A 115,206-nucleotide genomic window follows, 5' to 3' on the forward strand; every position below is an offset into this window, starting at 1 on the left:
AACCCCTTTATCAACAATAGATGAAGTACCAGAGTCCTCCAGTTCTGGACAAACTGATAACTATCTAAACCTTCGTGATAAAATAATAACACAAAAATGGTTTACACTAGTAATAATCACAGTAAATAAAGAATATAGTTTTCAGTCTTTAACATTAATAGACTCTGGGGGCAGACCTAAATTGCATAAACGAAAGATTGGTCCCCACAAAATACTTGAGTAAAACAACCCAAATACTAAATAAAGTAGACGGTAGCAGATTAGTTATAAACTATAAATTATCTAATGCTGCAGTTTGTAATAATGGAAATTGTTTTGAGATGTCATTCATTATGGTAAAGGGACTAAGTCAAGCTATAATACTTGGAACTCCCTTTCTAAATTTATTGTATCCTTTAAAAATAGATAGTTCTGGAATAGAAGCCAATATAGAAGGAAATAATGTAAAATTTGAATTTGTTGATAAACGTAAAATAAGAAAAGTAAATAATGTCAAACAAATTATATCCCATAAAGAAAACTTTTTGTGTCATTTAAAAGAAGAAATAATATACAAAATAGTGGAAGAAAAACTTTTACTACCTGAGAATATAAAACTTATTGATGAAATTAAAAGGAAAATAGAAAAAGAAATATGTGCAGCACTGCCAAACGCTTTCTGGAATAGAAAAAAGCCTATTGTAAGTTTACCATATGAAGCAGATTTTAATGAAAAGAAAATACCTACAAAAGCTAGACCAATTCAGATGAATCCACGACTTCTAGAAATATGCAAAAAGGAAATAGATGAACTACTGCATAAACATCTTATCAGAAAAAGTTCTTCTCCATGGAGCTGCTTAGCATTCTACGTCGAGAAGGCCTCTGAGAAAGAAAAAGGCGCGCCACGATTAGTAATGAACTATAAACCCCTTAATAAAGTTCTTAAATGGATAAGGTATTCTATCCCTAATAAAAAAGACTTGCTTGATAGGCTTGCTAATGCCTGTATATTCTCTAAATTTGATCTAAAATTAGGATACTAGCAAATCCAGATTTCAGAACAAGATAGATATAAAACTGCTTTCAATATTCCATTTGGACAATATGAATGGAACGTAATGCCCTTTGGGCTCAAAAAATGCTCCATCAGAATTCCAAAATATTATGAATGACATTTTCAACCCTTATATGAAATTTATGATCGTTTATATAGATGATGTTTTAATATTTTCTGAAAATATTGACCAGCATTTTAAACATATCAATATTTTTATAAAAGCAATAAAGACTGCTGGACTGGTAGTCTCAGCTAAGGAAATAAGTCTCTGCAAAACAAAAATAAGATTTTTAGGACATACTATATTTCAAGGTAGTATAGTTCCAATAGATAGGGCAATCGAATTTACTAATAAATTCCCTGACATCATTTTAGATAAAACAGAACTCCAAAGATTTTTGGGATGTAGGAAGTATACTGAAACAAAAAAATTCTGAAAAAGAGCAGTTAGTTCGTTTTACATCAAAAGCCTGGAATATGACACAGCAAAACTATTCAACAGTTAAAAAAGAAGTTTTAGCAATTGTACATTGTGTTACAAAGTTTCAAAGTGATCTTCTCAATCAAAAATTTCTCATACGGACTGATTGCAAAAGATATTTTGAATAAAGATGTAAAAAATTTGGTTTCAAAACAATTTTTTGCCAGATGGCAAACAATTTTATCCTCTTTTGAATTTGAAATAGAACACATAAAATGTCATACTAACTTTTTGCCCGATTTTTTAAAACGTGAATTTTTGCAGGGGGACAGAGATAGAGACAGAAGAATATCACCCCCATACAAATACAAATAAAGGAAAAGAAAAGATGGAAATAGTTCCATCAAGTTCTGGAAACCCTCTAATAAATTATCCTTTAACCCCAAACCAGTTAATAAAGAGACAAGCTCAAGATATAGTTTCGTCTCTTGAACCAGTTTCAATATTAAAAGCCCAAGGAATAGAAAAATCAAGGTTTACAGAAACCACCTTCATAGCCGAAATAATAATAGACAACTTCTATCTGGATAAAGATCCAGCAGATATAGCCAAAGTATATTTGAATAATCATTTACACCCCTCTAATAATAATAAGACCATAGAATGGTATGAAGCCATTCAATTAAAAACTGGATCAATATCATTAGTCCATTTCTATCAGAAAAATACAAATATACTTGCATACTCCAAGTTCCAGATCAGGAAAATAATATCTTATAAAGATTGGGGTATGGATCCTGTGAAAACCAGGAAATTACAAGCAGAAAGGTTTAATAATAAATATTATAAGTATTCTGAGTATGTCGATACCTGGCACAAGGTTTTCGCTTTCCAAAATAATAATAATTTCCATACCTGGTTCGTACAGATAAAATTACCAGTAGTCGAAGAGTTCCCCAACTGGTTTCAAATATGGGGATCTGGAACATAAATACTACCAATAAAAATACAGACCTCTCAAAGAAAGTTTGCCGAGTATAATAATAATAATACCCAAATAGATCTGCATATATATTTTATGGCCTACTACCAAATACCATGGATCATGAAATGGTCCTACAATATATCAGATAATTATACCAATGGCTGGGAATATATACCCAAGCTCGGAGAGCAAGTATATATCAAATGGTGGGACGTATATGAAAATAAAGCCATTGAACCAGAAAATATAAAAATGAGAAAGGTCCCTAGCCCAACACCAGAAGCAAAAATAAACAACATGGCCGATTATATAAATAAAATGAGACAACAAAACCCTACGGCCATCAAAGAAGAGTTGAAGAAAAAGCTACTTCAAATGTTCGACGAAGAGGAAGAAGCAATGTTTACATCAACCCAGAATGATGAAGACTATGCACAAGAGAATGAAGACTGTGAGCTTTTACAACCACGGGTCGATTTTCCATGAAAAAGCCCGAATAGAAGACCGCCAATATTTTCAAATCTATCAATATCACTGCCGACAACATACCACCAGTAGCCGTCACTATTGCCAGATGCTACCTGTCAAATCACCAAAAGCTGTCACTATTGCCAGAAACTACTTGTCAATTCACCAGCAGCTGTCACTATTACTAGATGCCATCTGTCAAAATCTACACCGACACCTTTTGGTCACCTCGCTTCACTGTGCTCCACCTTTTGGTTACCTTGCTTCACTGTGCTCCACCTCTTCAGATCTAGCATCGAGTAAAACAGTACTTCCTACGAAATGTAGAGTTATTGTATATATGAGAGTATTTACTGCGTCGCTTTCACTATTGGGTACATCTTGTCCATATTCGTTTTTTACTGTCCACTGTCTTGTGGCAGTTAATATTTCTCTTTTAGTGCTTTCATCCATATGAAAATCCCACCATCCTCTTAACCATCCAGTAAATCCGCATACGATAGCCTTGGCTATTTCTTGATCATGATTTCCACTAATTTTACAGGCTGTTGAGTACATGGTCATATGTTTCATTGTATCAAGTATTTGGTAATCGAACATTCCATCTATGTTCCAGTTTACTATTGATCTTCCTGAATAAGATACTGTGCTGGAAATTAGGTCTTCTTCAAATTGAATGTCGACAGGGGTAGGTCTGGAATGATACATTCTAGTATGAGATGTGGGTCCAAATTTCTTTCCATAATCTATTCTATTAATCTCATGATTTTCTTCTTTGAAGGCTTTTTCTATTTCTTGTATTTCATCATTGGTTGTACTTTCTTCTTGTAGAACCATAGCTTCAGTTTCAACCGCAACTCCTTTCCCTTTTATATTTAGCTTGGCTAATTTTTTTATTAGTTCATCAATTAGGTACTTATTGTCTTCTTTCTTCTTCATTCCATCCAAGCTAAATTGTGTTTTGTTGAGTTCTGGAGGTGGTTTGAATAGTACCGCCTTCTTTTTATCCAGATCCATTTCCTTGGTCCTGGGCATATTATAATTTTTGTATCGTACGTTTTCTATTCTAGTAGTTTGTTTTCCTATAGTTTGTAAACATAGATTAGTATAATTATTTTGTTCTACTATGTGTGGTATAATATCTATTTTATGTGTATGATGCTCGGTTTCCTTAGGGATTACCTTATAAAGAGAGGCCTTGGTTTCTGATTTTTCTTTTAATGCCCCTCTTAACTGAAGGCTTCTCTTTGGAGGCTGTATACTATGTATCTCTTCTCCCTCTGTGGTATAATAAGGCTGATATTGATTTTCTATGGTATTAAAACCATAATCCGGAATTGGAATATCCTTCTCTTTCAAAGTGGATCTTAGCCAATTAAAGAATCATATGTTTTACGTGTTCGTGGATGTAGCCCTTCTGGGGTGAGCCACGTAAATATTTGTGTTCTTGTGTGTGTGTTTCATGATTTATTTCTCGTACTTTATTTGCCAAAAAATCAACCTATCGAGTTTAGAGCTTCCGCGAATAACATTGAACCCTAGCCTGTCAGGACCTTAGTACTATCAAATGCAGCTTCCGCGAACAACATTGAACCCTAGCCTGTCAAGGCCTGAGTACTATCAAATACTTTCAAACTCTGGAATGAAATGATGTATTTCTTGAGGCTCCAGATTGTACAAAAATTTTGAAATTCGTAGGGACGTAGCATAATCTTATATGCTATTGATCAACCTTGTGCATTCCTTGAAGTACTGTTAGCATCGTCTTCTAGTTAATATGATAACAGCTCAATTAGGTGATCTCGAAGCAACTTCGTATTCGAGATTAAGATGGATTCACCATGGCATCAATGCTTGTGGGAAAAGAGAAAATGTGGCTATCTTTTGTGATGATAGTATAAAATGGAGCTATATGTTTTGATTATAGTGTTCTCCCGTTTATTTTTCAATCTAGATCGGGATCTATAGGTAAGCGTCCCACCATTCCTTTTTGCAAAAAGAATCATTCCTTTTTCCGCAACTGGTTTGGGTCTCTAGCAAAGTTACTTGGGGAAAGGCTTGATTTAAAACCAGAAAGTGAACCTGCATACACGAGAATGATGACATGACAGACACTATAGGCATTGTCTAGCATGAACTAATGGTAACAAATTATGATAGTAGGATGGCTTGCTCAAACAATAATTTGGCTCACCTCATATACATAAGTTGGTGTATGGGCTTTCTACGTTACGATATGACTTTTTTTTTGCTTTTTCTTTCTTTTGGGGTTAGTTGAGGTATAAATCAAACTTGAGATGTATCATTGTCTATATCAACTGCTCACCATTCAAGCCCAAGTCCAATTCCTTAATATAATATGATTTGGGTAGTGAAAGATACGGCACAGAATTTATTTGGTTTGGATGGATACCGAAATTTTGGATCTTATTTGGATCCGGGTGTGGATCCAAGATTTGGATCCCACGGGTTGGATCCGGATCCAAAATTTAGACCCAAATAGTAATTTGAATCAGATTCAGATATAGGTGGATCCGATCCAGATCCAACCCAGTTATTAATATATTATATATTATTTTATACTTACACATGTTTTATAGAATATTTTTGTTATGTATTATTTTAGAGTATTTTATAAATGGGATTGTATACAATGAGACCATTTACCGTTGATACAAGATAGTCACAATTACTTACAACCAGTGTTTGAAAAATCGACAATCCGATCCAGAATCGGGCGATCAGGATTGCGTATCCCCCAGACCATCCCAGATCTAAGAAAAAATGGGGATTAGCTTATTAGATTTTAAATCGTCACATCACCTTTAAATCGCCATGATGACATCACATGATGTCTCAAGGGCGCGGCCATATCAATTTTCTTACTAAAATATTCACTAAAATCTCATCTTTTAATTACGTGGGTGAAAGCATCCCATGGGGCATGTGGCCCTATCTCCTAACAACTCATAGTTGTCTAAGTTTTTTTAACACCTTTTATATGCCACTTTCGTTCCACATCTCTTCGATTTGGGACAATTCTCATAGCCAAACGCTTATTGCACTAATGTATAGATTAGTACTATTAGGGGATGGGTGGGATACGAGTGGTGTGCACCTGGCATTAAATTATGTGATAAAAAAAGAACAAATATTATTAAAAATAATAATTTGGTGATAGGGCCAACCACCCCTATCTTTCAAAAAAATATTTAATTTACTTACCCAAAAACTAAAATAAAGAGACTAATACTAGTAGATTATTATCTCATGGGATTACTTCATTATATGATTAATATTAGGCTATTAGCTAATTAGGATTGAAAAAAATTAGTACCTAGCTCATAATATATTAAGAAAAACAAAAAAATATGAATATTAAAAAATATTAGTTTATTAGATATTTTAAGCTAGAAAAATGACACTAACTTATACCGCTTAAGAAAAATTTATTTTTAAGTTGCTTTATCAATTACCCCACATTGCAAATGTGAATTTATTTATTTATTTTATCAAAATATAATTATAAATTATATGAAATTGTTATACTAGCTCATATGATATTAAAAAAACAAAAAATAATACATTAGATTTATTTATTTGTGATGGGCATACCCTTGTTTTTTGAATAACTTTTATTATAGTATTATAATTAATAATTATACTAATTACAATGATAATCAAATCTTCTATTTTATTTAATAATTTATTTATATTATATATTATGTAATGTATTATTTTTTGTTATAGATGTAAATTAGATTTTTAAATTAGATGATATTATAAGACAAATTTCAAATTTATTCTTATTTATACAGTGAAATGATGATACATTAATAAAATACAAACTAATAATTCTAATTTCAATGTATAATATTGTATTTAGTTAGGTTTTAATAAATGTTTGATGAGAATCTTCATACAAGAAAAGAACATCTCAATATTTGCATATTGATGCAAAAAAATTAAAGTTATTAATGTAGTGCCTTCATTTCTTATTGGATTCCTAAAAATCAACATTTATAATGATTTTTTCTAATTTTTTTAAGGCCGAATCCTACCGATTCGGTCGATTTCCGATCCGAAATGCCAATCTAGATGGATCTTTGGGGTGCCCGATCTGGGGCACCGGTCCGTTTTTTAAACAATTGCTTACAACCATCCGATGTGAAATTTGATAGCTTGGATATGTCACAAAGTTCGAGAAAATTTCTTTTGAAGTTTGAGTTTGGTCAATGAGATAATTGCAGCCACCCAATTTCACATCCAATGTTTAAGATTAATGTAACCACCTTGTACTAAAGGGAAATGGTCTTATTCTATACTTTCCCTTTATAAATATAAAATAATATATGAAATAATTTTTTTTGGATCCGATCGGGTCCAGATTTAGATCCCAATATTTTGAATCCGTTGGGACCCGGATCTAAATTCGGATCCCATATATACTTTTCGAATCCAAATCTGGATCCTAGTGGATCCGGAACCAATCTTACCCATTCTGAGCCCTAAAGACAGATTATTGAAAAATGACGTATATTATAATAGAGTAATGACACTATGAGACCCTCCCACACCCATGTGAGTAGGACCCCAAAGGATCACCATTAAATTTTGACACAGATCTATAGAAAAGTGATCACATGGAGAGTTGGGTGAATGGATTTATTGATAACTTTTCTAGCGATCTGTGTAAAAATTTAATGTTGATCCTTTGGGGTCCTACTCACATGGGTGTGGGAGGGTCTCATAATATCATTATTCATTACAATATAACAAATAGATAACTTAAAGAGTAATGACCCTATGAGACCCTCCCACAGCCATATGTGTAGGACTTCAAAAGATCATCATTAAATTTGACATAAATCTCTATACAAACTTTGCTATATAGTAATCTACTTATCATTAAAAACTAGTCAATCGGGGTTTGATGGGGTAACAAATATGCATGTTATGATAATTTCCAGCGCACAAATTTATTAGCGGAAGTACGCTATGTCACGCGCATGATCGTCATTCGGATAGTTAGGAAATTCCAATTAAAGTGGAATATTTGCTTCGATTTATTCGTCACTCATGGGAAATAGGAGGTTGCAATTGTGATCCATGTAACAAATGCCAAAAGATTTCATGCTTCCAAGGGGGCATATTGTTCATTTGCTCTTTTGGGCAAAACTTGGAGTTATTCGAGGACTTAGATCTTGGGATGTAACTTCTTTAAGATAAAAATATTTTCAAATTACAATTGGGTTTGAAAAAAGTAATGCAGATTGAATAGAAATAATTCAATTTTTAAAGGGTGAGATCAAAGTGTTAGAATACTCAAATTTTAATTTTTTTTCTTTTAAATTTAAACATCTAATGATTTTGATATGTTCAATAACAAAATTTCCAAATTGTGTTTTCTATGGGCTTAAAAAAAAAAATGCGTCTAGAAACTGTCATGGGATCTAAAAGTACTCAAAATTCATAACCACCTCTAGTGATTTTTAGGTGGTTCCTAAAATTTCAAATGAAAAATAGTATTCCCAAGTTAACCTTCTACATAAGGGAGAGTCAATTGCTCCCACGGGAGTATAGTAGAAGTGCTTAAAACAAACTACTTGAAAAGGATGAGGTCCCGAAAGGACCGAAAAGAATAAGGGAAAGGATGCAGTTTCTTTAACGCCAAGGTTTTATGAAATCAAAGTAAAGCATCACCTGGAATCCTACCAGGAAAGTACTTTGGGTATAAGGAAATATCTATGATGGCTTTTAGATCAATTTTCAAGACTAATTATGGAATTTAAAGCTCAAAAACACCACTTTTAGTGTCTGAAATCATACTTTTTCTTCACAACCACAATGGTCAATGCGGAAACGATCTATTTGAAGGTTTTCCAAAGCAAAAACTGTAATTTTCGGTTGTTTTTTAGATGAGGCTTTGCTTATTGAAAAATGGTTTGATAGGGCTACAACCCTATCAAAATAAGTAAAGCCTCACCTCATAACTCGTCAAAAGTTGTAATTCAAGCATTGGAAAACCTCATAGATCATCTCGGCTTGGACATTATAATTGTAAAAAAAAAAGGGCTAAAAGGGTGTATATTGTTGTAAATCATATAGACCGTCTATTTTGCTCTAAAAATAAATATTCACAAAGGAAAATTGTTTCATGCAAGCTGGACCGCATTTCTACATATGCAGTCCAGAAATTGTAAAGCATCCATTTTAAAGATGGATGCAAGTAGGTGTTCCATCTAAAAACAATAGGTTTTCCATCTAAAAACAATGGCAACTACCTGTCCAAATGTTTTCTTACTAGAATTATTATTTTTAATTTTTAAAATTTATTCATTTTCTCATATTTATGATCTCCATGTTAGAGATTACATGTCCTTAAAATTAGGTCTTAAAATCCATATAAAAAATAAATTATTAAGGGGCTTGAATTTCTACATATGTAGGTTTGGCAGCATAAAAATCGGGTCCATTCACAAATCCACAAGCTCTGTACCATTTTTTCAATTTCAAATTTTATTGTCAACGTTAGAAATTGATTTTAGAGCGATCACGAAGATTTTTATGGTCGAAAATGTTTTCTAAAGATTTGAGGTGAGAAATTATTTTGTTTTCATAAAGCCTAACCCTTATTTAATTTTATAAAAACTTCATCCTTAAGTTAATTTGAAACCATTTTCCTAGGATTAGAGAAAGGGTCATTGAGGTCATGTTTTGTGACAATTTAGTCCGAGAAAGTTTCGTGAAAACAAAGGTAGCTTTGCTATGTTATTTCACCTCTTCTTTTCAAGACTCATGTGTCCCCCTCAACCTTTGCAGCGCAAAAATCAATGCCCCTCTCTCTCTCTCTCTAAAAAGTTTGGTGCAAACTCCAACGTATCTCTACATGTCTCCCAAACACCCACCATCCAAGAGAGAGAGAGAGAGAGTATTCCACCATTTCTCTTTTACTTGCAACATTTTACTACTTTCCCCATCCCAAGAGCAATCATCGTACCTAGTTTCAAGCAGTAAAGTCATCCAGTTAGAGAGAGAAACGGGTTTTGAAATAACTAGGGAGACGTGCCTGTAGAGAGAGAAAGACAAGGGATGAAGTATAGGAAGAAGTGATATTATGGTAACTTGCAATAAAGCCGAGCATAATTTAATGCACATTCAAAAAGGGTGAGGAAAAGGATAAGAGCGAAGTCCACTTGAAAAGGAAACAGGAGCAAGAGAGAGAAAATAAGGGTTGCATTGATCGAAAGATATGAACCCCCGCTTGAGGTTACTCATATTTAGTAATGGAGAGCACATCAGTCAAGGGCTTTGCACATGACCCATGGAATGGTCGGCCCTCATATAATGAGGGGTACCCTACAGTAGGGTCACTATAATAGCACTTAACACGAAGCAGCCCTGTGTTGTCCTACAATCACACGAGAAATCGACATTACATTCGGAAAAGAACAAAAGTTTCAAAGGCCTCTACAAATCAGGAGAGAGAAAGTGGAAGAGAGAGAGAGGGGATGGGTTTTGCCACAAAGGGAAAGGAAAAAAGGAGAGGTGGGTGTGTTAGAGAGAGAAGGGTGTAAGGTGACAAACAAATGGGTAGAGAGAGAGAGACAGGTGTCATGAATAAGGGGAGAATAAGGGGAAAGAAACAGGAGAGAGAGGATGGACTTATCAACATGGAAATGGAAAATAAGAGAGAGAAAGTAGGAGAGAGAATGGGCTTAGTGGGATTAAAAAGGAAAGAGTGATTTCGGGCAGAGCAAAATACGTGACAATTACGAAATGGGGGAAAAATCTGAAAGACAAGGAAAGAGAGAGGATGGCATTACAAACAAAAGAGAGGTTGAGAGTAGAGAGAGAGAGGGAAGAGCCAATTGGTGGAGAGAGAATCAGGTTCAAAAACAAAGGAAAGGAAGGAGAGAGAGAGAGAGGAGGGGTTTACTAGAGAGAGAAAGGCGTTTACCAAAAAAGAAAGAGGAGAGAGAATGGCTAGAGCGAGAAATAGCATTCGCCAATAAGATTAAGAGAGAGATAACCATGGGTAGATAGAGAACAGTTATTGAATACTGAATAGCCCATGGGTAGGAGAGAAAATTTGCTAAAAAAATAGAAGGAAAGGAGAAATTTTTTGCAGAGATTGCCTAAATCATGGAGAAAACCATGGGTATAGAGAACAGTTATTGAATACTGAATAGCCAATGGCTAGGAGAGAAAATTTGCTAAAAAAAAGAGGAACGGATAAATTTTTTTGCAGAGAGTGACTAAATCATGGGTCTGCAGAGAAAAGAGGAGCAAGTGGGTGGAGAGAGAATAGGAAAGAAGTATAGATAGGATGAGAGAGAAGGGGAAGTTGGTAGAGAGAGAAACCGGGAAGTTATTCACAAATGGGTAGAGGATGAGGAAATGCATAGGACACTGGTCAAGACCGCCAATGATGGTCAGGAGACAACTATGATGGTCAGGAGACAACTGGAAAAGCAACAAATTGGGATTTAGAGGATTAAAAGGATACAAATGTTTTTAGAGCAGTGTTTCAAAGTTTGGATTCAATGGGTCCGATTGTCCACTCCACATATCCATGTCCAATTACAAGATGGGCAATCCGGATCAGTCTGGATAGATCCAAATCAATGATATAAAAAATAATTAAAATTTTAAAAAAGTGTTTTATTGGGTGGGGATATAGTGGGATATAAAAAACATTAAATTACCTTGAAAAAAATTATTTAAAAAGGGCAGGGGCTAAGAGAGAATGCAGCTGGTAGCCTGGCTCGGGCCCAAATTGGTTGTTAATCCTGATCAGCGATCCCTGATCCAGGTTTTAAAGCATTATTTTAGAGAAGAAATTTGCACAGACATCAAATAATGCTTAGCGAGAGATTTGGAGGACAAGCAAATTGGCCATGAAAGTATGGAATCAAATACATAAACGGCTAGTAGTTCGATAGAAATTGATAGAGACCAAAACAGGTAGAGACGGTATACAAAATTGGGTGCCGCCCCAAAAAATTAGGGCTTAGGCTACAAAATGCATTATGAGGATGGGCTAACACCGAGCCGATCAAGTTAGGGTTGCCTTGGTTCAACCCCCATCTTCTTCTTTTTTAAATTTAGCTTTCTTCTATCTAGCCCAACACAATTGGGATAGGGTAGGGTAGAGGTGGCAATGGACCTGACCGGTAGACCCGACTTGAAGCTATGGTCATAGGGTATATAATGGCAATCGTGTGGCTTTAGGCGCACTCTAGGTATTTATATTGTCGTAATATTGGTAACATTTACAGTATTATTGATAATAAAAAAAAAACCTCGTAACTATAGGTTATATGATGGGCAAACAAGGGCAAAAAAAAAAACAACTCAAAAGTTGTAGGGTGGCAATGGATCAAACCAAACCCAAGACCCGACATATTTGGGTATGGGTCTAAATTTTAAACCCAAATACTATTTAAATCCAGATCAAGGTTCAAGTCCGGCAGTAGCTAACCTATTGCCAGCCCTCGGATAGGGCCTAAGCCAACCCTATAGGACACGGCCGGGCTAGGACCGTGGCAGGCCCAGCCCATCCCATTGTCTGCCCTAACGGGGAAAGGAGAAAAGGTTCTGGAGAAATTTGCGGAATGCCATAAAAAAGCAAAAGAGGAAGAAGGAAAAAGGCGAAAAGATTGAGGAGAAATTTGGGAATTAAGAAATGCTACTAATAGGGAAGGAGAAAAAGGAAAAGGAGAGAAGAGAAAACAATGTCGGTGCGTGGATAGGGAGAGAGGCACATGGGTAGAGAGTGAAGAGGAGCAGATGACACAAAGCGGAATAGGCATAAAGTAAAGAGAGCGCCTCATGCGCTTCGAGCGGTGACTACCCATTGGCTCCAAACCGATGCCGCAGGCTCCGTATGGTCCGGGATCTTTTCGTACCAACGCATCGGCGTGGCGCTCTTCCTAGCTTTCGTCGAAATTTCGCCAAAACTTCGCCAAAATGAGACGCACAAAAGGACATCTCCCTTGCCCACTATTTAAATCGCCTACACGAATTCACTCGGCTATATGAATCCTGTTAAGTTATTTTGCTCTATATTCTTATATTTTTTATCAATTACGTTTGGGATTTACTTTTTATATATTTTAGCCTTCTACTTTTATCAATGTAAGTGTTTTATTGAATTGACTACACAAATCCCGGCATTTTGTTCTATCAAGGAAAATAACATGAATAAGACCATAAATCCCTACTCATTTTTATCAATGAATTTCAAACACATTATTTTGAGCCTATTTTTTACTCTTTTTAGCCTTCTACTTTCACCAACTTGCCTCTCCTAACCGATGCTATACTAAGTATGTGTTGCATTTGCCGAACCCACTCAAGTTCACATTTAGGGGTGGCAACAAATCGGGTCGGGTCCGGTCCGGTCCGAGTCTGGTTGGACTTAGACCCAAAAAAACTATATCCAAAAATATAGTGTCAGTCCAAATCCAAAAATTGAAATATCCATATATTTTATATATTGAAATTAAAAAAAAATTATTGGACTCATTCCCGAACCTAGACCTGAATAACATTCAGGTCTAAGATTTGAGCCCGGACCTGACCGCTGAGTCCAATTTTTGAACTTGAACTATACCCCAACCCAAATCAAGTCAACCCTTGGGTCCAGGTCAGGTCTAGGTCCATTGCCACCCATGCCTTCCTTATCTCGTCTTATACCCTTTAACAGAGCTCTCTACTCTTTTACAATTATGAAAAGCCTTCTAAGCGAAATTTCGAGTAGTGGCCGAAAGTCACTACAATGTTGGGCCAACGCCCAACGGGCCGCTTGTACTGTGTCAGGGGGTGGTCTCCACTCCCACAAATATGGAAAGTTTTCAGGGAAGGGCCTCTGCCTGAGACAGTTTCCATAAGAGGAAAGTTTTGCGGTTTTGAGGAGGAACCGAGAGAGTGCCTCTTTTTACACAAAGCTTTGCCTTTGCTTTAAATTGAAGAAGAAAGGGAAAATAATGGTGGTCTTGAACTCTGAAGAAATAGAAAGAGAAACAAGGAACAGGAGAGAGAAATGGAGTTGATGAATGGTTTCTTATAGTAATAATAACAAAAGCCTCTCTTTCTTGATTTTGATTTGTGGGTTGTTATGGGGAGAGGGAAAGTGGAGTTGAGGAGGATTGAGAATGGGGCGCAGAGGCAGGTTACGTTCTCAAAGAGGAAGGCGGGTTTGTTTAAGAAGGCCAGAGAGATTTCGGTTTTGTGCGATGCCCAGGTCTTGCTTATCGTCTTCTCTTCTGCTGGAAAGCTTTACGAGCTCTCGAGCCCCTGTTCATTTGGGTCCGTGCTCTCTCTCTACACTTTCTCTCTCTATCTTTGCTCTCTTGGGCTTGTTATTTGCGTTTTCTTGAGTTTGGTGGTTTGCTGTTGATTTTGTTGGTTGGCTTTCTCTCTGGTTTTTTTTGGTTATTTTTTATTGATTCATAGCATTTGCTTTATGATAATCTTGAATAATGCTGCTTTCTCTGTTCATTCTCTGGTGCTTTGTAGTTTGATTCTCTCTCTAGTTTCAGTTATTCTCTCTCCTCCAATTAGTACAGCTCGGTTAGCTTGATACTCTGACTTGGTAACGGTTCTTCTTCTATCAATGTTTTTAGTCTTCTTTCTCTCTATAGAGTTTAGTTGGTCTCTCTGATTCTCTCAGTTTTCTTTTTCTAGAGCTCGGTTCTTTAAGTTTCTGATCGTTTCGATTCTTCTTTCTGTTGACCCAGTTCTCTTGTTCTCCCTCTGTATATTGGTTATATCATTCTTGCATTTTGTCTTCTGTTTCTACTCTTATTTCCCCATATTCCATATTTAACTCCATAGTTTTGTTGTTCTGATTCTTCGCATAGGTTTGTTTCTGATCTTGATTTTGTTTATTTCTCTTCATTCTCGAGTTATTTTCATGGTGTGGTTCTCTTCTTGGTTTTACATCTCCTTCCTCCACACTTCTTATCTCTCTCGAGTTTGATTCTTTGCTATTTCTTCTCTCTCTCTGATTTTTTTTGCTGTATTTAGGGCATCTGATTTCTTGTGTTGCAGGGTGAAGAAGTTCATGGAGAAGTATGAGAGGGCCACTCAGAGCAAGTTCTGGGAGAAAGAATACATGGTAATTTCTGGGTTTTTCGCGTCGAGTTCTACTGTTTTATGCATTCCTTTTCCCCTGTTTTTTCACACTGTATTTGGTGCTTGACTCTCCCCTGCTAGGAGATAAGATCAGAGATTAAGAAGGCCAAGAAAGTCAGTGACCAGTTACAGAAGGAATTGAGGTCCCGTTCTTCTCTCCCTTCTTTTCTTCTGATTCATTTATCTTCTTCTCTTTTGTTCTCTGTCTCATGTTTTCTCTCTCTCTAGATTCCTCAGGGGTGAGGAGGGAATCGCCTATTCCTTACCTGTGTTGAACTATCTTGAACAAAATCTTGAGAAAGCCATCTCAAGGGTCCGAGGAGAGAGAGTAAGAAACATTAATATCCTTTTTTCATTTCTGTTTCTTATTAGATTTCTTCGAATTCTTTTACACTGATTTATTCATTTGTTTTCTGTTTCCTATTTGATTTCTTCTTAACAGGACAGAATCATTCAGGAGGAAATAGACCACCTTGCTAACATGGTATACATTTAAATTTCTCTTTCACTTTTTTTGACTGGTTTTTTGAGTGTTTTCATTTCTGGTTTTTTCAGTTTTTTTTCATTTTGGCTTCACATCTTGTGAATGGTACTATTGTGCAGGAGATAGTCCATCAGGAAGAAAGAGAGAAGCTTCAAGAGAAGGTAATTTTAGTTTATATTTTATAATCACGGATGACGAGTGCTGGTCATGAATCTTGATGGCTCAACAAGATTCGTGTAGCCGACTCATATAGTTGGGAGAAACTTCGATCACGATTTCATAGAACGGGATTGTTTTACATTATTTTGAAGATATTTTTTTTGTTGAAACTTGTGGATTAATAATTCTAATTTTTTCATTGTCTAAAGATCAGCCAAATTCCACGTAATGGACGCCCCTCATCGCCATGTTTCACGCATGGCCTCCGTTTAAACTCATCTCATGCAATGATGGATCATGAATTGGACCTGAAATTGGGTACTTTTTTTTTTTTTCTTTCGTTTTTCGAGTTTCAGTTTTTCACAATCTGGACTTTTTTTCTTTGTTTATTTCTCTTTTCTTTGTTTATTTCTCTTTAATTAGTGAGCCTTTTAATTTTTTAAATGCATGTGGCCCCTGAATTATTTTTTATTACAGGTCCAAGTACCATGGTGAATCACAATTGAAGGTGGTTAAATTGCAGAAATGTTTGAATAGAAATGAGGGAGATCAAGTTTTGTGATCTCTATTTATGAAGATTCCCAAAGTACTTTGGATATTGTAGCTTTTATTCTATGTTTTACATTTCACTGTTGTTTTTGCTTTGGTAGCTTACTGTTGGATGCTTTTAAAATATTAAAAACAATCAAGGCCACAAGTTTAAGGGCTTTGTACTTTTGCTATTGAGAATTCTTCTTGTTCACGATGCATTCTTATTTAATTTTTTCACGATAACAGTTATGATGCATCAAATATTAACTGTGTCATATTAAAGAGGGGTTTCATCGACTTCTTGGAAAATTGTTTGATGGGGCTGCAGCTCTATCAAAATAAGTAAAGCCTCACCTCATAAGTCATTGTAAATTAAAATTTAAGTCGATAAATCTTTGAATCGATCATCTTGGATTCAACATTATTATTGTGAAAAAAAAATTAGGATTTCAAGCTGTAAAACTAGTGTATATTGCAATAAATTATCTGAACGATCCATTTTTCCCTAGAAATAAGTGTTCAACGATCTGTACCATCTTTTGAATTTCAAATTTTATTCGTGGTATTGGAAATTGATTTTAGATCATCAAATGTCAAAAGTAATTTCTAGACGAGGATTTGAAATGATGCTTTATTTTGTTTTCATAAATCCTAAGCCTTATACAAACCTTAAAAGACATGTTATTTTTTTATATTATATTAAAAAGACGTATCAAATCTATATAGTCTAGCAAAAATGGATAGTATAGAACATCACAACCTTAGTTTTATAAGTAAAGTTGCAACCTTATCGTTGAAAAAGATAAGAATAAGAAAAAAATGATGTGGTTCGGTGTATTTTTCTACATCGACAAGGAAGATTGCTTATTATTATCATAACTCCTTGTTTCCTTTACATTATATATATTACACCTTTAAAACAGAGATAAAAGAGAAGGTGATAGAGGACCATCAAAACAGAGATAAAAGAGAAGGTGATAGAGGTGATACAGAGAAATCCTAGATTTTGAGGTAATCGATATATACAACTTGGGAACACGGTTACAACCAATTATTCCAACAATTCCCTTTAAGTTGATGCAAAAATATTGAAAGTACCTAACTTATTTAGAATTTCTTTAAATTTCTCATTCCTGATGGCTAGAATTTCTTTAAATTTCTCATTCCCGAGGGCTTTTGTAAAAATATATGCAAGTTGATTTCCACTGTTGATGTAAGGAGTTTGAATGATCTTGTCTTGAAACCTTTCTCTGATGAAATAACAGTCAACCTCAATATGCTTAGTTCGTTCATGGAACACGGGGTTTGATACTATCAGAAGAAGAGCCTTGAGCCAGATGAAGTCACACGCTGCAGAAGTCATAGCCCGGTATTCAACTTCAGCACTAGATCTAGCTACAACGCTTTGTTTTTTACTTTTTCAAGTGACTAAATTTCCTCGAACAAAAGTACAGAATCCCGTAGTGGATTTCCTATTAGAAGGATCTCCAGGATCACAATATCTCATAATAATAGTATGATAATTTTTCTTCATTAAAATTCCATTTCATGGAGAACTTTTAAGATACTTTAATATCCTATTGACAGCTTCCATGTGTGTGGTGCGAGGTGCATGCATGAATTGACTGACTAAACTTACAATATCAATGATGTCTAGTCAAGTGATAGTTAGATAAATTAATTTTCCCACAAGTCGTTGATATCTTAAAATATCTTTGATTGGTTCTCCATCATCAAGAGTTAATTTATAATTCATTTCAATTGATGTTTCAATTGGACGAGTGCCTAATTTACCAGTTTCCTTTAGTAAATCCAAAGTATATTTTCTTTGAAACATGAACATGCTTTTTTTTTAGTATGCAACTTCAATACCCAAAAAACACTTTAATTTCCCTAGATCCTTGAGATCAAAGACATGATCAAGATATTTCTTGATGAGAGAAATTCCTTGAACATCACTTCCAGTGATTATGATGTCATCCACATAAACAAGAATAACAACTGTACCTTGTTTTCCAGCTTTTACAAACATAGAGGAGTCAACAATGCTCCTAGAGAAACATTGAGAAATAAGTGCAGAGCTCAATTTAGTATATCAAGCTCTTGGCGATTGCTTCAAGCCGTAGATAGCTTTTCTTAGATTACAAACCATCTTTGAGTGTTTTTTTGGATAACCTTGGGGAATTTTCATGTAAACTTTGGATGACCTTGGGGAATTTTCAAGATCCCTTTGAAGAAATGCATTTTTAACATCAAGTTGGTACAATAGCCAATCAAGGTTGGTTGCCATGGAGAGCAAAACTCTAATAGTATTCATTTTAACAACAGAAACAAATGTTTCCATGTAATCCTCTCCATACGTTTGAGTAAACCCCTCAGCAATCACCCTTGCCTTGTATCTCTCAATTGTACCATTATTATTGAACTTTATTTTATATATCTATTTATTTCCAACAACCTTTTTTCCTTGTGGTAACTTGACAAGCTCCCACGTGTGATTTTTATCAAGAGCGATAAGCTCTTCTTTCATTGCCTTTTTCCACACATGTGAGAAAATACCTCCTGCAATCTAATAGGATCCTGATTGGCAGAAATAGAGCTTAGGTAACAATGATGTTTTTTGGAGATTCTAGAATAATCTAAAGCCTTTTGAATGTGATATTTTGAAGAGACTTGGTAAGTTTAAAAATCTTGAAACTTACTTGGAGGTCGAATGGTGCAACGAGGGCGATTAGAGTCAATAATGGGCACTATGGGAGAAGCCACTTGAGAAGTAGTTGGATAAGGGTCGGTGGCTTGAGGTTGTTTTTCTTTTTTAGTGTATCTTCCATGATTGGTTCCTTCATGATTAGTATCGCTTTTAACATAATCTTCACTAGTGACAAGATGCATAATACAATTCTTCCCCTGAAGCTTATTTCCCTCATCATTTTGGGTGTGTGGAAAATAAAGTTCATTTTCTTGAAAAATAACATTACGAGAAATAATTACACGTTTCTCCGTATTATCGTATCATTTATAAGATTTTTTTGTGGGAAAATAGCCAACGAACATACATTTTTGTGCCCTAAGGCTAAGCATGTCAAATCCAGGATTGTGCATATAACAAACACACCCAACACCTTCGAGTGAGATGACGAGCTCTTCTATTTTGTTAGCACTTCAATAAGAGTTTTTTCTTGTAAAAATTTATTAGGCCACGTATTAATGAGGTAGCAGGCCGTTAACCGGCATCGCTCTAAAAGCGCTTTATTACCATGTTAAAAAAGATAAGAACAAGAAAAGAATGACGTGGTTCAGCGTATTTGCCTACATCCACGAGAAAGGAGATTGCTTATTATTATCATAACTCATTGTTTCCCTTTAAATTATATATATCACACCTTCAAAACTCAAATATGAGAGCAGGTGATAGAGAGAAATCCTGATTTTGAGGAACCAATTATTCCAACATAAAACTCAATCTATTTATAAGGTTGCGGAGTTATATACCATCTATTTTAGTTAGACAATATAGATTTGATACTTCTCTTAAGATAATATCAAAAAGCGACACGTCTTTTAAGATGGTGCCAAATCTCTACCATTAAAATAAAATAGATAGTGCAGATTACTACAAACTTCTATAGTTAAGGTTGCAACCTCAAGTAGGCACCCAAATTTTTCCAGCTGAAGACACTACAGAAACCAAATATCATAAAAACAATAGGAACCTAGCTAGGAGATTTCCTAAACCCATTCAAGACAAAACCCTAATTTTTTCCCATCCAAATGCCTTTTTTTTTGGCTTAAACCACACTAGAGACTATACTACCATGGTACACCCAAGTGCACCCTACTCCCTAAACCCCTACCATAAACCATAACTAGTGATATGCACGTGCGTTGCACATGAAATTAATTTAATTATGAAAATAAATTTTTATTTTGAAATAATATTTTAAAAGGACTTTCGAGTATAGGGAGAGAGAGCGAGAGAGCTTCTAATAGATCCATCTTCACATAATTATCGAGAGAGAAGATTGACCTACTTTGCCAATTAGATAAAAATAATTGAGAAACAATATATAGGTGCACACACACACACACACACACACACACACACACATACACACACACATATATATATATATATATATATATATATATATATATATATAATTGATCATCTTGACCTCGAGATGTATGAATATAGAGAAAAAAATGGTTTATACTCTTAAAAATCGTGCATCTTGTGACACATCACTGGGACTGCCTAATTTTATGATTTTCAAGTGTTTATAGATATGCTCGGTATTCATCATTTTTTGAGTTAAATTTCACGATTGGAGATGAAAGTAGAGACTCGGACCATCCAATAAGTTTTTTATGAGACTTATATCTTTCGACAGATTTGGAGGCGCATCTTGCTTTGATTGTTTAATGTTGATACCTTATACAAACTGCACCCATATTAGAGAGAGAGAGATGTCTTTTTGAGTTATGGATGAAATGGGTGATTACTTAAAAGAAAAAAGTTTATATTAGGTTGCAATCTTAAAATATAGAAATAAAGATGCACCTCAAAAATTCATCGGAAAATGTTGTTTTAATGTTGAAATTGAAAGAAAGGCTAATGCGATCTTGCAGGTGAATATATTTTTTTATTTTTCTTATTTTCACTCCTTTTATTTTCTTTTGGCAAATATTACTTACAAGTAATCTTATTACAATAACTCTTGTTTCAAATAAAATAAAACTAACAAATCTAGGATCTTAAAAATAACAAATCTAGGATCTTAAAAACCTTGATGCCATTAAACCAGTTTTCTTTAAACATATATATAAACACAATATAATTAAATACGGTAAGAAACGATACCTCAATCAATATGGTAAGAAACAAAAAGAGAATGCTGGATATTATCTCAACTGGGGTTAGTATACCCAACACCGAGTCTCCTCCTTTCAATAGTGCTCAGGATCTATGATAGGTCACTTGATTCTCCTACATATGGCAAAACCCTTTCAATGTCATATGGATCTTGATCTAGAACTAACTACTTAAGGTCTTAATACCTTAGTCTTACTTAAGCCCCATTAGCTTGATCATTTAAGAGATGAGAGATAGATCAAAGAGAGAGGGAGAGATCTAGCAAGGGGATCATCCCCTTTGCTACCCAAAAATTAAACCACCACAAGCTAACCTTAGCTTGGGCTTGCCATCTAAAATCAACGAGAGAAATATGATTTGGGAGTACCCTCTTAAAAAAAAACATAGAAGCGATAGACGATAAAACTTGGGGTGTGCCTCAAAATTGGTGCGTGCCTCCCCTTTGGTAATCCAGAGAGAGAACTAAATTTGGGTAGGGAGAGAGAGATAATTCTTAAAGAGATAGGAGAGAATACGTATGTCATTTTATGAAGGGAGAGACCTCTTTTTATGGATTTTCTATGCATTGGGGTTTGCCTCAATTTATAACGTTAAATCTTGACGGTTGATCTAAGGAAACTTGTGGGGTGAGAGATTTGAGTCATCCATCTGTTTGATCCACTATCAAAATTCAAATAGATGAGCTAGAGCCTTATCGTCCATTTTCTAGATTATTCTCATCAAATCTTTAAATAAAGAAAGTACATATATTATTTTCTATTTTAATATATCAAATATTTATTTATTGGATCAATCAATCTTGATTCAAAGATTTGGCTATCCCAAAAGATAAGCCAACAACAAGGGATAAACATTCTTCCCACGAAGAATACGTGAATGGGTGCGGAGTGCCACCCTTTTGGTGGCCACGTGTGCCCCACCTAATCCACATGTTTTTAAATTTTAAGCCCCATATTTAATGGAGGTCCTATATATTTTTAAAAAATATTTTATTTCATATTTAGAATTTTTAAATCTTATATTTTATTTAAAACATTGAAAAATTAATTTATCTTAATTTATAAATCCAAATGAAAAAAATAAAATATCGGAAGATTCTTAAAAATTCAAATAAACATTCTAAAAAATCATATATCATAAAATTAATTAAAACTAATTAATTTTTTATGGGAATCGGATCCATTAGATCTTGAAATTTATCAATATACGGGAGTATTTCACCTTCACCTGTGGACCACGATCCACATAGCTTTCTCAAACTGACCTAGCAATTCCCATGACCCACAATCCACTACATGGGCTTATGATTGGACCACCAAAGTCAGCCAATAAACTAGGGGACGTAATCCCAGTTTATGGATTTCAGGTTCTCCCTTAGAGACAAAAAATCATGGTCCTCCAGATCATGATGCAACCATGACTCTATGGTGTATAGGGTAATCTCTCGCATGTGTACACGCTTCACCCTCATTGGTGAAATCTTAAAACGACTATCTATGAATATGTCATGTGATGATATAATGATGAGGTTTTAGCTCTGTTTCTAAGGGTTATTCATTACACGCAAGGGCCACACAGTCCATTGACTCTCATCTAGGCATACTCTGACCTCATCAAGAGCTAACCCACTGAACCCTTATCAGTAGATCCCTATGCCCAGGTACCTTGGGTTTTTCCAAACTCGGTTGGCATAGCACGTTGAGCCAAGTCCGAGTATCGGCAAATCGCATTGCGTAGTATGGTCTACAAGAGGACCACACTCTCACTGAGTTTATGTTTCACTATGTAAAATGCTCATACAAGCTTTCATAAGGCTTTTAAAAGCCACATAAACCTAACAAAAATATCATTTAATTGATGATCTCGACATTGAGATATATGAATATGAAAAAGGAAAAAAAATTTGAGTATAGACAAAGTGCATCTTGCAACACATTATCTATATCGTCTATTTTCAAGATTTTTATATGCTTATGGATTGACTTGATTTTAACTATTTTTGGAGTTTAAAATTTTGTAATTAGATGCATAAATAGATTTTCAAATGATTCTAAGAATTTTTATACAAAAATTACATGTTATGATAAAATTTGGAGGTGTACCTTAATTGGATTGTTTAAGGTTACGACCTTATAGGAACCACATCCTTACTTAAAAGAATAAAGGTAGAAATGTGATTTAGATTGGGACAAAAAAAAAAAAAGGAACGACATTGATGTCCAATTTTAAGGGCTTCTTGTACTTTTTATAGACCCAAGGGTTTTCTTGAATAAAAATACACAAGAGGTACACCTATTGTTCCCCAGTCTTCTCCAATGTCCCATATTATGAACCCCAATAACTGACAAAAAAAAAAAAACCCATTCCTAAGTATATGATACGTATCGTCTGTGTTTGTGACTTGCAAAATAGTACCATGTGGTGTTTCAAAACCGTGATAGAAGGGGTGGACGATTCGCCCATAAATTTGCGTTGGATCGCGACAACTCGATTTGGGCATGAATCGGTCTAAATTGGTAACAACAAATATTTAAAAAATAAATTAAACAAAATAAAAATTAAAATAAGGGTTTATGGTGGAAATTTAAAATGCACATAAAACAACTTTTGATAAGCTTAATAAAAAAAGGAAAAAAATATGTAGCTGGGTTCTAGGGAAAACAGGGCCGGGACCCATATCATCCCTAAACTAGTTTGGTACCAACCAATTCTCATCTAAATCGTCGATCCAGATCATAAATCATAGGGCTTTAAAACACTGGTACCATGCAATGGCATCACTTAGTCGCCCTTGCAGGGTTTGCATCCTAAATATGTTTCGAAATTGTAATATTTACTACCAAGGTTTTAAAACACAACGATTCATATTAAAATCATCCCATTCAAATCGTATTCAATAGGTTGATGATCCGGTTCTATGGCCCTAAAATCGCAGTACTCCACTTATTATTATTTTATTATTGTTTGTTGTTGCTATTATTATTATTATTGTTTCTTATTTCATCAATCCGATCAATTCATCATAGAGCCGATCGACCCAATTCCTAGTTTTGAAACACCGTTTACTGCGATATTTATTGTGAATGACAAAATAGACCCATTATGTTTCATGTGAATGTTTTTCCACTAATGTTGCACATGACCCGAACTTCTTGTTGAATTATACAAAAGTGGATTTGATGGGACCTAATACCTTATTAAATGCTAGAATCGCAACAAATTAAATGTGACACGTACAAGCCCAATAGTGTCTGCCTTTGTTAAATAATAATTAGCAACCTCCCCCTCTTTCAATTCACCATATCGAATCATATAAGGAAAAAAAAGACAATAATATACAATTTAAATTTCAACCAAGTTGATCCTAAAGTCTGTATCTTGTAATAACATACACTTTAAATTTAAAAAGGAAAATGTTTATATAAGTGCGAGGCTCTAAACAATCAAATTAAGATGCACATCAAAATTTTCGTTAGAAGAAATTGTTTTGATGATAAAAAATCCTCATATTGATCATCTCGACCTCAATATCCATGGACATGAGAAAAAATGGATTTCAAGAATTAGAAATAGTGAATCTTCTAATGCATTTTTTGACTGTCAATTTTCAAGATTTTAAAGTTCTCATAAATCTGCTCGATCTACATTATTTTTTAAGCTTTAAATTTATAATTAGAGATGAAAATAAATTTTAAGGGTATCACAAATATTTGCAGTATTGAAACCACATTTCTCGACACTATTCGAAAGTGCACCGTACTTTAATTGTTTAGAGCCTTGGCTATATGAACCGCACCCATTTTAAAAAGGTACTCACCGATTAAAAAAGAAAGTTGGAATAAAACAAGCTAGACAACAAAATTCTACTTTTCTCTACCCCCCTTTTTTAAACAAAACATACACCCATGGTCTTCTTGTGAATCTAGAGGGAAGAAAAGGGCGCTTATCTTTTTTAATATAGGGGAAAGTTTTGGTATGTACATGTTGAAATGACTTCCCTTCTAAAAATCTATCTTGCATATGGATTTAGGATATGAAACACATCCAAATATCACTCTAGATGCACTTTCACCTTAGATCCATGCTTTTGCAACACAAAATAATGCAAATATAGTTATATGTGAATAATTAAAATGAGCGGTCTCCGCACACAATTTCGAAATAGTTTATTCTAAGGTTTAAACTCTATTTCTTTTGCAAATTCATGGTTGAGATTATCGACGTGTGAAATTTTAAATAAAAAAACCTATGTCTGATATGGATTTCTAAAGGATAATGCATTTGAATAAGGACCAACCAAAATCCCAGTCTTTAGTTATTTCCTTAAAGAGTTCGTCGCTCGATTTAGCTTGTGAAAAATATGATTGAGTAGTTATCGCTTGAGTCAATGCACAAATTAATGTTGCCTACTTATTGTGGCCACCTTTAAATGCATGTTGAAATCTTCATACCTACTAAAAACCCTAGAAAGGATATTATGCTTAAAGAAAATGACTTCCTAATTTACCGTTTACAGTTTGGAAAAAGTTTACATAAGTGCAAGCTTTAAACAATCAAATTAGGGTGCACATAAAAAAATTCAGTAGAAGAGATTGTTTTGATGCCCAAATATCTTCAAATTGATCATCTCGACCTCAAGGTACATGGACATGAGAAAAAAAATGGATTTCAAGTTTTAGAAATAGTGCAACTTGTAATGCATTTTTGGACCGTCAATTTTCAAGACTTTTAAATTTTCATGAATCAGCTCGATCTACACTATTTTAAAGCTTTAAATTTCATAATTTGAGATGAAAATAAATTTTAAGGCTATCACAAAGATTTCCAACATCCAAACCACATTTTTTTATATTATTTGAATGTACGTTTTACTTTGATTGTTTAGAGCCTCAGCCTTATAAAAACCGCCTTTAAAGTTTTGGCCTACTTCGACATTACTATTTGGCCTAATATTTGTTTTTGTTGATTAAGAAGGATAACATAAGTCAATTATTAGTTTCATTTGGAGAATTCATAGAAAGCGATACCTCAAATGTTTAACAAATTTGAAAGAGGACCCCAACACTGAACTACTACACTCCCAAAATTTGACTAATTTTGGGCCAGCATTTGAAAACCATAGCCCACTAGAATCATGAGTAGAAGGTAGGTCCCAACACAAAAGGCCAACTTAATTGAGAGGACTTTCTCTTTTCCTTTTAGCCATAGCCGTTGAAATTCCACTCCCTTCACCTCCACCGTGGCCAGTCCATACATACATCATACATATATACATAAATGTCATAAAAGCCAACATCTCTTTCACCCACAGTCATTATCTCTTGAGACCCTCGCACTCATCCATCCATCCATCCATCCATCTATACTAATGAAACACCCACAATTTCATCCTCGTCGTGGACAAGCCTTTAAACCCGTACCCTTTTTGCATTGCCAGTCCTTCATCCCAACATCGATTTTGAAAAAATTTATGTTTATAAAAACAAGGACCAGCCCCACATCCAATTTTGATTCTCCCCACCCAACACCTTGTGATCCTTGAATCAAAATGTGGTGATATAAGGCAAAATTAAAGAAAGCTAATTGAGGGTTCAACTGGATACACCTACCCCCGATCCAATCTAGCTCGACTCAAAATTTGAGTTGGATTGGTAAATTTTTAGTTAGTTGTAAAACATATTTTGATTTTGGGCGAGGTTTTTATAAGGTTGCTTTCTTATACTGAAAAGTAAGGCGCACCTCTAAAACTTGTTTAGAGATGTTGTTTTGGTGTCGAAGAACTTATAATAATTTTAAAATTGATTTTTATCTTTAGTTATAAAATTTAAAATTATAAAAACATTGCAGATCAAGGAGATTAACGAGCACTTAAAAATCTTAAAAATCCTAAAAATTAATGGTTTAAAATTATACACTATTTTAACTTAAAATCTTTTTTTTTTTTCTCCTTGTCTATACTTTTAAGGTCGAGATGATCAACTGGTCAGAACATTCTCTTCTGTAAGATTTTTCAAGGCCACTTTACTTCAATAGTATAATATTGCAACCTTATATAAACTATTTCTTTTTTTTTTTTAACCCAATGGGTGAACACATATTTGGGTAGGTCGTTCTCATCGCTTTGATATGACGTGGGCCCAGAACCCCTCTTTACCCATCCATGCATCAAACCACGACATGGTCATCGCAATTCGCTACCATTACATGCATCCCATCGATGAATCAAGGCATGATACATGACACATGTCACTTTTTGGACACTCTCTATTTCACATTTGATTGATTTTGACAGGGCGAGGCGTTTTGACTTTACGTTGGCCCATCACAAAATCATCAAAAAAAAAAAAAAACAAATCCTTTCACCGCTTCATTTCAATTTCCCCCTCAATTTTTCTACTTATATTTGTCCTTTTTGTGTTGATGTAAAAGGGTTTAAAATCTTCTGCAGCTCGTATTCTCATATGTCGCAGATGATTTCATCTTTGAATTTTTAATATTTGTCCTAAACAGACCACCATTGAACCCTACTCTCTCCCTCTATCTATCTACTGGTACCTGGTGTTTAAAACTTGGAGTGTTTTTTCCTCTCTGCGTTCTGAGGATTGGGCTTTAATGCAGGTTGGATCTCCTCGATTCAGGTATTTCTATTTCCTAGTTTTTTTTCCTTTTCCAACTTTTTCCAGGGTTGCAATTGATCTATGTGTTTGCTTAGCTTGAGCCTCGAAACGAATGTCATTTTTGCCATTTGGGGTTCTTTTATTTCTCTGAATTTTCTAGTTTTAAACTTATGCATTTGAACGGGAGGGTGTGCCAATGTATATAGAGCAAATGTGACAATTTGGAGCTGTCTTATGCTTTTTCTCTCTCTTTGTTGTGAATTTGAAAAGAGAATGGATGAAATTGAAGAATTTGAGTTTTTGAAAGCTTTGAAGAATTTGAGTTTTTGAAAGCTTTTTCTCCCTAAATTTTATGGCTCTTGAAATGGCTTGCTGGGTTTTCCCAAAATGTACCTCTTTCTCTCTCTCTTCTCTCTCTCTGTTTCCATTTTGTTGCTGTGATTCTCATTGGAAACTGAGCTTTATCCTCGGGTACTTTTCATTTAAGCAACGAAGTGGGACCTTGTACTGAGCTTGCTGTAATGTGAAAGCTTCATTTAGGGTTTCCTGAGGTGAAGGGGAAAATTTGCTTGTTATGTTTCCAATGTGTCTAGTTGGAGAGCGTGGAGGCGTTTTAGCAATAAGTTGTGACCTAAATTCTCCAACCGAGGACAAGGGTGTGGTTTGCCCACTATCCACGCTAATTTTGGACTCCTTTTACAAACTAGGTCTCTCCAATTGTTATTTGTCAAAAGCTCTTCAATATGTGTGATTTGTTTCAGGACAGTAGGCCTAATTTCGTATGCTATCTCATAATTACCCAGCTATCGATTTTATCTCCATTCAAGCTAGATATTGGTCTTTAGGGAAATCTTTTGAGGTGACGCAATTTTTTCTATGGAGTTGTGCGTTCACTTACTATTTTACTTCTTAACAATCCAATACAGAAAAAACAAATTCAGTATTGGGGGGGGGGCGCTTGGTTCAAACTTTTAGGGCCAGGGCATATGGGTTGCAAACTTGTGACTGTAACATTTGTTGGTTGAATTCCAGCTCAAATCCCACCCCTCAGACGAGTGAAAAAGAGTGTATGAATGTTTCCTGTCTTTGGGTGAAGATAAGGTTTATATTTCAAGATTTTTTTTACCAGTGGCCCATTTTGCGAGGAAACAGGTGCTCTTGCTTGGCCCTTATAAACTCTGTTATTTGGGCTACATTTTCCTTTTTTTCTTTTCTTGATAAATATTTTCCTTTTTTTCTTTTCTTGATAAATTTGCTTGGGTTATATTGTTCTTAATTATATGGTAGGATAGTCATGCCAATATGAGTATCTGAATGCTTGAGCATATGTATTATTTGGTAAAATTGGGAAGTTTACACCTATCAGGTAGAAGATTCAACTCATTAATCTCCCTTTTTATCCGCTCCTAGATTTTTTAATCTTTAAAATATGATTCTGAATAAAGCTAAAGCAGCATGTTCCAGATTTTCAGTGTGTTCCATGAAAATTTTGCCAGTGCTCTCATGTCTGATGAGCAATTCTTCCTTGGACACATATAGTACAGTGTATTAAATTGGTCTTTCTAAACTTTGTGCTTCTTTCTGTTGCTTGTTCCCCATGCCCCTTCATGTGTCGTGCTAATGGCTTCAAATTTACATTCATGTGAACTTTTTAGTGCAGGTGCAGATAGTAATAAATGTTTTCATTCCACCATCCATAGATATCTGCATTGGTAGCCAACCACATTTGAGGGGGAGGAGAATATACCCTCAGCTCTAAAATGTCTCTCTTCAGTAGATTTTTCTATAGAAGGCCTCCAGATGGCCTGCTTGAATTTGTAGACAGGGTATATGGTAAGAAAATCAGATCTCTTCATGGCTTAACTGTGGTCATAAATCCACAATTGTTTTCGACTGTTTTACAAAATCTTGTAATTTTGGGTATGCAGTTTTTGATTCTTGCTTTTCAACGGAGGTGCTGCCTGATGAAATGTACCATATTTACTTGCGTGAGATTGTTACTGAACTGCATGAAGAGTTCCCAGATTCTTCATTCCTAGCATTTAATTTCAGAGAGGGAGAAAAGAGGAGCCAGTTTGCTGAAATTCTTTGCCAATATGATGTCACGATTATGGATTACCCTCGCCAATATGAAGGGTGCCCCCTTGTTCCTCTCTCCCTCATTCAACATTTCCTTCGAGCAAGTGAGAGTTGGCTGTCTTTAGGCAACCATCAGAACATTGTACTTCTCCACTGTGAAAGAGGAGGTTGGCCTCTCTTAGCATTTCTCCTAGCTAGCTTCTTAATTTACCGAAAATTGTACAGTGGTGGACAGAAAACCCTCGAAGCAGTCCATAGAGAGGCTCCTAAAGGATTTCTACAGCTTCTCTCTCCTCTAAACCCATTTCCATCTCAATTACGTTACCTTCAGTACATTGCTAGGAGGAAAATGTCTCCAGAATGGCCTCCTACAGAGCGCGCACTTTCACTGGACTGTCTCATTCTTCGTGCTATTCCCAGTTTTGATTCACAGAATGGATGCCGACCTATTATTCGAATTTTCGGGAGAAACCTTCATAGCAAGGGTGGCCTCTCGACCCAGATGCTTTTCTCAATGCCCAAAAAGAAGAAAACCCTGAAACATTATCGGCAGGTATCTTCTATTTGGGCAAAGTTTGTCTCTATACTTCTCTATGTGGGTAAGAGTTGTTTGCCTTTTTCCAACAAGATCTTTATTTCTTGCAGGTGGAATGTGATGTTATAAAGATTGATATTCAGTGTATGGTTCAAGGAGATGTTGTCCTGGAATGCCTTCATTTGGACATGGATCCTGAACGGGAAGTTATGATGTTCCGGATTATGTTCAACACTGCTTTTATTCGGTCCAACATTTTAATGTTGAACTGTGAGGATCTGGACATTCTCTGGGATGCAAAGGAGAGATATTCTAAAAATTTTCGGGCAGAGGTAAGTTTGCCTTCTAACTTTGATGAAATATTTTGAAAAATTCATATCTTCTAAGGAATCTAGTTGTTATATGTTTTTGTCCACTACTTCCAGGTTTTATTTGGTGAGATAGAGAGCCTCTCTCCACCGAGAGCTCCAACAGAGACTTTAAATGGTGAGGAGAAAGGTGGATTACCTGTTGAAGCTTTTTCCAAGGTTCAAGAACTTTTTAGTGGTGTTGAATGGGTTGACAGTGGTGGTGATGCTGCATTGTGGTTACTGAAACAGATATCAGCAAATGCCTTGCAAGAAAAAATTGAGATGCTGTTTCCGAATGATATTAAAGGAATACATGGGTTGCAAAATAAATTAAGTGTGCCTCCATCACCTATTGAGTCTGAAGATGAAAAGGAAGACCTTAAAGCAGCTAACAACCTTGTTACTCTACCTCTAGTTGATCCCACTAGTGAGCAAAAAGATGCCTTTGACCCGTCTTCATTACCACTATCAACCATTTCAACAGTATCTGCTTTGCCCAGCTTTGCTCAACACGATCGCAATTCTTTGGTACCCTCTTCTAGAAATGCCCAAGTAAATCTTCCTCCACCCCCATCACCCCCTCCACCGCCACCTCCACCTCCACCTCCACCTCCACCTCCACCTCCACCTCCACCTTCTTTATGTAAAGGCCCTTCCCGTTCTCAACCTTCCTTGAACACCTCCGATTTTGTCTCACCACCTCCCCCAAAATCTCATGGAGGTCCACCACCACCACCACCTCCTCCTCGACCTCCCAATGTATCTTCTGGTGGTGCCCCACCTCCACCCCCACCTCCACCTCCACCTCCTCCTCCTCCTCCTCCTCCTAGTAGAGCCCCACCACCTCCAGCTCCTCCTTTGACATTTCGCCAAGGACCTCCTCCACCTCCACCACTTCCCCCCACTCAAACAAGTAAAGGCCCTCCACCACCACCACCTCCACCTCCATGTCCACCTCCTCCTCCCCTTACAAGTAAAGGCCCTCCACCACCACCTCCTCCTCCTTCAACCGGTAAAGGCCCTCCACCACAACCACCTCCACCTCCTCCAACAAGTAAAGGCCCTCCACCACCACCACCACCACCACCACCTCCTCCTTCTTCAACAGGTAAAGGCCCTCCACCTCCTCCAACAAGTAAAGGCCCTCCTCCACCTCCACCTCCTCCTTCACCTGGTAGAGCACCTCCTCCTCCTCCCCCTCCTCCTTCATCTGGTAGAGCACCTCCTCCTCCTCCCCCTCCTCCTTCATCTGGTAGAGCACCTCCTCCTCCTCCCCCTCCTCCCATTTCCTCATCCAACAAAGGTCCTCCAACTCCACCTCCTCCTCCACCAAAGGGTAGTGGGGGTCCTCTACCACCTCCTCCGCCTTCCATGGCATCTGCCCATGGTGCCCCAGCACCACCTCCGCCCCCTCCTGGACCTGCTCGTGGGGGCCCTCCTCCCCCGCCACCACTGCAAGCTGCAAAGCCTCCTGGCCCTCCGCCCCCACCCCTACACGGAGGAGGTCGTGGAGGCCAACAAGTCCCTCCACCACCTCCAGGTTCGAAAGGACCGAGCGCACCACAACCACCATCATTAGTGGCTGGAAGAGGAAGGGGTTCATCTGGATCATCTATTCCTGTTTCAGGGAGAGGGCGCGGAGTAACACAGGGTGCGCCCAAGAAAGCATCATTGAAACCATTACATTGGGTGAAAGTCACACGAGCAATGCAAGGGAGTTTATGGGCTGATACTCAAAAGCAAGAAGAACAATTAAGGTGGACTAATGGAAGTGCATTTTATAATTTCTTAGGCCATGCGGTTTTGTCATTGTTAAAACAGCTCTCTTTGTATGATGCCACTTTGAAGATCGCTGCTTGGTGTATTGACTCTGACGTACAATTTGCTAACTATTGTATTTAGGGGTCCGGATATTGATATGTCGGAACTTGAGAACCTTTTCTCTTCGGCAGTTATTTCTGATGCAAGTAGAGACAAAGGTGGAATTCGACGGGGGTCTAATGTCAACAAACCAGAGATAGTGCACTTGGTAGATGCCTCTTTTGTTTTCTATCCTTTTTTTCTGGTTACAGTGCATATTTGAGAAATTAAAAGAATTTCAGATCCCTTCTGACAAAGTGAGATAGCATATGATTGCAATGTTCTTTGATTAAATATATCCAAACATAGTGGAGACTTCTAGCATTCTGATACCTTTTCTATGACGCACCCTATGTTTTGTAAAATATTCAACATAAATTAATTTTAAGGATATGAATTTGCATCAAATGAAAATAGGGATCCTATTGGAATTTTTGGAGAGTTAAATTGAAGCCAGTTTGCTATGTGCTAGTTTTCTCATAATCTCTTCTCTCTCTAGACATGTGGGCTATGTGGTTTCATCTTGAGGATCGATCCAGAGATAATTGTCCATTTCTATTTTATTGGAAATTTTATTCTTAGGGATCTAATGTGTTGTAGGTTCAATTGAATTGGTATCACTCAAACTTGACACTGAAAGTTAGGCATCCTTGACGTTTAGAAGTTTCCTTCTAAAGATCCAATGAGATAAATCCTCTCCCATATCCATGTTGTATAAATTTCCTACATAACCAGCTCCTTAGTTTGCTTGCCTTTCAGTTTTAATTTTGGATCTTCTTTCAGCACTCTGCTTGAAGCTCCGAAGTACTTTATTGGGAAAACCCTAATTTGTTACTCCATTTTGACAATTTTATTTTATGTTATTTTTTATACAACCTTTTTAAACTATCAGATATTTGGATGGGAGGTCTCAATTGTAGTTCTGCATGATAATTATTTTATAGGAAAGCATACAATAAGACTATAATTTTGGGACAAATTGGTCACGAACTCATACTCTCCCTTAGCTGGCAGGTGAGAAATCAGTCAGCTGGGGGTGTGCCATAGACAGCTCTCGAAGTCTGAGGAGAATTTTCTCAGGCTTTGTGAAGAAATTGCATACCCAACTGCTTGGTTTCACATCTGGCAGGCGGGGGTGATTGTGGCCTTTTTGTACCTGTGTTTAAAAAAGGATTTATAATATGCAGTCCCTTGATGGTTCAATTAACTTTCAAAAAAAGGAAAAAAAAAAATGACAAAAGAGGAAAAAAATGAACTTGTAATCTTTTTCTTTGCCCTATTAGCTGACCATCTTATGTGCTTTCCACTTCCCTGATTACTTCAATCTATACATACAATATGACTGATTAGATCAATTGTCTTCTTACCATAGGTTACAATATACCTTTTTTGTAATAGTTGTGGTTTGTAAATATCTTTGTAGTTTCAGAAGTAATGCATTGTTATGAGTTATGATGCGATGGAAAATTCTCGTCACACTCCATAAATTAACTGAAAGATTTTGGATGTAGCTCAAAGAAATATTGGATAAAGAAAAGGTAGTAGTAACCCACTAAGAGCAGTTCCCCTCATCCAAATGATCCAAATTTACAGCATTACCTTGGCCCATTCCAATGTGGTCCCTATGCATGACTAGGTTCCATTGAGTGATACAAAGTTTGTCTTTAAGACCAAATTGTCATAAATTTTAGGAGTTTCCTTTAGTTTTATTTTCAATAAGCAGATTACATTTCGTTTTTACGCCCAGTTCAGATATGGTTCTATTTTTTTATTTTTGTTATTATTATTATTATTTTGAAATGTTGACTGATATGGTTTAGATATGGTTCTATTGAACTAGATATTCTAGATTAGAAGTCAAATTGGCTACTAAATCATAAAATGGTTTCCCCAGTATGCCTTTCATTTATCTGAGTTTGGATATGCTTGCGTGCAATAGTTTGTTTTACTATTTTTTGCTTTTTTCAAGGGCGGCAGTTACTATATACAGGTTTGTTTCAGTTATTTTTTAATGCGATTTGTTACATAATAACTTGAATTTGATTGGTAACATTTTTCTTTCGTTTACATTACCTGCGAGTTTGTCTTCATGTAAGTTTATGTTACTATTCTTTTTTGGTCTTGCTGACTGTTAAGAAACATGACAATACTTTTTTCCTTTCAAATTCTTTCATTACAGGTTGACTTGCGGCGAGCTAACAATTGTGAGATAATGCTGACAAAGATTAAAATGCCCCTGCCAGATATGATTGTAAGGACTTTCACTTCTTTTCTGTACATGAGTCAGAATTACTGAGCGTGTCTATAATATGAATACCTTTTGTATTTTATAGAAAGGTCAATACTTTCATGAGTGTCAACATGGTAGTCATGCTGCCAATCAACATGGCGCAAGGAGCTCCTGGGTTGGGTTGACTAGATCAGGTTATGGAAAAATAAGAAAAGCTCAAAATTGCGATCATAGAAGTATCGAAAAATTGGTCCAGAATGATAGAGTTAAAAAAGTAATAAAAAATATACAATCTTAAAATGTTACATAACATTTGTTCTTGGAAGTTGTTAAATATTTAACAGACAATGAGCAATTGTAGAAAGGTCTTGTTAAGAGTCAAGGATGCATGTAAATCTAAATGAATTATATCTACGAACTTTAAGGGATTGCAGTTTACTTTTTTCACTTAATTGAAAATCCTAAGTCTACAGATTATCTAGAATTCCAAATTCTTGATTAAAAAATTATACAGTTTACTATAGATAGTCCGAATAAGACTACATTTAGCGATTACAATACTATGAGCAAGATTACGTTTAACGATTACAATAAGATGTATTACCTAGGTATTGGCAGTGAACAATTTGCTTTATAGGAAGTGTTTAATTTGATCTAAGATTTACACCATATCCTGGTCCCTGCCAATGAGCCCCATTGCTTAAATTACATCATGGGAATTAGCTTCCCTAGGCACATGAAGAAACTCCATAAAGCCACAGTGAGAGCAAACCCTCTTGTTCTAACCACTGTATTGTGAAAATGCCATGAGTTGTGGCCTCCCTTGGCATTGCCTTATGACATTGTGGGGGCTCATCCTTGAACATACTTGAACTTGAACACACTTGCTCTGTTCTTATCCAATTGACAGTTGCCTGTTCAGTTTGTTAGATGTGGGTTTCAACCTTCAAAATGATTACCTTAAAATAAGAAATATGCAGCTATCTAATACTTCCTTTTTTTATTTTTCTGGAAATGTTTTATCCAGCTATATAGTCTTATAGTCTAAATTCGCACATTGATCAATTTTAATGTGCCATATTTGCATTGTTGAGTTTGGGCTTTATGCTTGACCATGTTCAAGCTTGGCTTGAATGCATAGAGGACCACCTTGAGCTTGAATCACCAAGCTTGAGCTCGGGTTGGCTTGACTTATATACTTAAACAAGTCCATAGATGAGAGGAGTCAAACCATAAACAACTTGACTTATATACTTGAACAAGTCCATAGATGAGAGGAGCCAAGCCGACCACAAGCCCTAAATGAGGCAATATGCAATATAATATGTATATTATATAATTAATATCTTAAGGTAAGTTCCTTTTTGAGATGCGGCTCATATAGTAGAATGCATGTCATATATTTATTTGTATATTGTATGTAATATATTAAACAAGCTCAGGCCGAGATCAAGGAGCTTGTCTCAAGCTTGGCTTGTTCAATGAACAAGCATGCGGGCTTAGCTTGGCTTTTTGAGCTGAAAAATATCCTTTAAATTTTGTTCATTGTGAGTGAACCAAGGTGGCTCACCTCGTGCGCTGGCATTTCTTGTTGGCCCCCGGATTGGCCTTACTGCTGGTGCTTACCACTTGGATTTGGATTGACTTGGTACACAATGGCATGGCCATTAAAGATTGGCATGGCCAGTAAAGATTGCAACAAGAAGTCAATTTTTTTTTATTTGGTTTATATATTCACATTTTATTATATGCATGTGTTACTCTGATTTGGGCATATACTTGGATAGTTGGATGTTATCTCTCTTTTGACAACACCTTTCAGATTGTTAAACTATCTTGCAGTAGAGTCCGAATGAGTCCATTAGTTGCAATTTCTTTGTTATATCTCATTCATAGATATGTCTCATGGTATGCTGTTGATATGTCATTCAGTCTGTTGATTTTGTTCTTTTATATGTGACTACTTGAAAAATCTCAAATTTAGTTGGTGTCATAGGTAGGTTGCTAATACCACTGTCATGATGTTACTTTTTAATCCATTCCTCAGGCAATTTTATTGCCCTGGACTTCTGGAACCTTGGTGTTCACTCAGGGACCACGTTCAGCTGGCAATATGGTCTAATGGCCATTTGTGGCACCTTTTCATATTTGCTTGTATGTGGTGTATGCTTGCTGTTATGTCAGACACACAAGATTCAAAGAACTTATGATTGCATTTCCAAAATTATTGGGGGTCACAAATAGATTCTGTGCATCTGTGTATGTTCATGTGTTCAGCATTGCATTAGTTGGTTGAGACAAATATTGATTGTTGATGGGTTTGATTCATTGTTTGAGGTTGTTCTTATTATTAAAGGGGCTTGATTGTCACCATTATTAATGATGTTCTCTTTAAATTTAAAGAAACGACATATTCCTTGCCTCACACTTATGGACATTGTAGGTTATATTTCTGTAACTTTGCTGCATCATGTGGAGGAAACTGTTTGTGCTTCACGTTTTTCAATAATCTGCAAGCCATGACTACAATAAGTTTCCCATTGTTGTTGTATTCCCAGAGTGGAGTCCTGGCTTTGGATACCTCTGCATTAGACATTGATCAGGTTGAAAATCTCATCAAATTTTGTCCTACAAAGGAGGAGATGGAGATGCTTAAGGTATACTATGCTGATTGTTTTGCTCTATGTTCTATTGTGTTGATTTTCTACTCTAACCACAATATACTTTTAGTATCTTTTTTTTTTGTTTAGTAACTTCTCAAACAACTACAATATACTTTTAGTGTCATTTTTGTTTGTTTAGTAACTTCTCAAACAAAATCAATGCTGTAGTCTTGGTGGTTGATTAATGCAATAACTCTACTGCATCTAGTTTTATAAGCTATAAGTAATTGTATTGTTTGATAAGGTCCTTGAGTTAAGGCATAATCTATAGTTTTGCTATAACTGATGAGCTTGTAGATTTGGAGAAATCTGTCCTGTTTCAGAGGGTAGCTTGTGTTACTATGGCCTTGTTTTGCTTTTCCCTTTTGAGAGAGTTCTATAGTTCTAAGACTTAATTCACTTGCAGGACGCATCCTGCAATATGAAAATTCTTAATGCATGTTTGGAGCCCCTGAATCTTTCTTTCATAAGAGAAAAATTCCATTAAAATAAAATGTTACAAGCAAGACAGTCCATGCCCAAATTCCTCCACCCAACGGACAATTGTAGTTGCATTGGAAGATCTTCACCATTTGTTTCCACTGAGGGAAGATGGCAGCTTGAAATCCAGGTTCTATTTTATGATTGGTACTTCCCCTACTAAGTATTTTGGTTCTAAAATGGATTTTAGGCCAATCCTATTGGATTGCTGTCTCAGTGTTCTCCTCTTGTATGGCTTCAAAGCATTTAGTATGAGAGTCTGTCATTATGTCTTGGGAATATGAGCCCTGTGCTTGGGATACAAGCCTCTTCTAAAATCTACTACTTACCAACTAGTAACCATTTAAAGCTTTGCATCCACTTAATTTTCATTTAGTTTCTAGACTTGACACTTTCTTTCAACTTAATAAGATACTTTATCAGTTTGTGTTCCGCAGTTGGGTGAGTGGGAGTAATTGCTTATAACTAGAACTAGGAACTCATTCGTTGTGTGCCCAATGAGGCATCAGGTCCTATTTTATGTTTGTGTTTTTATGTATGTGCATGTATATCTGGGTTAGCACATGTGCAGCTAATGAGGTTGCAATGTTGGAAGTTGCTAGGTGCCTCTACAGTATCTGGCAAGTGCTCCATGTAATGTGCTGGTTTTTTATTGCATTAACATGAAGACCCAGTAGCCCAGAAGATACCCTGAAGAGATGGAAAGAGAAAGATTATATATGGCAGATGGGGTTTACGAGCTTCAAACTTGCCTTGGGGGAGATCAAGGAAATATAGTGAGGTCTGAATGTATATTGAAAGTTAGAGAGCTACATATAGCCAGGATCTTTATAAATATTATACCACAAAAGATCTATCTTACCTCCTGTAAATATTGACTATATATATGTGACAGGTGGGGTACCTGCAAGAACCCCCGCTTACCTTGCGAAGGGAAAAAGAGAAGGAAAAACTTAAAGATCTAGTTAAAATTATACGTGCATACTTCTAAAGGACATTTTGTCTCAGTAGTCTTTCAGTGGCATGTTTCGAGTGGGAGCTGGGGAAAGCTGGAAGCATAGCACATGCTGCAACCTAGGGATCACCTGGCAGGCAGTTTTGGACATTTTTTAAAATGTGTAAATGACAAATCCTATATGTTTGCATTATTACTGAAGCAAAGAATGCAATGAATGAGATGATGACCATTTTACCGATATACTTAAATATTGTAGCACATGGGTGTTGGTGATATGTAACTTGCTATTATAAACTGTTATTGCTGGTCTCCTAGAGCCTTTTTTTTATGGAATATTTGATTGTATTAAATATCGTATCAATTGTACGTGTTATCAAAAAAGGATGCCCACAGGTCGGGAGCTCTATGCAAAAAGAACAAAACAGGATCTCAGAACCCGTCATTAAAGATACAAGTGTATAACATCCAAAAATGGCAGCCCATGTAGAGGCTCCTGTACAAAAAGGTGAGGAGAGAAATAGAGACAGGAAAAAAACTATGACGAGGAAGCGGAAGAGAGAACAAAAGGAGTATAGGAACCAAAGGGGAGAGAAACGAAGTGGTTAAGGGGATCAGAAGGAAGAAAGTTCTAAGACAGAGAGGGAAGAGAGAAATGGGAGATAAGAGGAAAGAGAGGATAAGAAAGAGGGGTGTGGTTATGAGGTGGGCCAAATGGCTGAGGAAGAAACTTTGGTGGAGCTACTAGTTGCTAATCTGCTGTACTGCTCCTTGCTTGGACAAGGCACCAGCCACTTGGTCGGCTTCCTTGGGCACATGACTAAAGGTCACTCAAAGTCCTCTGTATTACAAATGAATGTGAGCAAAGAGGTGTGCCAATCTCCACAGGCTAGGTGCAGGGTCAATAGCCCAAGCAATGATGTTACGCGAATCTCCTTCTACTGTGAGTTATGGTGAGAATGATTGGATTCACAGAATCATTTTAGGTCTTCTATCATGGCTGAAGTTTTGGCCATTGTGGAGTCAACATTTCCTAAGAGCCCTGAAAAAGAGAGACAGATGCCATGGAATTCCTTTAGACTCCTCCAAATCCAGATGGGTCTGTTTTCCTCAAAGAGATCCATCTAATTCAATTTAGAGCATTTGTTGGAGGGGAGGCCAAGAAGACACGTGTCTTGGGTGATGGGTTAAGAAACAGAATACTCTCCTAACTGTTAAGTAGGAGAGTGGTCTTTAGACGTGCTAGTAGAGGCAGTCCTTTGGCCCAGAAAGAGGATTTGGACCTTAGAAGGTCCTGAAGGGACTGCCGGAGTGTGACCTTGTCCTCGAAGATCTGACAATTACGTTCTTTCCATACACCCCAATAAAATGGCCATAACTGATGCCTTCAATAGTGGGTGCCCCAGGGGTATGGAGGCATCAAGACGGCCTAAAGGATTTGGGGGACAGAGGCTAGGATCACCCATTGGTAACTGAAGGTTTGTAGTAGGTTTTTCCAAAACGTTTGTGCAACCTCGTGTTGCCGGAAGAGTTGGTTGAACGTTTCTTCATCTTTTTTGCACATAATGCCAGCGGTTAGTAGCTGATGGCAATTGACCAATGGTTAACTTTCTGCCTAAGAGCAGAATCCAGCCAAAGGCTTGGACTGTATCTTGCGGTAAGGGGGATTTGCATCGTGGTTGGGTCTAAAAGAATTGTAGAAGGATAAGACCAAGAATTTTCCGGCTTTCACAGGGCCCAAACCAATTTATCGTGACCAGGGTTTGGGAAGAAACCTTGGAAGTAGTTGATGAGGAGCAAAAGTTGCTTGCATTCCTCATCAGTGAGTGCCCTGCGAAAAGCGCCGACCAACTTATTTGACTTCTGGCACCAAAATGTCCTCGTTCCTTCCAATGGCAAGGAAGGAAGAAGGCTGCAATCAGACACCTAAGTGTTGAAGGCCCACCCACAAGTCTTTCCAAAAGCGATTGCAGTGACCATGCCCTACCCTGAATCTGGTTTTTTCCTTGAAAGCTTGCCTGCTCCTGGCAATACTCTTCCTTGCCCCAAATGCTTTGTAATAGGGGCATCTATGGAATTGCCCTCCTTCAACTCCATACTTTACCTGGATGACCTCTTCCCAAAGCTGCCATCTTTTGTGGCGTACCTCCACCATCATTTTGCAAGTAAGGCCACATTATTTTCTTTCAGCTTCCCAATGCCTAAAACCCCTTGCTTTTTGGTAAGGAAATTTTTACCCCGACTAGAGGAAATTTTTCATAAGGCTCTCTAGTTTTGTCACTACTGACGTGGGCATATGAAACAAGGACATCTGGAAATTAGGGCTATTGGCCAATGTTGCTTTGAATAGAGTTATCCTTTCTCCCAAGGAGAGGACTCTACCTTTCCAACCTGCCAGTCTCTTATTAAATTTCTTGACTACAAAGGTGCTTTCTAGGCTAATCAATGCATAAAGGGAGGACCTAAGTCGTTGGAAGGCATGCTTCCTCGCTCACCCCAAGTGTTGCACTAACAATTGGAGTTCCTGCTTCCCCATCCTTATCCCCATCATCTTCATTTTTGACATATTGAGCTTCATGCCCATCACTAGCTTGAAACATCTAAAAGCCAAAGCAAGGGAAGTTGGATTTATGCCCTTATGGATTCTGCTTCTATGGTGGAACTCGTTGAAGAAAGCCAGGATATCTGGGGCCATATTATCTTAGAACTTGTGGAAGATTATGACAAGGAAAGCATTAGGTCCTGGGGCCTTGTTTTGACCAAGGTCCTTAACTGCTTGGAGGATTTCTTCTATCATGAAAGATCTTTCGAGCCAATTTGCATCATCAACTGACAGAGTTCCAATACTCATATTATTCATTCAAGGATGAGGACCCCATGTGGGTGAGAAGAGGTTTCGAAAGCAATGATGATTATGCGGTTAACTTGTAGTTCAGTGAAGTTGTGTTTCCCAACAGTGATTTGCGTTATGGTGTTTTCTCTCCGCTTACAACTGGCTATTTTATGGAAAAAGCTTGTATTTCTACCCCAGGCTTTTGACCACTTGACCCTAGACTTTTGAGACCAACAGACATCTTAGTGTTTTAAGGTGTCTAGAAGGTCTCTTCTGGCTCTAGCTTTGTTATGGTGTTCATCCTCAGTGAGTTCTCTGGACTTTTCCAGTGCATCAACGGCCTGAATGCTATATTTTAGGGATTGAATTTTATGTTTGAAATTGCCGGGAAGGTCCACTTCCTTAGTTTGATGGAAGCTTTGAGTAGCAGCAGCTTTGTTTTTTGAGGTGTAAGCCCACCCAACCTTGGGCCTGCATGGCGGACCACCAGTGGTTCATCCACCAGGAAAAGTCCCTCTCTTCAAGCCAGGTCATTCAAACCTAAAGGGTATGTTTGGCCTCAGGACAGGGTGGGTTTCCAGCATTATTGCTTTATGGTCCGAGGTAGGCTTAGAAGGGCAGTCTGTTGAAACCAAAAACCGATCTAGTTCAGAGAGAATGTGGTTAAGGAATGGTTTGACCAAGTGAACATTGAGAAAGACATTTTCGTGACTGGTCTGTTACCTTAAAACATGCGGCTTGTAAATCACTACAGTGGTCATTTTCTCCCAAACAATGTGGCAGTCTGCCACTAGCTTGGTCCAATCCTGAAAACATGAGATTTGAAAACATATTTATGGCAATGTGGTTATGACAGTGCATCTCTGTGGGGTAATTCAGCCCATTATTTCTTGATAGTACAGAGTATAAGGAGAAATTTGTTGGGTGGTGTCTTGGAAGGTAACACATTTTGAGATGAGTTAGGAGTATGTCTTAAGTTAGGAGTTGAGTGAAAGCGAACTCTGAGTTGCATTGGTCACTTTCTCTCTAACAATGTGGAAGTCTGCCTCTGTGTGCTTGGTCCGCATATGAAGACATGGGATTTGAATAATATTTTCTGCAACTTGGTTATGACGGTGCATCTCTATGGGTAATTAACCATATTGTTTCTTGACAGTACAGAGTATATGAAGCAATTTGTTGGATGCTGTCTTGGAAGGTAACACATTTTTAGATGACTTATGAGTATGTTAGAGTTAGTAGATGAATGGAAAGAAGGTTCTGCACCTCAATGAATTGTGTTGCAATTTATTAGCATTGTATTTTATAATTATGTAGTAATAAGTGGATCTCTTATTAAGTGTGGGTGACGTTATCTTTTAGATGCTTTTGGTAGATTTATGTGTATTTTGGGCTTGTGGATGTGCTGAGCATGATTCCAGCTAAGATTTCTTTTTTTTCCTTTCCCTTTGGTGGATTTATTGGGCATGGTATTTAACAATGTGCTTCCCCATTGATACTTTAGCTGCGGTGGTTTTTGCATACATGTTAGTAATGTTGCGATTAATTGTTCATTGTTCTTTATGGTATGTGCCTTCCCTTTATTCTGGGGTCCTGAAAATGTTACTTTTTATGTTGTCTCATGCAATTTATTCTGATATCTCAAATGATCTTCTGATATTATATTTTTTACATGATTTAATATGTTCTTATTTTAGCACTGCTCATCCTAAAAGCATTGAGCTAGAGTTCATCTTGATGGCTTACCGTATTTTCTCTCTCTCTCTTTATAGCAGTTAAGCCTTTGTGCATTCCCATTACATTAAGTTGGAAGTTATTGTTCATTGAACTATATCTGCCTTCGTCAGAGTATAATCTGCTAACTGGTATTACTCCTTGTGTTGTAGAATTATAATGGTGACAAGGAAATGCTTGGGCGATGCGAACAGGTAGATTTCTCATACTGCGATTGAGTAGTGTATATTATCTGTGGTGCTGGCTAAGTGCTTATTGTATATGGATCTTTCAGTTTTTTCTTGAGCTAATGAAGGTTCCTAGAGTGGAGTCAAAGTTAAGAGTGTTCTCCTTCCGGATCACTTTCTCAACACAGGTATATTGTGCTGGAAACTTGGCAGTTATTTTCTTGGGGAAATAATACTATCCCCTTTTTGAAGTTATTCCACATCAAACCCCCATTTGAAAAGCCGGTATCACCAATTACCTTAAAGATTTTTTTTCTCATGGAGCCCCCACTTGATAAAATAGAACTAATGTGGACAAAAATATCTCTAACCATATCTTCCTACTGACCTGCCTTCCCCTTCTCTCTCGGTCACCCTCAAACTCATACATCCACCACCAACTTTCTCTCTTTACCCTGTTTTTGTCTCCCAATTGAACTTTCTCTCTTTACCCTGTTTTTGTCTCCCAATTGAACTTTCTCTCTTTACCCTGTTTTTCTCTCCCAATTGAACTTTCTCTCTTTACCCTGTTTTTCTCTCCCAATTGAACTTTCTCTACGATGAGTTCCCCTGTCTCTCCTTGAACAATGTCTTATTGCTTCAGCCCCTTCTCTTCTATAGCGTATGCCACCAAGAACCTTCATCTCCCGTGGTGAAGGTGGGTTGCTCCTTGGGCTGGTGAGACCAACTGCTTGAGCTGAACCAATATCTCCCATGCCAAGTCCTTGCCCTTGGCAGCCCTTCAGCACTCGGCCACCACAACCCGCAGGTGCAACAGCCTCAGCCCTTTATTGTCACCATAAAAAATGTCAGGCTGGACACCCGCTCAGACTCCATCATTCATGCTTGCCTCATCCATCATTTGTTCCAGCAAACCATGCATCTCCCATCCCTCTTCACCGATTATCCCTCCTCTTCATTGGCAATGAATGGGCTCTTTCTTGGTAAATAATTTGGCTCTGGAGCCCACTCAGTTTGTGCTCCATGCACACATTTCCTCCTCTAAAGTGGGGGGGGCTATATACTCGGCTAGCAGTTCTATTACACTCGCGAGGAGCTTCTCAGGTCCGAATTTGGACCATTGATGCTCATTTTGGAACTCAAACACGGTTTCCATGGATGTGAGCTTGAGGTTTTACTGGGCACTAACTCTGGGGTCCTTTTTCTCTCTCTAAAATTGGTGATGTGAAGTTGCAGGGTTCTGGAGAATGAGGGCTCCCTCTCTTTAACTAGCTGGAGAATGAGGACTCTCTCACTTTCTAAGGAGTTATGAAGGATGAAAACTCTCTTTATCTGAGAAGTTGCGGTGAATGCTCTCTGTCTTTAAGTAACTGTGCAGAATGCGAAGTTTCTCTCTAACAATTTTATGAAGAATGAGGGTTTTGTCGGATTTCTTCTTTACTCTTTAGCTCTTGATGTGGAGCTCCAATTATCTCTTTCTTTCTGCAAAGGGTTTGGACTTGGTTGTGTTTGAGAGAGAGGGAGAGAGGAAAAAAAGGAGGGGGGAGGAGATCAATGGGAAAGGATATAACCAGGGGCAATGGGCATTGAGGGGTATTTTTGTCCCAAATAATCCTGTTTACTCACTTGTGGGGTTCCATGAGAATAAAAAGCATTGGCAGGGTTTATGGTGATACTACTGTTTGATGTGGATTAAGTTCAGAATCTGGGGATGGTGTAATTTTCCCAATTTCTACTTGTTTTCATGAACTGTGTTTCCTCTTAGGTTGTACTTTGTGATCTATATTTAATTTTTTTATCTAAGTTTCTGTATTATTCATAAAATCAATACTTTTGCAGGTTAAGGAATTGCGTGCCAACTTAAATACGATCAACAATGCTTCTAGAGAGGTATGCCCGTCCTCCCTCTTAAATGGGTTTGATGTGTTTTTGAGGTTCGATATGTTTTCTAATATTTTTTCCTAAATATTATGTTTTAGGTAAAAGATTCTTTGAAACTGAGAAGAGTCATGCAGACCATTCTTTCTCTAGGAAATGCATTGAATCAGGGAACAGCTAGAGGTAATTCTTTTGGTGTGTATGTGCAAGAAATTTGGAAGTGATGCTAATGGAAAAAGCAATTCCGAAATGATATATAATATGCTTCCAATTCTATCTTTACAGGATCAGCTATCGGCTTCAAACTTGACAGTCTTCTAAAATTGTCAGACACTCGTGCAAGAAACAATAAAATGACGTTAATGCACTACTTATGCAAGGTAAATATTTTGAATTTCATTCATGTTTCCTCGTAAGAATGGTTTTGATAGGATACTAGGTATCTCACATAATATTTAGAAAATTAGGCATCTTGGAATGTTGACTGTATCTGAGGATGTTATTATGCAGTCTACTCAAACTAAGTATTAATTTCTTCAACTTGAGCTATGATACATGGATAAGGGTATATAATGCATTTAATATGGTTTAGATCCCTACACTACATTTTTTTTTGCTAATTTGAAGACATCTTTTTCACATTATCTTGTTTCCAGTTTATTGTATAGATTATCATATACCTTAAGTTTAGCTTTACTTACTATTTGTTCAGCGATTTTTTTAGAATTTTTATATTCTTCTAAGTATCGATCGATTCTATTACACTGTCAAATTTTATAACATGATTGTTTTTCGCTAATGGCCTTCTAAACGTCATCACTCCACCACCAAGTTTCCTTGTCGGAGTTCCTTTTCCTCTAGATTCTCCTAACATTTCTTTTGCCACTTTCTTGATACTATCAATCATCTGAATCCATATTACATTGACATCATGTTCAGAGTTTCATTTTCCTTCTTCAACTAATTTATCCCTAAAGAAGTCTATTATCATTTTTTAAATTCCACCACCTAATTCTTGGGCCCTCATGTTCAAGATAGAACATGGGTGCGACCTTTTTTTTTCCTTTTTTATTTTTTTGTGGGGGGTTGGGTTGGGTGGGGTTTGCATTGTTTTCCTTGTAGATTAGCAACTCAAAAAGTTAATGTGTCATGTAGGAATTTAGATGTAAAAGTTTTATCTTAAAATGCAAAGAAATCAATTTTTTTAGGGACATGAACGTTTTTTTCTTTCCAACTGTTTGGAAGGCTTAAAATCTCTTATTAACAAAAGAAAGAGTAAGAAAAGAAACAAAAATCTCCAATCACTCAATGATGGTCAAATATTGCTACACTCGTTCAATGATGGCAAGTGGAAATACCACTGAATTTTGGAACTGCTTCCTGCAAAAGCAAACATGTTTCTTCTTTTTTTTTAATTTAAGTAAAGAGTGAAAAGGCAAATGTGCTCTTTTATTTTACCTAAAATATGGGTGCGAATCAACAAATCGAACTTGCTTGCAAGCTATGTCAGCTTGGTTCGTAATGAGCCAAACTTGAGCAGTTTACATTTTGGTGGGATGAGTTGGGCAAAGCCAGACTGCCTGCTTATTAAGCAAGCGAACTCCAAGTTCAGGCGAACTCATCTTAAGGTCAGCTTGAGCTTGTTTAATACAATGTCGTGTTAAGCAAGCTCATTTATAAACAGCTTAAGTCTCTCTCTCTCTCTCTCTCTCTCTCTCTCTCTCTCTATATATATATATATATATATATATATATATATATATATATATAGGGAAAAGCTTAGATACGGCACATTGCGTACAAGTGGCTTGTACGCCAATGGGCACGATAAAAAGCCCTCGAATCTAACGGCTGGCATGTCTCTCACACTTCGCTTTCAAAAACCCTCTTTCCTCACGGGCCTCTCTCTCTCTCTATTTGCAGAACGGCAATCTCTCTCTTGGGCATCCCTATCTCTCTCTCTTCATGGGACCTCTCTCTCAACCCCTCCATCTCTCTCTCTACTTGCAGGAACAAACCTCCCTCTTATCTTTTTTTTAGCAGCAGGGTATCCCTCTCTTTCTCTCTATTTGCAGCCATTGAAACCCCTGGGTTTAGGCATCTCTCTCTAGCATCCATTGAAGCCCTGGACTTGGGCATCCCTCTCTCTCTAGCAGCCATTGAAGCATCCTTATCCCTTTGGCAGCCATTGAAGCCCCTGGGTTGGGGCATCCCTCTTTCTCTAGCAGCCATTGAAGCCCTCTCAGCTCACAGAGAGAGAGAAGCCCTCTCGTTCCCAGAATTCCAAATTATAAGATGTCCACATTCCTCTCTCTCTCTATTTGCAGTCATTGAAGCCCCATGGCCTTGGGCATCTCTTTCTCTAGCAGCCATTGAAGCCACTGGAATTGGGCATCCCTCTCTCTCTAGCAGCCATTGTGCCCTCCCAGCTCACACAGAGAGAATCCCTCTCATCCCTCACAGTGCTCAGCTCTCCATTGATCTCTCTCTAGATGCAGCAGCACATCCCTCCTCTCTCTCTATTTGCAGCCATTGAAGCCATTGGGCTTCGGCTTACCTCTCTGTCTCTAGCAGGCATTGAAGCCCTCTGAGCTCACACATAGAGAGAAGCCCTCTTGTCCTTCACATAGAGATGCCAGCCGTTAGATTTGAGGGCTTTTTATCATGCCCATTGGTGCACAAGCCACTTGTACACGATGTTGCGTATCTAAGCTTTTCTATATATATATATATATATATATATATGGAAAAACCTTAGAAACACCCATAATGTAGAAGTTCACCTTCCCCCTTTTTTTGGGGGTATGTGTTTTTCTCTAAGGCGCACAAGCCACTTGTACACGATGTTGCGTATCTAAGCTTTTCTATATATATATATACCCTTAGAAACACCCATAATGTAGAAGTTCACCTTCCCCCTTTTTTTGGGGGTATGTGTTTTTCTCTAAGGCCAAATTTTTGGGGATGGTTCTAAAAATAGTAGATGAACATTTTCAGTTAACAAAAAAAGAGAAATGTTTTGAGTGCATCTAACTATAGAGATGTAATATGCACCAAAATAGACTCAGATAATGCACCATATAAGCCCTCTGCAAAGGACCATTTTATGTGTTTTTCAAGTTCTTTTTTTTTTTTGTGGGGGGGTCGGGGCATCTGCTAGAGTCAAGAGGATCCATCCCAGAAAATTGCCCCAAAAAATTGGGTTAGGTGAAGTTGTACAGTAAATGTCTATAATGTCTATGCGTGTGTCCGTATGTGTGCAGTATATATAGAAACACACACATACAATTAAATGGTTTGATTTGACTTATATATAGGCTTGTTTATCAAAACGAGTCAAATCGGGCCAAGCTCTATCTGGGTCGTTCAAGCTCGAGCCGAGCTCAAGATGATCCTCCCCCCATGCAAGCTTGGGCATTCCATGCTTGGCCCAGCTTTGCTTCTTGACAACACTACCAGTAATCAGTGTATAGTTGGATATTTAATGGGGGTGAGTAGTATCATAACAATTTTATGCATTTGCTCTATGCTAAAATCAGGCTCTAAGATGTTTTTGTTTTCTAGAACATTCCCATGCGACCTCAGGCTTTTAATCCAAAAAAGCAGTGATCTCTTGTAATCGGTGCTTATTGTTAAGATACTTTTCTTTGGCTAAATGAAGTCACGCATTGTACCAATTGGCCATGATATTCATCATATTACTTTTAGTGTGCCATTTGATATTTTAGAATTTTATTTTAGTTATAATGATAATCTCTTCGAAAGCTTGGCGATGCTCTTTGTTCTAAGTTTCTAATATATTTGTGGGAAGTTTGCTCATCCTCATCAACATCAGCAGGGCCTTTTCCCAACTACTTGGGATCGGCTATACAAATCCCGGTCACCATTCTGCTCTATCAAGGATCAAACCCTCAGTGAGGCCATAAGTCCCCATATCTTTTCTCAGTACTTCCAACCATGTCATTTTGGGCCTACCCTTTATCCTTTTTGAACCTTACACTTGAACCAACTCGCACCTACTAACAGGTGCTATACTAGGTCTATGCTACACATAGCCAGCCCACCTAAGTCTATTTTCTCTCATCTTATCACCTATTAGATTTTTTAATTTTGTATATCTTTTGCTATCCTTGAGATGCATTTATATGTGATTTCATGGTCCTTTTTTTGGTAGGGTGAATTAGAAATATAGACCTGAAATTTAAGGCTTGGGAACTGAGATAATGATCTTCACTAGGTTACAATATGCGCCTGTTTTTTGGCTGTAAAAGTTTCTAAGGAATGTTCTTTTGCTATGACATCCTATTGTTTAAATTTATTTTTTTAAAGCACATGTCATTGATTTTTCGGCGTCATTAAGAAATCAGATACTATATCTTTTGAGTTCTGGGTATGCCACTTGTTGCCATGGGCACATTTGCCGACACGCTATACGGTGTATCAACATGATTGTACAGGAATGTGTCAATTTGTTGATATGGAATGTGAACATGTTTTAAGTGGTATCAGCAATACCGCATTGGAAACTAGTAATATGCATACGTGTGTGCTTGAAGAAAAGAATGGACATGGCTGGCCCATTACCCTGTCTTGGGGTGGCCCAAGAGAAGTGAGGAAGGGTGATGGATAAGAGAAGGGATGGACGGTGATGGCTGTCATGTTATTTATGGTTCTATATTTGTGAATTGTCTTATTCTTCATTGTAGTTAGTCATATTTACTTTGCACGATATCTGTTTTGTAATACTGAGTGTTCCCATTGATTGGTGTCATCCCTTTATGGTTGTTTTTGTTAGATGATTTCTGATCAAATGCCGGAGTTGCTAGATTTTGATAAGGAACTTATTCATCTGGAAGCGGCATCTAAGGTAGGGTAATGGTTACTCACTTAAGTACTAATCTTTTGATAAGGACCTTGTTCATCTGGAAGCAGCATCTAATGTAGGGCAATGGTTGCTCAATTATGTTAAGTACTAATCTCTCTGCTTTTGTTGTTTGCAATAAAGTGTGAATCATGTTGAACATTGATCTGCTGTTCTCATATTTTCTTTTGCTAATTTCTTAGATCCAATTGAAATCCTTAGCTGAGGAGATGCAAGCAGTAAGTAAGGGTCTTGAAAAGGTTGAGCTGGAGCTCACTGCCTCAGAAAATGATGGTGCTATATCACTGGGCTTCCAGAAGGTTGGTATGATGATTACATCTCGAACTGTCCTTCGATATATATTACATCTTTTGTGAAAAAACATTTACCTTTGATTATTCAGGCTTTGAAAACCTTCCTTGAAACTGCTGAGGCTGATGTGAGGTCTCTCATTTCCTTGTACTCTGAAGTGGTGAGTTGCTTTCTCACAAAAGCATTCCAGTTAGGGTTTGTAATTTCATAGTCATTAATTAACTTTATATATTGGTTTTATTTTATTATTATTATTATTTTTCAAATAGGGAAGGAGTGCAGATTCTCTTGCTCAGTATTTTGGGGAAGATCCTGCGCGATGCCCTTTTGAGCAAGGTTAGAGTATTTGTCATAACTTTGGTTGTTGAGCAGTATCTTAACAAATGTCTGATAGTGGTAGTTATTTGTTCAGAAACATCATATTTCTTGGTATCCTTAACATATGATTGTGCTCATCATAAACTTTCTAAACGCTTTACGATATATTATATAGTACATAAAGATGTTCTTTCTGATGTTAATTTCATGCTCCTCTAGCACAAAAGCAATTGCAGGAGTGGGTATTTTGTGTTGTGTGGCAAAGTTAGTATCATGTAGAATCTAAAGGTGTAGAGGAATAGTATTCTCCTCTAGCTTCTGCTTCTCTAAGTCTTTTGACCACTAGCAAAAACCATATATGATAAACTCTGGAAGGAAACAAAGTTGAGAGAGCATCTTAGTCTTAGAATTAACTATAAGTTACTTGCATATTTAATAGCTGATCCTTGGAAGGTAAGGTATTCTGATAGATGTATCAGATTATTGACTGCGAATTGGAACTGATCTGCTGATAAATTTATTTAAAATGTCTAGAAGCCTCCAAGGAATGTAATTTCTTTGAATGGTTTGCAGGATAAAATTCATGCAGTTGCTTTTAACAACTGCTAGAGCTGACAAAATGTTGCTCCCATTCAGATCAGTGACTTTTGTTTTGGCCCTTGGCACATAAATCATCATGGTCCTGTATAACACTCTGGATTCTATATCAATGCCGTACTTCCATCAGTTTCCTCATCCTTTTCTTCTAATTTGATGAGAATAGTTGCATTTATTATATATGTGGTGTATACATCAAGTTGGACCACATGGACACATACGTAGAGATGTATAGAGTCTGAAAAGTTTGATAATAGAGACACGGTCAATGGAAGAAAAATGTATGAATAAGTGAGAATTAAGGGAGGGACAAGCGATCAAGAGGGAACTGTCACACTTTAGTTTGAACTTTGAAGTAGTGTTTTTAAACATTTATAAGTGGTGTGGGTTGTCCACCCCACAGATTCATGTGAGAAAGCCAGATCGCCTATCCAAATGGGTCCAAATTGGCGATCAGGAAAAATATTTAAAAAATAAATAAAATTAAAGTGATTTTTTTTGGGTCCTTTTTTTGGGGGGTGGGGAGTGTACAATCCAATACCGATATCTTCTCGGAACTGGTTCAATCCTGGCCGATTCCTGATCCAGATTAGTGGGTTTTAAAAACACTAGTTTCAAGTGTTAGGCTTAATCAGAATACATAGCATACTAAAGGAGGCCTATCATCTAGAGGTTAGAATTTTGTTCATTACATAGCTTAGGCCAGTAAGCCAATGGGATCAAGAATATGTCTCGGAATTGAGTAAGATGCTATGACCAAAGGTGGTACCAGAGACTCATGTATCTTTCTAGGGAAATAAGAATGAGTATCATCTAAGATTGGATTAATTGTTCTATAGTCCCTTCATTTCGCAAAACTTCTTCCTTTGGTCCTCTCTCAAATTTTCTTTCTTTAATATTGTCCCAAAATGCCCATGCTGCTAAATGCTCCATTAAATAGCATGATCTTTCAAAATGCGTTTCTTTAATTGGCTAATCAAAATGGCCCCTTCTTGAGTTTATTTCAACAATCAACAATCCTAGAGATGTCTATTTCATGTTCTTGGAGAGCACTTAGAGATTTATTTCATCCATATTATTTACAAGAAGACGAGAAATTTTTCTCTCCAACACACCCACGTTGAAGGTTCCCACCCACTGTAGGGCCAAGTGTCCACATGAACATGCTGAATTTAAATACGGCATCCTTGGTTTTGGTCCAACATCCACCTGCCATGTTTTTAGTGTTCCTCCACAGGAAGGGGATGTCTAGTCTTACCCTTCCCTCAACCATCTAACTACTGACAATAGAGACAATGGTTACTTGTCTGAGTCTAGTGAGAAATGCCATAGTCCCCTGAAGTCAAAATACCTCCCTATGGTCCCTCAGAAGTTACAAGCCCTCCAGCATAGGCCAAACCCAGATTACCATGAAGGGTCCTGTCAAAATGCAGCTTCAATTGTTAAGGAACTAGTGGATTGTGGTTGTTTTGGGTAACCAACCAGCTGATTGTGCAAACAGCACACCAGCCACAAAGTAGACGCTGCTCTGTAATATAGCTGAACTTTTAGAAATCTGGGCCCAAGAAATCAAGGCATCTATAATCAGCTCTATGGGACTTCATACAGGGCATGGATTCTATCAATGATGTAATGTACATAGGATTTTTCCTTTTTGGGTTCTTCGTGCATTTCTGATCTTGAAAAGAAAGGGTGCTGGACCTTGGCATAACTCATGGGATGCCTAGAGAGATGTAGGAAGCAACTCCAGACCTGACTGGAGAAAGAACAATTCAGAAACAACTGATCCAGAATCTCCTCAGCTTCCCTACACATCAAACTGATTTATTGCCATCAACCTCCTTGAGCTATTGACTATTATTATGATTTTCCTGTTTGTTCATTTTTAATAACTGGCTATAAGTGCCCAATATGACAAGTGGCTACGGCTGCCAACTGGCTGGGCTAACTTGGCCCAGGCCTGAATGCCTAGGTCAAGGCCTAAGCCAGGCCCAAACTGGGTTATAGATCCCAGAAAAAAGAAACTTAAATATTATCAACTAAACTTAACCCCTGCTTCAGCTACCTGAGTTGGCTTTTAGATCCAAAAAAGAAAATAGAAGGGGCTGAAATACTCACTGTAGTTCTTCTTGCTCCATATAAATACAATTGAACAAAAAATCATAGAACTCTGTCCCATACAGAGGTCAGAGAAAAACAAACTAGAAAGAACAAAAAGTAAAATTGCTCTCACTTTTGCCTTCTCTACTGCCATTGCTGAATTAAGGTCACGAACAAAGCCTCCATCTCTACCTGAAAAAAGTCGAAATGAGATTAATGGTTCTCACCTGGTTTCGGAGCCTCAAAGAACAGAACCTAACCTGATCTAGGGTTTTTTCCTGGCCTTCCTTGCTTTCAAGAACCGGGTAAGGGTTGAATATGTACTTAGTCTCTCTTCTTTGACTGGCATATCCTTAGCTGAAGCCATAACTAGTTTTCACGAAATTCTTCGCCATATTTTCACAGCAGACAGAGATACATAAGCCACTCTGTAATTGTTTTTCATCATAGGAGAGACTAAAGAGAGCGACCAGATTATAGAGAAAAGAGAGAGATATGAGAACTCTGGGAGAGGGATGATAGGAGAGAGCACTGGACATTGGTTATCCCATTTTCTCGCTCTTCTGTTTCCTTGGCATCAAAAAATATTTTTTAATTCTATCACTCAGTTTCATTCTTCAAAAATATCATTTCTATCACTCAAACAAATCAAATGAAGTGCAATTAACTAAAGACATGGCCGTTTCTTGCAGAGTGGGAGAGCTCATAAAAAGAGGAGGTAAGGTCCAGCGGGCATTCATGTAATAATATGGTCCATAAACTTATATGGACTATATAATTTCCCCTACCGGGGCGATGGGGGGGCGTCGAGCCAGGCGACGGCCTGAAATCAAATCTGGGCTCTATTGCCTGGTTCGGGCATGTCTGCAGGCCTTAAAGTCAGGCCTGACTATAGCCCTAAAGCCTATGGGCCAGCCCGACCACAAGTGGCTGAAGCCATGAGTAATCTAGCTTGATTTCCTCTGTTTCACTGCTGCTGCTAGTCCTCCATATTTTATTCATCCAAAAACAAAGATAACCAGGCGGCTGATTGATCCACAGCCGCCTGGTTTTACCTAACACAAGAAATATATTGTGACAGAATCTAGTGCTTTGGTTGTAAATATAATTCTCAGTTTACCTTCTAGGACAATTCTCATAATATGAGTCATCTAATTTGTATGTTTTAAAATTTCACTGCCCTGTTCACATACTCTAGTTCTGTTTGTGCACTCAAGATGTTTTCTATCATGTGGACATTAGGCACTATTGTATTCCAGAGCCCATATAACATTCCTATTTGATGCCCAATTAATGCCTCCACTGAGGTGTTTGCACTCGGGACCCAGGACTCTGGAGTGTGCTGCTATTGTGCATCCAAACACCCATAATATTAAATTAGTGTCCCTTCAATTTTTAGTTTTTTATTGTTATTCTATTTTTTAATGTAGTGTTGCATATAATATACTAAATTATTTACATGCTATTCTGTTTGTATGCATATGTATAGGTGTGATTAGGTATGTTGTACCATCCTCTACTTAATTATATTAATATAATTATAGTTTTTCTTTTGTCAATATTATCTTCAAGAAGCAAAAATTAAAATGAAACAGTCAGGGGTTTGGTAGTCTATATTTATGTATGTATATATACATGTCTATGTATAAATATATGCACGAGTGCATTTATGACATGTAATTATGTATCTGAGGATAGAAGTTTGTATGTGTGGGGATGCATGCAGATGTGATATTTGTTCATGATGTTCATGCCTTTCCATGCATTAAGTGTCTAAGATGATGACACCCACTAGATGATATTGTTTTAAGATGTATATTTATTAGAAATCTCTTTTGTGGTGGTCCTCCAATCAACTTTTATACTTTGCAGTGACTTCGACACTAGTCATATTTGTCAATATGTTCAATAAATCACGCGAGGACAATGCCAAACAAGCTGAAGCTGAGAAGAAGAAACTCGAGAAGGAAACCATGAGAGAGAAGGGGAACTCATTGACTAGGAAAGAATAAGAGGTCCAGATTAAACTTAATAGAGAATGAAGTGGCCCCTGTAACCCAAAATCTAAAACAAAGATAAGACAGACAGCAACTTAGTTTTTGGCTGCAGAAATTGACCGCTGAGGGACACCCTGGAATTTCAAGTCTGCCTAAGGCAATAATCTCAATTGGTAGCAATGGTGTCATGAGGTGTTTGGTTCCTTCTGTACAAAATTGATTCAAATTCAAAAGAAATGCAATACGTTCCTTAAGAAAATGCTTCGCCTGTCAGCACCTCGCAGGGTCCTCCATTGATGCACTTTTGCGCTTCCCTTAGGTATGCTCTTGTATCTTAGATCTTGGGAAACCAAAAATGGTAGGTGATTGTAGCTGACATGGATATCTGGTGCTTGGCTACACCTATATCTCTTCAGTTTATTTTACCTTTCCCGAGGTGGGGTTTGATTATTGGGAAATTATATGGTTTCTGTCCTATAATTTTAAGTACTATAGAAACAGCAGTCATTAGAGCTGTCGACACCCACTGAAATGATGTCCAATGATGGACAGAGTGGAAAAGGTCACATCTTGTCTGGTGGGTTACACACACTCCTTTCTTCATTATCTTGCATTTCAAGGGTGGTGATGCCCCTATGGGTCATATTGTATTCCATAGGCCTTGGGATTATGGTATTCTTAGCCCTGATTCACTGAGAAAACATGATATTTTTCTGCCACCGTTGCTTCTAATCACAAGGGTATTATTTCATTCTATTCATGCAGGGTGTCCATTTTGAATATTTGGTGACCCATTTTTGCTTGGGCTTGATGGGGATCACTGCAATTATTATACAAAATGAGAGAGGATGGTGCTGACGAATTCTTTTTAGTAAAACCAGATTATACAGTGGGCAAGTTTATACTGCTCCAAACCAGGTATGGTTTTTTGGCCCTACCATGTAACATAATCTACTCTTCCCTAGCAAAGTGCCTAGGAGTTGTATAGTCAAGTATGGCCCTTGACTGATTCTTGTATAGCCTTTTCATCAAAGTGGTTCATATTTTTTGCCTTCACAAGATTTCTTACTTATTTCAGAGCATGTATTTTCCTTCTGATAAATTTGTAAACTTTCCGTCTGATCTCTCTTTCTCTGTCGTATATGTTGGTGTGCACGCGTGGTATATGTATATAAGAAGCATATTGTGAACGTGGATGTCTATATTCAAATATGTTTGGAAAAGCATTTGTATAAGTAGGTGATGCATCTGAATGCATTTAAACTAGCACGCGTTGAACGAAAATCATCATCAACGTGCAAGGTTATCGATACAAGTTGGTTGGGTGTGGTGGTCTAAGCTTGCATCTGTTCTGTAATGGAACATGGCATGAGAGTTTTTGTAAGGGCCGCCCTTGGTCTCACGAAAACCCAATGACGCCCCCTTTTAATGCCCATTACTGCAAGTCCATTTCTGCCCTTAAATTTGAATTTGGAGCTCTTTAAGAGGAAAATTTTCCGATGTTTTATTGTTTACTGAAATGTGACAGTCCAGATCATGCGTTCAGATGATTCAAAATATGTCTGGTTTTTGGATTCCCCTTGTGTTTAATCTTTTGGATGGGATTTCTCCCTTTCTTTTTCCCCCTTAACTTGAGGTAAAGATGGAGAAAAGAAGAGTAAAAACGTTTCACTTTTTTTACTTCCATGTATATGTTTTGGGTGTGGTTTGTATAGAGCCGAGCCTCTAAACAATCAAAGTAGAGTGCACTTTCTAACAGTGTCGAGAAATGTAGTTTTAATAATGGAAAGTGATTTGATAGCCTTAAAAAATATTTTTATCTCTAATTATAAAATTTAAAGTTCAAAAAATAATATATAGATTTATGAAATCTCGAAAATTGAAGGACAAACTACATTACAAGATGCAATATTTCCAAACATGAAATTCATTTTTTTCTTACATCCATACGTCTTGAGGTCGAGATGATCAATTTGAGGATATTTGGGTGTACTATAATTTGATTGTTTAGAACTTCGGCTCTATATAAACTTTTTCCATATATATGTTTTTTTTGGTAGCAACCAACTTTAAAAAAACATCTAAACATGCTTTGAAGATTTAATATCCTAAAAATGATTATAATTGTGGAGAGCTCGAGAACTATGGAAGTAGTATAGGCGCTAGTGTATCTTGTGAATGTAATAGACGTCGCGTCGGAGAATTTCCACAAATGTATTTTATTTTATTTTTTTTGACATGGTTGTACGTTTCTTTGGGATTGCCATTCAAAAAAAATTATTATTGAACAATTGTTTCATGCATGCTAGAGTGCATTTTTACAAAAAAAAAAAAAGTTTATATAAGGATGTTATCTTTTTTTTTTTTTTTTTTTGACCTAAGATCATTGATATTATTAGAAGTTATTCAAAGAAAATTACATCGTCAGAAACATGAAGTGAAGAAAAAGAAGATACCTTTTTTAGCAAGATAGCCGACTTATAAACATGTGTGAAAGGCGCCACACTATTTGCCATCAAATCCATCACTTGCAGCTACAAAGGTCGAAGTTTTTAATGGACTCTCTGTTCCATTCTATGCCATCTAATCACATTTAAAGAGTCACCTTCTATCGTGTAACTAGCTTCCACTTTTTTTTCAATGCAGATTTTTAGGCCACACAATAAAGCAATTAATTTTACGAAATTAGTTGTAGCATTTCCAATTGGTCCAACAAAAGAGAAAAGTACATTACCATACCAATCTTACAAAATTCTACCAATTTCAACCGGCCCCGGGTTACCAATGAGCTTCCATCAAATTTGAGTTTAAAGTTACTTGGACATGGAGCCATCCAAACACATCTTGGTCTCGATTTCCTAAAACCAAGAAAGAACAAAATTTATAAATTGACCATCACATCCACTTTACAAAAACCCCAACCTTCTCTATTCACAGACAACCATGATCAGATTGTGGATTTACAAATATGGATAAGCCTTTCATAAGGGCAAGGTACTTCGTCAAAGGTCCTTCGATTTCTTTATTTCCAAACTTTTCAAAGAATAACTCCTATTGCAATTTTCCAAACAATTTATCATGTCTTCGGTAGAAAAGGAACTTTTAGTGAAAACACAATTTCCCTAATAGTTTGTGGAAGTGGCATTATGATGCCAACCACCCCAAAGAGCAAATACCACAACCTAAAAGTAAAAGAGCAATGAATAAAAAGATGTGTTCCAGTTTCACCATCCTCCTTGCAAAAGAGACATACATTTGGAAGAATTTTTCCCGTTTTAATCAAATTATCAATCGTAAGAATTTTATCTTGCATCGCCAACCAAATAAAAATCTGTAACTTGTGTGGGATTGGCCATTTCCATATTTGTGCAATGCATTTACAAGACCATCTGCATCGATCATGAAAAAGTAAATTATAACCTGATTTCACTGAGTATACGCCATCAGTCTCTATTTCCCAAATTAATTCATCATCTGCAGCAGAGGAGATATATACCTTGTCCAACAATTCCATAAGTTGACACCATTGAGCTAATAGCACATTATTCGATCGGCTATACGCTAAATGAATATCCCATGAGACACTTTCACCTCGCCTCTTTATAGCCTCACTTACTTTCAAATTGGGTCTGGTCACCAAATTGAAAAGATTCGAGAATGCTTGTTTCAAAGGATAATCCCCTAACCACTTAAGGTGTCAAAATGATACTTGTTCCCCATTATCAATAGTCCACCGAAAATACCCTGAGATCATCAGGCTGTAGCTCAAAATAGATTTCCATAGCAGAGATAACTTCTGACCCCTTCTACCCTCATAATTGTGATTTATCCAAGCCATATTTTGCACATAAGACTTAGTACCAAATATGATATTTCAAATGAATACTGCGCCATCACCATTTACATAGTAAAGCTTGGTTGGTTCTTTCGGATCCCCAAACCCCATTCTCTCTTAGGAGTGCAGACTTTATCCCACGTTAACAAATGGTATTTTCGGTTCTTACCGTAAGTACCCCACAAAAGTCCCTCATTATGTTTTCAATTTTTTTTGCCACCGAGCTTGGAGTAGAGTTTAAGGACACTTGATAAACCGGTAAATTGGCCAAACATGATCGTAGCAATGTTACTCTTCCTCCTAATGATAAATATTTCGGTTTCCATAGATCATGTTTTAGTTGTACTCTTTCTAATACCTTATCCCAAACCAAAAGAGATAGGCTTGAGTTCGAAATAGGTATACCAAGATACACAACAGGGAAAGACCCAACTTTGCAGCACATTGTGTTGGCCAATATCTCAACTTAGGAAAGATGATAGTTGACTCCAATAAAAAAGGATTTATTGAAGTTCACTTTAATACCCATAGTCACCTCACAACATTCCAAGCATCCCACCACGCTCTTCACTTGCAAGATATCAGCATCACAAAAAATTAAGGTATCGTCAGCATATTGCAAGTGAGAAATTGTAATTGAGGAGTTTGTAATTTTAAAGCCCAAAAAATACCTAGCACGTTCAACCTTAAAAAGCATCAGGCTAAAACATTCAGCATAGATAATAAATAAGAATGCAGAGAGCGGGTCTCGTTAGCACAGACCTCTTGATGCATTAAAGAAACCAATAGGGCTTCCTTTATAGAGTATAGAGAAGTGAGCGGAAGATAAGTATCCCCAAATCCAACTTAGCCATCTATTACCAAAACCTATCTTTTTTATAATTTCTAATAGAGCCCCCCATTCCACTCTGTCATAGGCCTTCTCCATATATAGTTTAAGCATAACCCCTAGCTTTTTATCAATAACCCTTGAGTAAATGCATTCATGCGTGAGCAATATACTATCAGTGATCTGACGCTTGTCTACAATAGCCGACGGCATGTTGAAAATCAAGAATGGTAGAACTCCTTTAAATCTTTCAGCCAGGACTTTCGCAATAATTTTATACAAACTAGTGAGTAGGCTGATCTGTCTGACATCCAAAATATCCAAGATGACTGTTTCTTGGGGATCAACACTAAAAAAGTTGAATTTACCCCTCGAAACGCATGCCCTGTGATCATGAATACCCTGACCATTTCTAGCAGCTCGCCTTTAACCAAATCACAAAATTTATGGAAGAATGCTAAAGGGAAACCATCTGGTCCAGGAGCTTCATTGCCAGATAAAGCAAAAATTGCTTCCTTAACCTCTTTTAAAATCACTCTCTTTCCAAATGAATTTGCAAATTATGAGATAGCACTTTAATTGGAATTCTCTGAAATTTTGGAATAAAAGTTACTTCTTTAGAGAAAACCTTTTGAAAATGATTAATCATTGCTAACTCCATAGCCTAAATCATTATTAGAATCAATTCCAAGGAAAGTCAGGCCAGAGATGCCATTTTTCCTTCTCCTAGCACTAGCAATCGCATAAAAGAATTTGGTGTTAAGGTCCGTTTCTTTAAGCCATTTGAATATCGAACTTTGCCTCCAATAAATTTCTTCCGCTCTTTTGATATCATTAAGCTCTTTCAGTTTCTCACTTCTATCCAAAACGAATTGTTCAGTGAATGAACCATCTTCTTGAATATTCTGATCCAAACCTTCAATATCAAATAACACCTTTTCTAGTTTGCCTTCAATATCAAGTAAGGATGCTACCTTATAATGTAGAACTACAGATGCCCCTCAAAAATCCATCGAAAAAGGTAGTCTTAATGTTGAAAAACCCTTTGATTGATCATCTCGACATCGAGATGTATGACTATGAAAAATACAAAGATTTTAAGTCTCAGAAATTGTGCATTTGCATTTTTTAAATTTAAAATTTTATAATTAGCTATAAAATTAGATTTTGAGATTATCCTAAGAACATTTTACATCAACATTATATACCATGATAAAATTTGAAGGTGCACCTTACCTCTACACCTACAGATGCATCTGTATGCAAATTGCACTTTTTTTTACAATTTACGGTCTAGAGATATAAAGCATCCATCTTAAAGATAGATGCAAATAGGTGGTCCATCTAAAAACAAATGTAACTAACAGTCCAAATATTTTCTTAATATAATTAATAGTTCTAGTTTTCAATTTTATTTTATTTTATTCATATTCATGATCTCCATGTTAAAAATTATGTATTATCTAAAAATTAAGATCAAATTATATTTAAAAAATATATTTGTTACCAAGCTTGCATTTCTACAATATGCGGGCTGGTCGCATAGAAACCATGCCCTTTATTATTTATTTGTTGGACGTGAAAGTTCAGGATCATCAGTTCCTCCAACTCTGAGGAATTAACCAACTGGGAGGGCTGCCCTCGACTCACCTCTTTCTCTGTTACCCCTCCCTAAGCGGAAGCTCTTGGACGAGTTTGCCCAGAGCTGAAGGCACGTAAGAAAATGGATGCTTTAACACGCAACGGCTTTTACACTAGCTGGTGCTTGTTGGCTTTGAAATGGATGAAGGCGGTTCAAATAAGAACACTCTTTTTTAAGTTGATTTTCCTTTGGAGATGTAGAACGCTAGTTAGCAGAGCTTGTTTATGGCTGGCTGACCGGAGAGGAGGTAGGTAGCTAGTTTTGAGGTAGGGTGGAAAAGCTGCATCTATCCAACTAGAGGCCTAAGAGCTGGTAAAGTCGAGCAAAAAAACGGATGCGCTAACGCATAAGGCTTTCGCACTAGCCGTTGCTTGTTGCCGATCAAGCTTACGCTTAGCAAAGCAATGTTGTTGAGGGCTTTGCTACATCAAATCACTCGTTTTAGATTATGTAGGATTCATTGCACACGCCTGGTGAGATTTGGGAGACGTTATATGATTTTTTGAGATTTTATTTATTTGAGAAAGAAAAAGGTTACTTCTTACTTATTTGGAGTTGCTTATTGAAACATTTGTCTTCAATGATAGTTACGCTTTTTGATGGATTTCAAATTTGGAAAGGGTTTTTGAGTCCGCAGACTCGTATGTGTATGTGCGTCCCCCATATCTTAAGGATAGATTTTGGATCCAAATTTTCATAGGCTAATGATCTAGGCCATGGTAATCTTGCCAAAAAAAACAAAAAGCAAAATTTTTAACTTCAAATATTCTTTTTGTTTTTTTGTTTTTTTGTTTTTTTGTTTTTTTTTTTTTGCACCGTTTATTTTGGATGTCCTTTTCTGAACGTCCATCTTAAAGATGGACATCGGATAGCCAAGGGACACATGCATCCCCTGACTCATAAATTTAGGAGCACATATGATTTTGGGAAGGCGCTATTAGGCAAAACAGCCTGTGTAACTCCATTCTGAGGGTCTTGACCACCGTGATGAGTCTAAAGAGGAATTTATATAACGTGAAGTCAAATTTTGAATTTGAAATTCCTAGTTCTAGAATTTTGAGTGCCTGGTTTAGAACATGTTTTATTTGGTCAATTTACCTAGAATTCTAGGGATTGTTGGTTTGAGTCGGAATTTTGTGATGTGGATATCTAAAATAGATAAATTTGAACCGCTCATTGAAATTTTTTTATTGATGAGAAGATCGTGTTTGCTATATGAAGATTTTGAAATCATAACTCATCCACGATGGGTCTAACAAAATAAATAGTCTAGATTACATTAACACAAAAAAAAAAAACCCCTTAAAGAGAAGGTTAGTAAATCGTTTAGAACGGAAAGATCTATTAGATAATGAACTATTGGTGCTAACTACTAAGTCGATTATTGGAAATAGGACGTTTCTCTTGCTCCCCTTCTCTCGTTGAAAAGGCTCATTACCAAGTCCTTAAGAGGAAATAAGAAGTTGGTAATTGTTAGGACTTCCTTCCCTTTTCTTCTTCTTTTGTCCAACACTTTGTAGCTGGCTTAAATTTCAAACTACGAGTTCATGGTTTGAGCATTTTGGTAGAGTTTCAATATCCTAAATCCATGAATCAGCTTAACAGCGATCACGGACAAAAAGGGTTTGCCTGGGGATCTTTCATGAAGTTTAGTAGTTTTGTGTGCACAATGGCTTGACTGTAAATACACTCAGGATAAAAGATTGAAGAAAATTATTTTTAACCCAAGTTCTTCACTGAAGGAAATATATACTGGAAATTATTCTTAGTATTGCAAGCAACAGGTCATTATAGCATAAAACTCATGCACCTTGCTGCTTTCCCTGCAATGTTACGAAAATCAGAACCAGTTGTGTTATGCCATATTCTTTTTTTACTGAGAATGTCTTAGAGTCTACACCACTTTCTCTCAATCACAGGTTGCAAGCACCTGGTCCACATGAAATACATGATGCTTAGTTTGCGTGTGTGTGTGTGCTCGTGCATGTGGTTCATAAAGTCCCTTGTTTTCCTGAAGGGGGCGCAATCTAGCCTAAACCAACTGGACCACCATCTCCATTGTATTATAATCACATTTATTGGAAGTATATAGCAGATTATAGAGATCAGAGAGTACAATGGGATTAAATTTCTGTAGAGAAGAAGTAATAGCGATGGAAGTTCATGTTTCTCATTGATGGATAAGACATCATTAGCTTGAAGTCACCAGCAGTCATCAGAGATACTCTATAGATGCAAATAGCTAAGATCTTTATATGCATTAGAAACAAGAATTGTAACGTAACCCTTGAAAATAAAACTTTCATCTTGGTGTGGCTCATCTAATTTATGCAAATGTTGGAGAAAGGGTTTAAGTTCTACCTATGCATACCACCTTAAAGGCAATGAAAAAGCAGCAAAGAATTTATCCAAATTTCTGATTATTCAAAATCTAGTTTTAACAAAACTGGATTATCTTTTAGGCACTGCTATCTTTTATAGTTGGAGATCCAAAAGCATCGGAGAAGAATAGTAACTTAGTTATTTAACATCAATACCTAGTAGCATCTTAGTTGAACCTCTCTCTCTCTAAAAAAGCCTCAAGAATTGGAGGAGGAACTTGTGGAGGTAAGACATTGGAGGAGACCAAACCATTAGTTAGTCATGAAGCCCATTCTACCAAGGGTTCGACCTCCTACAATTCTTACATACACACCCTCTCTTTCTCTCTCTAAAAAAGCTTGAACAGTTGGAGGAGGAACTTGTGGAAATAAGACATTGGAGGAGACCGAACCGTTGGGTAGTTATGGAGCCCACACTACAAAAGGGTTCGACCTCCTACAATTCTTACATACACACCCCCTCTCTCTTGAAATTCCACCTATACAACTCTCTCTCTTTTAAAAACCAAAATTGTGGTGTTAGAATCAGAGACAAAGGAGATGAACCCTGCCTGCTGGCTGGTCTCCCAATTTATAGCACTTGTAGGTCCCTGATATGGGCCAAATTCGGTCTTCTTTACCGGTAACCATCCCAATGTTGTGGGTTCCCTCAAGCATGTGAACTTGTTTTCTCTCTCTACTGCACAGGCCACTTTCTAACTTGGTTTTAAGTCTCTCTACTGCACAGGCCATTTTCAACGTAGGTCTCAAGTGCAGTGAGCATCTAAGCATGCTAATGTCGTGACTTCCCTCGAGCATGTGAAGTTAGTTGCTTCAACTAGTTTCTCTCTTTCTCTCTCCTCCACGATATAGTATCGTGAGTATTAAGAAGAGGAAAGCTTTCTATGCTTCTCCTCCCCTTATCCAGCCCTCCATATTGAATGGAGGGCTAATATTGCTCCAATCACAATGTCACGTTTTTATATTATTTTATTTTTAATTTTTTCTGTAAACTATTTTGCCACCAAATTTTAGACATCCGTTCCTCTATTAAACTCGCATTAGTAAAAATATAACAATAATATTTTCAATAAAATAAAATGATCAAAATACCCCTGAAAGCTTATATTTTATAGGTGTGCCCCAATGAGAAGATGGCACATACCAAATTTCATATTCATACAATTTGTATAAAAAAAATTAAAAATAAAATACTTTGAGACGTCGAATCTAAGATCAAACGGTGAGTAGCTCTCTTGATCAAAATTGGATGTCTGGATGGTAAGAGAAGCATAGATGTAGGGGAAGTATAAAAACCTTTCACTAAAAAAGAATGGAACGATGGGGTTTTGTTTATACGTTCCCATAGCCAACCCATACTTAACATTGTTTATTTTTAAGTTTTTTCATGATGCCTATGCTTTATGCCAAATAAAGGCTCACCTCCAATCCTCGTCTATAAAGCACTTTTGTCAAGAAAAATCTCCATAATGGCTCTAAAATCAAATAAAAATTTGAAACTAAAAAAATGTACGATCTTGTGGATCTTTGAGCACTAATTCTTAGGGCGAAATGGATGGTCTAGACAAATTGTTCAAATATACACTATATTTAGAGTTTGAAATCCCTTTGTGTTTTTCACAACCATAATCTTGAAGCCGTAATCTTGAAGCCGAGATGATCGATATAAAGGTTTTCCAATACCTGAATTCCAATGTAAAGGTTTTCCAATACTTGAATTCCAATATTTGATGAGTTATGAGGAGAGGCTTTACTTATTTTGATAGGGCCACAGCTCTATCAAACCATTTTCCTTAGTTGTTTAGTGGTACATTATGTGTGACTTCATTGATTACTCTAAAGTTATATATATTCAGGTATATTTTGGATGTATTTGTTATCGCTCCAACAAGATTAATTGTAAAAATAAATTAAACTAATTAAAAATTGTTCCCCTTTTCTAAGAAATTAAAAAATATACAAAAAAAAAAATTACATCCATACCCACCTTATTCATTGTTTTCATTTTTTTTTTTTTTGGGCCTAAAATTCCCTTCACGGACCTAATATGATTCAAGGACCTCTCCCACGCTGATCTCTTTCCCACAATGCATTTGGAAGCATGACAGCTTCATTCGTGCCGTAATTGTGTTGGAAGCATCAAGGCTCCAACAACGAAGCATCACGGCTCCAACAACACTTGGAAGGCGCATTTGAAAGCATGACGGCTTCATTCGTACCGTAATTGTGTTTTGGAAGTATCAAGGCTTTGTTAGTGCCATGATGAAGCATCACGGCTCCAACGACACTCCTGCTTAAAGGCGCCCCCATAAGCACTTCCTAGAAATCCAGTTAGCACTTGAAGCATCCGTGATGCTTAAAGGCGCCCCATAAGCACTTCCTAGAAATCCAGGAAGCAAGAGGTTTACCGAACCTCTTGGAAGCGGTAGACTTTTTAGGGTTTGCCGAACCTTATAATGCTCATTGTTTAATGAATTTATTTGCCTTACTACCCATAAACATAGAACCACGTAAACCTTAATGTTTTGTGGCACTGCATTATTACGCTTTAGTTTTCATGCTCGTATGGTGATTTGTACTCTTTAACTGAATCTATTTCTAGCCAGATTAGTACACTACATTGGTGAGATCTGACATTGGAGGTTCCCAATTTTGCATTTAAAGGATTCTTAAATCCCAATAAACAGGAAAGCACCATTCCATGGTTTGGGGCCTCACGATGAGGCGTCTTTATTTATGCTCCATAGAACCTTTGATGGCGTCCTTTAATCTCTTGTAGAAGATGAATATTCTAGGCATAAAAAGCCTGTGTTTTCAGAAAAAAGCCCCATTGTATATTTCAATAGGTTGAACAGGATTTCTACTCGGTGATTGAAACTCATGATTATGAATCAATCACATTCATAAAAGTGAAGCATATACAAATTGAAATAAAAATATAAATATAATTAAATGGAATAACTAATAATATGACTTGCAAGCAAACGATAGATCTATTACTTTCCCAAAAAAATAAGATAAAACAAACCACCCATCAAATAACCAAATTAGGTTCGAGGGACCATCATATGGCATTGGCTTCAGGAGAACCGAGAGAGGTCCCATTTTATCTTCCTATCAAAGGATTACGACATAGGCATCGATCTCTTTTTCCGGTCTCTTTTTCGTGCTATTTTTGCAACACATCAATTTATATGCAAGGAATTGCAAAACATGTTCAGTCAAGTTTCCTCTTTACTTGCTCGAACCCACCCCCCAATTACTCAGGCACAACAAGAAATCAGGGCACAACAAGAAATCAGGTTTCAAGGGACTCCTTTATTCTTGTCTATAGCGACTACAATTTAGAGGACCGGAACTTTTCATATGCAAATGCACACTGGCAAAACGTGCAAAACGTCTGTTCAAAAAAACTACTGAAACTTGCCAATGCAGCAATGTCATCAATCAAAACATTTGCCACTTCAAACCACGGGAAGTTACTAACAAATGAGGAGACCCTTCACGAGTTCCTTTATCATTCACCCCAATAGCGACATTTTTGTAAAGCATTTCTCCAGCAGGAAAAAACAGATCAACTTTTCCACCTCCGAAAAATCATAGTTTATGTCAATTTTACAAGGCATCTTATGACCGCAATGACAACAAAGGCACAGTAGAACCAGATTAAACAGTCAAAATCCTCAGAATAACAAGCTGTTTATTACGCAGAACCTGACAAAAAGGGAAATCATAATTGAATTCAAAGACCAAAAATATTCAGAAAGGTAGGGAAACTATACATACCATATACTCCTAGCCTTATCATGAGCTCCTCCAAGACCTCGAGATTCCACTTGAGAATTGTGATGCCACTTGAGAATTGTGCAAATAGATGTGCATCAGTCGAAATTATCATCTCACCTGAGATGGAGAGCAGAGAAGGCCAGAGGCATCTGACCCAACCATCGCAAGGTCACAGATGGGGCAAAGCTGGCCTTCAAGTACAGGTACAAACCTAGCCATACAATAAGGGCAAGCAACATCCTTTTGCCCACGATATATAGGAACAAAAGTAGCCCCACAAACCACAAAAGGGTTCCTAAAGTCATAATTCAATTCATTAGCATCTTTCATGTTTCTCTCACAAGCCTGCAAAAGTTGGCGAGCCTTGGTCGCCTGATTGGCTGGTGGATCTGTTTCCAAAATCCGCCTAGCAAAATTTGCGGCTGTAATATAGTTCCCTCCCTTGAAGCAAGCACCCATGGCAGTCATAAGTGCAAGCCTGAGATGTATTCTTTGAAGATTGCAATGAGTAAAGTAAGCTGCCAACTCTTGCTGCTTTTTAAGATCATCCCTCACCTCACGTCTCCTCACCTCCATCCGAAGCCCCAAAACATACTCCTTTGCTATTACAATGAGCTCCTTGACTTCATCAGCATCCCTTCTAGAATCAACCACAACCACAGGGATAATGTGCAAAATATTGAGGAAGAGCCTCAAAGCCTCAGTGAACTTCCCTTCAGTGGTGGCCTTGTATGCACTCCTAAGCTTATCATCCAACATGGAGAACCGATAAACCAATTGGGGTGGGGCCCGCACATTGGGGCTAGCTGACTCGCTCCACCCTTTCTCAACAGCTATGGGCACCACAGGGGCAGAAGCAAACGCCCTGAGATATGAATGGCTTCCCATGTGCAAATCCAAGAAGAAAGGCTTAAGAGGAGCAAAGTTCTTTATACCCAATTGTCGGCTTAGCAATCGCATTGCAGTGTCAAAGTTCCCAGCTGCCGCATGCTCACCTGCAAGAGAAGATTTTTGGGTCCAGATTTGGCTAACAGGCATACCTGGTGTTGGGGCCACGAAAACAGTTGAGCGCACATTGGTTGAAGCATTTGCACTCTCGACTTCAGGAGGAAGCTCCAAGTCTTCGAGATCCCAACCTCCCTCCTCACTCTTTTCCTCTTGTTCTCCTCCTCCTTCAACCTCTGCGTCCACATGTCCATTTTGTCCACTTGATTCCACGATATCCAAATCTTCACCCCAATCAGCAACAGCAGCTTCTTCTTCCTCTTCATCCCCTCCTCTTCCTGTGTTATCCAACCCACCTTCGAAGATGCCCTTCATAACTCTTAACAAGGGCCAATCCCCACCACAAGAGATGGGTGGAGGTGGAATGAGTAAAGAAGCTTTCTTTCCTTCAGGAAGAGAGGGAACGTTGTCTCCCAACTCAACTGCAAGCTTCTCGGTAACTTCAGTTAGCCCATGAATGGCAGCTGTAACATAGGCAAGTGGGAGATGACCCGAGTTTTCCAAGATCTTGACTCGCTCATGAATGTCACCAAGATATAGGGCATTGTGGAACTGCCCCATAACATCATTCTTTATCTCCGCTATCCTCAACATCTTTGACAACTTATCCATGTTTCCAGTGATGAGATATAAGAAGGAGAGCCTCTCAAAGTTCTTTGTCCTTTGGTACGCGTATTCTACAATGCTAGCATTTCCTTGTCGGAGGGCCTCAACACCCAACCTATACCAATGGTCTTTCTCATCAATCTCCTTGGCTGACGCAACAGCAATCTGTATGTTTCCACTCTCTAAGGCTAAATTGAAGCGGGTTTTCTCATCCCTAACAAAATGGAGGGCAACTTCAGGGAAACCTTTCTGTTGCAGATATGCAATCACAGCCTGCCCACAGAGCTGCGAGTTCCTGATCATACTCATCACATGATCATATCTCTTCCTCAGCAAAGAGAGCTTGAAAACATACTCTGTTGCATCAATGGCTATCACCCGGTTCTTCCCGTCTCGATCCAAGCAATTGATGGTGTTCCCCGAAACCTTTGTGATGTATATGGGAACATCAAGGGTCCGGATTATACCACTGTCTCCATTGGGGAGGCAGTACTTGATATGATTCAGAGTTGTGTATATGAAAACACCATTGTCATCCCATGCACCACTCTTAACACGAATGGTCTCATGCAGTGTGCACCTGTGCAAGAGCTTTTTATTTGCTATAACAATTGCATGCTTACTGAGTAATGCAACACTCTCCATGTCATTTGACCAAACAACATACTTGATAAATGGAGTCTGGAGGTCTCCAATAATTGTCCGCTGCTGAAGATCAAAGATGACCACCCTATCCTCAGCACGACAAAGCAAATTACCAGTGCCAGCATAGTATATAGCATCGGCAGCAATGGGGAGAATGCTCTTTTTTACAACTTCATTTTTGAGGTTCTTAACCAATGCTTGATTGTTACTCTTGTCAAGCACAGCAAACCTGTTGCGAGCAACAAAGACAGCAGACCCCCCCACACCTCTTTTCGCTTCTTGGGAAGTGTCGCCCCTGCCCATGCTATCCTTGGGCACAATATAGAGTTCATAAGATCCACCCTCCACATCTGAGCAGACCAAGAGAGCATTTTCAGTCGGGCTATATGAAAGAGTTCGTGGACTTTGGTTCAGACTGGTGGAGCCAGGCCTTCTTATGGGTATCACCTGGTTGTCTTTTTGGGACGAGAACTCATAGCAGCGTAAGAAACGGTCTTTAATGTAATATAGAGAATCACCACTAACCGCAAAAGCTGGGCGTTCTCTCTCCAGCTTAAAGACTATCATGCCACTATCATGACCAGCTGCCAAGAGATTCATTTCGGGATGAGCAGCAAGAATCCAGAATCGATCATGTTCCCTCCGGAAAGTCTGTACCCCTGTGCGCTTTGTAACATCCCAGACACGTATGCTTTTGTCTTCAGAGTTGGACACTATGATGTCCTGTCGTGCATGGAACATCACACATGACACATTATTTGTGTGCCCTCTCAATGTGTCCACTTCCCAGGCCTTTGTATCTGAAAACAGCACAAAAGTTTTTTGTTGAAGTGGTTAACTGTTCTATTATACCATTTAAGATTAAAAAAAACACAAAAACATCACAAACGTAGGTAGCCATTTATGATACAATGGCCCGCTACAAAAAGGAAAAGACAATGTCATGAAATAATTAATTGGAAACTATATGATAGATTTAGAATGAATCCAACGGATTATGTGAACGCCAGATTCCATTGGATCACCAGTCCATTGTGTGGTGACAGCGAGGGGGAGTGGGGAGGAGGACAGTGGGTCTCACTCCCCATTGGAACTGGTCATAACCCCTAGTGCTGCTCACACTCGCCCACCATCCCCATCCAACATTCCAGTCGACTGGATGATCCAACAGCCCATGGTTGCTCCATCATCACTGAAGCATAATGTTATTTTTTCCATAGTTAGACCTAGGTTTTTAAGGGCTCAAAACGTTTTTTTTTCTTTCTTGAAATTTGTTCACAACATGAATCCAAAGTAATTTGAAAATCTTCAGATCAAAAAACTCCCTTCAATGACCAAAATATTCTGTTTGTTTTCTGTATTGTTCACAAGGTGAATCAAAGGTGATCTGAAACTTTTCTGTTCAAAAAGATTCCCTTAACCATTGTTTTAGGTGCGAGACTGTGCAATAGGGTAATCTCACAAACGATTGAATTATAATTCTACAAATGGGTTGGCATCAAGCAATACCATTCATTCGCCACAGTTTCACTTGTCGATCATCCGCTCCAGAAACAATAAGTGGCAGGCTGGGATGGAACGCAGCCCAGTTGACACCCCGGTCATGGCCTTCCAACACATATTTCACGACGGCATCCACTCCCCCAAATAACTCTGTGTTCATTTGAGTTAGCCTTAATATGTCATCTGCTGGAGAAACAGTTTTCTTCCTCAGGGCACCTATATCCCATACTCGAACTGTCTGATCCAGGGAAGCCGATACAACCAAATCCTCTTTAGGATGGAAAGAGGCGCACATAACATAGTGATTGTGACCAGTTAGCACAGAGATGCATGTGCGTGACTGCCAGTTCCATATTCTGATAGTTTGGTCATCACTTGCGCTCACAATCCAAGGGTACTCATTGTGAAATTGAACTGTTCGGATATAATCAAGGTGCCCAAGAAGAGTAAAGAGGCACCTGTGCATCTTATAGTTCCAAACTTTGATCTTGTAATCATCTCCTGCAATAGTAGATAAAAGGGTTAGATAAGCACCATGATCAAGGACCAACCGAATTACTTCTTACAGAGGACTCCTCGCATTTAATCCATGCCATTACCTATAATCATGTAAAGTGAAAAAAATTGTGCTAATTACAAGCTTAAGCAGTAATGAGTCCAATAATGCTGTGGCCACAGGGAAGGACATATAGGTGATTTTTAAACCATACATGTGCCTATTTCATGTTCCAACTTCCAAGTGCTATGCATGATAGCCCCCACCACACAAATACAAGCTTTTATCAAGGAAAGCCCCATGCATGTATCTTTCCCTGGTAACCTAGACCATATTTGCCAAAGTTGGTATGGGCACAGATAATTTTCTAAGTACGCTTCAACTGGTATCCTGGGATAGACAATAGTGCAATGTGGGTGCGACATTGAAATAGCTAGGTACTAAATAATTATGGATATGACATTGGTACCTCATAATTACATTTATTTTCATAATATGCCTAAACCTATATTTATTACAAAACCAGTGTTTTGAAATTTGCATTGGAGACTGCTTCAGTTTGGCAGGAGAAGAGAGTGCTTCAATGATTCGATCAATTTGGGGGAGGAGTTCAGATGTTTATTTAAAATAAAAAATAATATTTCAAAATTTAAAAGACTATATAAAATCATCATATAAACCTACACATTTAAAAAATTATACATAAATCTAGAAAATAGCACGCCAAGTCACACTCAAAATAGGGATTGTATACTATAAGACTATTTATTTCTGGTATAAGAAGGTCACAATCACTTCTAACCATCAGATGTGAAATCAGACGGCTATTGGTGTGTCACAAAGTTCGAGGATAACTTTTTTGGACTTTGGAAGGTGTCAGTAGCACACCTCTAACCACCTAATTGCATGTCTAAGAGTCAAAGGTGACCGTGAGTTCCTTGTACCGAAAGTAAATGCCCTTATTGTATAATTTCCTACAAACTAATATGTAAAAAGCAAGTAGAGCTCAAACAGAGAGCATATACTATGCTCCACGGGAGCATACTGTCCACCTACCTCCTCAAGTGAAAAAGCTATTTATGAGATATTTTGGAACTTAAATATTGGGATCCACTTAAGAATCACAAGATAATCAATTTTAAAAAAAATTGGATTTTGAGCTCTTTAACACTTAGAGTTGGCTGTCCAAAAATTAGACAGTTTATGCTCGATTTTAAGATTTTATTTTTTCAGGCTCACATGGCATGCTTTATTTTTCTCTAGTTTTTTCGAAGTTGGTCACTAGGTTGAAGACAAATCATCCCCAAAATCTGAGGTCCTAAAAATACTCCTGTAGTGAGATTTTTACCATAGGGAATAAAAAGACAGTATGCGCCTGCAGGAGTGTGAAAACATTTTGACACTCAAATATTGTGCAAGATGCATATTGAAAACAGTTTTCACGATCCGTAGGGACACCAAATAAACATGCCACCCTGCCTCATTCACCATGTTTTAAGGGGGTGAGGCTTCAAAAGAAACTCCACAGTCATTCTCCTTCCCTAAAAAGCAATATCCACCACGGAATTACGGCTCCAAAAAATGCACCTTCTCCACACATTTACAAAATAGTACCCAAATTTAGCAAACAACAAGTGAAGTCATAAATATTACAAAATAAAATGTGAAAAGCAAGCAAAGCTGATATAATGCACAAAATCAAGTTGGAAACTGCTTTGGTGCCCCCGTAGCGTGCCAAACAACTCTGCTGCCTCAACTCATTCAAAATTTATGGTTCCACCATCATTCCAAAATCAGATCTGAACCATCAACCATCAATTGAAATGGAGACTAGATCTAGGGGATTTGGAGCAGCTTCGTTAATGCTGCTTCACCTCATTCACCATTTTTTGATGGGAGACTCCCAAATAAACCTCAACATTGTTCCCCTAACCTCCAAAAGCAATATCCCACAAATGAAACAAGGATTTAGAGCCATCATCCCAAAATCAGATCTGAACCATCAATCGAAATGGACACTAGATCTAGGGGATTTGGAGCAACATAGGAGCTCAAACTCAATTTTTTGTGATGGCGTATAACTAAAAGGCATTGCATAGTTCTGAGGGTCCCCATCCTATCAAAAGAAGGTGACGGGTTGAGACAGTATGGTTGTTTGGAGCCCACAGGGGGCACACCATTAACACACATATACATATTACATAATATATATTATGTCTTAAAGAAAGAAGGTATCTACCATATGTAATATGGGGAGAATAATAGTAGAAAAAATAGTATGGAAAACTTTAAGTAATAAGATCACATTTTTTTTAACATATTTCCAAAGGAAGAAAGTAAAGGGAGAGAATATGTGCTAACATGAGACAGTAAGATGTACTACCTACTGTAGAGAGAGAAAAGAGGAACAGGAATGTCGCTAAATGTTTTTTACAAGGGATCTTAAAAGCAGGACCCTTTGTTATTTTCTTTTCTTTTTTGTTAAGCTTGGATGCAAGAAAAGTTGGGTAAAGGAACCAGAAACATATTTCTATTACTAGATTTCTAGTGCCATGTGGAATGGTTTCTACCAAAATTCCAAATGTGTTACCAGTGTCCTAGAAACACATTTCTGTAACATCTCTCTCCATTCCCACAGGGTGGTACTTGAAAGGTAGTAAATGGCATGATTTTTTTCTTTTTTTCTCCTTTTTTTTTTTTTTTTTTTTTTGTTGTGTGTGGGTGCAGGTTTTTGGGTTGTTTTTTTGGTGTGTGTGTGTTGGGGGGGGGGGGGTGGGAATGGTTGAGGAATTGGCTTCTAGGGATCTAGAGGGTAGCCATTAAGAATTAATAATAGGTAGTATCTTGCAATCATCACATCAAGAACCACACAGCTCCTACAATTTCTATGGGAAAAGTTTCTAAGAAATGGAAAGTGGATACATAGAGCTCGAATTTAAGGCTTGCTATGAGGCATCAAGCTCCTTAATCAAGATTTTATACACCCCCAAACCTCTGGATAATCTCCTTGCAACAAGCGTTGTTTTTTCTTTCGACCTTGAGGATTTTCCAGTAGAAAGTAATATGGGAAGAATTCAGTTTCATAGAGCTAATTAGGCAGTTGGAAATCAACAACAACAAACATATGTTTTTTGCGTCCGCGGTTGAATCTGCAATCTTGATGCAAATAAAAATTGGGGTTATCAAAATTTAAATTTATTTTTTTAATTTGATTTTTCTTAGGAATAGGAAGAGCGCTATGATAAGTTAAGTAGTAGAAGGGAGGATTTTGGGGCGTGAGTTGTTAAGTGAGAGGATTTTGGTGCATGATTGTTAAGTGGGAGGATTTTAGTGTGTGATTGTTAAGTGGGAGGATTTTGGGGAATAGATTAAGAACTGATCTTTAGGGAAGGATTTGGGAGGAGATAGAGATTCATGTGAGAGGAAATAGGGAGATAGACGTGAGAGAGGAAATAGGGAGATAGGCATGAGAGAGAGATAAGGGAAAGATGTGACTTTTTAGAGAGAGTTTATTTTTTATGGGTTCTTTTATATTTATTTATTTATTTTCTTCTAAGTATATTTAACGGGAAGAGATCCCTCATTGTAAAAAGAATTTAAATTTAAGTAAAGAATTTGGATCTTTTGGGGTGGACTCCATTGTAGACCTAGAGAAAGGGTATATTCTCTCACCCTTTATTATAATTTTTTTTTAAAATATTTCTCCTGACATCAGTTGGAATTAGAGCCAGTAAGATCCAGTATCAGAGCAAGTAAGATCCAGAACCGAAAGCTAATCATGCTATGGATAATCAGTTGGGACAAGTTTTAGAAAATTCGACCAAAGTCATGGAGGATGTTCAAACCAAATTTCATCGTGAAGAATGTGCTTGCAACCATGAAGATTCGACTCCAGATTTTGTTGTAGAGATGAATCGAGTCCCACGACCGACTCAACATGCCGATTCAGAATGCAATGGTCAAATTGTGATACAAGAAACGCGATCTGAGTAAGCATCTAGATGATTTTGGTATTCAGTTCGATCTTCTCAAGTCTTATAAAGAACTTGAAAAATAAATCACAATTGAGCTCGAGATCCCAATGTTCTACTTAAAGATGAGCAAAAAGTATTTTATGAATCGGTTTATTGAAGAAAAAGTATCGAGGCGCACGGTGGGATTGCATCACCAACTCGTCAATTGGCTTCAAGCTCGAGGTTGAGCGTCTCCCAACCCTGGTAGAATGATGCAAATAATTGGGGTTATCGACAAAAAAAATTCCTTCTCAAGAAAAAGTTTATTTTATTTTTAAAATTTTTATCTTATGAATAGGAAGGGCGCTAGGAAAAGTTAAGTGGAAGGAGGGTGGATTTTGGTGCGTGAGTTGTTCAGTGGGAGGATTTTGGTGTGTGATTGCTAAGTGGGAGGATTTTGGGGAATAGATTAGGAACTAATCTTTAGGGAAAGATTTGGGAGGGGATAGAGATTCCTGTGAGAGGAAATAGGGAGATAGACGTGAAAGAGGAATAAGGAGATAGGTGAGAGAGAGAAATAAGGGAAAGATGTACGTGACCTTTTAGAGAGAGTTTTTTTAATAGGTTCTATTCTATTTATTTATTTATTTATTTATTTATTTATTTATTTATTTATTTAATTTCTTCTAAGTGTATTTAAAGGGAAGAGGTCCCTCATTGTAAAAAGAAGAGAAATTGGATTTGAGTAAAGAATTTGGATCTTGTGAAAAGATCTTTTGGGATGGACTCCCTTGTAGACCTAGACAGTATATTCTCTCATCCTTTATTATTATTTTTGTTTTACTTGTTTCTCCCTGCATCAAATCTTCAGCTATTTTTCCCTTCCATCCATGTGCTTCCATCTTAAGAACTACTTTAGTACCGTATAGAGTTTTGTCACGGCAGTGATGAACGAATTGAATGTAAGCTTACTTTTTATCCTACAATATATTAATGATTTGGGAAGTAGGTATGGGGGGTAACACACAGAGTTGCAGACAGATTTCTATTGAAAATGTAATAGCCAAATTCTCTATCTTTCATACCTTATCATCCTGCAAGATGGATTCACCTAGTTACTCATCAGAGGCAACAGATTAGACATTAAAATCATATAGCTCATATGTCTCTCAGTTTAATGCAGTAGGTTATTTAACAGAACAGCATCCTCATTACTTCACTTGGTTATTTATATCTATTCATTGTAGCAGAAGCCAGTAAAATCAACCCATCTTAAGTTTCATGTTTAGTCATGTGTATATAACAAAAGACACACATAATAACAATCATAGAGAGGTTTTTCGTTTGCTTTTTGTTTTTGTTTTTTTTTTTTGGTGGTTTATATAACAAAAAAAGACTTGTGGGATATGTGACCTTTGCATAGGTTCAGTCCTATGGATTTCAGGTAATTCTATGGAATTTTTTTCTTTATGGCATCAGAGCCATAGGTTCAATCCTTTGGCTCCCTGTTTCTCTCTACCCTCTTTAGGCAGCAAAGCTTGGTGGTTCATGATCTTCCTATTTTTCATCCAAAGAAAGAGACAGATAGAAAAGAATGGGTTTGTACAGAAGCCTATCCCAAACCAAAGATAGAATCATGGGGATGTGAGTATTACAGTGAGTTTGGAGGAAAATTGTATGCCTTATCAGAATTATACTAAGCCCCCAAACAAATTTTGCTTGCCCAGTCTTTGTTGAAATATCAGAAAGGAATTTTTAGGGGTTGATTATAAAGTCATAAAAAATAAATTTGCAGTACAATAGAAACCCCGAAGGATTGAAGATTCTACTCCTATTGCTAGTTCTACTACTCCTACTTTGCTTTCTGAGAAAAATACAGCCGAAGAAGAAGAAATAGCAGGATAAAGCAAGATGATCACTTGGAAAGAAGTGTTATTGGGAGAAAACAGCAAGCAGGAAGACAGGTGTGCAACCTCTGGTTCTTATCGGATTATTGAAGAAGATTCAATAAGCTGCATATCCAGTGATGAAGAGTCCAATGAGACACTTGGTCTTTCTGAAGAAGAAACACAAATTAACAAAATCAAATAAATTTTTACAAGTGACTATAAAGGAGATTTTCAAAATCTATTTGAAAAACAATCCAAAGAAGAAGAAATTTCGAAAGAAAATATGTATAAGATAAGAAAAATGGCACATTCCAAATATCTTTCGTTAGTACTGGCAAAAATTGCCATAGATGGAGGAGAAACCTGGAAAACAATAGAATTGTTTTTGGATACAAGTGCTAACATAAATTTTTGCACTAAAGAATTATAGAAAAATTGGGTGAAATATTCACAAGGGCAAGAAGTCGACACAATTAATGGAAGAAGAAAATTAACAGAACTTGCCATAAATGTCCCAGTGAAAAGAGAAAAAATAATTCTAGGGAATTTTGTTAATATTGAAGATGGAAGATATCAAGCCGAAATCGGTTTTGTAATCCTAGATGAAATCAACCCTTATATACTATCTAGAGAATTATCATTACTATAGAAGGAGAAAAGGAAATTGTGCCTCGAATTCCCCCCACTTTCAAAATGAGGACTAATAAGATTCAAGGAAATCTTTATATAATAAAAATTACGAAGGATGTTCAAAAACTAGAAGAATAACATGAAAAATATGAGATAATCAGACAGATAAATGGCATGAGTCTAGAAGCCAGTTCAAAATTACTGGATATAGAAAGAGGTTACAGAAATTCTCAAAAAAATGTTGTATTCAGCATCCCTCACAAAATTGGGATAAAGATACAAAAAATCCTTTTGGAATTTGATTTTTTTTTTGGATGGGAGGGGGCTTTTAAATTTAAGGATGCGGGAAAGCCCAAGGACTCCACTTGGCATGGGGAGTAAAGAGCCAGAAAGTAAGGAACCTACTACAATGTTAACAAAGGAGTGGGTGCTTCATGCATTGGAAAGAGGCAAAAGTGGCTTTGAGCAGCTATCACCCACGGACAGATTAACATTTAATAACAACTTGCCAAATAAGACAGCATAGGAAAGTCCAATGCCCATTAAGTATAATAGGACAATTAAATTCCCCTTGAGAAGAAAAAAGCCTTCAACCTCCCCCTCAAGGGGTTAACATCCAACTCACTTTCAATTCCTAGCCAGAGGGAAGCCAATAAGAAAAGAGAGATGAAAGATGGATGTCAAAGACTTTACCCAGGCTCTTCTTTAGCCCCGTTGCATGGCATTCAGCCCATGCATGACAAGCGTCTTCCTCCCAACAGAGTATTAAACCAGATTACCAGAAGTGGAGCCTTCTGAAGGAATGCAATTCGGAGAATCAGTTCAATCTAGGTAAATTTAAGAGACCTTGGTGCAGTCAACAGAGCTTGGCTCCATCAATGGTTAATAAATAACAATCACATGATCTTCTGTCTCTCAATTATGAAAACAACTGGGGGAACTTGTGAAATGAAATAGGAATAAGAGGATCTCAAAAGAGAAAACATGAATAGAATGAGCACTTCAAAGGGAGAATCAAGCAATATTAGTAATCATGGGAAGCATAAAACTCAAATAGAATGTGTAAGGAAGGTAGACAGGTAGTGGCATAGTGATACTCCAGTTAAAGAGCATATGTGAGGAGCTGAACGCCAAAGCTTATTAGTAATTTGGCTTTTCTTTAATTGTGCAATCAGAGCATATATTTGCGCCTTTGTATTCTTCGAACAAATATTGGTTGTAGATCACAATAAAGTATTTATTAATCCAATTCACAATGTCATCGATAGTCTATAATCATGTCAGATCAATGCACTCTCAGATGGAAAGTAACAAACAGTGGCATTAAAGAACATTTCTTTTAGAGAGAAGATGTGAAAGAACATTATGAGGAAGACAATTTTTTCTCCTTCATCATAGGTTGCACAGGGACCTCAACTCTTAAATCTCGACAAATCTAAATTCTATTATACCAACTCACTTGAATTCCATCATGCAACAAGCATTTCAAAAAATAACCATAATAAAATTAGTGATTCAATCCCCTGCGATTACATCAATACTCTTAATTGATGGTTGATTCTAAGGACCCACAGTGACCCTTGTCATGTGAAACATGAAACCCATTTAGCAGTCGAGGGCTCGAGGTCAACAGTAGAAAGTTTAGAGAAAAGAAGAGCAAGGCATCAGCATTAGCAAAAAGAATGGAACAACCTCTTGTTATGAACAAGAGGAACCATTTATTTTAAGTAAAAGTAAAACCATAAAGTAAACATAGGGTAATATGAGCATTTTTCCACAGTACAAAACACCATTGGAATAGAACTAAAACCATTTTCAGAATATTAGAGAATAAAGTACACTTTCAGAATGAATACAAATGGAGAAATGCAATTCAAAAATTGTTGCCAACAAAATCACTTTCACACTGTAAATCCGTTGATCTGAACAAACGTCTGTGAAAAATACATTGAAAAAAATAATCAAAAGCAAAGATAGAAGGAATGATTCCATGACAAGAATGAGAATCTATTTACACATGCATTCCTATTTGCATGCATTATACTTTCTAATAAGCTGCTCACCACCTATCATCGGTGAATTGATCGTAATGCCAGAAATATCACCATATCACTCATTTCATAGATTAATTCCTCACAATGAAAACACTTAGAACTATAAAATAACTTCTATATAGGAAAATACTGAAACTTGCAATACAGTTCTTCAGAAGCATGGCATGAGTATAGAGAGAGATCGAGGGAGAGAGAGCGAGAATGTTGAGTGCGTACCTCCTGAGACAAACAAAGGCTGAGTCTTGTGGAAATGCACACCACGAACAGGCCCATCGTGCTCATCAAACCTATCAATGAGGGTACCCATGCGATAATCCCATAGCTGAATCACGCCACTGTGAAGACTAGCCAGAATCCATGGCCGCTTACTGTGAAAGCTCAGACCCTTAACCCTATTACTCTTTGTTTCGAATTTCGTCAGCATGATTCAAAATTCTGTGCAACTGAAACAAAGAAAACATTTTCTCCATGAATACTCAAACCGATAGAAACTGACCATAAACACTCATATACAATCATGGAAGATACACAAATACCACAATCACATCATTCCTTGGGAAGATTTCAAAGGAATCGCCTGGATCTTGAATTGATTAGAAAGTGAACAAAAGCTTCAAATTTTTCTGGATCTAGAGAGCCAGATCTGTTACATTACAAGGGGAAATAAAACGCATAGATCTAGAGAGAGAAAGCGAGAGAATTGAGTAAGAAAATTGGGAAACAAACCTCAGATCTGATAAGAAGAAAGCGGAATCGAGAAGATGAATGAATCAATCGTTCCTCTTCTTCAACATCAGATATGATCCAGGAGTTGCAGATCCTTTTAGGGGGAGAAAGCAAAAGGTAAACCCTAATAATATTTGTTCCGTGCTCTGCCCCGTCTCTCTCACAAGAGCCCCACCCTCTAACACAGAAGCAGAAGCAGAAGCAGAAGCAGAAGCAGTAGCAGGAGGAGAAATGCTATAGAAAAAGGGCAACAGGACTGACGCGACCTATTTTCGGTTTGCACTTTGCACCAAATAAGAGATAAAAGAGTGAGAGAGAGAGAAAGGAGGCCGGGGCCGGGGCCGGGGGCGTCCAAATTTTTAACCACGGTCTTTCTTACAAAACCTCATTAATTGTCGTGAGTTGTGACTCACGCATATATTTTTTTAGATATTTGTGTGAAAATCTTATTCTATTATTAAAATCAAATGTAAAATATATATTTTACACTCAAATCTATTTTTGAAGTATATATTGTATTTTAATCTTATTTTCTTTTCTATATATCTAATTTGTGAGTTGACACTTTTCAACATCTCACATCTGTTAAAGGGGTGCAGTTTGGATACGGATGCATCCGTAGCTGTAGAGGTATGCGCCTTCAAATTGTATCATAGTATATAATTTTGATTTAAAATATTTTTAGTATTATCTCAAAATCTATTTTTTTATCTAATTTTAAAATTTAAAATTTAAAAAATAATTAAAATCAAATAGATCTATAAATATATGAAAATCTTGAAAATAGACAGTGCAGATAATATGTTGTAAAATGCACTATTTTTTTAGACTTAAGATCTTTTTATTTTTCATGGTCATACATCTCGATGTCGAGATGTTCAATCAAAGGGTTTTGCAACATTAAAACTACCTTTTCTGATGGATTTTTGAGCTGCATCCGTAGCTCTACATTATAAGGTTGCAACCTTATATAAACATTTTCCTTGTTAAAGAATGCCCCAAAAAATTTATGCAAAAAATAAAAAACTAAAATATCCCTAATTTTTTAAAATGTGTAGGGCGAATTTTGGTTTTTCTTTTACTTGATTGTATTTTTAATATTGTTTACATATGGTGAGAAATATGGATGTATAAAATTGGAGTTTAATATTATATATAAAAAATAAAATTAAAATTAAAATGCAACATTCAAAATGAAAAGTGAGATCTAAATATAAAATATAAAATGGGAAATTGTATACAATGAGATCATTTACCTTTAGTATAGGGATGTCGCAGTTATTTAGATCCATCTTGTGTGAAATCCGATAACTTGGATGTGTCACAAAGTATGAGAAAAATTATTTTGATCTTTGAGCGTGATCAATGAAATAAATGCAACTACCTAATTTCACATCCAATGATCAAGATTAATTGTGACCATCTTGTATCAAAGGCAAACAATCTATTTATATACTTTCTCATATAAAATATAGGGAAAGGTTTATATAGAGCCGACGCTCTAAACAATCAAATTAGAGCTTACCTCAAAATTTTCACTTGACCAGGTTGTTTTGATTCCCAAATATCCTCATTGATCATCTCAACATCAAGATGCATGAAGATGAGAAAAAAAAATGGATTTCAAGTTTTGAAAATAGTGTATTTTGTAACTCATTTTTTTATCGTTACTTTATTTTGAAAACGGGGTAGGGGTTGTGCTAGTAGCACCACTTGTACCACGGATAAAGTTCAGGCTTCCATTCTCATCTAACGCATTAAAAAAACCACTAAAGATTTCAAAAAACGGGTAGGGGATCTTCATCCCCCACTGAATTACCCAAAACAAAATTCAAATTTTAAATCTTTGATAGATCTGTCGATCTACACTATTTTTTAAGCTTTAAACTTTATAAATAAAGATAAAAATATATTTTAAGGCCATCACAAAGATTTGCAGTATCAAAACTACATTTCTCAAAACTATTTGAAGTTAGGCTCCAATTTTATTGTTTAGAGCCTAGGTTCTATTCAAACAGCACACTAAAAAATATGAAACTACTTTTAAAATTCTTAAATTAAACAGATTTTTATATCAACATTTATTTTTTATTTTTCTTATAAGATAAAAAGAAGTTGGATTCCACACCAATTACCTTTAAAAGAGGTTCCAAGCCACGAAAAACTAAATCTTTTGGTAGTTATTTGCCAAAAAATTAATCTGCTTTCTTGTGAAAATACAATTGGAAAATAAAAAATATATAAATTGGAACCCCAAATATAAAGAAAAGTGAAAATATTGATTCCTTTTTTTAGGAGCACATTGTCCATTTGCTTCCCCGGGAAAACTCAAGCCAATAGTATTATTTAGGTCCCCAAATTTTAGGGTTGCACCTTCTTGAACCTAGTAAACCACCTAAAAAATGGAAAGTTTCAATAGCCTCCATGAGTGCTTGAAATTTAACATAAAAAAATTATATACGGATTATCAAAGTTTTTGATGGCTAGATCTACGTATTTAAATACTCAAAATCCTTTTATGAAACATAATCATCTAATGATTCTTAAGTGGATCCCTACGTTATAGTTTAAAAAATCCTCCTGGTACTTTTGTGGCTTGAGGGAGTAAGTAAACAACATGCTCCTACGAGAACATAGAAAGACACTCAAATATTCAATAAGACCGTAGACGTTTTTCGGTAATTAAACTCAAATTAGTTCCCAAACCTCACGGGCAAAATTTAAATAGGGATTGGATACCATGAAACCATTTATTTTATTACAAGGAAGTCACAAATTGCTACTAGTCATTAAAATTGGATGGTTTGGAGGGTCACAAAGTTTGAAAATGATTTTTTAATAATTTTTTTTGGTAATTCATTAGCCCCTACCCATTTTTTCAAATAAATTAGGAGTTAGCTTTTTGAAGGCGTGCATGGGTTGGTGTTAATGATGAGAATGAAAACTAGAACGTAGCGACTAGGGTGTGGGTGCTACCACCACACCTTAGCCCCTTCTCGTAATTTTTTAACTTTGAGTCTAGCTAATAACACACTCACAACTATCTGATTTGAAATATGATAGACAATAGTGATTATGACTTGTTTATATGAAAACTAAATAGTATCTTTATATACATTTTTTTCTTTTAAATACTAAAAATCCTCCAAAATTTAGAGGCAAAATAATAGGTGCTTATTTCAATGCTACACGGAGAGCAAACCATCCATTTGCTTCCTGGGGCAAAAGTCGACCTAGAGGTATTTCAAACACATTTTCTATAAACCTAAAAAACAATAACTTCTTGAAACTAAACATAGACCATTCAAATTTTTGATAGCCAAATTTAAATGTTAAAAAGCCTTTTTTTTTTTTTTTTTTTTTTTCAGAATTACTCATTAGGTGATTCTTAAGTGGATCTTAAAATATAAGATCCAGAAAATACTAGTAAGTAACTCATTTCACGTGAGAGAACAATTGTGGATAACATGCTTCTCGTATTAGGCTATTTAATAGGAGAAATTGGGCTCTCCACGACGCACACCGCAGCATGCATCTACTAGTGACTAGTATATTGGAAGGTGGAGATTAGAAAAGACAACCCCTAAATATTACAATCTAATAACTTTGAGATGACCCTTGACATCCAATGTCATCATCATAATCAAAACCTTTTTTTCAACTAATTGGAGATGTATGCTCCCTGATGAGCATAGGAAACTCCATTCTTCTAAACAATAAACTTATTTATGCTAGCTTACATTATGTTATGGTTGGCTAAGACAAGTATTAGAAGCTAAAATTTAATTCCAAATTTCAGCCTATAAATTATCATATACTATGTCTTTCGATAATTGGCATCATGTTAATAAGATCTACACCATCAATTCAACCATCACTAAATTTATACGTTTGTCACGATATCAGGCCGGGCCACGGCTTGCGATGCCCATTGTGAGTTACATTTGTTTGTAGAAAAATTCAAAAAAAAAAAAAAAATACATTTAAAAAATAACCACTTCATTTCAGCAGTTGGAGCATTTGGTTTGGTGGTTAAGAGCATACAACATTCAAGGTTCCATATAAAGATAAAGATAAATATGAGAATAATAATAACAATAATAATAATATTATGTTGCATAGCTCTTTTTTTCTATAAATAATAATAATAATAATAATAAGAATATAGGAAAGAGCACAGATACTTTATGTGTAAGCAAAGTACCGAGTCCATAAACATTACAAGGTGACTTATCTTACTTCGTTGAAGAGGTGGACGCGCAAATGGTGTTCTATTGTCACGCTCACGTTTTAGGAGTTGGAAAATTCCCTTCATCGTTATTATCTCTCTACAAATTTTAATGGAATTTGAGTCTCTGTATGGTCAACAGGGAAATATTCTTGCGTGATTTTAATGTTAAAAGACTTAAAATGCAAGCGGAAACTGGCCGTACGATTATTATTGGCGCTTGATGTCTTTCAAGCGGTATTTCAAAAGCCGCATCGATGGAGCGATCGTCCACCCTATAGACTTCGTCGGATTGTTGTACTAGGTGCTTTGCATAGGTTAGGCCGTCCCATCAAAATGGATAAACTGACGTGGCCCCAATTGTAATGTCATATCTAAATTTTATTATTTTTTATTTATTTATTATAAAATCATATTGATACTTAATTTGGGGCATCCACAAATTTCATAAGCTCACACTTATGAAAGATATTAAACAAATATTTTTTAAAAATAAAATGATCAAAATACCTAAATTTTTTTTTTGAAGCCTTTGGTTATTTTATTTTCATTAAATCTTTTTCAATATTTTGAAGGTGCGGCATATTGAGATGATTACACACACCAAATTTCATGTTCATATAAATTGTATAAATAAAAATAAATTGCCTTGAGTCGTTAGTTCTATGACCAAACAATCAATACTCACTTATGACATTATTGATGAACTGATGTTCGTATCCCAACCGAGTGGCATATATAAATTCCCTATGCCTAGCCATATATATAAATTCTCATGCCTAGTAGCATATGTAAAGCTTTCTCTTAGTAACCAAAACAGCACAAATTGGTTTTGCTTTTAATTATATGATGAACATGAGGACCCATGCAGTATAGGTAATTACAATGGAACCGGCGCGTTTGGCTCTTTGGAACTCGATTTGATTCGAATTTTAGATATAGTTTTTTTGGGAAATACAAATCTTAGGTACAAAATAAATGTTGTTATTAAGAACAGACCAATATAAGGCGTCCGGTTTTGTCAAATCTGGTCCTACCGATGGTTTAACTGGTTGGACTAAATCTTAAAAACGTTTGTGCAATTTGTAAAACTAATCAAACTAATTTGGAGGCCAAAACATTGATTTTGTTTAGTTCTTTATTAAATATAGCTTTTGCTTCAGATTAGGCTAGCTAATAGGCGTATCAATCCAACTTGTTGGACCTGCCATTTTGGTCCAATCTTCATAACTTGAGATATTAGATGGAGTCCATGTTTTGCATATCCACAAATTGGTTTACCTCTCTATTTACATGCATATTTGAAAGGATCTATGATGAGGCCCCCTTAAATTTATGTACAAAATGGTTAAAAATTTGTGAATGAATAAAGAGAAGGGGCCAGGAATTACAAGTTCAAAATTGATAGAGATCTGGGCAGATCAGACCCCTTTTGAATGTGTCAAGAGCGCCAACTGAAATCTTAGACCAATTAAATCTTTAAAAGATAAAAATATAAACTAAATTAAGTATAAAATAATTAGAAAATAAATGAACTAAATAAAGAATAAGAGATATCACTTACCTAAAGAACCTATAGTTGAAGGCCGTATCAAGAGCGTGAGTTGATTTACACCTTTTGTAGTCTTCTCTTAAATTCATGAAGAGTTGACTTAAAAGGTTTTCACGTCCAAAAGATATTTTTTATGGGATTTTGACTTTTTAAAGATTTCTACTTAATTCTATGAAAGGAGTTTTGCTAAGGGTTTCCAGCCTATCTAGAAAATTCTATGAAAGGAGTTTTGCTAAGGGTTTCCAGCCTATATAGATAATTCTATGAAAGGAGTTTTGCTAAGGGTTTCCAGCCTAGGTTTTCCCTAGATATAGGGGTTTATAGAGCCTAAGGGAATTTTATGTGGATATTTTTTTAATATTTACTAGGGATTTTGGGATTTTTGAGAATTTTTTAGTAATTTTATATGGAATTAGGATTTTCTAGAAATTTATAGGGATTTTTTGATGATTGTTTTATGGGGAAATAGAGGGTAGTCTTCCGTTCTAAAAAACTCACAAGGAAAACTTCCTTAATTTCTGAGGGTTATAGGTCTCAGGGACTCATTGCCCAACATAGACTATGTTGGGTAACGATCAAAATATAATTTTTGGCAACAAATTTGTTCTAGCGATAACTTTTAAACTGTAAGTTGTTGTGAGCAATTCTTGAACTATTGAAAAACTTGTGATGTCCTCTACAAATTGGAATAAAGTTTGCACTATTTTGAGTGAGGGTATCAAGTTTAAACTATTTTGACTGAGTTTTAAGTGATCCATAAGGCTAAGACTTCAAACTGTTGCTTACGTGTTCATGTTATTTTGGGGTGTTTGGGGTGACTAGGGTATTAGGTAGGTTTTAAATATTGGGTTTTGAGATTGAGAAAATGGCTAGGGTCTACTAGGTTATTGTGGTCTTTAGGATTTAAAATGAATATTTGAGATTGTATATAATGAGACCATTTACCTTTGATACAAAGTGATCACAATTACTTACAACCATCTGATGTGAAGTTTGATAGCTTGGATGTGTCACAAAGTTTAAGAAAATTTCTTTTGAGTTTGACCTTGATCAATGAAATAATTACAGCCACCTAATTTCACATCCAATGGTCAAGTTTACCAAAGGTAAACGGTCTCATTCTATACTTTCCCTTAAGGTTTTTAGGAATTTAGTTAAGCATAAATTCAAGGGCTTCATAAAACTTGGATATGCCATTTTTGAAAAAGGTTCAATTTCTTTTTATTTTTTACAAGGAAAACTTTACAGTGAGACCCTTATCTTTTGTACAAGATGGTTACAATTAATTTTGATCATTAGATATGAAATCGGGTGGCTACAATTTATTATATTGACCAAGCTTCAAAGTTTTAAACAAATTTTCTCAAACTTTGTGACACACCTAACCTCTCAAATTTTATATCAGATGGTTATAAGTAATTGTGACCTCTTTGTACAATAGGTAATTGGTCTCATTGTAGATAAATCTTAATTTTTTTTAGAAAAATTACTAAATCCCCTAGCTTGGATGTTATCCTCATAATGCTCCATGTTGAAAAGCATCTCTCACCCATACCCCAACATATATTTTTTTTCTCATTGACCCAAGTTACTTTTTCAACTTTATTTATGATGAAAATGCCCTTATATATTTGGGTGTGGTTTCCATAAGGTAGCAACCTTAAACAATCAAATTAAGGCGCACCTTCAAATTTTATCATAACATATAATTTTGATGTAACATATTTTTAGGATTATCTCAAAATCTATTATTATATCTAATTATAAAATTTAAACTCCAAAAATAGTTAAAATCAAGTAGATCGATGAACATATGAAAATATTGAAAATGGACGGTCTAGATAATATGTTGTAAGATGCATCATTTGTGAGACTCAAAGTCCATTTATTTTTCATAGTCATACATCTCGATGCCGAGATGATCAATATAAATGGATTAGTTAGTTTCTCTCTCTAGACACATATTGGGCTTGAGATCAACTTAGAGAGAGAAAAATTGGGAAAGAAAGTGATAGAAACTAACAAACCCCTTATATTTGGGAAAAGTTTATATGGAGTGGAGGCAACCATCAAATTGGAGCCCCCCTCAAAAATGTTACTAAAAGAGGCGGTTTTGATGCCTAAATATCCTCAAATTAATCATCTCAACATCAAGATATATGAACATGAGAAAAAAATAGATTTCGAGTTTTGAAAATAGTGCATCTTGTAACACATTTTTAGACTGTCAATTTTCATGATTTTCAAGTATTTATAAATCAGCTCGATCTACACTATTTTTTAAGCTTTAAATTTTATAATTAAAGATGAAAATACATTTTAAGGCTATCACAATGATTTCCAATGTTGAAACCACATTTTTCGATACTATTTGAAGGTGGGCTCGAATTTGATTGTTTAGAACCTCGGCTCTATGCAAACTGCACCCTTTATATTTTTAAAGAGATAAACAAACAAAATGTAAAGGGAGAAACTATTTAAGAAGATCCTTTTTTTCAAATTTTATATATTACAAGTATCGAGTATTTACTTCAGGGCACGTTTGGTTCACATAGAAATGTCTAATGGGATATATTTTTATGTGAAAAAATTCTCCCATGTGTTTAAGTGTGTGGATATTTTCACACCAAATGCACTGGGACTAATTAGTATGAAAATGTTTTTACACTTAAACTATATGAGGAAATTATTTCATGTGAAAGCGAAACAAACATGCCTTTAGTTTTAGTCCTATTCCAAAAAATGTCTCCCAACCATGATTCTGAAATCCAATTATTGATTTATGGGGAAAATCTTAACGATATTATTCCTCGGTGGGATGATGACCCTATTACCACATTGTCACATGAACTAATTGTGTGAATCGATGATTTAAAAAATATTAGGTTGGCACAAAATCTATTGGTCTGATTAGAGAATTGATCACTCTGTGTTGATTCTGTCAATATACATAAAATCGTCGTGATTTAAAATAGAACTGACGATTTGCTACAATTAAGACAATGTTTTAACTATAGTATCGGTTTTTTAGCACACTCAAGAAAAGCCTCTCGAGAAGTGCGGGACCAGTTTCAAAACTCATGTCCGCAAAAATAAGACAACTTTTGAAATTGTCTTAAGCTTGAATAAGATGATATAAGGACCGAACCGACTTATTGGATGGTATTGGATCCTGGGCCAAGTTCCTCGCTCAAACTTTTTTAGTATTTTTTTCAATCACCAAAATCTAGAACGAGTCAAAATTAATTTTAATACAATGATCGATCCAACAATCCGACATAAATATATCGATAAATGATCTCCAAAGTATTTAGTTTTGACAACACTGGTCCACACAATTTTAGTCTCTCTTAACCGCTCTCTACGTAGTGATCTGCCTGGAATTTATTTATATCCCGCGAAGGTATATCCTTAAAGCCACTCAAAAACATCCTCATTCACTCCCACTCATTCATCCCATGGCGGTTGCTCTCACCAGCATCAGTCACTGCTCTTTCCCTTCAACCTGCCGTGCTCCACTCCTCCACATTACCATCCTTAACCAGGTATTTCTCTCTCCCTAGAGACAGATATTTTAAAGGTGTTAATGGGTTTGTCTCGTTATTCTTCATGTGTACATCCAGAAATTTGATTTACCCACTTGCTGATATGTTTTTGTATCCTCAAGAACATAAAATTTTTAATTTTGGGTTATCTGTTTCGTCTGCAATTTATGGCACAAACTACCAGTTTGGGCAATGCATAAATCCATAAAGTAATCATCTTGTTTCTTGGGCTGGTTCAGGATGATGGGGTGCATTTGTTCTCTTCCTGTACTATGAACAAGCTTAAGTTTGGGATTGTGGGTGTGCGAGAGCACAAAGGTTTCCCTTCGCCTAAATTGTTGCGCTCTAGAAGGAGGTTTGTCAGTGATTCAGTTGCTGCATTTCTTTTATTTATTTGCGCTGCGCTTTTATGCAACATCATATCGTTTCCGTGGAAGTTATTTTGTTTTTGATAATTCTCTTACACGGAGTCCCTAGGCACTTCTAATGCAAGCTGGACTCTTTCAATTCAATAAATTCTTGTGATTTTAGGTAAAGAAAGCCGATTCTATCATTATGTAGAGTTTCTTTGTTGTTTGACCCTGACGACAATGCAATGCACCATGTTAAATGTTTTGTGGACAAAAATTAGGCATGTTTCTAGTGTTTAATCCTCATCACGGTACGTACTCGTAGAGATTGTCTCTATGGTTTTAGGGTTCCCATGTGATTAAACACTGCATATTGCAGTACAAGTATTGTTGTTATAGGCATTTAGTTTTAGTAGGGAAAAGGCTATGTTGATGATGACGATGATGATAGACATTTAGTTTTGTTGGATTGTGGATATTGGATAAGGGGGAGCGATTTTGGAGTGTCCTTTTATTTGTCTAACTCATTTTATTTGGTTCAATCTGTCCTATTTGACGTGGTTATCGTAGTAAAGTTTGTTGTCCCACAAATAAATATACATGGCCAACATTTGATGACCCAAGCTAGACCTATTCTAGTTTCAATCATTGACATGATGGTTTTGTTCACATTTGCTAAATGCCTCTAAAACATAATGACTGGGCTCTGAAACTCCTTGTTACCATCAGAAATCAGCATGATGGGGCCTATCTTTGGGATCAAAAGCTTTTCAAATTTTCTCGAATTTATTAGAGGAAAGAAGGTCCACGTGTCAGCTAAATTCTCCTCGTTGGGGCCATGAGGCCAATGATTAGTTCTCACTGAGATACTTTGTTCTATTCTGACCTGGAGATAACTTATTTCTTACCCTTTAATTGCATTTTTCTGTCAATCTCGTTAGCCCACATACTCTTTTGTGCTTTTTAGATCTGCATACTGTATTGACTCTATATGTGAGTGGACTTGACTTGTGAAGTTTCATAGCTTACATGGACTTTCTAGCTCACTAGCTAATTATGGTGTGTGATAACGCTGCGTTAGCCCTGCGTTATTGATTTACAATTTTAGCAAGGCTGATACATCAAAACTACGGCTCTACCTTATATTTGGCATTTCACTTTTTCTTTTAATAGCTTACTCTTTCTTTTTGGTCTTGTGCCTCATTACAAACAGTTAATGTTATATAATCATGGGTTGAATGAATTCTACTTGAATTTACAATATGATACCAATATGCTATAAGATATTGAACTTCTCAATTGTGTAGTTTTTGATTATCATTAGGACATTGGCGCAGACTTAGTAGCTTGGAGCTAGGGTTTAGCAAAGAAGAAGATAGGAAAGATCCCAAATTAGATAAAGATGTAAAAACCAAAGGTAAAAAAGGAGCACTAGGTGCTCTATGGTTTGAATAATGTCCATAACAAAATCCTTCATCATGCATGAGTACATCCCTTATATAAGAAAACCCTAAACAAGACTTAATCTTGTCCATCCATCTAATCTAATCATGGCCATTTATTATAAAAAGCCTTAAGTGAATAAAAAGGAATAATATATTCCAGAAATTACTCCTTATGCCCCTAAATAGATAAAATAACTCAAGAAATAAATAAAAGACATAAAAGAACAAATTCAATAGCTATTTTTCCCTTGTGCGGTTTCTCTTGTAAATTTTAAGCTTGCCTCTCTTATTTAGATACTCAAGAGCAGTATTCTGGGCTACATAAAAAATCCTTGGTTTGGATTTTTATGCCTATCAATAGCTTGTGTTAAATATGAGGGTGTTGCATTCTCCAATTTTTCTTTTTAACTTAGTCGCACAATACGTACTGTATGAGTGAATGTAATATGCTAATGTATATCTAAGAGTACTATGGGGTTCTTTGTCACATTGATCTTTGTAATGAATATGTTATTTTGATGAAACTTTCCTTCTGAAGTGTGGTCTTTCTTGGTTCCGTACTAAATTAATTGCTGCAATCATGTGAATAACGAACTAGAGGGTTGAGGTTTTGGGAGTACACTTCTCATGCATCTTTTTATTTTTCACTAAATCGATTTTTGATGTGAAGAAGTTGCAGAAATAGTTCATCTTGTCTTTGCAGAGTTTTATGTTTTAATAAACAAGGTTCTTCATGTCATAAATGATTCTAAATAAATCTGGTGTACTAGCATCATTGTCAGGGCTGGCCTATCAATAAGTCATGGTTTGTTTGGGCATAATAAGCAGGAGAACTTTGGTCTATGCAGTCGATCAATATTCCGAGAAGTCATTTAAACATACTGTGGAAGTGGATAGGCTGATAGATAAGTTGCGAGAAGCAAATTCAAGTCAAGTAAGTTTGGTTTGGAAATGCTATTTCCTTTGTTTTCTGATAGTAACATTAGATAATGCTCCCATCCATCAGGTCTTGATCGGATGGTTGAAAATGTATGTTACTATCTGAATTTGAATAATTTCTTCTGCAAATTAGATGAAGCTAAAACTTAGGCATATATTCTTGTCACCATCACAAACCATAAAAAATTATTTTAAAAAATTTAATATGACCAAATTACCCCCATCATATTTTAGGGGTAGTTTGTTAATTTATATTTATTTTATATTTTTTTTGTGCCCCTTAATATGCTGTACGCGTGCCCAAAATTTAATCTTGATTTGATCTGTAGAAAAATGATTAAAATTTAAATAGTAACATGTATTTTCAACCATCTGATCAAAGATCTGACGGCTGGGAGCATAACCTAAACTACTATTCATTTGAGGTAAAAACCTATTGGTAGCTTTTCCCTTGTATGTATATATCTATGTATGCATACATGCATACACAGATAAAAGTGACTAGGTACTGTGGAATTATTCTCCACACTGTAAGAACTCCCAAATTGCCAAATTCTCTGACTGCTCTTCTCTGGCTAAGAAACATGCTTCTGCACAATAGATCCTTAAGCAACTTGCAGTATCAAGTTTCTCATTCTTTTATGGGATCAACATACGCAATCAATAGCCATCTCTGCATACTGTAAGTGATTCATCTTCTTGCTGTTGGGTAGCTCATAAAATCTAGATAAACACCTTATGTCTTGTCGGGGTAGTCTTTGCTTCCAATTTCCTGGAATCAAAAAATCTTTTGGTCCATAAAAAGTCTTTAGACATCACAATCCCTACATATGCTGCCCATGCCTGAATGTCCTGGGTTTGGAATTTATGCAATGTCGAGCCTGGGATGTGCCAATGGGTACTAAGTCAGGTGTTGGATTCCATTGTCTTGTAATTATGAATTGGGTAACTCACACTGATCTTTGGAACTACTTATGTGGCCAGAGGATGTAATTTAATTGGCTTCCCAGATGAAATGGAAGAGAAGATTAGCAGCCTGTGAAGATCTATCGTCTTTCTAGGGATCACTTGATGCATCTCATGTTTGGAATGAAGCTACTTTTTGTCCAATTAAAAGAACCATGCAGTGAAGGATGATTTATTACCTCTTATAACTTGCTTTGCTAGCACTTAGCAACTAAATATAATTGTGGGGAGTGGGACCATAGTACTCCATAGCAATTGGCAGAACCTTTGAGCATCGTCTTTTTTACTCCATTCCCTTATATAACCCTAAATAATTGAGTGCAGAGAGCCAATGCAAAGAGGTTTATATATATATATATTGGAAAAAGCTACCAATAGCTCTAGACCTATATTGGAAAAAGCTACCAATAGCTCTAGACCTAACTTGTACAGTAAAACGGTCTACCTCTCAACCCTTGGATCTCCATCAGACGATCGGAAGTGCGTAGCACTATATGAATTTTAATTTTTTTTACACATTGGAAAAAAAAAAAAAAAATGAATGACCAAAATATCCCTGCAATGTTGCTGGGGTATTTGGTCATTTCATTTTTTGTAGTTATTTTTTATGTTTTAGGTGCGCTCATATGAGGTGCACACACCCTCCAAATTTCAACCCAATCTGATTTGTGGAAAAAAACAAAAAAATCGAGTAACATGCACTGCCAATCGTCCTATGTATATTTGATGTTTTGGGGGTAGACCATTTTTACTGTACAAATTAGGTCTGGAGATATTGATATCACATGTGCCTCCTAAGAACTCAAAATCATTTTTTTTTAATTGCTTATTATGAATCAAAGACGTGTAAAATTTCAGCCGAAACAAATCTCTCTAGATATATATTTTGGGGCTTAGCCTATAAGTGTAGATATAAGCCCATTGGCACTGTGCGCGTGTGCGCGCGGGCACATACAGATACTATAAAGGAAGTCATGTGTGTGTGTGTGTGCACGGTGCATATACATCGTGTAAAGGAAGTCATATAAAGTTTTGGGTGGGTAGTCCCCATTTTTCTTGTGACATACATGTCTGAGTAGCGTTAATTGTTCGCTTACATCATATCAATCTGAAGATTTTATGAAAATGTCTAGCCTCCTTCCAAAGCTGCTGGGCATCTTGGCAAGTCAGAATTGGATGTAATATATGACATGTTGTTTCTGGCCATAGCCTATTACAATTCTTGTTTGTCGTTATGAGAGTATGAGCGTACAGCTTAAAGAGGTTATTTTATTCGGATTAGATTTAGCCTATCTTTAGTTAGTTGATACTAATCCAGATGTCAACCATATTTTCTTCCATATGTTTTTGTGTAGCTGATTGAATTTTCCTTTTTTGGCAGCTTCAAAAGCTTGTAGTTGAAAATGTTCTGGCCTTCAACGAGAGTTTTTGGATTCGGCTTGCAGCGAGGACTGAGACATGCAAGTCTGATGATGATAAAGCATGGTTTTCACTTGGTTAATTTTTCATTACTTTGAATAGATGCACCCATTTATATCTTGCATTGCTTTGTATTTTATGCAAAGTATATGGAAAATAAATGTTTTATGAGAGAGATCTATGTTTTCCAGAAAGATTATGAAGAACTGGCTTTATCAGTAATGAGCATAGTGGATCGTCTTGTTCGCAAAACCAATGTAAGGCTTCCACCAAGCAATGAATCTTGCTGTTAGTTCTGCCAGTTGAACAACTTCATAATCTGTTATTGATTTGTGAGCTTTAATGAGATCACTTTGGCCAGCTTATGAATGTGGCGATGTAGATATGCAATTTGATTTCTCAGTTCTAAATTTTGCAAAACTACATTTTCGAAACATAATATTTAGTCAGAATGAACATATCATGAAAACTTGCAGAAAAAAATTATCACTAAAAGTCCTCATTACAGTCAACGGTTGACAATGCAGAAATAGTATACTGCTTTGACCTCAGAATATGGCAGCAAAAAGAGAGCTGGCTATACATATTGTGATGCGTATGATGGACTTTTAGGATGCAGGAAGCATTTGAGTTTGAATTGCATTTTATCACAGAGAATCTTACTACTGGAACTCAGACGCACATATGCAACATATGATAACAACTTTTTGAAGTCCTGCCATGGGAGAATTTGTTTAGTTTTGTGACTCCATCTCAAAGATAATTGCACTACTGTGATGGGAGTGATGGATTATCTATCGGTATATACTTGTACTCGTCACTTATATGTACTTTTTTCCCCATTGTGCCCTAGTAATACTGGCAGTAGCGTAATTTGAGGTGTAAATAGAACACACAGATAGGAAAGGGAATGGGTTCGTGGTGGTAGCATCCCCACTCCCAGTTACCACATCGTGGTATGCATTCCTACCGCTGACACCCCCAATTAACACCTTCAAAATGTAAATCCCCAATCTATTGAAAAAACGGGTAGAGGCCTGTCTTCCCCACTGAATTACCCAAAAAAAAATAGAACACACAGATATTCTGGTTAGGCTTCTGAGGGTCCATTTGTTAAAGAAATATATTAAAGAGTGTTATGGCTTAGGATGGTTAGTGGATGTTGAGAGGAGTGGGAATTCTTTGGATTTTTGGAATCTGAACATTAAAGGTGAAGGTTATGAAAAGACAAATTGTTTATTTAATCTTAGAAGTAGATTTCCCAATTGATTGATGTGGCTAGCAACAAAACTTCAAAGTACAAGCTTGTTTTTTTATCACTCAAGCAGGTTGTGTTGGATGTTATGATGTTCAGATACTTGCGAATGGATTCAGATTCAGTATCTGAATCTTATTTTCAAAACACAAGTAAAATGACCAAAAAGAATTATGGGCTATCCCCCATAACCATATCTGTGCATCATAGCTTGGTTGTTGCTTCTAGGAGAGATGATATTGAGAAGATGGCAGATTTTTTTAATCAAGGGTGGAAAAGATTTGGTTGTTTGGGGCCATGAGTGTTCTTATTTGGGACATATGTGCCATCTTTTACGTGGCATCGATGGGTGGAGGTTTTTTAGGATAGAAGACCTCATAGAGTGTTAGCTTCACATTTGTTAACTAGTAAGAATAAAATTTGTTTTCCTGAAATAAATTCTTTGACTTAAATTGCAGGGAACCTAGTGAGGGTGAAGCTTCCTATTCGTTAATGCAGTTCTAAATTTGAGGGTTGGATTTTCTCCGGGGATGTGCTGCCCTCCCCATGCGAGTGGATTTCCCGATACATGTCCCTCACAGATGGAACCATGGCAGCACAATGATAGAACCATAGTTTCCCTCATTTGGGGAATGCAATCTCTTGATCTTCATTGTAGCTACTATTTGTCTTGTTTTTTGATCTTCTTGTTCGTAAAATACACCATGCATTTCTATACATGTACACCTGTTATCCTATATGTCAGGCACTAGTTTAGTACATACCATTGTCAAAGTATGGAAAATCCTCCTTTGCAAAAATGTTGTGCAACACTTAGATGAGGCCTTCTCTTACAAGTAAATGTTAAACCACCTATTGTAATGTCATCAGTTGGAGGGTGTGAAGTTTCTTTTGAAGGGAGAAAGGGAAGTGGCGAGGGAGGGAGGGGGATTACTTCCTTCTATATGGGTGGTTTTCTTTCTGGCTGGTAAAGTGTCACTAAATTGGTTAAGCCACTGGTATCTTCTTGTGTATGAGTCCAATAGAAGCATGTTTTCGTAAATTTGTTATGGGGCAGTCTTGTAATTCTCCTAGTGTGCAAAATTTCAGTTTATTCAAGAATTTATGTGCATTTTTAATTTATTTTCTGGTAGTTGTATGCATGCAATATGCACGTGAGCCCTGTAGTTCAACCTTGTTCTGGTCAATGCTTCTGTTGTATTTATTGCTGTGTTTTCAGTTTAGTTGAATAGCACCATAAATGGAGAATGGGATGACATAAGTCATCTTTTTAATGAATCAAATTTTGAAATAGCCAATTTCATTTCAAGGTCAGTTGAAGGGAAAAATATATGAAGGATATGTTGACATGACTTAATTCTTTTTCTTGCTTCAGAGTTCAACTATAGAATAACTAATATCTTATCAATTGTAATATTTAGATTATTGTTGGTAATTCTATGCAATAACTTTTCCAGTTTTTTGTTGCCATTTTTTCAGCCTTCATTTGGATTCAACATGTACATGTATAATTGCCAGTCTTGTGTTTTTTCACTTTCTTGTGTTTTTATTCCCCAGGAGAAAATAGAATCTGCAACCGATATTTTAAAGGAAATTATAAAGCCTGTAATTGATGAAGAGGAGGAGATTTCTTGGCCTCCGAGGGATCCACAATCTCTTATTCTGATGGAGAAGGTAAGTTTTGGCTGTGAACAGGTTTGGTGTAAAAGTTTACACTTCAGGTTAAGCTGGTCCTATTAGTGTTTCATTTTTAAAGGATACTGAGGTCCTATTCTGTTCCAGAAACTGAAAACTTGCTTCACAGACTAAAAATGGTATCCTTGTTATAGTTAACTCTTCTCAAAAAAAAATGGTATCCTTGTTATAACATTAACCTCCAGACTGACTCTGCTGTATGTTTGTTTTGTTTTTCTCTTGGGCAGTTAGTGGATTTTATTCATTAAAACCTACTTACTTCTTTACAATTGGTACAACCATGATATTATTCATCAAACTACACATTCAAAATCATTTTTAAAGTTAATATGCTGCAAATAATTTAGTTTGCCATGAGAGTAAGAGCCTAGATATAATTATTCGACTAAAATGGAACAAAGTACAAGCCTGATGAAAAGGTGAGATATTAGTGATGCTTTAGAGCTCTTTGCAGTATCAAAGATTTTATATGGCTTTACGTATTCTAGAATACTCTTATCTTCTCTAATCCCTTAATTTATAATGGTTATTTCGGCAATATAAATTACATTATTGCCTCATCTAAATGTTTCAAGATCTTTGTTTACTTTTTTGGTTTTAGAAACGTTCAAAGCTAAGCCTTTTTCTCTACAATTTCGTATAACAACCTGGAAGTTTGTTTTGACATTCTCACCAGGAATTGGCAGCAAGAGAGCAAGAAGGACAACTTGATGAAGGTTTCCTCTCTGAAGTAAATGCGCAATTACGACAAGTGAGTTATTCATTGAGACAGTTTCTTTGCATGAAGTAATCCCTTCTTCTGTACTTTTTCCAAGTGCTGTCTACAACCTAGAGACTGTGCTGCTAGTATGGCCGACAACTTCACTCAGTATCCTAGTAGTCATAACTTAGTGACCAACATCATTTACAATAAAGTACAGGTGAAAATGGTTATCTTCCAATTTATTGCCAAATTTTTGAAGTATCATTCAATAGTATCATTATTATTATATTGCGATTCTATTGGTTTGAAGACATGCGATACCTGAATTAAATGCCAGAAAGGGGACATACCTCTTCCATGCTTGGTTTAGCTGCCTCTCTCTTTTGAGTCTTCCTTGGGAAACCAAGGAATATTCTATGTGCATGAAATTAAAAAGAGACCAGATGATCTTACTGATGGATTGGGTCACTCTATGACATTGACATCAAAGCGCAGTCCTGGTTGAACAAATGGGTCAGTCCTTGGCTGTTACATCCGTTATAACCTTATGCACTTTAATATTGCTCATATCATCTGCGTGTTGATTTCCTGGGTTAATTTTCCATACTTGTCCATATATGATCTAATGCTGAGATTTATACCTTTATTGCCATGAGCTTGATATTCAAATTTGTATCTTCTTTTCTTTATTCATAGTTCGCCCCTCATATTGTTATAGGCAAAACAAGATGGTGATAAGCCAGGGCTAGAGGCAATGCTGCAAAAGGTATTGCAACTGTATGCAGCCAAAGTTCTCTCAAAACGTAGCTATTCAAAGAAAGGTACGTGAAACATTTGTGATGAATGACAAAGTTTGTGTTACATAGTTTCTTAAAGACCATTTGGTGGGAGATGTAAATCCAGCAAATGTAGGGTGTAATTATCTGTGTTTCCCTTGTTAAGAGAACTGTACATACTGAACAAATGCCACAACCTTATGAGAAAAGTTGTTGGAAAATTCCTAATGAGACATAGATTATGGAAACTCACTTCTCGAAAACCAGAGTTAGAAGGTGAGCGATAATATAAGTAGCCAGGACAATGGTCTTAACTATAACATATCAACATGTTACTATGGAAAATAGGAATCAACTGTTATTCTCTTTGCAGTACTTTGTTTTGGACATACCATGCTTTATTATGTTCATTGTAGCTATAGAACCCATAAATATCTCAGTAAGAAATAATTGGTAAACAGTACATAAAACCAACTCAAAAGTTGATCAATATGCAGTATGTTGTCTAAGAAGGATTACACATGTCTTACGAAAGTAGATGATTTAATAAATGAGGAAGCTGAGCCCCAGCAAATTTACAGAATTAAAAGAAAGAAGACGATTCAATATCTACGAATCCAGGAGTTAATGTGATATGCGACATCAATTCAATCATTAAGTGCATGTCTGTGAAGATATTAGAGCCATTTGGTGTTACTGAAATGAAACTAGAATTAGGAGCAAAAGAATGGGAGTGAAGAGACTCTTAAAATGTCTTCCTCTTGAAGGAGGGAGGTTGAGAGAGAAAAAAAAGTGTTCTCCTACGGTCTGAAAAAGGAATACAGGGGCACTTTTACTTTTGTTGTTCAGTATGCCTTCATGAGAGAAATGTAATAGAGTTTTCTTTTCCTTCTCTTATGGATCTGAGAAAGAGAGGGTATATAAGGGTGACCCAAAGAGGGAACTACCTGTTTTTTTTTTTTTTTCTACACTTTTTCTGTGAGGGCAAGATCAGCATTAGAGACTTCGAGAGAGTACGAATTTAATTGAGAAGAGCCACGCTGGAAATTTTGGCTAAAGTATGGAAGGGAGATGTGGTTTAGGATTTGGGAAGGGAGATCTATGAGAGGGAAAAGATTTGTACCTTTCAGAAGGTTATCAAGAGAATCTGCAACATTGATTCAATAAACAAATTGCAGCCTGTTATCATTTGCTCAGTCCTGATGCAGAGAAACATACTCCTCTGTTCAATATTTTCTTTCTGGATGAGGAAAATTTAGAAATGTTGTATTCTCTAGTTTTATGCACAGGTACAATAAAACACTTCAAACTTTGTGAAATTGCTGCAATCATTGGTGCTAACTTATAGATGAAAGTCAACTAGAATACCTCGGATGTTCATAACATTTTACAAGTCAGATAGACTATAATTTCTTGTAGTTTAAATGAGGGCAGCGAGTGTTGAGTAGCTGCATTTGATTGAATATATCTACCATGTTCTTCCTTGCTAGATGAATCTTTAGTAGTTTGAACATACATTTTATGTTACAGGAGGAGAAATTGTGAGGGCTGAGCTATTGCTTGAATCTGTAATCAAAGGTAAAGTTGCTCCATGGTAAGAGACAATGATGTTTTTATTAGCCAGTTGCTATTTGTATAAAAGTAAATCTTGGTGTACTTTCTTATTCATATTACTGTTTTGACTTACACATGAGGAGCATTATATTCATTTGAAGTTCTCTTACTCCTTATGTAATACTGAGATGTATGAAAAACTTCCTGTTTTGTGTTGTGCATATGCCTCCACTCTGTTAAATATGATAAAAATAAGTACTTTAAACTAGTGATAAAGTCGTAGTTTCACTATAATTTCTTACTTATTCGTGATAAAAGGTATTGAGGAAGAAGTAAAACTTATCTTCGTAAATAAATGTTTCTCTAAACAAAAATGGGTTCCAAATTCTGAGGTTAATGGGTTCTGCAACATATCCTTCTCATCATCATCATTGTCAAGGCTTTTTCATAACTAATTGGGGTCGGCTACGCGAATCCTAGTCTGTCATTCTGCTTTATTAAGGGCCATACCTTCAGTAAGGCCATAGTCCTCATATATTTTGTCATTACTTCCAACCATGTCTTTCTGGGCCTACCCCTTACCCTTTTTGAGCCTTCTACTTGAATTAATTCACACCTCCTAACAGGTGTTATACTGGGTCTGTGCCACACATGGCCAGCTCACCTAAGTCTACTCTCTTTCATCTTATCGCCTATTGGTGCCATACCTAAATTTTCCTGAATGTATTTCGATTTCTATCCCTTCTTGTTTTGTCACTTATCCATTTCATCATCCTTATCTCTGCTACATTCATTTGATATATATATATATATATATATATATATATATATATATATATATATATATATATATATATATATATATATATATATATTAACAACATATAAAAAATGATAAATTTTCATTTGGTTTTCAAGCCATAGAAATACTGTATCAGTTTTATTGCATATTGAATATTATGCTCTATCCCCCCCTCTCCCCCACCCCGGGGGGCTTCTCTCCTTCTTCTTTTTTGTACAAGTAGATTTCTAGTACATATGATATGAATATGTTATGAAGTTCTCTTTTCTCTCTCTCTCTACGTGCACGCACACACCCGCTTCTTTGTCCTTTGAGATACTTGCTTTCTTAGACAGATGGTAGAGTAACTAGAGTTGAATTATAGTTAGAATCAGCATCATCAGAATTATATGCCATCTCCTGGTTCTGCTGCTGCTGAGGATGGAAGGTGGATGTCCCACCTGTGTGTCGTGCACAGGAATTGTATACTGTAATTTTCATCTTATTCTACGTAAGGGAAAGGATTAATAGGCTGTTTCCCAGCACAGAATGTTCACATTGTTTCTGTCCATTTTATGAAAAGATAATAAATTCAATTTATTAACTTTTCATGGCCTCAAACATGGGCAATCCTAGTCTATCATGCACAAAGAAAAGGAATAAACTGATGCCTTTCGGCATTGGAATGGTAATAGAGATAGTTATGTATAGAAGTTAACAAATGATCATTCCAATGTTAGAAGTTAACATATGATCATTCCAAAGTTACCATATCTGTATGGAGTATCTTTATTCTGTATGGAGTATCTTTACACCTAAAACAGGAATATTCTGAAAATTTTAGAAATCAGATAATATGGAAATTGGTTTCTAGTTCTGATGATGGAGATGCTGGGAAGATACGGAAGAAAACCATGGAACTTACTGACAAGGATCTTTTGCCTATTACAACCCTTAGCTTGCTTTAACTTGTCAGACTAGGACATTGATACCTTGTCAAACTACATGAGTCTGAGAAAGAACAATTCTTGTTTAACCATGAGGCCCTTGGGTTTATATTCAAATGATCTAAGGAAACTAGATTTCAGTGTGCGAGCTGGAACTGCCATAGCTTATGGCTAGAGCAAGGGGAGGGGACCCCACCACAGCAAAGAGAACAGTCAGGATAACGAGCACTCCACCTGCAAAGTGGCTGGCAGGAGCTGCAGGCAAGTGCTTGGTAGGTCAACAGCCCAGTGAATCGACTATACCTTCGACTGGTCATATATCTAGCACTATGAGATCTAAACCTTTGGGAATGATGTCTCATGCCATGAATATTCCGTCTGTGTTTTTAAACTGCATGCTTTGTGCCTATGCCTTCATGACAAGACTTTACATCTTTATGTAGTTCCTCACTCAGGCTGCTGATGATGTCCATGCGGTCAATTTATATGCTGTCATATGAGTAGCTAAAGCATAGGTCATGGTTGATGCTTTTTGCATCAGAGAATGACCCCAACCCCAAGGACACAATTATGCTCTTGCTCTCTCTCTCTCTGTCTCTCTCTCTCTGTATGTGCGAGTATGTGTTTATGTGCATACCCATATACGTATTTCTGTATGTCAGCATATGTGTGCATGTATGTAGCTGTACTCCCTGTTGATTATGGATTCTTATGCTTTCTTTCAAGGCAATAATCAATGCTAACATTGATGGTAGTATAATTGAGACTGTTATGTAGTTTTTTGATGTTTGTTTACTTGTTTTTACATGTAATTCCCCCATGCTCATTATAGAACTAATACAAATTCAGCCCCTGAGGAGGACTGGAACAAATTACTGTTTGGCGGACTAACACTGGGAAAAGGAGAAGTTACTGCCGAGGAGTTTTATGCTGTCGTCCTGAAGCGTATTGAAAGGACTCTAATCAGGACTGTATGATTATTTCAAACTTTTGCCTGATTCTTTTTAGAGAGCTCATCATGTTGCTGAAGACAATAATATATCAGGACTTGCATAGAATGCCTATGCAATAGTTCCGAAACTTGAAACCTTAAAATGTAGAATTAAAAATGCACCTCAAAAATCCATCGGAAAAGGTTAGTTTAATACCCTCTAATTGATCATCTCGACATCAAGATATATGAATATGAAAAAAAAGAGACTTTGAGTCCCAAAAATAGTGCATTTTGCAATACATTATCTAGACCATCCATTTCCAAGATTTCCATATGTTTATAGATCTACTTGATTTTGGCCTTTTTGGAGTTTAAAATTTATAATTAGATATAAAAATAGATTTTCAGATAATTCTAAGAATCTCTTACACCAAAATTACATGTTATGAAATTTTTTGGAGGTGCACCTTAATTGGATTGTTTAAGGTTGCAACCTTATAGAAACCACACCCTTTAAATAATGGGCACAAATCTTATCAGGAGAAATAGTTAGGTTTCCGAAATATGGAACAAGGTTGGGGAGGAAAATGCATCTGGTTCATGCATTTGCTTAAATGCGGTTTCCATTTTATGATAAAGAAAAGTGAATTAGTTTACCCTTCAGTAAAATCTAGTCGTGTCTTTAAAACGTGAAATAGGCAAGGATATTGTACTAAACTACTCTTGCTTCTCCTGTATTGTAATCAAGATTGGGGGTAAAATTTCTCAATAAAATTTGACTGTCCAAGTACCATCCTGATGTTACTTAAGCTTTTAAACCGCCTGCATGACCAAGCTGTTTTTCCCATGTATTATCATGATATTTACCTTGATTATATGCATTATTTGATTGCATATACGCTTCAGGAAGGGGGATCTTATCAGCAACGAGTTTTGACGGAGTACCTGAAAGGTATACAGTCAAGAACAGAAGACATTGTCCAAGCTTTTCAAGGACCAAATTCTTGATGTCATATGGCTGAAAGATCCAGGACAATTAAGCAAGGAGAGCAGAACAAAATGAAGTTGCAGTTCCTCCAATATGCAGGGCTTCTTTCGTTGGGTTATGGATTTATGTCAAAGGTGTGATTATTGTTAAGCCTGACTGAGTTAAAATGACTTATTTGCTTTAGAGTTTGATCTCCAGTAAGAATGATTTTTTAAAATGGAAGGTACCTATCCTGCCATTATATGTGTAATATATGATTTTGGGTTTGAACTTGGGGCAAAGTTGTTAATGAACAACTGCTGGAAAGAAGATAAGCCCTTCATGAGTCGAAAACTGGACGTGGATGCCAGACTCACGGTACATATCCTAAACCTTGATATAGTTCTCAACTTATAATTACTTAATAACCAGAATGCTTGTCATGGGGCACATATTTTTTATTTTTTATTGGGAAAATCAGTGAGGGAGAAGGCCCTCTACCATTTTTTCATTAATAATACTATTTTACAACCCTATGATAGGGTAATTGCGCTACATCATGAAGTAAAGGAAGGTTACGAGAATCTGGAGGCTTGGAGCATCAAATGGTGGCTTTTGTAAAAACTGTAGTTTTTTTAGCAAGAACATCAGTCATCATATTAGCCTTACGATAAACATGACAAACACCATGATTGATTCTGAAGTTTAAACTTACAACTAGCAGTTATGGTATAAAGAGCTCAAGAAGCTTTACACCTGCCATGAATGACCTGGACAAATAAAGAAGAATCGCTCTTAATTTGTAGGGAAAAGCAGTCCATTTGAAAGGTTAAATCAACACTATCTTGTAAGCTTTGAAATTTAAGGAATTATTGGAAGTAATTTCCAAGAAGAACCAAAAAAGTAGCAACGAAATACCTATCATCCTGTTTGATGATGCTTCCACAACCAGTTTAACCTGAATTCTAAATAGAAAATCCATCAACATGCTAGCACATATTGTTGATGCTTCCACAACCAGTTTAACCTGAATTCTAAATAGAAAATCCATCAACAAGCTAGCACATATTGTTGATAGAACACTTAACTCTATTCCCAGAAGACAGGCTCTTTTGTGCTGGTTCTTTGTGGTGTTTGATACAAGGGAAAGCATACTATGCACAATGTGTATGCTGTAAACATGTAAAACACACTGGAAAGGCGTCCCCATTTCCTTCTAAAGATGAACAGTGGAGAAGAACCTAATGCCCTGCACCGCAGTACCGTCCTTGAAAGAACAAATAATGGCTGGCCTGCCTGTGTATCTTCTAGTGAATATGACATTTTTCCAAATGTTAAAAAATTGATTGAGAAGAGATTGGGGTTTGTAATATCAAGGAAAAAGTTTATGTAAGGCATTAACTTTGTTCTGTAGAAGTGAGGCACACTTCAAAAGCCCCTCGAAAAAAGTTTTCTTTTTTATTTATATTTTATTTATTATTATTATTTTTTTTTTATTTTATGCTGGAAAACCTTCATATTGATCATCTTGAAATCGAGGTATGAGTATGATAAAAAAAAAAAGATATTCAGTTTTTGACTTGGATTGGTCCTGGCCCGAGCTGATTATTCAGGCCGAGTCTAAGTAACTCGGCCGATTAGTCGAGTACTATAGTGGCAAAAAAAAGGTTAAAAATATATAAAAATTTTAAAAAATAGAAAATGTATGTTTAAAGTAAGATTAAGCAAAATGTAAAAAAGTAGCAAAAAAAAAAAAAAATTAAAGTCAACTTGTGATTTGGGGTAGTTTTGAAATAACCCAAAAATGAAAAAAATATAAAAATAAGTATTTATCAACAAAATATAAAAAAAAATATCTCAAATAAATTTCTCATTTTTTTATATATTTATTTTTTTGTAATTTTTTAATATATCCGAGTTGGACACCCAACTCGGGACAACTCAGGCTCCGCACCGGCACGAGCTCTCCTAGCTCGGCGGAGTAGAAACTACTTGGCCGATTTTGCAAATACTGGTTGAAAGATGCAAACTTTTATGATAACTTGAAAATAGATATATTTTCTCTTAATTATAAAATTAAATACTTAAAAAATGTCGTAGATTTAAATACTTGAAATTCTAGTTCATACTCTAGGAATCTGCTATGAAATGTACTATGTTTAATCGTTGATATTTTTTCTTTTATATTCATATATCACATGAATATTTGGAGGGTCTTCTAAATCAGAACACCTTTCGTATGGATCAACGAAAAAGTTTAAATAAGGTTTACTCTTTATATAAAACCTAAACCACGGTGCTTACTTCTAAAACATTTTAGAATTTCATCGTTCTAAAGTTGAATATATCATCCTATTACGGGCTTGCTGACTTCGCAACCATCAGTCTTCTAAAAAATGTTTTAAAGAACACAAGAAAGGATACTAAAACGAAAAAAAAATTACAAAAAGGATTTTACGAGTGAATTATTTTTTTACAGGATGCTTTTTCCCATAATTTCTAAATAAAAATGTAACTAATTATCAAGTGAATAAAAAACCACAATTATTCCTCATACACGATTTTATTCATCTAAACGAAAGGGCAATGGACACTATCATTGAAAAAAAGGGTAAAATCATAGACACCCCTGCACCCTACGTTTTAGCCCCCCACCCCCCAACAAAAGAAGAAGAAAATTTTTCAACCATATCACTAGCGCTAATATCTTTTTTTGTATCCGTCCTTCAAGTAACTTTTTTATGACAAAAAATGCATCCTTTTAAACAACATTTTTTTCATTTTTTTGTCCCTATCAAAACAAGTGGCACAATATATGGTGGATCAGCTCCTAGTCCCTATAACATGCCGAATCAGCTTCAATAGGAATAAGAAGACGTATTATATGACTATATGCCGGTCTGACTTCAATAGAAACCAGAAGCCGGTCCGGTACACAGTACACCATGCCAACTTCATTGTATAAAATCTAGAGAAACGTAGGTTTTAAAGAGGGAATTTTTGTTATAACTAAATAGGTTTTACTAGAGGGGTGGATGAAAAAAAAAGAAAATACAATGTTGGTGTTACTGATGTGGTTTAAAGGAGAGACATGCCTGTAAAGTTGAGTGGGCCATCTATAATTTTCCTTAGAAAATAAAGGGCCTATCTATAATTTTCCCTGGAAAATAAAGGGCCAACGTCCTTTAACCGCCCTTTTGAATATCATAACAAGCTCTCAATTTAATAGACCAAACAAGTTTTGACATTGATGAGCTCAACTCAATTCTTCACTATTTACTGTACGCCACTTTATCAAATGGAAAAATATTTTATGAGACCATTTATCTTTAGTACATTGGAGTCACAATTGATTTTGACCATTAGATGTGAAATTAGATGGCAGCATTATTTCATTGACTAAGCTCAAACTTTGAAAGAAATTTTCTCAAACTTTGTGACACAGCCAACTTATTAAATTTCATTAGTAATTGTGACCGCCTTGCATCAAAGGAAAATTATCAAATTTTATTGGTTCTTTTCTAGGCTCATTGGCTCAATCCGATCAAATGCCAAAAGTCCCTTCAATCCACGATATAGTTAGCAAGTGGGGGAATAATAAAATATCGGTAGACCAAAACATCGGTAATAAATCAGTTCTATTTAAAATCAGAGGAAAAAATTGAGTAAAAAAATACGGATCGCCAAAAAATAAGTTGAGTTATAGAATTGTGAATATTTCAGATTTGGTTAAAAAAAAAGTACTGAAAAAAAATCAGATATATAACGGTAACACAGTATAGGATTATGATTTGCAACTATTGTATAGATATATTAAAGCCATTAAACAATAATTTTATAGCTTCACTAGTGTTTATTAGAGTAATAATTGACAATTCTTTGTTGAAACTTTAAATAAATTTAGCAACAATGCTTACTCTATTGTCACAATACAAAACATATCATAGATTTATTGGGACAATAGAATAAGACAACAACAACAATATTGAACACAATAACTTATTAGTAAATAACAAGAACTATGAACCAAGGTATAAGATTATTTTTCAAAGAAAAAAACAAAAAAAATCCCTCAATATAGGATTTCAGCTAATTAAAACTAAATGGAAAGACCCAAATATGTAAAGTAGTGGTCCATCCAAAATGCTATGTTGTATACACCAATGAAGTAAGAATTAGAAAATAAAAACAAAAAAATAAAAAATAAAAATAATTAAACTTCATAAAAAAAAACAATTTGCTTACGCAAATTCGAATATCGCACTAAATTCCAAGCTAGTTAAATATGGGTGCGGTTTGTTTAGAGCCTAGGCTCTAAACAATCAAATTAAATAGTGTAAGAAATGTGGTTTCAATACTGGAAATCTTTGTGATAGCCTTAATATATATTTTTATATTTATTTATAAATTTTAAAGCTTGAAAAATAGTGTAGATCAACTGATCTATGAAAACTTGAAAATCTTGAAAATTGACGGTCCAAAAATAAGTTACAAAATATACTATTTTCAAAACTTGAAGTCCATTTTTTTTTCATGTCCATGCATCTTAATGTTGAGATGATCAATTTGAAGATATATAAGCATCGAAACGACCTCTTCTAGTGAAAAATTTGATTGTTTAGAGCCTCAACTCTATATAAACTTTTCCCTTTAAATATTTAGTACCATTGAGTCTCTCTCCTGCTCTTTATAAAGATGCTATGCGTTTAACGGAATTTTTTTTTTTTTGGATTACTATTCTTTTAATTTTACTTATTATTTTGAGATATATGGTTGTTTTGATTTTTTTAAGGGAATATATTACTGTATTTTTTCATACACTTTTTTTAAATAGAATTTATTGGTGAAATTTTTGATGGAATTTATTGTTAAATCAAGATTCTTAATTTACTCCCACTATTAATGTACTTATCTTTAAACCAAAATTCAATAATATTAAGTTAATGAATAAATAAAGTTATAAAGAGGAGGATTTTTTAAATAAATTTTTTTTTGAAATGAGATAGAATAAGGATTTACATAAGTTCTATTAAAAAAATACAATTATTTAAAAATCTTTTAAAAACTCAAAGATTTAAAAACATCGAAGACTTTTTTAAAGAATCGTGTTTTAATGGAAGACGCCAGTCCTCCGGGTAAGAAGCCAAAACCAAAAAAATATCAAAGACTGAGACATCAAGCCTTCTCCTCCCCTCTTATATGCTCAAAATCAATATCATAAAACCGGGTAGTCGCTGCCTCGGTGGTAATGGGGGCAATAAGGAGCCGAGCTTCTTCAATTTCCGCCGCTTTTTAGCCATGGAGAAAGGCCAACAAGAAGAGCCGAATAATCAGAAAGAGGAAGAGAGTAAAAAGGAAGAGGAGGTGATGGTGGTTCCTCCTCCTCCTCCACCGCCTGAGAAGCCTCTGCCTGGAGACTGCTGCGGTAGCGGCTGTGAGCGGTGCATTTGGGACATTTACTATGAAGACCTTGAAGCCTATAACGAGCGCTATCCCTCCTAGAAACCCTAACCCTAATTCTCTCTTTCCCCTTGATTTGAGTGTATCAATTATGTTTTCTTTTTGTTTTGATCCATTTTATGTGGGGATTCAATTGGACCCTTGATCCTGTTATTGTGTTATTCATTTTGATCTGTGTAGGAGGCACTATATTTGGATATCTTCTTCGGAGAATTCTTTTGAATGTGTTCTTCGGAATTATTGTGGGATCCGGTGGGGTGGGTTCTTTTCCTTCACCTTCTCAATTATTAAAAAAATATTTTCGCATTTTTAATTCTCATTCGATTCAATTATGACTTCTACAACAGTTTTTTCTGTTCTATCATCGCTATTAACACAATTGCAACAATGGCAAGCTGCAATCCCTATTAACACAATTGAAATAACACAATGGCAAGCTGCAACCAATTCTTCCATTGTGTGCTTGTCCTCACCCGCGAATAATTCCTGCTTCCGCAGAAACGGACACAGGTCTATTTGTGATGCGGATACGGATGTCGAAACTTGAACGGCAAAAGTTGCGCCTCTGTGCCATATACTGATGTATATATAAAGAAGTTTATATATACGGTTGCAACCTTAAATTGTAGAATTACATGTGCACCCCAAAAAGCCATTGAAAAAAATTGTTTTAATGTTGAAAAATCCTCTAATTAATCATTTCGACGAATACGAAGAAAGAAAGATTTTGATTCCCAGTGCATCTGGCAACACGTTATCTAGACCATTCATTTTCAAGATTTTCATATGTTTATAGGCTTATTTGATTTTAACTATTTTTGGAGTTTAAAATTTTAAAATTATATATGAACATAAATTTTATGGTAATCCTAAAAATCTTTTACACCAAAATTACATGTTATAATAGAATTTGGAGGTGCACCTTAATTGGATTGTTGCAACCTTATAGAAGCCACCCCCATATATATATATATATATATATATATATATATATATATATATATATATATATATATAAATATATTGTATATAAATATATTGAAAGTTATGTGTAGTTCACATTTACATTTACATTTAAATTTACTACAATTCAGTCATAAAACTAATAAAGCATAACAAGAAAAAGATAAATTAAATTAATAAACAAAAAATTATTACTTTGTTCATCTAAAATTTTTTCATCACAATTTTTTTACAGTCCAATTCAAAGTTGCATCATAACAACGTGCAAAAAAAACTAAAAAAGTATAACAACATGCAAAAACAACTAAAAAAGTATATTTGCTCCTTGGCACAAAACCCTTGTCATACAAGTAATTTCCTCCCTTTTTTTTTATTTTAGTTTTTTTGAGGAAATTGCCTTTAGAGTGGCATCCCCAAGAATATTTAATTTGGAGCTCCAAATCCCTTGCATATACCGCTCATGTCAAAGGGTGACCCTTATTTAATTTGACCATGTACTAGATTTGAGTACTTTTCAGCTTAAGTTATTTTTTGAGGAAATTATTTTTGGAGAGGAGATTGAAATGGTACTTTTTTTTTCTCTCTCTCTCTCTCTCTCTCTTTTAGGGTCCCTCAACCACCCCAAAAATGGGGGTTATTAGGGAGGGGAACATTTACGGTCCAATGTAGTGAGGGGCACATAAAATTTTTCCACTAAATAATGTATTACCAAATTAAAAAAACATAAAATCAATTAAATGATCTGACAATAGGAAAAGGGGAAAATATCTTGTCTCTAGAACATGTATATTGTTGGGCATTGAGACCCTACATCGCTCTTTCATTTACCAATTAACGATGGGATCGTAGGCTTTTCATAGAGCCCTCATTTTTAAGCAAGAATTCTATTATTTGCGAATAAGCTTATATATCGAATGTTAATTAACTTTATGAAAGAGTTATGTGTTCTAATTTGACTTCCCAGGTGATTGTTAAGTCCTTTCACCCAAAGTAAATAATCATGTAGTATACAGTCCCTCTCTGATATTAGTGCAAATCCAACAATTGGGTGGTAGCCAAACACTACATTAAATTCAAGAGAAATTGATAGGATATTATTCCTTAGAGGAGAGGTAATAAGAAGCATTTTCATTCATGATTCATCCATTAGGCATGGACTAGGTGGTGGTAGTGATAATTTATTTACAGGACCATAATTTACATTAATTCCAATGGGCAGAGACTAATTTGGGAAGATTTTTTTATCCAAAATTTTGGAAACTATTTAAAAACATTAGATGATTATATTAAAGAAAAAAAAAGAATTTTGAGTTTTCTAACACTTGATCTCACCCTTAAAAAATTGGACGGTTTCTATTCAATATTAAAGTTTTAATTTTTAAAGCTCATAGAGCATGCAATATGGAAATTTTTTTTAGAGTATAGCATTTCTGTTGAAGAAGTTACATCCCCAAACTTTGGGGTTTTAAAAATGGGAAAATTTTATATAAGATTGCAACTTTTAAAATATAGAATTTAGTTACACCTCAAAAATCCACTATAAAAGGTGGTTTGGATAACGGAAAACCCTCTAATTAATTATCTCAACATCAAGATGTAAAATATGAAAAGAAAAAGGATTTCTAGTCCTAATAATAGTATATCTTGCAACATATTATCTTGATTGTCCATGTTCAAGATTTTCATGTATTTATAGATCTATTTGATTTGAATTTTTTTGGAATTTAAAATTTTATAATTAGAGATGAAAATATATTTTCAAGCCTCTAAAAAACTTTTGTCACCAAAATTATATTTAAGATAAAATTTGGAGGTGCGCCTTAATTTGATTGTTTGAGGTTGCAATCTTATGCAAACCATACCCTTTTTAATTACTCTTATATTGGATTTTACCAAAAGATATAAACATATAGTATGCTCCCTCACAAGCTTCAAGTCTTTTCACTTTATAATATATCAAATGGAATTGTTATGCTAACTGGGGTGGTGTTGTAAAACCCAGCGACCCCCCTTATATTTTCTTTTTAACCTTAGATAATGTTTTCTTAGGCGTTCCCAACCCATAGACCCCTCTTTTTATTTTATTTTATTTTATTTATAATATTTTGTGGATGCCAGTCAATCCAGGTTTTGAAAAACTGGACTAGTCAATGTTTTAGGGCCTGTTTGATAACAAAATCTGAAAAAAAATTTAATTGACTTTTTCCTAATTGTAATTTGAGGAAATGACATTTGCTATATGGGGGTGTTTGATTGGTTTTTTCTGAATTATAATTAGGAAATGTTCAAATTGGGCCGTTTGATTGACATTTTCAAATTATAGTTCTAAATGTATAGACTCCAAGTGATCCATACTTGTCACTGCTAATAACTTTTCAAGTGAAAATATATTATGCATAAAAGGACCTACTTCATCATTAATACAATCATATTATAATGATCAACTAAAATAGCATTCGGCAAAAAATAATATCCATACAAGTAAAAAGATAGATGATTAGAATAACAAATATACAATCATAGTTCTCATTAACTCATAAGGCCCTGCACTTTTTGTTGTTGCTGAGAGTAATCGACCCACATTTTGTATGATAATAAAATAAATGAAAAAAAAATTCACTTATAAATGGATATGGTTTGCATAACGTTGCAACCTCGAACAATCCAATTAAAGCGTACCTCTAAATTTTATCATAAATATATAATTTTGATATAATTTTTTTTTAGGATGGTTTGAGAGTCTATTTTCATATTTAAGTATAAAATTTTAAACTAAATAACTGGTTCAGATTAAGTAGATCTATAAACACATGAAAAATTTGAAAATGGACGGTTAGGATAATGTATTGCAGGATGCATTATTTTGCGGACTCAAAATCTTCTTTCTTTTCATATTCATGTATCTCAATGTCGAGATGATGAATTAGAGGGTTTTCCAACCTCCAAATAACGATGGATTTTTGAGGTGCACCCTTAATTTTACATTTAAGGTTGCAAACTTTATATAGACTTTTGGGAATGAAAAAAAAACCTCAATTTTCATAAATCTCGCTCACACTATTTTTCACTTTTGACTTTTT

At 36.1% G+C, this 115,206-nt stretch overlaps 4 protein-coding genes and 1 long non-coding RNA gene across 39 annotated transcripts; 4 read left to right on the forward strand and 1 right to left on the reverse strand.

The window, feature by feature from the left end:
- Positions 1-13,905: 13,905 nt before the first annotated feature.
- On the forward strand, positions 13,906-16,419 carry LOC18424281 (MADS-box transcription factor 32). Of its 2 annotated transcripts, none has more exons than XM_011630654.3 (8): positions 13,906-14,226; positions 14,971-15,037; positions 15,136-15,197; positions 15,283-15,382; positions 15,497-15,538; positions 15,658-15,699; positions 15,907-16,015; positions 16,175-16,419. In XM_011630654.3, the coding sequence occupies exons 1-8, from the start codon at positions 14,036-14,038 to the stop codon at positions 16,201-16,203; spliced, it is 642 nt and encodes a 213-aa protein (XP_011628956.1). In that variant the 5' UTR covers positions 13,906-14,035; the 3' UTR covers positions 16,204-16,419. The 2 variants fall into 2 exon arrangements, with proteins under 2 accessions (XP_011628956.1, XP_011628957.1); XM_011630655.3 differs by having other exon boundaries at positions 15,292-15,382.
- Positions 16,420-17,148: 729 nt separating this feature from the next.
- On the forward strand, positions 17,149-17,525 carry LOC148780373 (uncharacterized). Its single transcript, XR_016039961.1, has 2 exons — positions 17,149-17,239; positions 17,494-17,525. It is a non-coding gene; the product is annotated as an uncharacterized LOC148780373 (long non-coding RNA).
- Positions 17,526-27,392: 9,867 nt separating this feature from the next.
- Positions 27,393-56,890, forward strand: AFH14 (Formin Homology 14). Of its 6 annotated transcripts, XR_016039964.1 has the most exons (20): positions 27,393-27,739; positions 29,379-29,551; positions 29,647-30,350; positions 30,443-30,664; positions 30,758-32,439; positions 32,585-32,711; positions 34,722-34,793; positions 37,331-37,429; positions 43,590-43,631; positions 43,712-43,792; positions 44,841-44,949; positions 45,444-45,494; positions 45,584-45,665; positions 45,768-45,862; positions 50,278-50,349; positions 50,547-50,663; positions 50,747-50,815; positions 50,925-50,991; positions 55,543-55,986; positions 56,433-56,890. XR_016039964.1 is itself a non-coding variant. In XM_088845746.1 (18 exons), the coding sequence occupies exons 2-18, from the start codon at positions 29,479-29,481 to the stop codon at positions 55,680-55,682; spliced, it is 3,795 nt and encodes a 1,264-aa protein (XP_088701872.1). In that variant the 5' UTR covers positions 27,393-27,739; positions 29,379-29,478; the 3' UTR covers positions 55,683-56,890. The 6 variants fall into 6 exon arrangements, 3 of the variants coding, with proteins under 3 accessions (XP_088701872.1, XP_088701874.1, XP_088701873.1); XR_016039962.1 differs by lacking the exon at positions 44,841-44,949; XR_016039963.1 differs by lacking the exon at positions 44,841-44,949 and having other exon boundaries at positions 27,507-27,739; positions 29,374-29,551.
- Positions 56,891-67,916: 11,026 nt separating this feature from the next.
- LOC18424283 (coatomer subunit alpha-1) lies at positions 67,917-81,921 on the reverse strand. Of its 2 annotated transcripts, XM_020676658.2 has the most exons (5): positions 81,648-81,921; positions 81,458-81,564; positions 81,138-81,364; positions 71,906-72,400; positions 67,917-71,196 (listed from the first exon to the last, which is right to left on the reverse strand). In XM_020676658.2, the coding sequence occupies exons 3-5, from the start codon at positions 81,343-81,345 to the stop codon at positions 68,249-68,251; spliced, it is 3,651 nt and encodes a 1,216-aa protein (XP_020532317.2). In that variant the 5' UTR covers positions 81,346-81,364; positions 81,458-81,564; positions 81,648-81,921; the 3' UTR covers positions 67,917-68,248. The 2 variants fall into 2 exon arrangements, with proteins under 2 accessions (XP_020532317.2, XP_006828935.2); XM_006828872.4 differs by lacking the exon at positions 81,458-81,564.
- Positions 81,922-90,580: 8,659 nt separating this feature from the next.
- LOC18424284 (uncharacterized) lies at positions 90,581-106,134 on the forward strand. 28 transcript variants are annotated; one of them, XR_016039968.1, is made up of 12 exons: positions 90,588-90,972; positions 91,212-91,327; positions 93,596-93,701; positions 96,054-96,152; positions 96,283-96,348; positions 98,904-99,020; positions 99,718-99,961; positions 100,082-100,257; positions 100,463-100,565; positions 102,051-102,098; positions 104,652-104,773; positions 105,643-106,134. XR_016039968.1 is itself a non-coding variant. In XM_006828873.4 (11 exons), the coding sequence occupies exons 1-11, from the start codon at positions 90,886-90,888 to the stop codon at positions 105,742-105,744; spliced, it is 1,041 nt and encodes a 346-aa protein (XP_006828936.1). In that variant the 5' UTR covers positions 90,583-90,885; the 3' UTR covers positions 105,745-106,134. The 28 variants fall into 28 exon arrangements, 11 of the variants coding, with proteins under 11 accessions (XP_011628958.1, XP_006828936.1, XP_088701880.1 ...); XR_016039969.1 differs by having other exon boundaries at positions 99,718-99,909; positions 104,635-104,773; XR_016039967.1 differs by having other exon boundaries at positions 99,718-99,909.
- The last annotated feature ends 9,072 nt before the right edge of the window (positions 106,135-115,206 follow it).

Source organism: Amborella trichopoda, chromosome 9, assembly GCF_054954075.1.
Source record: "Amborella trichopoda isolate Santa Cruz 75 chromosome 9, AtrichopodaSantaCruz75HAP2 v2.0, whole genome shotgun sequence".
NCBI classification, from domain to species: Eukaryota; Viridiplantae; Streptophyta; class Magnoliopsida; order Amborellales; family Amborellaceae; genus Amborella; species Amborella trichopoda.

Coding starts and splice junctions, on each gene's coding strand:
- LOC18424281 (XM_011630654.3), top strand. CDS start 14,036: ATGGGGAGAGGGAAAGTGGAGTTGAGGAGGATTGAGAATGGGGCGCAG. Junction 15,038..15,135: donor TCTGGGAGAAAGAATACATG/GTAATTTCTGGG, acceptor CTCCCCTGCTAG/GAGATAAGATCAGAGATTAA. Junction 15,539..15,657: donor TAGACCACCTTGCTAACATG/GTATACATTTAA, acceptor ACTATTGTGCAG/GAGATAGTCCATCAGGAAGA.
- AFH14 (XM_088845746.1), top strand. CDS start 29,479: ATGTCTCTCTTCAGTAGATTTTTCTATAGAAGGCCTCCAGATGGCCTG. Junction 37,430..43,589: donor AGGAGATGGAGATGCTTAAG/GTATACTATGCT, acceptor CTTGTGTTGTAG/AATTATAATGGTGACAAGGA. Junction 50,350..50,546: donor ATCTGGAAGCGGCATCTAAG/GTAGGGTAATGG, acceptor CTAATTTCTTAG/ATCCAATTGAAATCCTTAGC.
- LOC18424283 (XM_006828872.4), bottom strand. CDS start 81,345: ATGCTGACGAAATTCGAAACAAAGAGTAATAGGGTTAAGGGTCTGAGC. Junction 72,401..81,137: donor GCCTTTGTTTGTCTCAGGAG/GTACGCACTCAA, acceptor CTACTATTGCAG/GAGATGATTACAAGATCAAA. Junction 71,197..71,905: donor GAAACTGTGGCGAATGAATG/GTATTGCTTGAT, acceptor TGCTGTTTTCAG/ATACAAAGGCCTGGGAAGTG.
- LOC18424284 (XM_006828873.4), top strand. CDS start 90,886: ATGGCGGTTGCTCTCACCAGCATCAGTCACTGCTCTTTCCCTTCAACC. Junction 90,973..91,211: donor ACATTACCATCCTTAACCAG/GTATTTCTCTCT, acceptor GGGCTGGTTCAG/GATGATGGGGTGCATTTGTT. Junction 99,021..99,717: donor CTCTTATTCTGATGGAGAAG/GTAAGTTTTGGC, acceptor CATTCTCACCAG/GAATTGGCAGCAAGAGAGCA.